Source organism: Schistocerca serialis, chromosome 9, assembly GCF_023864345.2.
Source record: "Schistocerca serialis cubense isolate TAMUIC-IGC-003099 chromosome 9, iqSchSeri2.2, whole genome shotgun sequence".
Classification (NCBI taxonomy): domain Eukaryota; kingdom Metazoa; phylum Arthropoda; class Insecta; order Orthoptera; family Acrididae; genus Schistocerca; species Schistocerca serialis.
Window position 1 is genome coordinate 319518500 of NC_064646.1, and position 113009 is coordinate 319631508.

At 40.2% G+C, this 113009-nt stretch overlaps 1 protein-coding gene across 3 annotated transcripts; it reads right to left on the reverse strand.

Annotated features, from left to right (window-relative positions):
* Positions 1 to 2413: 2413 nt before the first annotated feature.
* LOC126418656 (tubulin gamma-1 chain) lies at positions 2414 to 68564 on the reverse strand. Of its 3 annotated transcripts, none has more exons than XM_050085534.1 (11): positions 68112 to 68196; positions 67921 to 68033; positions 65064 to 65172; positions 44857 to 44946; positions 44030 to 44176; positions 42967 to 43103; positions 35589 to 35783; positions 31309 to 31420; positions 21219 to 21350; positions 18618 to 18800; positions 2414 to 3376 (listed from the first exon to the last, which is right to left on the reverse strand). In XM_050085534.1, exons 1-11 carry the CDS (start codon positions 68154 to 68156, stop codon positions 3179 to 3181), a joined length of 1461 nt encoding a protein of 486 aa, XP_049941491.1. In that variant the 5' UTR covers positions 68157 to 68196; the 3' UTR covers positions 2414 to 3178. The 3 variants fall into 3 exon arrangements, with proteins under 3 accessions (XP_049941491.1, XP_049941492.1, XP_049941493.1); XM_050085535.1 differs by lacking the exon at positions 68112 to 68196 and adding an exon at positions 68297 to 68564 and having other exon boundaries at positions 2415 to 3376; XM_050085536.1 differs by lacking the exons at positions 65064 to 65172; positions 68112 to 68196 and adding an exon at positions 68297 to 68500 and having other exon boundaries at positions 2417 to 3376.
* Positions 68565 to 113009: the final 44445 nt, after the last annotated feature.

Genomic DNA, 113009 nt, shown 5'->3' on the forward strand with positions numbered 1-113009 from the left:
ATGGGCAGAGCACTTCAGTTTTTGACACGCTACAATGAAGAAGGTGATGGTTTTCTTTCTCGGATAGTCACGGGGGATGAAACTTGGGTATCGTACGACACCCCTGAAACAAAATGGCAATCGGTGGAATGGAGACACACTTCACCCACCAACGAAGGTTAAGCCTAAGCAAATCTTGACACCTCGAGAAGTCATGTGCACCCTTTTTTGGAATACCAAAGGCATTTTGCCAATTGATTTCTTAGCATGAGGTCAAACAATCAATGCACATGGTTACTGCGAGACCATTAAGAAAATGAGTCATACAGAACTAGCACCAAGGATTACTGTCAAAAGGTGGTTTTTTCCATGATAATGCCTGACCTCACACGATGAATGTGACCAAACAACTCCTACGGTAATTTCACTGGGACGAGTTTTGATCATCCTTCGCACCTTGCTCCTAGCGACTTGCATCTCTTATTACACCTAAAATCTGTCCTTGGTGGTCAACACTTCAACGATGATGACGAGCTGAAAGGACAGGACGTGTTACCAGCCACACAGGCTATGAAGAAGCCATACAAAAACTTGTGCCACGCTATGACAAGTGTCTACAAAATTTCGGAAGCTATGTAGAAAAGTAGTTTAACAGTTGTAGATTTTTGTACAATAAATATTTTTTCTATATCTGTACAAGTTTGTTTTATATAACCAAGCGAAACTTACTTTGTGGACATACCTCGTATATGACTGGAGGGGGCAGAGGTCATAATTGCAGATATAGAGTTAAGGGAGGGGCGGTGAGGTGTCCTTCCATCATATGAACACATTATGTGAGGTAGGGACCTGTGACAAGGAAGGAAAGGGAATATCCATCCTTGCCTTGTAAGTGATAGAAGACTTTCTTTTTGGGAACAGCTTACCCTCATCTGGACAGGGTAAACACTGTCATATTTGTTCCTGGGTGGCTGGCTGAACAAAGATCTTTAACTCTTGGATCTCACATTCTCTTCCTGCAATGTGGCAAGTTGGCAATTGGGGTGCGGTTGGTAAGTGGGGGTGCAAGCCTCCCTGAAATTGGTGCAGTGAGGGAGTTGTACATGAAGGGTGGGCACCTTCATGTAGGAGCCCTTCCATATACTCTACAGAGATACTCATTTCTAGAAGTAGATTGTGTGTGAACAAATCTTATACATTCTATGGTGAGTGGTACAACGGGCTTTATATTACACCAGTAAACCATTATTTTAACTTTTTCCAACAATAAGTCACCATGGAAATTTAAGACAAATGCTCTGGTGCCTACTTCATCTTTAGGCCCCCATAGAATGTAATGGATTAAAAAGGACACTACATAGTTCCAAATTTGCACATAATTTCTAGTCCATTTGAAGTACAAGGTCTACTGGAAGACTATATAACCTCAATACTATTGAAGTTCTTTAGTGATATTTGGGGAATGGGGGCAATTGTGACAGGGATGTCACAAACTTTTTTACATTGAAACAATGCTTGTGACTGAGTGAGAGAAACTTTTAATACATTGACTCCAATGTGACTGCTGGCACCCACAGCAGACCCTTACACCTGATGCCATGTGCTCGCTGGTCACCACCTATCCGCATATGTGCGGAAGGCAACATCTTTTTCGGTACCGATAAGTTCCGTATGTTTACTGAACTGACCTAGTTATACTAGCCTTCAGTTTCCTCCACAAGAAATAAATACTTGGTATTTGAGGATTCACTGCCAGTCCTAGTGACGGATCCCAACCTGAGGCACATATTTGGGTCATATCCTTCAGCATGAAGGTAAGTCACTCATACTGATGAGACGGCTGTGGCCCTACAGCTACCAGCATGGTTTTGCTTGATTCCCTGTATGACTGGTCTGCCATGTCACCACTCAGACTTGTGGCTCCCCCACAGGTGCCAACATGACTCAGAGAGAGAGAGAGAGAGAGAGAGAGAGAGAGAGAGAGAGAGAGAGAGTGAGTGAGTGTGTGTGTGTGTGTGTGTGTGTGTGTGTGTGTGTGTGTGTGTGAGGGAGGGAGGGAGGGGGTTGTGATATTAAAGATGAATAGGCTATGCTTTGGGACTGAATTTCACCTCCCCACTTCTCTATCAGCGTGACGACAAACCTAAAACATCTCTCTCTCTCGCGCATGCACGCACGCACGCACGCACGCACGCACGCACACACACACACACACACACACACACACACACACACACACACACCTCCAAAAGTTTAACGAATGATCAATTCTGCTTTTGCTAATTGACCTTTTCCTAGTCCTGTTATCTTCTGTGTGTGTAGAACTAAAAAAAAAGAAAGAAGATTCAGGTATTTACCATCGAGATAGGTGATGTAAAAGTGGACTGGTTTACTTACAAGAGATCTACTTTATTATTCAAGTAGTAATACAAGACTAGAAAAGCTGTACACATTAAATGCAACTTATTTAATGGAGGGTTTCGCAATTCAGTTAATATATTTTATATCAAAAATTAACAAATGGAAGTTTCTCTTCAATATGGGTAAAAATAAATGACACACAGGAAATGACCCTTGCTTATGCTTCAAAAGAGAATGCAAGGGTCACTCCCTACAGATTTAAAAATAATAAATAAAGTATTGACGACTATTTGTGTATGTGAGTTCAATATTAAATTTACAGGCAGCAATGAAGTATGAATGGAACTATGAGCTGCACTATAATATCACTTTTGTTACGCACTCATAAACAATTTTTTTTTTTTGCAAAAAGGCTTCACATGACAGCTGTGTGTACTATTTTACTTCCACAAAACATAAAAAGGGTTCTTTCTCAAACAAATAATTGGTCAAAAAGTTTACAAACATGCACAAAATAAATGTTACACATGCGTGTGCACACGCACACACACAGTGAATTAATAGACGCTAATCACAGACGAACAACACAATAGTGCCCTATGATAGGTAAAAATAATACAAGTCTGTTTCTTCCAAAACCAGTAACAGAGCACAAGACACTAATGTGAACTATGTTACCATAACATTTGAACATTTTACTTTCTTTGATACAGTATGGACTTCCTTCAGTACAGTATGGCTTTTATGTACAAATAATATACACAAAGTTGAGTGCATCACATTTAAGCTTTTTATTTAATAATGCTTAAATGTAATGCACATATTCATTAATTTTCAATTATTCTGTTGAAGCTCCCCAAGTCAAGTAGTCAGGGCGTGTTGCCGCCTTATATTCTTCAACTAGATCCTGTACAGTTTGCCGAGACAGATCTAACTCTTCCAGCGAGTCCTGGAACATAGGTTCCTTGCGAAATTGCTCCAAGAACGCTTCACGCTTGCGAAGTTTGTCGTATTGCTGCAGGGCTCGTTCAAATAGCTATAAGAATGGAACATTATTAATTCACAAATAGGACAGACACAAGTAAAATCCAAATTATCTTTATGAATATATAATGTTAAATTCATGACGGAAAAAGATATTTGATTTTCTTTTTACAAATTGTAAGACAAAACCATCCATGTACCACATGCAGAAATAAGAAGATCCTAAGCATACCTATCAGATATACAAACAAGGAATAAATTAATGAAAGGGGAAATAGGCAACAATGCCAAAAACATTCACAAGTCACTGAAAATAGCAGATATGGAATTGATTCCCTCATCATCTGCTGTCCTGGATTCAAGCTCAAAAGATGATGGAATGTTCTATCCACCGAGAAAACTTCATAAATTACAGGAAAGAAATTACTTCAAACTCTGCATTCATCAGGAAATCTGCCATCTGTCAAACAAATGTTAATCTTTTCCTTTGCACTCTATAAGTACGTAAATTAACAGTGCATGGAAGTGCCATGTTACCTATGGGGGCAAATGTGTGAATTCTGACACAGGACATGAGAAATTTCATATTGCAGATTTCAGAGTACTTGACGGCTCAACACAAAAGTTTTGTCTGAAGTATAGATAGTGTTGAGGATCAGTGGACAAAGTTCAAAACCACCGTACAATATGAATTAGACGAGTATGTGCCAAGCAAGATTGTAAGAGATGCAAAAGAGCCCCCGTGGTACAACAACCGAGTTAGAAAACTGCTGCGGAAGCAAAGGGAACTTCACAGCAAACAAACATAGCCAAAGCCCTGCAGACAAACAAAAATTACGTAAAGCGAAATGTAATGTGAGGAGGGCTATGCGAGAGGCGTTCAATGAATTCAAAAGTAAAGTTCTACGTACTGACTTGGCAGAAAATCCTACGAAATTTTGGTCTTATGTCAAAGCGATAGGTGGATCAAAACAAAATATCCAGACACTCTGTGACCAAAACGGTACAGAAACAGAGGATGACAGGCTAAAGGCCGAAATACTAAATGTCTTTTTCCAAAGCTGTTTCATAGAGGAAGACTGCACTGTAGTTCCCTCTCTAGACTGTCGCATAGATGACAAAACGGTAGATATAGAAATAGATGACAGAGGGATAGAGAAACAATTAAAATCACTCAAAAGGGAAAGGCCGCTGGACCTAATGGAATACCAGTTCGATTTTACACATAGTACGCGAAGGAACTTGCCCCCCCCCTTCTTGTAGCGGTGTACCGTAGGTCTGTAGAAGAGCGTAGCGTTCCAAAGGATTGGGAAAGGGCACAGGTTATCCCTGATTTCAAGAAGGGACATCGAACAGATGTGCAGAACTATAGACCTATATCTCTGACGTCGATCAGGTGTAGAATTTTGGAACACGTATTACGTTCGAGTATAATGACTTTTTCTGGACACTAGAAATCAACTCTGTAGGTATCAACATGGGTTTCAAAAAAGACGATCGTGTGAAACCCAGCTCGCGCTATTCGTCCACGAGACTCAGAAGGCCAGAGACACGGGTTCCCAAGTAGATGCCGTGTTTCTTGACATCCGCAAGACATTCGATACAGTTCCCCCAGTCGTCTAATGAACAAAGTAAGAGCATATCGACTATCAGACCAATTTTGTGATTGGATTGAAGAGTTTCTAGATAACAGAACGCAGCATGTCATTCTCAATGGAGAGATGATTTCCGAAGTGAGAGTGATGTCGGGTGTGCCGCAGGGGAGTGTCGTAGGACCGTTGCTATTCACAATATACATAAATGACCTTGTGGATAACATCGGAAGTTCACAGAGGCTTTTTGCGGATGATGCTATGGTATATCGAGAGGTTGTAACAATGGAAAATTGTACTGAAATGCAGGAGGATCTGCAACGAATTGACACATGGTGCAGGGATTGGCCATTAATCTCAATGTAGACAAGTGTAATGTGCTGCGAATAGATAGAAAGAAAGATCCTTTATCATTTAGCTACAATATAGTAGGTCAGCAACTGGAAGCAGTTAATTCCATAAATTATCTGGGAGTAGGCATTAGGAGTGATTTAAAATGGAATGATCATATAATGTTGACAGTCAGTAAAGCAGATGTCAGACTGAGATTCATTGGAAGAGTCCTAAGGAAATGCAATCTGAAAACAAAGGAAGTAGGTTACAGTACACTTGTTCGCCAACTGCTTAAATATTGCTCGTCAGTGTGGGATCCGTACCAGATAGGATTGATAAGAGAAGATCCAACGGAGAGCAGCACACTTTGTTACAGGATTATTTGGTAATCGCGAAAGCGTTACAGAGATAACAGATAAACTCCAGTGGAAGACTTTGCAGGAGAGATGCTTAGTAGCTCGGTATGGGCTTTTGATGAAGTTTCGAGAACATACCTTCACCGAGGAGTCAAGCAGTATATTGCTCCCTCCTACGTATATCTTGCGAAGAGACCACGAGGATAAAATCAGAGAGATTAGAGCCCACACAAAGGCATACCGACAATCTTTCTTTCCACGAACAATACGAGACTGGAATAGAAGGGAGAACCGATAGAGGTACTCTAAGTAGCCTCCGCCACACACTGCCAGGTGGCTTGTGGAGTATGGATGTAGACATAGATATCAAAATAAGAAACTTTGTACCTACAACGAGGGCAACTACAAAAATATGATAGCCTGTTGGAGGGCTATTATTTTAAAAATGAACAAGAGTCACCTCCAGACACTAATGCCTGACTGCAGCTGTATCTGGGATGAGCAACAATCTTTGCTGGAGTGAGGGATGGGGCAGTGGAGAGATAGCAAGGGGTGGGGAGGGAATATTCATGTGCTGCCTGCGGGAAAATGCAGGGGGAGGGGTGGGGGTGGGGGGCTAGGGCAAAGGTAAGAGGAGAGAAGCAGAGAAGAGGATAAGACTGTGCTGGTGCACTGGCAGGATTGAAGACATTTATTTGTAGGGCTCGAGTGGCAGCATGGTAAAGCAGTAGTTGAAGTTGAGCTCGTCATGTTAGGTGGTATGCTCAGCAATTGGGTGGTTGAGTTGTTTCTTGGTCACATTTTGGCAGTGGCCATTCATGAAGACAGCCAGCTTTTTAATGGTCATGCCCATGTAGAATGCAGCACAGTAGTTGCAGATCAGCTGACAGATCACATGGCTGTGTTGACAGGTGGACCTACCTGTGACAGGAGTGTAGTAGGTGGTAGTGGTGATGATGAGAGGATGAATAGGACAGATGTTGCATCCAGTTCTGTCGCAGGGATATGAACCATGGGGCAAGGGATTGGGAGCATGGATGGAAGAGGGACAGCGAAGGACTTGCAGAGGTTGGGTGGGGAATGGAATTTTATTGTGAGAGGGGTGGAAAATGTATTTCTCATTTCAGGGCACAAAAAGTAGTCCAAAACCTGGCAGAAAATTCAATTGCTCCACTCCTGTTGTGGATTGTACCAAAGCACAGTGGGGTTCCTTGGATGGTAGATGACTGGGAAGACAAGGCACTGGAGAAATGTTTCTGGATGTAGTGAGAAAGGTACTTTCTGTCTGTGAAATCCTCAAAGAACCATGGAATATCTGGAGAGAAGCTGCTCACCACTATGGATGTCACAGCCACAGGTGTCTGGGCTGTGTGAAAGAGACTTCTTGGTGTGAAAAGGGTGGCAACTGTCCACATGGAGGTATTGATGTAGCTATCTTTGTGGTGGTCAACATTGAGAAAGGTTGCCTGTTGGGTTGAGTAGGACCCAAGTGAATGGAGGAGAAGCTGTTGAGGTTCTGGAGGAATGTGGATAGAATGACCTCACCTTCTGTCCAGATCATGAAAATGACATCACCGACTATGAATGAGGTAAGAGGTTTGGGAATCTGGGTAATTAGGTGAGGCTGGCAAAACTGGTGTGATTCAGGTACCCACTGTGTGCTATGGATTCGTTTGTAGGTGATGTCTTCAAAGGAGAAATCACTGTGGGCTAGGATACAGTCAGTCAGTCAGTTGTTGGGAAAGGTAGAGTTCAATGGCAGTAAGGCCATGGACATTGGGGAAGTTAGTGCAAAGAGATGAGGCATCAACAGTGATGATCAGCGTGGTAAGGGAACAACAACTGTGGAGAGTCCGTAGAGAAAATGGTTAGTGTCTTTTACGAGGGTTGTTTTTTAAGTAAGGGCTGTTTTTATTTTTAAAAAAGATACAAATACTTTTGTAAAAAAAACTTTTATTTTCTGATTCTACACACTTTTACCTATTTTTCTACATAGTTGCCTTGTTTATTTTAGCACTTGTCATACCGTACAACAAAGTTTTTAATTCCCTCTTCAAAGAATTCGGCCGCCTGCTCCGACAGCCAAGAGTTCACGGCCGCTTTCACTTCATCGTCATCATTGAAGCGCTGCCCGCAAAGATGGTGTTACAGGTACCAGAAAAGGTGAAAATCGCTAGGAGCAAGGTCGGGGCTGTATGGTGCATGGTCCAAAACTTCCCAGCCAAAAGAATCAATCAAATCCCGAGTCAAAAGAGAGGCGTGAGGCCTAGCGTTATCGTGCAGGAGCAAAACTCCTTTTGTCAGCATGCCACGCCTTTTGTTTTGAATTGCTCTGCGGAGCTTCTTTAGAGTTGCACAGTAGGCATCTGAGTCGATTGTCGTTCCTCGTGGCATAAAGTCCACTAGTAAAACACCGCGCCAGTCCCAGAACACAGTTGCCATAATCTTGTGCTTTGACAGCGTCTGTTTGGCTTTGACCTTGATGGGTGAGGTTGTGTTGCCATTCCATCGATTGTCGCTTGCTTTCGGGAGTGATATGGGATACCCATGTTTCATCTCCAGAGACAATTTGACTCAACATGTCATCCCCTTCTTCCTCGCAACGAATCAAAAAGTCCAATGAAGTGGCAAATCTCTTCCCTTTGTGGTCCTCTGTGAGGAGTCTGGGTACCCACCGAGAACACTGTTTCTTAAAGTTTAGGTTTTCAGACACAATTTTGTACAAAACCGATCTTGAAACTTGTGGAAATTCCAAAGAAAGAGTGGAAATTGTGAATCTTCTGTCCTCACGAATCTTTGTTTTGACTGCAGCCACCAAATCATCAGTGATCACAGAGGGCCAGCTTGAGCATTCTTCGTCATGGACGTTTTGACAGCCATTTTTAAACTCTCTAACCCATTGACGCACTTTACCTTCACTCATTGCATTCAAGCCATAAACTTCTGTTAACTGACGATGAATTTCTGCAGCCGATACGCTTCTCGCGGTCAAAAACCGTATCACTGACCGTATCTCACACGCAGCGGGCGATTCAATAATCGTAAACATTATAAAGTAGCACAGCGATGCGTACACGTCAGCTACAGAGTTGCAACTTGCATCAGTGTGAACGGGAAGGATGCCGGCAAGTGGCGCGGTGGCTTGTTGTGGCGTCCGCGCGAACTACGGGACTATACGCGCGAACGGCCCTTACTTAAAAAACAACCCTCGTATATCGGAGAGTACATTTTGGGTAATAGGCTTAAGTAGCTGATACATAAGGGCAGAGATTCATTCCGTGAGGCAGCAACCGGACTTGATAGGGTGTCCAGTGTGGTTGCGTTAATGTAGTTTAGAAAGCATCTATAATGTAGGAGTGTAGTAAGTGGTGGGGTGACGAGGGACATAAATTCGGGTGAGAGGTTCTAGTATGGGCCTAGAGATTTGAGAAGGGACTGGAGGTCCTGCTGCATTTGTGGTATGGGCTCATTGGCAGATCTTTTAGGTGGATGCATCTGACAGATGTAGAGTGCTCTGCCAGGCAATCCTATGGTTTACAACCAGTGGTGGAACCTTTGCTTCCACCTATGCTAATCTGTGTCCTTTAACTGCCTTTCAGCTTCCTTGCTTCAACTTCAGACCTACACACGCCTTCGATCCCACCAGTGCACCTGCACAATTCCCATACTACTACTACTACTACTACCACCACCCTCATACTTTTGCCCTCTCCTGTCCTCCAAATACAACCTCCTGACGTTGCAATTAGCAGCCCACTATTGAGACCCCACCCATCCCTGCACACTCCCACAGGCAGCACTGGAATCTTCCCCAGTCCTACCTTCTCCTCCTCATCCTATACCTCTCCTGTACACAGCCCAGCAAAGAGCATCATTCACCTCAGATGCAGGCATACCTGGGTATTACTGCCTGGAGATAACAATAGCCGTGTGTGTGTGTGTGTGTGTGTGTGTGTGTGTGTGTGTGTGTGTGTTTTGCTGACACAGGCCTTAATGGCTGAAAGCTATAATTGTGTGAATCTTCTTCTTGTGGCTATCGCGACTCAGCATCTCCGCTATATGGCGATTAGCAACTTTCTTTCTCTAATGTTGTTACATTCCATCCTGGATTTTCCAATGTTTGATTTTTACATAAAAATGCATTTGAAAATAAGGAAAAAGAGAAAACCACTTCCCATTCTTACTCTTGAAAGCATCAGATATATGAAATCATCCTGTTAAGCATTTTTGGGGGAAAGACAAGATGTAGACACACATATCCAATTATTTACATCTACACCTATTCTCTGTACACAACTGTGAAGTGCATGGCAGAGAGTATGTCCCACTGTACCAGTTATTAGGTTTTCGTCCTGTGCCATTCACAAATTGAACATGGGAAGAATGATTGATTGAATGCCTCTGTGCATGCAGTAATTAATCTTATCCTCAGATACCTATGTGAGCAATAGGCAGATGGTTGCAGTACATTCCTAGTCATCATTTAAAGCTAGTTTTTGAAACTTTGTTAATAGATAAGACTTTCTCAGGATAGATGTAAACTATCCCCAAAAGTCTTCCAGTTGAGTTCCTTCAGTATCTTTCTGACGTTCTCCCACCGATCAAACAAACTTGTGATAGTTTGTGCTGCCCTTTTCTGTACACTATCCCCTGTTAGTCCTATTTGGTAGAGATCCGACATACTTGAGGAATATTCTAGAATTTGTTGCACAAGTGATTTGTATGCAATCTCCTTTAGACTAATTGCACACACCCCAAAATCTAGCACCTGCTTTATCCATGACTGAGCCTATGTGATCAATCCATTTCTTATCTCTACAGAGTGTTACACCCAGGTATTTAAAACTACGTATTTTTATGAAGAGCACAGTTTCACAATTCTGAACATTTAAAGCAAGTTGCCAATGTTTGCACCATTTTGAAATCTTATCAAGGTCTGACAATATTTATGCTGCTTCTTTCACACAGTACTTCATTACAGATAACTGCATTGTCTGAAAGAAGTCTTGAGGTTACTATTAATATTGTCTGTGAGTTCATTAATATACAACATGAACACTGAGAGTCCCAAAAATCTTCCCTGGGGTGTGCACCTGAACTTACTTCTACACCTGACGACGACTCTCCATCCAAGATAACATGCTGCAACCTCCGTACCAAAGGTTCTCTATCTAGTTACAAATTTTACTTCATAGGCCCATATGATTGTACTTTTGACAAACATAGGTGTGGTACCGAGTCAGAAATCAAGAAATACTCTGCCGTGGCGTGCACAGCCACACAAATGCAACGGTTGGCTACCGCGGCAGAGTTAAGTGGCGCCTCCAACTTAGTACCAGCACATTCTGCCAGCCGGCACTAGAGGCGTTCCCGCCAAACATTCAATCAGCCGCGAACTATGCACACGCACGAGCCTCTTTTTTTCTGGCACGGATGGTCACACCATGATATCACCATCCGCCAATCAGGGATCACCAACGACCGCCACTTTTCACTCCGGAATCAGCGGAGGAAGACTGGAGCCGTCGTGTTAAATAGCCGAAAGAAAGGAAAGCAGGTGTCCTTCGACCCGCCGCGGACTGCCACCTGGAAGAGACTTCAACGCAGCCAGAACGTCCAGGTGCCACGTCTTCGCTACGCCGGCCAACAACCCCGCACTCTGCACCCGTCTACATCCTCGGCACCCGCCAGAAAGCATCGAGAGAAAACCCGACAAAGGAACGTAAATTCAGTTCAGTTGCCAACATTTCAATTCAATAAGGTGGCATAATTCTTTGGCTTGTTATAAAATTTTGGCAGAAGAAGCTTTTTGTTTTCGAAGGAAGTTCATCTTTTTGTGAAATTAAGCGGTGGCCTTGCTCCACCTAATAAAAACTTTTTTATTCGCAAATGTGTGTTAATCCGTGGATATAACACACTCCATCTACCTGACTGCCATGATCCAAAGCTGTGAAAAAAGTGCGAGTTCGGTTTGACACGATCAATATTTTCACAGTCCATGCTGGTTTGGATTTAGGTGGTCATTCTGTTAAAGATACCTCATTATGTTTGAGCTCAGTATTGTTCCAAGATTTTACAACAAATTGATGTCATGGATACTAGTTCACTTCTACTATCCTTTTTGTAGATAGATGTGAGTTACACTGTTTTCCAAGAACTGAACATGGGTTTTTGTTTGAGGGGTCTACGGTACATTATAGTCAGAGGAGGGGCTAATTCAGTTAGTATAGAAATTGACAGGAATTCCATCAGGCCCTGAAGCTTTGTTCAGTTTTAACTATTTCAGCTATTTCTCAACACCACTGACACTAATACTCATTTCATTCATCTTTTCACTGGTACATAGATTAAATTATGACAATTCTCCTGGGTGGCCCTATGTAAAGGAGTTCAGCATTTCCGCTTTTGCTTTGCTATCCTCAATTTCAGTTCCTGTCTCATTCACTAGGGACTGGACCCTAACTAGGTGCCAATAACAATCTTTATATATGACAAGTTCTATGGGTTTTGTGAAACATCACTTGACAATTTTCTGTTACAGAAGTCACTGAATGCATCACACATTGTTCTCTTGATAGCCAAATGTGTTGCATTCAGTATCTTTCTATCTATAGCCATAAACTTCATTTTACACCTATTATGCAGTAATCTTTTTCTTTACAGTGACTGTATACCATGGAGGTTTCTCTCCCATTATGAACTGTTCTACTGTGTACATGGTCAACTATTCTTTTAAACATGATATTGGTGAAAATTTGGTGTAAGAAAGTACATAAATAGAAAGTGACAAAATATTTTTTTCAGATTTTTTAGATCAAAACTGTAGTCAGGGGGCCATTTTGAAATGTCTATCATTTTCTCCATCTGACGTCAGTACGAAAGGTAGGTTGAAAGTTTTTAACTACCGTAACTCCCTTATTTATAAATCAATTTTATTCAATTTGGTGTCATTAAAAAGATAAAAGGGACCAACTACATCACTAAACTATAAATATGCTGCAACTGTACATATAGATATGTGCAAATCTGTAATTAAAGTCATTTTTCAAACAAAAAAAAATTTTTTTTTTTTAAATTCATGAATTTTTTTGACAAAATCACAAGCTTCACCATGGAGCAGGCAAAGTAATTAAAATGTTTTTATAAGGTATCCAGCAAACATCAGCGTGAAGTGGCCATGAATAACTTGAGGAAGGGCCACTTGGACTCATGAACTTGACTTTTGCATCTTCTTCACTTAACTCTAGAATTTTTTCAGATGATGAAACACGCTTTATCAGCAACTTGTTTTCATTCAGTGGTTTGAAAAAATGATTCTCTCGTCCCAGGAAGTGTAAAAAGTCTCATATCGTTTTTGTAACAAGTTTGTGATCTTTGTTATCTCCTCTGTTGCAACATAAAAGGTTTCTATTCCTGGAACATGAGTTTTGGCAAATGTAAGCAGAGCTTTTGGACTTAAAACGTGACTGTCATATGGAAGCTGTAAACTTGCTCTTGTTGGTAAACGTTTAATAGTACCACCAACTCCATCACATGCATTTTTGCCACGACAGAGCCAAAAAAACTCCATTCTGCAGTTACTCCATGATCTTGCTTGTGATAGCACAAATTTAAAAAGTTCTTAAAGTTTTATATTGTGCAAACTGTCATCACTGAAATACATAACATGCTGGATGTGTGGTAATTGTTCCAGTATATGAGAGCAGTTTTCTGGAAAACATAGAATGTGTTTGTATCATGCTGCAAACAGTCACTTACACAACACAATGACATTGACTTAATGCACTGATCTGTTTTAAAGTACACCACAAAAGGATGAAGGATGACTTGAATGTTCCGCCAGTGAAATTCTTGTGCAGCATCCTGAAGCAAACAGGTATAGTTCTCTGCAAAATCCACTATAATGACGCATGTAGTATCGGGGAGGGTTTCTTTGCTTGATCTGAAGTGGTGACAGATTTTGATATATAATGATGTGTTAAGTTTTGAAGTTTGTGCATGAGATACTCAACAAATTCATTGGTCGTCTTCATTAATGTCTCCAGTGTAGGTCGATCAGTTTGCGTCCATTGTCTGAATACAACATTTTCACAATCTTGTATGAACTCCAGCTCCATTAAAAAACTGCGCAGTTCATATTCGTCAGGACACCAAGAATAGCGAGGCAGCATGCACTCCTTGTTTTCCAGATTGCACACAAGTTTCTGTAGAAGTTCAGTGTACGATTCTTTCACATATGTAGCATGCATTAACAGTTTTACGATTTGGTGATACATGTATACACATATGTTATGCATTCCACTACTGTTTACAGTAACACACTCTTTTCGGCCTAAGTTCACAAAATTTAGTAAAACCAATTTTATCTTCGGGGAACTTTTCTCTGAAAGCTCAGTATACATCTTTCAGATTATGTAAAATTAGTCTTTGTCTTATACACTCTTTTGCCATTTTCTGAAGGGACAGACAGTCTTTTCTTATTAGCAGAAATGCGAATTATATCATCTTCACAGTAACAATTCTGGACACGTTTTTCCACATCCTTACCTATTCTGTTTCCCACTTTATAACTCCCTTTCGACAAAATACCATCTTCTTTTAGCAATACCCTCAATTTCTTTACCATGTATTCGGTAGTGTTAAAAAACATTTGGATTTTCCTTTACTCCATGAAGCTGGTGCTAAGGTAAGTATTTGTAGCTTTTCTTTAACAGAACTTCTGCCGAATTCCTCTTTAATTTTTTGCATAAAAATATTTCAGTCTGCACATTCAGCACTGCCAATTTCTTCAGACACATTTTTCACTGGAACATGCAGTACATCTGATGCTGTTTGCTGGAATTTTAAAGCTAAGCAACGAGACTTGGGTCGAATGTATTCTGGACACCTGTCTTGTGCTCTCTTGGTAATCTTAAATGGTGATATTTTCAAGTAATTCACAACTTCCATTAACTTTTTGAAGAGCTGTAGAGGGATCTGGTGAATATTCTTGATCTTCAACTTCACAATCATCCATCCCTGGAAGGTTACCCCCATAGGAGACAAAATGTCCTTACGGCATGTTGTGCACAGCTTGGTACCTAGGATAAGTCCAAGGGTATTATATTTCCTTGTCATGGTTAAAGAAATAGGTTTCAAAGATTTCTTAGCAGTCTTTTCACCATGCTTCTTAAAAGGGTCACAGCAAATTTTTTGTCTGTCTTCAAATGTTCCCAAATAGCGCCTTTTGTGAGAAGAACAAACACTCTCAATATTTTCACAGGTGCTTCTTAGCTACAATAATTCAATATCAGCTTGATTCAGGCTTGACATACTTATTAAATCAAGCTCTTCATTGCTACTACTTTTCGTCTGACACACAACTGCTGACACAAAACCTAAAGAACATTTGTTTTCCATTGTGATTTTTAATCAACTGTATATGTTGCAGAAAAGAACTGGATGGTTTGAAACTTTTTCTTGTTCCCCAATTAGTCAAGAATGCACTATGAAGAATCTATAAGTGGAAATGAGAAAGAGTTAATGACCACTTTATTAAGTGATCTCCAATATTCACATTATGGAACAACTTTGTATTACAGTCAAACCCCTCAATATGTAAAACCCTTCAATATGATATTCTAAAACCCATGTTTTATTTATTTTATTTGAATTATCGTATATAAGTAATAAATTTTACATAAATAAAGAAAATATTTTTTGTTTAAATTCTGTGAAAATATGTAAAACACTTATAACCTTAAAAATGTAGTATTGAATGTCTTAACGGCCTTTAAAATGAAATACCTAAAACTTAACTTTCAACTGTCAATAACAAAATCAATGACAAAAATAATTAATAATTATTTATTTATTACTTGGTTATATATTGTTAAAACTGAATGGATTAATGATTGGTTTGAAGGTAATATATATTTCAAGTATATAAATTACATTTAATAAATAAATTAATATACAAATCTCGATTTTTAAATTTATAATTAAATTGATGATATCATATAGTGAATAAATAATAATTTAAAGAGTAATAACTAATTATAAAAACCCTTCAAAATGGAGTTATAAATGTGACTAAATTTTAATTTAATGTATTTTTAAATGAATTATCATCGATCATAATACAATTTTGTATGAAACAAGTTTATTTATTATTAATAAATAATAATAATATATATATATGAATATATTGTTATTTCTAATGATAATTGATTTATAAAAAAAAACACATGAAGAAAACAACATTAAATAAAATACACGATCTTTTTTCACTCATTATAATATTTGAATTCACTAAAACATCTGATAACAAGCCACAGTTAAACAAAGCATATACTGCAACAACTGTTTGCAGATTATAACATCATTGGGTGGTCTAGCATCGCTTCATAAAAATTATACATCAGAGGGCACTGTAATACGTTGAAAAAATGCAACCCATTGCACTTATGGAAGTTAAATTAAGTCCCCCTGGTTATACATTACTGCGCAACTATGCATGGATTACATGACTTCTTTCCCTTTTTAATTTCAATGGTTCCTTTTCACTATCTCATATTGAGGGGCTACCCAAACGTTATCATATTGAGGGATTTAACTGTACTTTCAACTAACTTACCAGACAGAATGGCTGCTTATGTAAGAAGCACAAAATCAAGACAAAAAAGTCCTTCAGATATATAAAGTGCGCAAACACACAAAATCATAACACACACAGCCTGTGTTGCATGTGAGTTGCTGTTAGACTGAATTCTTCATTGTTGTTTCATGTATTGTTCATTAGCTATCTCAAGCAATTAATTATTCGGGCATTATTGAAAAAGTATAAGTTCTAACAATAGAGGACAAACACCCTTCTGATTTTTTTTTATGTTGAAAAGTATGGCAGTAGGAATTATTTGAAACAAAAATTCAGATGGTGAAACTTGTGATTCTTCTGGAAAAAATCCTGACGTTTGCAAAAAAATAAATAAATAAATAATAAAAAATGGTGAGAAATTGCATTAATTACAAATTTTCAAACATTTGTTGCTTAGACACAGCACTTTAATAATTTGTATATTATAGTTCTAGTCTTTTACTTTTCAATGACACCAAATTGAATAAAATTGATTCATAAATAAAAAAGTTATAGTGGTTACAAACTTACGAGGCACTTCGTTTCTCAACACCAGTTGGTAGAAGGGGCCCACATTTTAAAATGGTCTCCTAATTAAAATTCTGGTCAAAAAATTCCAGATAAAAGATTTTAATCCTAACTCATTACGTACATTCTTACACAAAATTTTCAGAAAAATCTGTGACATAAGGGCAACAGCCACTGGGTGACTTCGCATGAAATTACCCTTTCCCATCTGCCCATACCTTCGATTACACTTAAATTTTCCCCAAAAATCTCAGTTATACATTTCAGGTTTCAAAACACTTGTTCTGCAATCAATGGTAACTCCACTCTGACATTCAGCACAGAAAGGTCAGGGAACATTTTGATCAATTCACTTTTGTTTAAGATGCTTTGAGAGAACAGAACCCAAGAGAAGATTATACTGAAGTTTTGGAATTAGCTGATCACTTATCAGAGCACCATTTTATGGAGTACATCCCTGCCATGCAAGGTGGATAGTGAAAACTATTTATTGCTTGAAAATCTTGTGATGAACATAAGAAGACTGCAATTAGTATTCACCTCATCACTGAATTTCAGAACATGGGTTCGTGGCTGTACCAGAGCTAAAACCCCATATTTGGATTTCATTATTCTTTCAAAGCTTTATAAAAACTGGGAGAATTCTCTTAAGTTGGTTCATAAGAACTGGAAAATTGTTTACAGAAACTGTTTCTTATCCTCTCATCTTTCATCCTAATTAATCCTCCAAATTGAAGATGGTCAACACATTGAGCCATGAGGCAGAACAATCAGACCAAAATATAATAAGGATTCAACTAAGAATCTGTTAAATTACACAAATGGAAGTATTACCAGATTTGATTTGAAGTTGCTTATAACAGATTCTTCACAATGGCATGCAAATGAAGATTTTGTCTAAGTTTTGCACCTAGTTATTAAAACTGAAAGTTTAAAATAAGAAATATGTCTAACCCACTGACAGCACAACACATAATTTACAAATACGAGAAAAAGGCGCATTATGTACTCCATGTTGCATCAGCATATCATGTTAAGTTTCTAGGGCATTACAATTATACTATCACAGATTAATAATATGTAAAAGAACATTTGATTTTCTTGTCCTATTTGCCTGACTGACAATGTACAGAGCTGCTTTATAGGTTGCTCCATTAAGGTTAATACAGTAATATTAATAACCAAGTTGTCAATAATAAAGTTATGGTTAATCAACTATTGTTGAACAATATTTTTGAGAGAGAGAGAGAGAGAGAGAGAGAGAGAGAGATATTTTTATGCGATTTATTGTTCTACTTTTTGCAAATTTAGTTGTCAATAATAAAGTTATGGTTAATCAACTATTGTTGAACAATATTTTTGAGAGAGAGAGAGAGAGAGAGAGAGAGAGAGAGAGAGAGAGAGAGAGAGAGAGAGAGATATTTTTATGCGATTTATTGTTCTACTTTTTGCAAATTTAGGGGCCCAGTGGCATGACTGTCCCTACTGCAATCAAATTATAGCTCATTTTCTGTGTAACGGAAGCAAAGTAGTAATTTCAAACACTCTACAGTATTATTGTGCTGTGTGGCTTGCTCAGTCACTGTTCATATACTACTGATGTTCACTTTTGGCTTCCAGCATTTGACCACGTTAACCATTACTACAAAATGGGGTAGGTGCCATGAATAAGTTAAACAAAGGGATGCAACAACAAACGTTTTTAAATAACTTGCAACAGTTCCCACACTGAAGAAGAAGAAGCAGAAGAAGAAGAAGAACTTAAAAATGAAAGAAGTAATGCATCTGAGCTACGTAACAAAGCATGCAATAACTAAAACTTTTACCTTACTCACATTTCAACTAGTGAAGAAACAACAACATACTTACTGATGAAATATTTGTGTGGTTGGCTAACATGAGACCAGACACACGATGTGCACTTTGAATATAAGGAGACTTCCTGGAAAGAGCGACCTGTATACTCGCAGGGCCCCATGGAATGAAATTTGCCAACTTTCGCTCTCTGATACGTTGTAGTGACTTATGTACTTGGGTTGGATCTACTTCTCCCTGAAAATAATTATACTTTTCAATTGCTATGAAAATAACTACTGGAAAGAAGATTCGGTACATGTTTAACAATACATTCATAAATATGGAAAGAATGTTCTTGGTGGAATAGAAATAACTGAAGGAGTACAGCAGTTTTTGTGTCTATCAACAACTGAGAGGATAGATCTTTTGAATGAATCGTTCTACAGGTCAGGTCAGGACAATAACCAAGAACAAAGGACACAAGGCAATCACATGGCAAATATGATAAATGAAAGCTTCCATCCACAAGGTAAGCAACTTTCGAATGTAGTATTCAAAGAACTGTGACTGACGCCCGAACAACACGAATATCACATGCATCAACATTAGAAAATAGTGCATTGATAGCGGCTAGGCACTAGATGAAATCTGGATTTGTGCAATAATTTATAAATCACATAACAATCGCTGAGTGCACCCACTTTCCTAATGGAAGGTAAACCAATGAACTTTCTAAAGTCTTGCCTACAGATGACTCAATGCCGTAACTATACACCGAGTTGTTAACTTCGTGCCTTCTATTATTTATATTCACGTTCTATTTTAAAATATCTATTGAAATAAAAGAGAGACAGAAAAACTGGCCACTACTAATTTCACAAGCAACAAGTACCCATACGGGCAATAATAACATTAACACACACCAAGTAAGCTTTAATACACCATCTTTTTAAATCAGACTAAGAGGTAGAAAACAATTTCTCCTCACTCCATACAGGTAATCCTGAAAATTTGTGCTTATGACTTTTCAGTAGTTTTCAAAATATTTGTACGATTTGAAATGAAAACATGGGGTACATGCAATACATAAATGATCTCGTGATGACTGGGTGTTGTGTGTCTTTCATGATCATTTCATCCCCATCGACACACAAGTCGCCGAAGTGGCGACAACTCTAAAGACTTGCACCAGGTGAATGGTCTGCCTGACGGGAGGCCCTAGCCACACGGCATTTCCATTATTTATGAATGAATAATTCACCTCCTTACTATTATCCATTTCATGTGCCCCAATCTTTTGTCATATATCTTACAAGTATTTTCCACATCTATAAAAAAATCCACAGTCACACTTTTTCAGGACTATATGTATGAAGTTAGGAATTTGTATTGGACTATAAGAAATTATACAGTTTTTATTCCCCATTTAAAAATGAGGTCTATTACAAATTGACACTATAAAAAGAACAGATTGCTACTTACCGCATAGTGGCAATGCTGAGTCACAGGCAGGTATAGCAAAAAGACTGCTAAATAACAACCATTGTCTCTGGCCAGCAAGGCCGGAGTGCGAGAAACTGTGCATGATAGACAATCAATCTGGTTGATGGGGTAAGAAGGAGACCATGGTATTGTGCAGGTGGAAACTCTACCTGCAATACATCCTACATTCCCGTAACCCCCCTGACTTAAACCTTTGTAACTGTCCACCCACCTATCCCCTACACAGCCTTATATTCTACAAAAGCACCCACAGTCTCTTTATTTCTCTCCTTTGCCACATCCTTAACCCCCCCCCCCTCCCCCCTCCTCTCCCCTGCCCTACCCTGTCCCCACCACATCTCAGTATGCTCCCACAAGCAGTAATTTACTGTACCCCACCCCGACTGCTATGCATCTCCCTGCCCAAGCCTCCTCCTTACTCCCATCACTCAGATTGTTTCTCCCAACATGGGCAGTTGCTTGCAACCCAGCCTCAGCAGACAGAGACATTGGTCATGTGTTTGTGAGTTGTACTTGCATGAATGTGTGTGTGTACTTTAGAAGAAGGCCTTTTGGTCAAAAGCTCACTGTTAAGCAGTCTTTGCGTTGTGCCTGTCTGTGGCTCAACATCTCAATTATATGGTGAGTAGCAATGTCCCCTCCTCGTTATATCGTCATTATTGCACCTTGGATTTTCCATTGTATATTACAAACTGATTTTTATTTAAATAGTTAATCTCTTTTCACCTAAAGTCATTTGACTGTGTCAAAAAACTTCTTTTGGAATGCAATTACGTTACCTGCAACACATGTTAAAAGCGCCTGCATGCGAATGCAGTCCCCCTGTCCTCTCTGCCCAGTCAGACTTCAGCATGAGGGGAAATGATGCCTCTGTATGTGTACTTTGAAATAAATAAAAGTTTGAAGGTACAACTAAAGTTATCTGTACCTTTTTTGTGTGTGTATCTGTTTTTCTACATATAAGTTGTTGTTCTTCCTTACATATCAGTTTTTCCTCTGGATGTAACACATGTAAATATATCAAAATCAACCTTCATGGAACTCTTTGACAATGTGGAGTCCCACTGTTAATTTTGAAAAGAACAAAGTACTTCCCAAAGTTAAACAATTAGACACATTATGTAAAAAATTACATTAATAAACAAGGAGCCACAGCAGCCAAATACCAACCTGTATGATATTCAGTATAGAGATGTAGCAATGTGCTGAAGTACGGTCATGGACAGTTGATACCATCATGTTTTTTGGTTGAAGAAGACGCCTCATAACATCTAATACAGTAGTTTTCCTAACAGATGCTGCCTAAAACCAATTGATGACTCATTATTATTAAAATACTAGGATACTTTATTTCAATGATTTTACAATGGAAATTATTACACACACACACACACACACACACACACACACACACACACGTTTCAGAGCAGCTGCCGATTTCAAATAACGTGTGCCTTCCTGCCACCAAATCTTTGTCAGCAGCTACTCCTTACAAACATGGAGGGTCGGTGTTAAAATATTACCACAGGATGCATTGAAAAAGGGACTACAACTAGGTCATTGCTCTATATTTTAATCCTGTTTTCACAATCAGAATATTGATACAGTCACACCGACTGCATATATATTTAAGTTTCCATGCAATTACAACAAGCACCAACATACAGTAAAACTTCATTTATACTTTTTCAACGGATTACAGGTGGGAGAGGGCGGGGCGGGAGGGGGGGGGGGGGGGGGGGGGGGGGAGGCATAAGTGTGAAAAACGTATATATGAAAAATAGCACCATACTATCAAATTAATTGGTAAATACAATTGAAAAATCCAGTAAATAAAAAGTTACATTCTCCAAACGTTACATAGGCTTACTAGGTACCATACTTAACAAAGGTATAAAGAAAAATGTAAACCCCGGTTATTACCAGGGGCGACTTCTGAGGTAGTGCCACTGTGCCATGGCACCACTTGTATAAAAGAGAAATTTATGCGAACTGCACATAAAACATTGTTTTGGAGTATGTATTTTCTGATTTGAAGAGGAATGTTTTACCGCGCACGCTCTTGCAGTAGTTTTCTGAAGCTTGGAGCCAAATGCACATTGGCATCATCTGCCCTCATAAGGGCTGTGTGAAAGGCTCAGCTGTTTGTTTCTGCACACTTCTTATAATGGGAGGTAGTGCCACAGCTAGTATGGCTCGAAGCTTCACGCTCTTTCCGCCAGAGAGCAGTAAAGTGTAGGACCTGTAAAAGCACAATCTGCCATCTAGCGAGCATGTTAGAATACATCGGGACACAGACTTCTTGTAATCCAGTTTTACAATCTTTATGCTAGTTAATGCTAATGCATTCCTAAATGCTAATTAATGCTTAATAAATTCAAATACAGAAATGATGCACTTAAATATCATTATAAATAGATATATGTAATTTGAATATAATTATGCCCTTAGATTTTGAAACTAAGAGCCATTATTTCAATATTGGTATATTTCACAACAGCTGGGCTACTGCTACAGAGAGGGGGGAGGGGGGGGTGGGGGGTGGGGGGTGGGGGGGGAAATAAATAAATAAATAATTCACCACCGGTTGAGCATTTCTTTTCCAAACAAAGGTGTAGTATTTCTGTTTATACTCGTTACGTTTGTGTATTATAGTTCTGTACAAACACATTGTAGTTATTGCAAGGCCAGGTAATTGACCATATACAGGGTGTGGTAGATAAGTAATGAGACTGGCCGCCGCGCGGTGCCCCAGTCGCTCGCAGGGCGGTCTCCACCTGTACGTCACGTGGTGGGGGATCTGAGCTAACAATAGAACCGGTTCGCAGTCGTGTCGGAGCTCTAGTGCAGTGAGGAGATATTAATTGGTGTTAAGACCAGAATAACTGATATTGGGCTTATATGGTCTAAAATGAAAGTTCATGAAATGTCAAAGCAACACATGAATAATGTGCTTAGTCTTTCATTTCTAGAGAAAACCAACATTCAGCAGAAATCAGATTCACACTATAGACAAACAACTGACAGCCACAACAAATGTGTAGAAAAGAATATACATATATTCGGTTCTGTGGTCCTTTGGAACTGGCTATCAGGGGCCACGCTGAATCTGATGCCTCTCAAAATAAGGTGGTTTTTTGTGAGGTAATTCAGTTCAGTGCGGAACTGCATTAACACCTTCAAGTTTCTCTCATTCAAGCATCAGTGTTCAAAGACATTTCTAAGACTGTTCAGAACGAACTACTGCAATGCACGTTGCAAGCACACTGTGATGAAGTTCGTAAAGAAATAAAATGTGACGATTATGTTGCAATAATTGCGGATGAAAGCACAGCTGTGTCTTATGAATTTCAATTGGTTATTGTTTTGCATTATGTTGTTGAGGGAACAACTGTTGAAAGATTTTGGAACTTTGTTAATCCAGAAAGTCAGCATGCTCATTCTATAGCTGAGAGTATTCTGAAAGAAATTGAACCATTAATTGGCAACGATCGAGCATAACTAATAGCTCAGAGTTACAATGGTGAAAATATTATGAGTGGCTAGTCAAATGGGGTTCAGAAATTAAAGATAAATAACCAAATGCAGACTACATCCATTGTTATGTGCATCAGTTCAACTTTATGTCTACGGCAGACTCTGTTAATCACAAAGCTCGTGTCTTTTATGCATGCCTTTCAGATAATTATTTTCTTTTATAACTCACCACAGAGATCAAAAGTTTTGCATGGCATTATTCAAAAAAGCTTGTCCCATTTGTGTGACAGATAGAATTACCATTCGCGAGTAGTAAAAGATGTTTTAAGAAACAGAGAAAAATTGTATTACTGTTATGAAGGCACTGAATCAAGTGAGTATAAAACTATCTCCTACTATTGAAAAAGCTGGTTCATACAAAAAAAGACTGCAAGACAATGAAGTCTTTTCTGCCTACAATTTTTCTATAAGATAATGCATCATGCAGATGTATTTTTTAATCAGGTTCAGAAGAAGGTAACCGAACTGACCACAGCAACGTAAGACACCAGAATACTGAAGCGGTAATGTAAAACATCAGAGATGCCATTGGCTCCATCCTTAACAAGATTAGTTTCAAAAATGATGAAATGATGCTTGCCAAGAATCCACGGATTCTTGATGGGCATAAAAAAAAGAGATACTTTGCAAGTGTGCGATGCCATCCTTTCTGAAATAAAATTAAGTTTTCAGTTCACTGGACACCATTGCAGCCAACTTATTTGATGTAAATCAGTTTGACAAATACAGCCTAGATTTTCCTTTATAAATACACTCCTGGAAATTGAAATAAGAACACCATGAATTCATTGTCCCAGGAAGGGGAAACTTTATTGACACATTCCTGGGGTCAGATACATCACATGATCACACCGACAGAACCACAGGCACATAGACACAGCCAACAGAGCATGCACAATGTCGGCACTAGTACAGTGTATATCCACCTTTCGCAGCAATGCAGGCTGCTATTCTCCCATGGAGACGATCGTAGAGATGCTGGATGTAGTCCTGTGGAACGGCTTGCCATGCCATTTCCACCTGGCGCCTCAGTTGGACCAGCGTTCGTGCTGGACGTGCAGACCGCGTGAGACGATGCTTCATCCAGTCCCAAACATGCTCAATGGGGGACAGATCCGGAGATCTTGCAGGCCAGGGTGGTTGACTTACACCTTCTAGAGCACGTTGGGTGGCACGGGATACATGCGGACGTGCATTGTCCTGTTGGAACAGCAAGTTCCCTTGCCGGTCTAGGAATGGTAGAACGATGGGTTCGATGACGGTTTGGATGTACCGTGCACTATTCAGTGTCCCCTCGACGATCACCAGTGGTGTACGGCCAGTGTAGGAGATCGCTCCCCACACCATGATGCCGGGTGTTGGCCCTGTGTGCCTCGGTCGTATGCAGTCCTGATTGTGGCGCTCACCTGCACGGCGCCAAACACGCATACGACCATCATTGGCACCAAGGCAGAAGCGACTCTCATCGCTGAAGACGACACGTCTCCATTCGTCCCTCCATTCACGCCTGGCGCGACACCACTGGAGGCGGGCTGCACGATGTTGGGGCGTGAGCGGAAGACGGCCTAACGGTGTGCGGGACCGTAGCCCAGCTTCATGGAGACGGTTGCGAATGGTCCTCGCCGATACCCCAGGAGCAACAGTGTCCCTAATTTGCTGGGAAGTGGCGGTGCGGTCCCCTACGGCACTGCGTAGGATCCTACGGTCTTGGCGTGCATCCGTGCGTCGCTGCGGTCCGGTCCCAGGTCGACGGGCACGTGCACCTTCCGCCGACCACTGGCGACAACATCGACGTACTGTGGAGACCTCACGCCCCACGTGTTGAGCAATTCGGCGGTACGTCCACCCGGCCTCCCGCATGCCCACTATCCGCCCTCGCTCAAAGTCCGTCAACTGCACATACGGTTCACGTCCACGCTGTCGCGGCATGCTACCAGTGTTAAAGACTGCGATGGAGCTCCGTATGCCACGGCAAATTGGCTGACACTGACGGCGGCGGTGCACAAATGCTGCGCAGCTAGCGCCATTCGACGGCCAACACCGCGGTTCCTGGTGTGTCCGCTGTGCCGTGCGTGTGATCATTGCTTGTACAGCCCTCTCGCAGTGTCCGGAGCAAGTATGGTGGGTCTGACACCGGTGTCAATGTGTTCTTTTTTCCATTTCCAAGAGTGTACATTGAAATTAAAGACACATACATTTCTGGAAAAAAGAAAGCTAGGCCTGAGCTGAGATCAGTTGCATTTCTTTCGCTGATTCTAGAGGATGAACTTTGTGACACATTCGATGACGAGACAATGTTTTGAAACTGCTAATCAAGATGCCTATCTCGACATCAGAAGCTAAGTGGTGCTTATCAATACTCAAGAAAATTAAAAGGTTCCTACAGAACACCATGAAAGAAGAATGAGTGCCTTAGGGATACTATCCTGTGAAAAGTCATTCGTGTGTAAAATTGAACATTTCAATCTGAGATGACATTTATTGCCAACAAGGAGGAGCGATGAACCTATTTACTGTACCATTCCTACTAATTAGTTTGAAGCTGTCTTCCCAAAGTCATTGAAGTTTCTGCTGTTGGCGAGTACAATGCTTTTAGTTTTAAATTTTGGTAATTTGATTAAATTTGCTTCGCAAAATCTAGATTATAAGTTTGAATAATTTATACAGGCTCTATTATTTCTCGTACAGGCACCCATGCTGTAGTGGACACTTTTCTGGTACTCGGCATGAACATAAACTAACGAGGAGTTCTGGCTGTCGAGGGGAGAAGAGCGGAGTGGGGGGACAAGCTGCACCTCCCTCTCGCAAGGCTGGCAACCTACATCCGTGTTCTGTGCTCCTGGGTAGGCAGAACCAATGTAATAATGTACATATAGATCACAGATTCCATCTGATGTTGTGAGAATCATATTCTAACCCTGTGACAAAGCAAAATTGCTCCCTGCACTCATTTCGGTATAAGAAAAGGAAACAACCAGCAAGCACAACTCAAAGCAAAGCGGAACACACAAATCATTTGGTAACAGCTAGAGCGCAATTGTTAGCTGAGGTGGGTGGTGTCGTTATGTGGTAGTTCAGGCCCAATATCCACTGGTACCTTAACAAGTATACATCAAAACACCCCCTGCTTACGACTGCCATGTTAAAGTGACAGAATATACCCTGTTAAGAGTGAAGAATTGTGCTGTTGATATGTGTATTTGTGTATGCAAGAGAGAGTGTTTGGAGTTAGTGTTATTTTTTAAATCTCATGCAGCCATGCGAAAAAGATAGCTAAAGCAACTTCTCTCTCTCTCTCTCTCTCTCTCTCTCTCTCTCTCTCTCTCTCTCTCTCTCATACAAACACTTGCTATCATAAGAAGGGCACTATTTAAAAAGTGTTTATTTCCATTTCTCTATATTTTTGTTTGATATAAATTCTGCAATACGTTCGATGCTACCAACAAAGCTTTTTTGGCACCACCAATGGAATGCCCCAGCGGCCGCCACTGGGTATTACACTGTTATCAAATATTTCACCAAAGTTCCTTCGTAATGGTCGACAATGACTTAATACTATTCTCTGCAGTTCAATTTTACTTACGGCAACAGCGGTGTAGTGAGCTGATGTTGGCAACACCATCTTCATATAATGCAAATGTTTTGTTATGAAATGTTTATTTTACAAGTATAACTAATTTACTGGGCGGACAAGGGTACATACAAGAATCTGTCAACCACAGAGCAAGAACAGATTTAATTATTTACTTCATGGTGAAATGAATTCCCAGCAACGAATGGTTGTTGCCAACATCAACACACTACGCCACCGATGTTGTAAGTAAAATTATACCTGGTCTGCAGTCACGTGCACTGCAATTGCATTTGCAAGAGAAGCAGAAGAAAAGGAAACATGCTTGGGTGGAGCCGTGAACTTTACGGCGAGATGTGAAACATAAAACAAAATTTGCTAAGATAGCTGCAAGTCAAGGACACAAAGTCGCATTAAAATCCCTTTGGGAATGGACGAGAGTACATTTCAATATGTGCTCAAGAAAAGGGCTCCTCATGTTATGAATCTGAACACATTCCTCACAAATACTACATCCATAAAAGACAGACTTATCGTAATACTGTCATTTCTAGCTACTCTGGTTTGCAGTATTGGTATGGCTTTCTAATGCTGCAGTGCACATTGACGAAAATAATACCAGAAACATTTGAAGCACTGAAGGAGGAATATGTGAAGGCAAATAAATTTAATACATACTGCAGTCATGAAAAATTTTTATTTCTTCAGAAGCTATAAATTTTCTCCTTTATATTCTTGGGGGTATATCCTGGCCATACTTCATGGCTAATAGCATCTTCAACTTTTTTTTTTTATATATATATAGCTCTCACTTTCTATTCTGTTTTTGTATTAGGGATGTCTTAAGCTACACAGTGCTTCATCGGTCTCAAATATTTCTATCAATTTCGTTATATATGCGACGCACCATGTCAATTTGGAAGTCATACTGATAACACTGTGTAACAGACAGCTGCAGCAATGCTAGTGCTCCAAGCAGTTGCTTTCTCCATGCAGTAAACATAAGATGAATGCTTCCTTTGATCAAATCTAAGGCTAGGTGCTGGATTTGATCAAAGAAAATTTGACCAATGCCCAACTTTGACAAATTTCCTTATTACACTATCAAATTTTGTTATAGTCTAATGTTGTCCTATTTCCTTATTACACTATCAAATTTTGTTATAGTCTAATGTTGTCCTTACCAATCCACTTCCCGGCAACCCACTCTGAAGCACTGCATCATAACTTGTGCACACTGTGGATATTTCGCCGGGGCACAAAAAACGTTAAAGTCAGAAAAATGTATAAATAACGTTTAACGGTATTTATTTCTTGAATGCCATAAATTCTAGAAACTTCCTGAAATACTAAGTTCATATAATCAACTCGTGCACAATGAGTAAGTATATATTCAATGAAAAAACTCATTAGAACTCTGAAGAGAATTTGCACGACAGCATTTGTTAACTCCGAAACTCCAAGGTTATTTCAGAGTCATTACATTCAAATTATTGATGATTCAAATTATAACACACAGAATCAACACTTTGGCTACAATGCATGTTGTTGCTACATGCCATGCTGATCGCTGACTTGTTATTTTCTCGAATCCTTTGCTGAGCGTCTTGTGTTGTTAACCTTGGTGCCTGCACCATCCAAAACTGAATATTTCTAAAGAGCTGCAGTGACATTTTCTATAACCAAATAACAGTATTTATTTTATGTCAGTTGTGGAAAAACTTGGTTACTCATGTATTTAAATTTCCTGAATTTCAAACTTTTTTACAGATGGATTACTGCCGAATACACAGATCGTACAAGTGCAGAATTACACAGTTCCAGCAGTCTGACACCATGATAGGTGTGTGTCCACAACTAATATCATGTGAGTCTTCAGGTTTACATTAACAGTTTCAAATGTAGCAAAGTGGGGTATTTGTACCTGTTTCGATATCTTTCATGGAATAAATAAATTTGCAAATTATTTTTGGACACCACTTTACTGGCTATGTTTTCTAAATTCTTCTACTGATTTCTATGGTAGAGTTAGTTTCGTTGACCCCCCCCCCTTTTTCTAGAACAAATTAATGTTTAAGATTCTGAAGTACAATGTTCCCTAAAATTTTTAATCCTGCAAATAAACTAAACTTTTGCTGAAACATTGGCTTAGTATACTGGTTTAACCCTCCTAGTACCACCGAGGTTAATATGACCCATAAGCACACTGAAAATATGTACCTCCCTTGATTTCAAAACTATTATTTTCACAATTATGATTTATTTATTCAAATGTATCAATGATGCTTTGTTCATTTTTATGTTAAAAACACATTAAAATTTATTCATGGTTTTAGGGGAAGTGGAACAGGCTGACTTTTAGAAATCATCTATGTGATACGGTAGTTTAAGGTCCCAGGTATCACACCCTGGTGGGTTCTCGTTTGCAAGTAATTGACAAAATGAAATTTCGGAATTTAACATAATCCTCTACAACTTTAAAAAGGAAAAATTACACAGACCAGTCAGGTAGCATCATGGCTATAGTACCAACTGCTTATGCAAAAGGTTGTGGGTTTAAATCTCATCAATACTGAAATGACTGATCCATTTTTGTCACTGTATTAACGTTTTCAGTTGCTCTCTTTTTTCCTTTCTATATTTCTTTTTCCAGTTCGAATCTTTGTGCTTGTGAACTTAATTATTTTTATTTATCATAATATTTAAACATTTGAAAAATGTTAATCTGTTGGTTAAAAACAAAATATGAAATAGTCTCTTTATATTGACTGTGCAATGGTGCAATAAATGTAATTTTTGCTACAAGATTTTCATTTCTTTGGTTGGTAACTGTCATATAAACATTCAAAACACAGACTCATATTGCACTATGGACAAAATAAGAAAGATGAAATTTTAAACAAAAGAGATGATAAACTGAAGAAATTAAACTGATGCTAGTACATGGAAATCACATGCACAAAGAGTTTGTGGCAAAGGAATTATAGGAAGAAAAAATGATAGCACCTGAAAATGTTAGTATAGTGATTAAAACAAATTGACAAACAAATAGAAATTTAAAAATGTATTTAAATCAATTAATTGAATAAAAATAATGATCACAAGTCATTTCAATAAAGATTTAAAAATTTCAAAGAACTTTTCAGGAGATTCAAACCCATGACCTCTTGCACATGAGACTTGTACTATGACCATTACGCTTCGCAACCAGTCTACTTAAAGCTTCTCTCTCTCTCTCTCTCTCTCTCTCTCTCTCTCTCTCTCTTTTTTAAGTTGTAGAGCAGCACATCAAATTTTGAAACATTTTTCTTCATCGATTGCTCACAAATGGGAGTGGGGCCTACCACAGTACAATGGCTTCAGGGTGTCTAACTGGGACCTTCACCTGCACCACGATGTACATGGTTTCAATAGTTTGATCCCACTCCTGGGGACCTCTTCTTGTGAATACCATTTGTGTCTGTATGACCCCAATTTAAACTGTTTGTTTGTATCTTGACTGAAACGTTTATGAAAATTGAATGATGACTGTTATGGTGAACAGCTGATATGTGAAACACCTCCAACATAGAAAATATTACATTCTGCTTATTTTTGAACCTATTTTCAGGGTTTCTTGCCACAGAGGGTTTGATATGATCCCAATGTAAATTCCTTTTTATTTCTTGAATGTAACAAAATAGAATGACAACTGTTGCAGTGAACAACTGTTATGTATATTTTTGTGCTAGTTCACTAAAATACTGCCAATAACATGCAAGCTAGTCAGAAATTTGACTAGCCTGCATTTTATATTTCCTTTAGAAGAGTAAGTATTTATAACTAAGAATCAACATCAACTCCACATTGGAAAAAGGGAACTTGGCTGCCCATCAATCACATGGCAGGAAGTTGGGCAAAGAAGAGATCTCTGCAATCTCACATCTAATATGTTATGAGTTGAATTAAAGTATATGAATATATTCCTATCCATTTTACACAGTTTTCCTGAGAAAAATGTAATAAAAAGTTGGAAGAAAGAAATAATGGAGTGCCACTTGTACTTAGGTGTACATGCAAAAAGAGTGTGTGTGTGTGTGTGTGTGTGTGTGTGTGTGTGTGTGTGTGTGTGTTTCTTAATATTACAAATCCAAGATATTGTTTTATAGTTACCTCTTGGTCTGTTGTAAGTGGTGTATAGCCTGTCATCAGAAAATGAAGACGTGGTGTTGGAATTAACGGAGCTATGAGGCCAATAAGATCGTTGTTCATGTAGGATGGATACCTGAACAAAAAAGATGCAGCAGTTTTAAATTCTTCATTCACAAACCAATTATGTATACTGAACAATGCAAAGTTATATAATAAAATTATTAGTACTATCCTTTACACTCACCAAATCATATTCTAAAACCAATTTTGTCCTCAGCAGTGTGGTGAACCAAAGCTTGTGATTACTTAGCACTCATCTCTGATTCCATTTGGTGTTACCACTAATTAACATGACTTAAGTTGGGCTTTCATTTATTTTATTATGCAGGTTGCTTTTAGTTTTGTCTTTAGTGTTCAATTTAAGAGTTGCTGGAATTTATGAACTTACGTACAGCATAATTTTCAATATTTTCAGGCTCTAAACTATCTGACATCAATACATACTAAGTCACGGCAGCTGTTGGCCTCAGTTAGAAGAAATCTTGCTGTCAGAGAAAACAACTGCTGTGAAGGTACGTAAGCCTATATTAGGCTTAAGGACCAGCAGATACTATGGCAATCCACCAACATTTATTTCTAAGCTCTCCCCTACTTTCATAGCTGTTGACACGATTGTAGATTTCAATCACTCCCAAATATAAAACAGTGTTGTAATTATTGTCTTGAGTCAGAAGTTGTGTGTGATTATTAGATCAACTAGAGGAAATCAGTTTATTCTTTCACATCCTGCTGTGGCTTCTCATCAAGTTGACTATTTGCTTGTCACAAGTGAATGACTGTGTTCTGTGAATGTTAAACTGTTTCAATACTGTGTGTATGATGTACCAAAAGAAACCAACCTGTAGTATTCTTAAATGAGTAGGATGTTGAAAAGTAGCACCTGAAAATCACACACAAGTTAGATGTTGGTCCTTAGCGTTATATATTTGACTGGCAGTAGACTAAGGGAAAGTCTGACACTTCTTAAGTTCAGAAACAAATATGTACGGTAATATGCCACTTGAGCACATCTCTGAAGTACCTTACCACCACTCCTCCCTTATCCAAAGCTTTTACTTCCACCGTCCATGTTCTTCCAAACCATCCCTCTTTTTTCCAATATCAGCTTTTCAGCCTCATTTTGCTACTATCACTGAGAGCCAGCTGCATCCCATTCTTATGTCCCCAGTAGCTTCCCACACACATCACTAACCCCGGCCCCTCCTGTTGTCATACCACCTCTCTTCTCTCACTCATGTTGGTCTGAGTAATCCGAACCGGTGTCACCACAGCAGCAGGGGGATATATCCATTCATCAAACTGCTATAGGTAGTGGCAGCCTTTCCTCTTTATTCATTTGTACCGCTAGCAAAAAAGTACTTACCAAAACAATACGTGAACAAAAGAGTGCTATTTGTGAAATTGTTTAGCTACCTGGATCTGCATCGTTGTCTTCAGGTTAACAATTCACACAAACTACTCTATCCATTATCTTGGATTCCTTCATATTCCTTTCTTCAAGTGAATTAGGTTATTTCCAGGTCCTTCCGTGTCAAGTTGCCCGAAACAAGGTTCCCACTTGACTGTCTCCGATTTTGACAAAACTTTTTCCAAGATCTACATATAGCTCTTACGTAAAAGCACGCCAAATTACAGCTTGATAAGTACTCTGGCATACTCACTAGCCATGCTTATGTGAAAACCACTTTTTCCATATCACAATGGATATGAATAAATCACAAAGTTAGCTTTACTGTTGCTGCTGATCTACGGGGACTCCCATGCTGGAACTCTGTAACTTTGCTCAACGTTTTTGGTACAATGGTCTAGTTGTTGGACATGTACCCCGTGTACAGCAGATTTATCACAATTTGCTGTCAAAGTAGCTCAATAAATCTTACTTTGACAAATTTGGGTCATGTTTCGACTACTTGTTCAGTAAGATAGACTGGCTTTCTATGCTGTTTTTCTTTCCTCATTTGCAACCAGCCAGCACTTCATAAGACCGTGAAAGTGGCACCTCTATTACTCAAATAATTACTGAGCTATCGAAGATTAAAATCAATTCAAAAAATTCCTTCACCTATTTTTGTCTGATTTTTGAAAGGCTGTATCTCAAAACGGTCATCTCAAATTCGATTTTTCTTTGCACCACAGAAAAAGGCTAATTTTGTTTGAGCAGGAAAAGTTTGTTTCATTTTTGAGGCAAACCAGCTCAGAGATGAAGTGATCGAATGGCATTACTGGCCAGGAGACCCCAACATGGGCTGTTCGGCCACCTTCGTGCAAGTTTTTTTATTTGATGTCACTTTGGCAACTTTTATGTTGTTGTTGATGATGAACACGACAAAACTGGGAATTTAACCCAGAACCCCTGCATGGCAGTCAGCCACAGTGACCACTCAGCTACGGAGGAATAAAGATGTTGAAAAACATGTTTTGGCCGCTATTAGGTGTGAAGCATTTGTGGACATTTTGTGACTAGGCACATTGGGAAATGATGTAAAATTTGTTGAAGTTCTTATTATTTGTCTTTGTTTTTCTTAAAATAAAAGTAGTGTTGCTCAGCCTTTGACCCGCCATACGTCACACATAATAGACTAAAACATGTTTTTTAACATCTTTATTCCTCCGTAGCTGAGTGGTCACTGTGGCTGACTGCCATGCAGGGGGTCTGGGTTAAATTCCCTGTTTTGTCATAATCATCATTGCCTACGCAAAAAAAAAAAAAAAAAGTAATATGTTCCTCTTCATATTTTTATCTAAAGATATTGTTCCAACACTTTCTCCTCTCCATGACTTTCTCTTTCTTCCTAACAACGTAGTTACATCTACTTTTACAAAACATTCTAACAAGTCTGTGTGTTACCAATATCATCTTTACTTATAAACAAGTAAACTAGTCAGCCATTTTGCTTACTTTACTGCAGTGTGACCATAAATTAAATTACTAGCCCATAATTTTGAAGCATTATTCAAAAACCAATATATTTTTGAGGAGCAGAAAAAGAATTCTTGGTCTGGCACTGAAACAATGTATATTAAGTGAAATATACACGATACTCGTGTGTTGTGTCACTGCACTGTGTCCAGCAGTTTTTTCTTTGACTAAATCACACACTTAAGAGTAATTATTTAAGGCCTGCAAAATACCTATATAGGGCTATCACTCCCCCTTCATTGGGCTCAAATTGTTTTCCAGCCACAAATTTCTTTAAGACTGGGAATAGATGCCAGTTGGAGAGTGTTGAGTCTGGTGAAGAGGAGAAGCATTTCAATAATTCAGTTTTGCCAGTGATAAAGCTGCTCCTTTGGCAGGTGGCAAGTATATTGTCCACATGGTAAAATAAGATCATATTTTTTTGTAATCTGTGGCTTTTCTCATACTTTTTCCACCCAGTTGGTTGAGGAAACTTCCATATTATTTGCCTGTTACTGATAGTCTATTTGCAAAATAATCAATAAAAAGAATATCTTTTGCAACTCAGAAAACAGTAGCCATAACTTTTCTAGCTGGTGTGACTAGATTCGCAATTTTTGCTCCAGGACCATTGGTTTAAAGCCTCCAAGTGATTGGTTTGAAGTGCTGGATTCGCGTCTTAACTAAGGTAACATATCAGTGGACAAATACAGTTATATTATTTTTAAAACAACTGAATTATTGCCACCCCCACCTCCAAAACTTGAATTTGGCCAGCATTTGGCAAATATGGTATTCATACAATATTATCCTACAGTTGACTCTTCACATGGAATGTAGTGTACTTGTACTCTTCTGGTATGCTGTTGGCATCAGCTATTTAATGCAAATTTAATTACTGAATGTCCAGTACTATAGTGTGCACTTTCTCAGTGTTTTGATCATTGGTTGCAGGTTTGGGACACTCTTTGGATGGACCATCTTCAAAAGTATAAATACATTTTAATTGGTGCCCACAGTGCACATTTCTTAATTTTTGTAAATGAACGTGCATACTCCATAGATACATTCTTCAACATTGGTTTCACTATCAATGGTCGAGGAAAAGAACATAAAAATAACAAAATGCCCAACTTTACCTGTTTGAATTAAAAACACAACAAACTTATTTTGAAAAGTCTTAAGAGCAAAACTCTCTTGAAGTTTAATTGACTTATGTTAATGTGCAATATGTACCAATGTAATATTAACAAAACATCATTGATATCAACACAATTACTGTGCCATCCAGAGACATTCTGTTCTTTCACTCATAATCTGATCTGCAATATAAGATACTGACCTGAGTGTTGTAGTAGAAACAGACATGATGGTTGAAACGAGTGTGTTAATCTGTGCAAATGAGGGATTCTGTATATGCAATCTGTCAGTAGCAATGCGGTTAAGAGCTGTGTTGTCCAACACAACAACACAGTCTGCATTCTGAGTCAGTCTTTTCAGTGTCAACAGCGAGTTGTACGGCTGAACCACCACATCACTGCAACAGCAGAACATCACTATGCAAGAGCACTACAACAGAAAAAAGTCTGTCACCATGCACAATAAATGGTTTGTATTTCTTTGCTTTTTTGGCCTCTTTTTTTCACAGTTGCACATATAGATTAATTGCCATCTTTAGCAACTGTAATAAGAGTCTTATTCAGACCAGACCAGACGCATTTTGCTTTATTGTCTTCAGTGGTCAAACTTTTTGTTGTTTATTCCACTGCACTTAACACATTTACAATTCTGTGCACTATCCTCTCATCATTTTGCGTATTGCAGTGAAAGTGCTGTGTGCAAACACAAATATTGTACACATACTTTAGGAAATGAAGAATAATGGAATATACAACAAAAATCCTGATGACTGACGATGCTTTACAATAAAGTGAAACACGTCTGGTCTGGTCTGAATAAGACTATTATTACAGTTGCTATAGACGGTAATTAACCTATACAACTTTGGTTTGTATTTTCCCTAAAAATTTTAGCATAGATGTGAAAATTTGATTCTAAAAATCAAAATAGTAAATGTAATTTTATTTTTAGTTACAAAAAGAAACCTTGAGAATAAGCACACAAAACTGTATTAATATAGTTTAGAGGCTGCGAGAAAAAAGATATACAACACTAAATTAGACAAATGGCTGGAATGACTAACACTGTAACTGCTTTTAATCATGGCAACAGCTAATTCTGTACGAAATAAAAACTATGGAACGAGCAGTACAATCATTTATGTAAGATGCACACCAGTAAATGATAAGTTCTGTTTGGCCATGACAAGAAGACTCTTTGTGCAGTGGCTGTCCAGAATGGCAGGAGGCTTGCCTTGCCTCTGCACCAGGACTTCCGCGTGAGTGGAGCAGTGCCAACTCCTCAGTACATGCAACATTACCCATGTTTTTGCTTATACAGAAGCAGATGTGACATACAACAAAATATTGTCAACTTAAATGGTTTGTGTATCAAAACAGAAATCACCTTTTCTGTTGGCTTGTCAAAGAAAGCTACTTTTTCCTACAAGCTGCGAGTTATTTATTTGCGAGAAAGAATGAGAAAAAGTAGATGGAGGTAAAACATGCAACATTGTGAATTGAAGGTCGAAGACTGATTTTTGGACTTTATTGAAATGTCGGATTTATTCCACAAAGCACAGCAGTAATGATTGAAATGAATAATTAAGTATGACAAAGAATGCTTACAATTGATCACTCAAGATCACTGCTGTCATCGACCATCATCATCATCACCCAAGGTCATGGTACTGATGGCCATTTACATTACTCCATCTCACTTCCAGTACCAGTGCACTAGCTGATGTATTTTCCTACAGCAACCTTCCAGTCCTGTGCAGTAACAGAAGAAAGCAGAATGAGCAAGATTCTGCAGTATTTCCTTTGACATGCCACCTGTGACATTGTGCTCACTGAAATTTATTTTAGCCCATGCCAATTCTATAGGGGCTCAGATCACAATTACACAGAGGTTAATGGCCTATTTTGTGGTCACTGCAGTCATCAATTTTGTCCACAACATACATCATCTCTGCTAGTTTGCTAGAGTACAGTTCATCCTTCAATGAATAGTCAAGAGTCTATTCTCTCGCTTCACAATCATTTTTAACATTGTTATCTTTAGGTAACACATAGTAGACATTCTGTTGACCTGCCTGCTGTGGTATGGTGCATTTTCATTACAATACGGAATCTAGTGGAACAGTTGGAAGTACCATATCTGAAAATCACTTCACAAAATTTGTCGAGTTAATGTGTCTGTGGTAATCACTCTCGGCTGACATCACTTCCTTGACAAATCCATTCTTGCACCTTATGCTTACAACAATTAATCTCTCTGAAGTGCTACCCCAAGAAGTAACACCCATTACCATCACCTGCTTCTCAGCATTTACCGAACATTGTGTTGCCATTCCACCACTCTTCCAAATTAAGACACCTTCCCTGACGGTCTTCATCTACACAAGGAGCAAATACACCACAATACACAGACAGGATACTCCGGCAATACAGTTTATTGTGTGCTCGTCACAAAATAAAAACTACTATTTTAAAACTTTTGCCAGAGAGGTACATCCCCATCTCCATGCAGTCTTCTCCCTGTAAAGCTGGCTAAGGCTTCCAGAAACTGGGAGCAATTATTAACAATGTAGAGCTCATCTACAGTGTTGGGAATGGCCCATCCATTTTAGGCAAGGTATCACTGTGTCTCATCCTACGTAAAAGAAAAAAGATATTTACCAGATTGCTGGATAGTATTTCGAAAGTAAAGATTTAATGGAGCTAACCACACACTGCACTTTGACACTTTGTATGAAGAATTCGGAGTGTGTATGAATAGGGGGACTCCCGTACATTCATTCTGGACACCACACATTGCGCCAAAACACTGCACATATAGCAATCCTCAGCACATGCAACTGAGCTACACAAAATGGTTGAGCAGTAATTTAATAGACACATTAATGATAATACATGATTAATACATAGTTCTTACTAATTTCGGCCTAATAAGCACACATTTGAAGATACTGACGAAATGGCAATATGACGAAAAACTGTAATTACATCCTTTTCTTTCAAGAGATACTAGGTGAATCACCTAACTGAGGTCTGTAAACATCCTCAGCCTTTTGAAACTCTAGACACTCTTTCCTGTGTATGTGGTAGCTCTTAATTTAGGCTGTGTAAGAGGAATGAGTGGGTCCTTCCTATTGTTTTTCTTCGTTGCAGTGATCTAATGTATTTCCCAACATTTGCCAGTGAATTAAAAAGTATTTCTTCAGTTTTGGAGTTGAAGGAAAACCAGAAGGTCCCCTTGATGTACCAGAGACAGCATTTAGACTCATTTTACGATATAATACTGGTGAATAAAACACAGTCACACAAACACAACACAGTATAGCAAGAAAATGTTGCAATTCTGTCAAAAGAATGTGTTCATTAGTTATCTTTGGCAGTGCTCAGAGACGAATGAATATCTTCGAACTAGTGTCAATCTTCTTGGCTACTGGCAACACTTGTAATAAGGATCTTCCTATCATGGGCAAACAGTAATTATCATTAACTAAGTTAAATTAACCTGAAAGTGCGAGGAAAAAGTTTATCCACATAAAATTTACATGCTAGAAAGAAAGGACAACATGGGGAGATGTGTTACAGTGAACAAATATTTTCGCCATACACATACATGACACACACCAGCTACAGATTCCACCTCTACAAACACACTAAAACCAATTTAACTTTTACTGGGTTGTGTCCATTATAATTATCTGGGCTGTTATGCCGTGGTCGGTTGATGAATTTTGTCTCAATTCCCAATGTTTCGTCTCCGACTGCGGGACACATCTTCAAGGGGATCTGTAGGTCGATGGAAGGTCCAACACACCCACTGGCTCACTACTGACATAATGGACATGATATTTCCGGCCGTGAAAGTCTACATTTTACTGGGTTGCATATGATACACAGTGGAATCTCGTAAGCACATTCCTCATTATTATGTTTTCCTGTGTAGTATGTCCATTTTTTAGGAGTCCTAATTCCAACTGCATGAAATGCACATTAACACAAATCATTTGCATTTTCTCCTCCCGCCTTAGTGCGCTCAAACTTGGCAGCAGTTTTAAGTGCCGGCAACTGTGATCGTCATAAAAAAATGACCAATTTGACACACGAAAGTACAGTACAGTACAGTACTGTAGTTTGTATAGGTTGGCTGAAGCTCAGATGACTTGTGACCAATCAACAAGTGCCGATCTGGGGCAAGAGTGATGTTGTAAAGGTCAGACATAAATGATAAAGTATGTGTTACTCAACTGCTGGTCTTTCTTTGTTTGTGTACAGTATAGTGTTGACTTCTGCATTTAACTCACAGGATGTGATTTAATTTCTGGGTCAAAACATGTACCTAAACTCCATGGATAAGAATATAGTGCTGGAAGTGTGAATATTGAAACTGATGAGTCGTGGAAAACTCTCCATCTATCATTGAGAGGTATAGTCCCAATGATTTTTAATGCAGATGAAACTGGTCTATTTATTCACTTTCCGCTTGACAGAATCCTTGAGTTCAGAGGAGAGAAAAGCCACAGCAGAAAATTCAGCATAGAGAGGCAGATATGTTATGTTAAGTTGCAATGCAAGTGGAACAGAAAAGTTGGTGCCCCTAGTAATTGGCAAGGCAAAAAGTCCACGATGTTTCACTTTCCCCTTGCACATATACATTTAATATGAAAGCATGGGTTATGACAAGTATATTTAAAGAATATTTGTGTGCTTGGGATGTGAGGTTGGGTGTCAAACACGAAAATCATCATCTTTATTGTCCTAGGTGCAGGACATCCTCAAGATACAACGTACCTTCTTAACATATATGTAGTGTTTTATCCTGCCAATTGTACAAGCTGCCTTCAGCCACTCTACTAAGGCAATATAAAATATCTCAAACAAGAATACAGAAAAATTCTTGCACAGAAGAGGCTGTGCCTGTCTTCATAGTACAAGAAGAAAAGTGATGATCTTGGATGCTATGCATTTTATGAGAAACACGTGGGATTCTTTGCAAGAAAGCATAACATCAAACTGTTTTCAGAAGGCTGGATTTAATCGGATTCTGCCACTTACTGAAAAGACCACGTCAGAAAAGATGAAATTGCAGAAGATACCACGTCACAAAACTATGAAATTGCAGCTGAACAATGGCAACCAATAATGGGGCAAGATGAAAATACCACAAGCCTTAGCCTGATAATTATGTTGAGTATGATGAAGGTGTTGCTGTCTTGTCAGACCATGACAACTGATGAAGTGTTGTAGGAGCAGATGGCAGAGAAAAAATAAAATGAAGACTAGGGTGAAACAGAACCTTCGCCAGTTCCTACAATAATGAGAGCTACAGAAGCCATGGACACAAATGTTGTGTGTTAAGTTTTGAAGTTTATCAAAGAAGTAACAACTGACATGTTCTTTAAATGTCAGAGAAGACAGGACTATGCAGTGTAATGTAGTGTAGTTCAATTAATACCTATAGTATATCATTAGTTTTAGCAATGACAATATATATTAACAATAGTAGTGATTCACTTATGGAAAATAAGGAAAATGAACGATGTTCATTTCTATTAAGAGCATCTGTGTAATCTCTGCCTCACTTTGTGAATAAAAACAATCATCAAATGCCAGGTTTGTGCCGATTTTTTATTTATTCAAATTCTTTTGGGTGATGATATCTCTCTATTAAACAGTTACTTTACTTCTACATAATGTTATGTTTTACGAGTTACATACGAGTATTGATAGTGTTACCTACAGTAAAACTGAAATTTGATGTTAATGTGATTAACATATACTGTGTATGCAGGTACATACTGACATATAAAAAACTGACTCAGACTGAAATTAAATGTTGATATCTGAGTCTTTTAGACACGTTCCTATAATATGGGTTCATATTTAGGAGATAGGATGCCATCCTCTCGTGTCGCATGATGTACCTGCATTCTGACTGGCTATTGGCTTAAGTGTGCATGTCCGGCAACTTGGATGTCACCAATGTCACTATATTTAAAACATGTATAATTTTGAGTTTCTGGGTGTGATAATCTGAATGTAGTCTCGAAAAGGCACATTCAGAATAACAATTTATTTATATAGCATGTCACGAAGTGTTGCATTACTAGATCATATATTGCCTCAAATGTGCTATTTTTAACTACACAAAAAAGTGCTACACATTTTCACCACCGAAAAAAATCAAGTCATTACCAAATTAGGTATTTTTTTGGCAGTAGGATTTCCTGCTTATGACATTCAAAACCTGTGTCATTTCAAAAATGTACTAATGAGATTTCAGTGTACATATCAAATATCCCTGGCTTGGCCTCACATGCTGTACATCACACATAATCTCTTCTCGCCCTGTTTTACTACCTTTTAAGGCTTAGGTGGTTACTATAAACAGCTACACTTTGTCTACTCCAAAGCAAAGCATTATTAATGTTTAAACACAATCATTTTTCTTAAATTATGTATCATTTATTTCACCTTTCAAAAGCTCTCAGCTTCTGTCTTGCAAAAATGACATTCAACGACTTTACAAAGTAATGGTATTGTAAGAAGTGTTTAACTAGAAAAAGGGGAAGACGGGAGGGGGGGGGGGGGGGAGACAGAACAGAATCTTGAAACTAATGTGATGCTATGTTTTTATGTATTTTTATAGAAGAGGCAACATTCATCACATGCAGACTGAGAATAAGCCATGGTAGTATGACAGATTAGGAAAAAACCAAAGTTTCATCCACAAACTTCTTTTAATTGAACAATACAGAAAAATAATAAAACTGTAATTGTGCATGCCATTTCCTGACTTCTCCACATTAACTGCTAAATACAAATCACAAATAGGTCGCAACTCTTTGTGCGTGCGGTGTGGGCAGGGGTTTGTGCAGGTACGTAGGAACATTCTCTCAAGAAACCTATAAAAGAAGACAGAATTACTGCCCACTCTTTGTGCGTGCGGTGTGGGCAGGGGTCTGTGCAGGTACGTAGGAAAATTCTCTCAAGAAACCTATAAAAGAAGACAGAATTACTGCCCATCATTAACCTTCAGAATAAATGTCAATGCTGTTGACAAGCGTATAAAAGTACACGTACTATCTTAATGCCTGGAACTAATAGTACCTTACTCAGAGATAGGAGAGGGTTAGATTGGGAACCGTAAAAAGGGAAAGGAAGTGTTACCCACACATTGTGTGGACGAGAGGAGGCAAAAATGAAAAAGAGAGTGTGTGTGTGTGTGTGTGTGTGTGTGTGTGTGTGTGTGTGTGTGTGTGTAGGGGGGGGGGGGGGTTATGAAAGAGAGTAGTTGGTCCAAAATAGTTCACTGTAAGCACTGTGCCAGTTTCAGTATAGAGATGATGAGTAGTAGAAACTGGAGTAAGAGAAAGAGAACTGAATAATGCAATAAAAAATTAGAGAAAAAGGTGTATCAGCAGAACTGACATATGTACTGAAAGTAACTAGTGGGGACCAATTTTTTCATAGTTTTTTCCAACAAACTTTCCTTTTGATGTATATACAATCAAGAAATACTGTTTTTAAAAATCTGATTTTAGAGTACTGAAGTGATTCAAACAATAAAAGGTGTGTGTAAATTACCTGATTTCATCTTGGTTTGGAAACACACTATATGTTTGTATAAGTTTCTTTGGGTAACGATCTGTTAATTTTTCCAGCAGATTGGAGCCCATTCCAGAGCCAGTTCCTCCAGCTATGGAATGACACAAGACAAAACCCTGTAACAAAAATTAATGAACTATTTCTTAACAAAAATGATACATAAAAAAATTCACATTTTGAAGTTAAAATGTACAAAAATGTGCTTAGGCAACCAAACATCTGCAAATAACTGGTGGCAGCAAATAAACAACACTTGAAGACTGAATAAGCTCATCAATTTCTGAGCTTCCATCTTTCTAGTTTTAGCACTCAGGTCCTCATGTGCAGACTTAATTTAGTACAGAAGCTGTAATAGAGAAACTCAATACAGCAATGATGAATATGCTGTAAACAGCTACATTAAACCCCTGTCCTTTCCACCCGCTCTCTCTAGTCTGTATCCGGAAGGTCAAAGAAATGCCCAGAAAAACAACTGCCACAACTTCATGAGAGTTTTCTAGCTACTAATTATTTTACATACAGAATATGTCAGAACATCAAAGCTCTTAATCAAGATGGATGTCCCAACAACTCATATATCAAATTCTTCAGGTTTCCCATTTCCTGTAGCACTTTTGTGTACTATGCATCGTCCTGATGGAATGTAATTCTCCCCCCTCCCCCCCCCCCCTTTTGCACTCAATATCTCTTAGGTATTTTTATCCAGTTGGTCCCGAAGATCTAAGTAGTATTTGACAGTTACTGTAATATCTCATATTATTATTGTTCCAGTTTTTCCTACACTACATTATTTGTTTCATTTTAGAGGTCTTCCACATCATTATTTCCCCATGTATTTAGCTTTAAATTGAGAGGAAGGGCAACTGGGACACATTTAGTAATGCAGAAAATAGAAAGGGTGAAGTTAGTAACAACTAATTCTCTTCCCCCACGAACTAAAAATTAATTCTGTTAAAAAATCACAAATTTCTCTTGATAAACATAAATAAAACTGCTCGCATGCAGAGAAAACCTCGCATGCAGAGAAAACAATTACTCTTACCTCCAAACTGTCACTTCCATCAGCTTCTCTGTCAATTATATCAAATATTTCCTCTTGTAATTTGTCTCCTTGACTGTATCCTGATGCCCAGTTATTGCCTGCACCTCCTCCATGCTTTGATAAGTAAATGTTCTCTGGATTGTATAACTGAAAGACGAAAATTACATCTGCTACCAAATATGATGGAATTACAATATTAACACTGTGTACTAAGCAATAAAATTATTCCAACAAACATTATTAATTGTACAGCTCACAGTTTCACCCTCAGCATTGACTCTGATGTACCAGTCATTAGTGTTGCCACGCAAATCTATTACCTGTAAGTGACTACAACAATCTATAAAAGCAGATGAAAGGCCTTTATTCACATACAGCAATTAAAAAAATGAGTGCACTGCCAAAAAGAATGAGAACCTTGGATTACTGAAAATGAGAATCAGATATCAGGATAAAAAAAGGATTTGTATGAAAGATGTAACCAAAAGTGGGAAAAAGGTCACACCTTACATGGGGACAAAAACAAATGAACAGGATATGTGGGAAGGGAGCAAAACAACTTCTTATATTCTTCTAGATTGCAGATTTTCGTATTTTTCCAGAAATGAAGTTGCTTTCTTTGGCCTTCATAACTGAACTTTCATTTCTTGACTTTGTAACATAAACTTTAACAGAAAAATTAACAGCACACATTTATGAAACACTAAACAACACTAAAGACAGTTAATTTGCAAAAACAGACTGATTATTGTTCTGTACCATCTAGCTTGATCATTAGAATGCGGATGTTACAAACCATCACACTAATTTTTCCAAAAAGTACACACCTTTGCATATGGAGAATTCATTATTGTATGAATGACCCTTGGCTCCAAATCCAGTAACACTGCACGTGGAATGTAATGCTCATCATCGGCCTAAACAAAATTTGGAGAAAGAAGTTAATTTTGTTGAGTGTGCTTCATATAAAAAGGAAGAAAAAAACATCCTTGATAAAAGAAAAAGCATGGCAAAACAATGACACACCATTAACTATAACGTAGGTATAACAAAAACTTTTTATTGTTACAAGTTACTTCAAATGATAATGCTCAATACTACGTGGGATATAATGAAGAAGAGGAACGCCATCTGGGAAACATCTTATGTTTATTCAGATTACAAGTTTCAGCCATAGTTACATGTCATCATCAGATTCAGATCTAATAGAAGAGGAGAAAATCGTATGGTAGATGATCATAATGTGACATGAAAATAAAGGTCAGTTATAAAGGCCATGAAAATTTTTTTTTATAATCAGTACATGTAAATTGCTAAAAACAATTTAGCAAATGATATATCATGTGAAAGATTGAGAGACAAACCCACAAAACTTTGAATGTGACGTTGCCATGTTCATTTTGAAAACTGTTCACAGGGGAGCCATCAAGTGTAGTGGCTGGAAATGGCAGCAAAGCAAGCCAAGACAGCCATATGATATGTAGTTACTTGGTTGGTAGTGCTACATGTGGTCCAAAGGAAGTATCAGTATCACAGTGCAATCAACTAATGGTCAAAAAGCCTAGCTGTCACTCGTTGAACCTGAGTTTAGTTATGGCGCCGGCCGCGGTGGTCTAGCAGTTCTAGGCGCTCAGTCCGGAGCCGCGTGACTGCTACGGTCGCAGGTTCGAATCCTGCCTCGGGCATGGGTGTGTGTGATGTCCTTAGGTTAGTTAGGTTTAAGTAGTTCTAAGTTCTAGGGGACTGATGACCATTGATGTTAAGTCCAATAGTGCTCAGAGCCATTTTTTTGGTTATGGCATTTGGCAAAGTTTTTTATGTTCCTTCACAGTAGGTGCCAACGGCCTTTCAGTGGTAGCTTCTCTTGTCTTGAGTACAACAATGATGCATGTTATTTGTTGTCCTTACGAGAACTATTGAAGTACAAGTCAAAAACAAATGTATCAAAAAATTCACAAAAATTTTAAACAACACTGATCTAAATTATTTTAAAATCATTTGTTTTGTAAGGGAGACGGAACATGATTATGCTGAAAGTAAGTGATTTTAGATCAAAATTTTATCCTTCATGAAACTTAGATTTCAAATGTAGAAGAGAGTAACTAACTGAAAATTACTCAATTCTTTGGTGCAAACAAAACTGGTAATAAGACACTGGTAATCATAAACCCTTTTTTTCCAAATTAAGCACTGAAACAAAGTGCCAAGCTCAACAACAATTCCTATGTCCTTTTATTTGGGAACCCTAAAATTCACTATTACTTGCAATTTCAGAAACAATCAGGTCCAAATTAACTTGCCGAAGTGAAGTTTGGCTGTACGCATAAAACTAGTCATAGAAGTAGCAGTCAGAATGGGAAAGCAGATGTGGCAATCATTAAGATGCAATTTAGTAATAGAAATAAATGTTTAACGAGTTCATAAACATTAGCCTCTAAGTAAAATTACAAATATGTTGAGAAAAATAAGTTTAACTATTCCATTTAATGGGTCTGGATAAAATGTTGAAATTGTGTCAGACATTATTTATTAAAATTCAGCTGGATGAGTATAATGATCCAAGAGAGACAAGCAGACATGAAACTAACGACCTTCTAATTCACAGGATAAGCATAGAATACGGTTTTCTAACACAAAAGTATGGCTTTTTTTCCATAATTTAAGGAAAATAAAACTCAATAATGTCAGTCGGCTGTGGGTTCGTAACGACAGATGCCAGATGATGGTAATCATCTCTCACTGCCTTACTGCAATTAGAATTTAACTTGAGAAAAGGATTATTTTAGAAGTGTTGGATTTCACGTTTTTTGAGTGTATGCACTTTTACAGCTTTTATACCTTAAGTCTAGTACCTGTTGCAACAATATGCATATTATTATATTCTTTACAACATATTCTTCCATGTGCTAAAACAAATTTTCCTTCAAACAGAACAACGGAACTATTAGGCTAGGTTTCTAGCGTGTGATGGCGCGTTCCTGGATATCCACGGATGTCATAATACTTGACAGGATCAAATATTAGGATACAGCATCTCGTATAACTTATGATACCTTCAGTTTGCCACCGTTGTAGATGGATTCAGACTTATTTTTAATGAGTGGTTTGACAGTTTTGTCAATTTTTGTGACAGGCATCATATTACATTTTTGTGACTGATGAAGCAAGAGAAAACTGTGTCTACATCTTCTGTTTATCACCCCATCCCATGCATAAAATGCAGCATCTTATGGGGAATTCATGGCACTACTTAAAATGCACCATCCCCGAGAAGTTTAAAAAGCATTATCTCCAAGAAATAAAAACCTGGTGGGCAGTAACCATGTCAAGTAGCAACTTCATTTTAGATTACAAGGTTATTTGATAGCAGCAGCATTGAAAACAGCTAAAAACATTCTCTGGAAAACAGGTCTCTTCCAACGTAACAGGCATGTACTTAGAGACAATGACTTTGCAATACAGCAGTTCAGCATACAAGATGCAACCAATGGAGTAAATGTGCGTCCAAATGATATCTAGCCAGCAACCAAAATTAGCAAGCAACATCAACAGCCACCAGAGCTCTGGTATAAACAGCAGGTTCCAAATCTGTTAATTAGCAAACTTTGTCTCTATGCGGGGAACATTTGAAACAATTCAAACAGAAGAAAGCCGCATCAGAATCATAGGACATACAAGAGAATGTTTTGCTGTTGAAAATGAAAAAGAGAAAAGCTGAGGAAACACAATCTTCCAGTCATTCGGAGTCTGATACAGATTTGATTGAGGACAATGCTTCTAAAATGCAATCTGAAGAAGGTGAATGCATGTTCTGCAGTGGTTCTTTCTCTGAAGAGATATCATAGAGAAATTGGCACAGTGCAAGGAACAATATCCTTGGTGCATGCCCTGACTGCAATTCTTTTGAATAGATTTGTTTGTGCTCTAGTTTTCAAATTTACATGTACTAAGTGTTACATAGCACACATTCAATAAATAGAATTTAAAGGTCAATTATTTCAGATAGATGTCCAATTAACAAACATACAGTTATATCAAAAGCTGTAATATAAAGTGAAGGAATGTGAAGTAAGGAAAGTTTCGCATCAGCAATAAGGCTAGTATGAGGACCACCCATCACTGCCATCAATTATCTGCCTCATTTGTTGAAGCATGGAAGCAGTCACCATCTGGAAATATATCTCACCATCTGGAGACACACTCCCATGTATCCAACAGGTCAGATGATCAGGTCGATGTCAGCCTGTTACAAAAACTATTGCTCAGTGATTTGACTTGTGAGAATCAGTTAAGTGGTCCTGCTGGAACTGGATCACTCCACTGGGTTACTGCATCCTCACACTCAGCTCAACTGTGTGTTTTATGATGCACACATACTGATTTGAGGTGAAGTGACCATAATTTCAATGAAGTATCCGTATTCCATCCAATGACATCCGCCCCCAGAATGAGACTGATGTGACCAACAAGTGAATGTTGCACCACATACTGTAGGTCAAAATGTGCTTCCTGTGGCTTTCAGACCATCACCAGAGCCTCATTCGCTGAGCTAAATACCGAGTCATCAGAAAAGATGATGTGCCAGTCACAGTCTACATTAAATTTAGCGAAAGCAAGTCTATAAAGTTTGTGATCATTAGATATGACCTCTTTATTAGCAGCCACATGGGCTATAAGCCCAGCTGCCCGTAAGCTGTTGCGAACGGTTTTTGAGCATATAGGAAAGTTGGTCTCAGAATGAGTTGAAATGGCACTTAAAAATGGGTGTTCCATACATGTGTCAACTAACACATTGTCATGTTCAGGTGTCAACACTGTTCCTGAGCCCAACTCTCAAAGCTGGCAAATTGCCCATCTCGTGCCAACACTATCCCCTTCCGGGTGTAGCAAGGTTGAAGGCTGCACTTGGCTGCTACTTCACACATGCTGAAACCATCATACTGGATGAATGCTAACACACTATCTCTTGTTGTTGTGGTCTTCAGTCCTGAGACTAGTTTGATACAGCTCTCCATGCTACTCTATCCTGTGCAAGCTTCTTCATCTCCCAGTACCTACTGCAACCTACATCCTTTTGAATCCACACTGCCCTCCAATACTAAATTGGTGATCCCATGATGCCTCAGAACATGTCCTACCAACCGATCCCTTCTTCTAGTCAAGTTGTGCCACAAACTTCTCTTCTCCGCAATCCTATTCAATACCTCCTCATTAGTTATGTGATCTACCCATCTAATCTTCAGCATTCTTCTGTAGCACCACATTTCGAAAGCTTCTATTCTCTTCTTGTCTAAACTGTTTATTGTCCATGTTTCACTTCCATACAAATACTTTCAGAAATGACTTCCTGACACTTAAATCTATATTCGATGTTAACAAATTTCTCTTCTTCAGAAACGCTTTCCTTGCCATTGGCAGTCTACATTTTATATCCTCTCTACTTCGACCATCATCAGTTATTTTGCTCCCCACATAGCAAAACTCCTTCACTACTCTGAGTGTCCCATTTCCTAATCTAATTCCCTCAGCATCACCCGACTTAATTCGACTACATTCCATTATCCTCGTTTTGCTTTTGTTGATGTTCATCTTATATCCCCCTTTCAAGACACTATCCATTCTGTTCAACTACTCTTCGAAGTCCTTTGCTGTTTCTGACAGAATTACAATGTCATCAGCAAACCTCAAAGTTTTTATTACTTCTCCATGGATTTTAATACCTCCTCCGAATTTTTCTTTTGTTCCTTTCACTGCTTGCTCAATATAAAGATTGAATAACACCAGGGAAAGGCTACAACCCTGTCTCACTCCCTTCCCAACCACTGCTTCCCTTTCATGTCCCTCGACTCTTATAACTGCCATCTGGTTTCTGTACAAATCGTAAATAGCCTTTCGCTCCCTATTTTACCCCTGCCACAGTCAGAATTTGAAAGAGAGTATTCCAGTCAACATTGTCAAAAGCTTTCTCTTAAGTCTACAAATGTTAGAAACGTAGGTTTGTCTTTCCTTAATCTAGCTTCTCAGGTAAGTCGTAGGGTCAGTATTGCCTCATGTTTTCCAATATTTCTACGGAATCCAAACTGATCTTCCCCAAGGTCGGCTTCTACTAGTTTTTCCATTCGTCTGTAAAGAATTCGCATTAGTATTTTGCAGCTGTGGCTTACAAACTGATTGTTCGGTAATTTTCACATCTGACAACACCTTCTTTCTTTAGGATTGGAATTATTATATTCTTCTTGAAATCTGAGGGTATTTCACCTGTCTCATACATCTTACTCACCAGATGGTAGAGTTTTGTCAGGACTGGCTCTCCCAAAGCTGTCAGTAGTTCTAATGGAATGTTGTCTACTCCCGGGGCCTTGTTTCGACTCAGATCTTTCAGTGCTCTGTCAAACTCTTCACGCAGTATCATATCTCCCATTTCATCTTCATCTACATCCTCTTCCATTTCTATAATATTGTCCTCAAGAACATCGCCCTTGTATAGACCCTCTATATACTCCTTCCACCTTTCTGCTTTCCTTTCTTTGCTTAGAACTGAGTTTCCATCAAAGCTCTTGATATTCATGCAAGTGGTTCTCCTTTCACCAAAGGTCTCTTTAATTTTCCTGTAGGCAGTATCTATCTTACCCCTAGTGAGATAAGCCTCTACATCCTTACATTTGTCCTCTAGCCATTCCTGCTTAGCCATTTTGCACTTCCTGTCAATCTCATTTTTGAGACGTTTGTATTCCTCTTTGCCTGCTTCATTTACTGCATTTTTATATTTTCTCCTTCCATCAATTAAATTCAATGTTTCTTCTGTTACCCAAGCAGTTCTACTAGCCCTCGTCTTTTTACCTGCTGCCTTCATTACTTCAACCCTCAAAGCTACCCATTCTCTCTCATAGCCTGCATATGCTGAAGCACCCTGACTGCAAATGGCCGTTTGTCATATACTCATCTGTGTCGCAGTACGCTGCCATGTTCGGCATACCTCGACTACACACTTATTACTCTTCTAACATATAGAAGAGAATTTTGAACAGACAAAGTCAAGTGTTATAGACTTTATAGTGTGTATATATGCAGTATTCATATGCTATCACAGAAACTCTAAAAGATCTACAGGTAATCATTACCATAAGAAGGGAACAAATACACCGCTAAAAGTTACACGTGGTGCTGGCTGCCACCACTGCCCGTGTGTGTTGTGTTCCCAATGGTACAAGCTGTACACAGCCAAAGTTAATTGAGGGTATCAAGACATGTAGGCAGTTTTGTTTTGCCGAATGTACCTACTGATCTAGTGGAGAACTGAACATCCCTTAGTCAACAATTTGGAAAATCCATCGTTAGCGATTAAGATTGAAGCCACACAAATCACAGCTCCTGCAAGCCATAAGCCATGACAGCAAATCATACCACCTACACTGATATGTAGAACTATATTGAAAATGACAACTTTGCAAGCAAATTAATCCACAAAGGCATTTTTTTTTTCATGTTTTGGGAAATGTCAACTGTCAACTGAGAACACACACACACACACACACACACACACACACACACACACACAAGCACAGAAAATCCACATGCAACTGTGTAACACATCTGAGATTCCAAGGAAGTTAACATGCCCTGCACTGTGTCCAAGAAGATAGTCTATGGACCCCCCTCCTTCACTGAGAACTGTAAATACTATCCCATATCTCAACATGCTGCAATTGTGGCTCAGGCCACAACATGAAACTGAGAGGGGGGAATGCTCCTCCACATCTCCACAATTGTGTATGACATAACCTGAATGCTGTAGACAGGTAGTGTTGCGACCACTGACTTGGAGTTACTCGAGTTGCCACCACAATCACCAGACCTGATGCCTTTCTTGGGGGGTTACATCAAGGACAGTGTGTATGTTCCACCTCTACCCCAGAACCTCGTAGACGTGCAACACTGAATCACAGCAGTTTTGACAAAGTATCAATGCACAGAACATTCATAAACACTTTCAGAGTTTGTCTGTCACATACTGTTACATTTATTGTGCTTTTCTGGCCATCTGTCTACACTGCTTCTTTTAAATGTTTCATGGACTTTATAATAATACTATGAAAGGAAAGTTGCTTATCACCATAGAGTGGAGATGCCGAGTTGCAGATAGGCACAACAAAAAGACTGTCACAAATAGGCTTTCAGCCAGCAAGGCCTTCATCGAAAGTCTCAGGCAACTGAAGCCACACTGTTGTTACATTCCATCCTGGATTGTTTGAGCATGGATTTCATAATTACATTATACATACAATGGCAGTATTGAATAAAAAAGTTTACAGAACAAGTGCAGTAACACAACTGTCTTTACTTATTCTTCTTTAAATCTTACATCTGTTATACCTACCACTATTCAAAGCTGTGAAACTGTTGCATTCATTTGTTGCAGTTTATGTGACACACTCTTTATGTTTTCATCCCTTTTTTGGGAGTGATTATCACATCCACAAGAAAACCTAAATTGGGCAAGGTAAAACCCATTCGCCAAGTGTACAAGTTAGGTGGGTCGACAACATATTCCTGTCATGTGACGCACATGCCGTTACCAGTGTCGTATAGTTATATATCAGACGTGTTTTCCTGTGGCGGAATCGGTTGACCTATGACCTTGCGATCAAATGTTTTCGATTCCCATTGGAGAGGCATGTCCTTTCGTCTACTAATCGCACGGTTTTGCGGTGCGGTCGCAAAACACAGACACTAAACTTATTACAGTGAACAGAAACGTCAATGAACGAACGGACAGATCATAACTTTGCGAAAATAAATTTTCCAGTCGATGGAAGACTTGAACCAAGGACCTCATGTTCCGCAGCTGCTCACGCTAACCACGGGACCACAGCACTCCTGAGCTCAGAGTATCCTTAATGTTGCCTATCTTGCGCAACGACTACTCAGTTTGTATATTTTGCTTATTTTTTTCGTAGTTCCACACAACTTCTTCCTGTTTTCTCGATTGATCTGTGTTCAGTTCTTCAAGGCCTATCCACTGTGCCAACTTATAACTAAATCTGAGGGGGGTGCGATGGGGAGGTTCCCTTGTGAGAGGTTGTTACCAACTTCACATTATATCAGAGAATACAGAAATGACATTCATTTTCAGGTTCCAGAGTTAAACATTACCATAGAAATTTTATGCTGTTTGCATTATCAATTATTCACAGAAAAACAAGACAAAGTTAATCACTATGAAAGCAAAGTTACTGTTTGTTATGAGAATATCATCATAAAACCACACATCATAAACCAATAACGTAAGTTCTAATAAAAAAAGTTAGAGCCCTCGACCCACATTATGTTACCATTCACAACATAATGACGAATGGCTGAAGAAAATATCATTATCAGTGCTTCAAGCACTGATACCTAACAAGTGTTTTACAGAAGTTGGAAGGACGCTGCAACAACATTTTCGAACTGTAATACCTAGAAGGATACATGTCTAAAAGAACTCCACGCAATACTTTTAATACATAACAATAAAAAGATTAATATTATAGAACTGTAATGATCTCTTGATTCCAAAACCTAACAGCAGCATAATATGGCACAAATTACTATTAGAAAACCACAACATCAAGATATTACTTTTTCCTTAATAATAATGACACTGCAGTTAGATCAAATTACTTTCCAGCAGTTAAATCATACTGCTTCCTTTTATGTTACCAATAGCTTCAAATAAACTGTTATGCCATAGCTATTCTATTTGGTGTGGACAAGTATAATAAAAATGCTGCCACATTTAAAGCATGAGGACTATGGAAGTGCATCGCATTGGGGCCAGCTGCGGGTGGTTACATCAGGGGCTACTTACTGATCTAGGAAGTAACGTCTCTGCAATGTTGGGGCAGTTAGCACATATCCCGGCCCAGTAGGAAGGTCAGAGTCTTAATACCAGCAACTCAGTAGAAACGCACAGCCACTGTGGCTCTGGTGACGTGGTTGCCACACAAAGAAGCTGTGGCTCTGTTGTGGCTTACATGACGGCAATTGATGCATCGGCAAAACAGAGATGAGCCAAGCCCATATAAACACTACTTATCTGTAGACAGATGTATGTAGTCTGATAGCTGCCAGCTTTGAGTAGAGATCGACACCAGTCTTCAAGTCAGCATGAGTCAAGCTGCCACCACTGGACTTCCAGTAGGCTCACTTCTAGTCACTACCAGTCTCCTACCCTAGTGGGTTACAGTGTGTGTGTGTGTGTGTGTGTGTGTGTGTGTGTGTGTGTGTGTGTGTGTGTTTGAGGATTACGGGCGCTAAACAGCGTGGTCATTAGCGCCCAAATGCATAAAAACAGGAACAGAGGCAGTGAAGGGACTAAGACGGACAGCAAACAAGGAGAACGGCTAAAAGACACAGACCTGACGCAGTTCCACATTCTCACAGACAGAAGCAAAACAAGAGGAGAAGAAACGCACAAAAAAAGGAAAGGAAACACAAGGAAGAGAGAACAGAAACCGAAGGGGAGGAAGGAGGTAATAGTGACTGGCGGACCTCTTACCTAAAATCTGGGTGAGCCAGTCACCCAGCAGCACATTAAAACCCTCTCCCTAAAATCCGAGGCAACAAATTGGACAGGACACAAAACCGTAAGACCTTAACCACAGTCGTTGCGTCGTCTTGCAAAATAGAGGGTAAATCCAGTGGCAAGGAAACCACCGCCCTCTGGTCAGAGAATAAAAGACAGTCAAGTAAAATGTGACGGATAGTAATCTGGACGCCACAAGCACTGCAGATTGGGGGGTCCTCCCGCCGGAGTAAAAAACTATGTGTTAAGGGACTGTGCCCGATTCGGAGGCGAGTGAGGAGAACCTCATCCCGCCTGCATGACGGGTAGGACGTACGCCATGGCCGTGTGGTGGCCTTGACCAGACGCAGCTTATTGTCACCGACTGCCAGCCACTCCTCTTCCCATTGACGCATAACACGAAAACGCAAAAGGGAGGTAACAGCATGGAGGGGAACAGCACATTCAACAACGTGAGGGAGGGAACATGCATCTTTGACAGCCACATCCGCCAGTTCGTTTCCCCTAATACCCACGTGCCCCGGCACCCAGCAGAAAGAAACCTCCTTCCCCTGCTGTTGCAGGTGGAGTAGGGCATCATGGATGTTCTGGACGACCGTATCCGCTGGGTACAAGTGTTGCATGGTCTGAAGGGCACTCAGGGAGTCAGAACAGATGAGGAACTTAAGACTGGGAACACATCTCATCTGCTCCAAAGCCCGCAAGATCGCAAACAATTTGGCATCAAAGATGGTAAACGCCGCAGGAAGTCTTAACTTGACGACGCGATCAGGGAAAACAACAGCACAACCAACAGAGTCCCCCTGTTAAGAGCCATCCGTAAATACTGGTACATGGTCGGGATGCTGGTGTAAAATATCGGAAAATAAGGAGGTAAAAACAAACGCAGGAGTGCAGCTCCTCCGGTACTCCGACAAGTCTAAAAGGACACTGGGCCTCTGGAGCAACCAGGGAGGCAGGCGGGTAAAACCTTGTCGTTGGGGGGCTACATGCTCCACACCAAGGGACTCAAGCAAATGCTTGGCACGAATCCCAAATGGTCTCGTTGCCCTGGGACGACTGGAAAAGAGACGTTCCATAGGCGGTCGGGCAATGGTAGGATACGCAGGGGAGGTAGGACAGGCAAGAAATTGACACACCCGTCGCACCATGAGTAGTTTCCGCCGGATGGCGAGCGGCGGTTCCCCTGCCTCAGCACACAGGCTGGGGATGTGACTGGTACGGAAGGCACCAGTGGTCAGCCTGATACCCTCATGGTGTACTGCGTCAAGAATCTTCAGATACAAAGGCCTTGCTGACCCATATACGGTGCAACCATAGTCAAGACGCGATCGGACGAAAGCCCTATAACATTGCAGCAGACGCGCCCAATCTGCTCCCCAGGACCGATGGCTCAGACACTTCAAAATATTCAGTGCCTTCAGGGCCCGCACCTTGAGGTCTTTAAGGTGAGGCAACCACGACAACTTGGAATCAAAAGTGAGGCCCAGGAACCTCACAGTGTCTCTAAAAGGAAGAATGGTGTCCCTCAGACGCAATTCAGGGGAGGTAAAAAGACGTCGAGAACGATTAAAATGAACACACACACATTTGTCTGCAGAAAAGGTAAAACCCGTCTGCGCAGTCCATGCCTCTAATCGCTTTATCGTAAGCTGCAACTGCCGACTAGCAGTGAAAAGACTAGAGGAAGAACAGAAAACAGCAAAATCGTCCACAAACAAGGAGCATTGGGCAGGACTCCGGATAGTGGACGCAATACTGTTAATGGCGACGGCAAAGAGGGTGCCACTTAAAACGCTTCCCTGAGGAACACCATTCTACTGCACGTACAAATCAGAAAACACAGTACCAACCCGATATCGAAAGAGGCGGTGGGAAAGAAAGGACCGAATGAAGGTGGGGAGATGGCCACGAAAGCCCCACTGATGGAGTTGATTGAGGATAAGGCGGCGCCAAGTAGTGTCATACGCCTTATTAATATCAAAGAATACACCTAGACAATGCTGGGTACGTAGGAAGGCCTGCTGGATGGCCGCCTCAAGCAGGGTCAAGTTGTCTATAGTGGAACGACATCTCTGAAAGCCACACTGAGAGGGGCTAAGGAGCTGCCTGGTCTCGAGCAGCCAAACCAGGCGACGGTTGACCATGCGTTCCAACGTCTTCCCGAAGCAGCTCGTCAAAGCAATACTCCGATAACTACTGGGATGCGTTTGGTCCTTCCCCGGTTTGAGGAGGGGAATCAAAATCGCCTCCCTCCACGAGTCAGGGTACGTGCCGGATAACCATATCATATTAAAACAATTCAGGAGAACTTCCTTGGAAGGCAGTAACAAGTGCTGCAGCATGCTGTACCGGATTTGATCATGCCCAGGCGCAGTATCATGAGCCACAGACAGCGCCGAATCCAGTTCCCACATTGTGAAGGGGCAATTGTAGGGTTCAGAATTTGGAGACCGGAAGTCCAAGTGACCCCTCTTGATGGCAGTGCGGTAGCGGCAGAAATCTGGATCACAGTTAACAGTGGCGGTAGATGCCGCAAAATACATGGCCAGTGTCTGGGCAATGTCTCTCGGCGCCATGAGAAGACTTCCCTGATGCAGCAATGCTGTGACAGGTAGCTGGCCGAGTTTCCCGGAAATCCTCCTGATGGCTTCCCATACTTTCGTAGAACTAGTGGAGCGGGAGATGGAGTTCAAGAACGATTGCCATGACCGTCGTTTGCTCTCTTTAATCACTCGCCGCGCTTTGGCCCTTGCCACCCGAAAGGCCGCAAGATTGTCAGCTGAGGGACGGCACTTGAAGCGGCTCAGAGCTGCACGGCGGGCTCGGATGGCTGAGCGGCACTCAGTGGTCCACCAAGGGACAGGACGCCTCTTGGAAAGACCGGATGATCGTGGGATTGACAATTCAGCAGCATGGGAGATCACGGCTGTAACATGGTCTACCCATTCGTGGACGCTGGCACGGTGTTCCAAAACAGCCAGTTGGCTGAAAAGTGGCCAGTCAGCTCTGCAGAGGTGCCACCGGAGCGGCACTGGTAATGCCATAGCCTCATCCAGGAGGCGAATCCAAAGGGGGAAGTGGTCACTAGAATGGAGGTCAGCAGCAACCTCCCACAGGGCAGAATCCGCGAGTGCTGGAGAGCAAAAGGAAAGGTCAATAGCTGATGACGACCCAGAAGCAGTACAGAAATGAGTGGGATGCACAGTTCTTCAGACATCATGAGGTTTTCCAGAATGAGACCCCTGGGGCAAGTAGTCGAAGAGCCCCATAAGACATTATGAGCATTGAAGTCCCCCAGAAGAAGAAGAAAGGGGCGGGGGAGTTGGCTAATAAGGTCTGTGAGAGCCTCAGAGTCTAGCGCATCCTGAGGTGGTAAGTAAAGTGAACAGACTGTGAGCCTCTGACCCACAAGAAGGTCAACTGCAACTGCTTGCAAGTCTGTAACGAGAGGGAGCTCAGATGAGGGGTGCATGTCACGGACAAAAACCGCAACACCACCCTTTGCCCTTTCCCCTGTCAGATCATCTTTCCGATATACGGTATAGCTCCGTAAAGAAGGAGCATCAGTGGCCCGAAAATGTGTCTCCTGGAGACATAAGCACAAAGGGCACTCTCGTACAAGGAGTTGTAATTCGGCCATATGCGTCCTGAACCCATTCAGGTTCCACTGTAATATGGGAGCCAGTGATCAGGGTGGCTGAACTTTCACCCTGCCTCTGTGTTTTGGAGGAAAGCCCGTACTGGCCGGAGATTTATTCCTGGAGCGAGAAGATCGCCCCTGGTCGACATCAATGTCCATCAGCTCCGATGACAACCCACGGGAGATGTCAGACAGTACGATGGCCTCGTCATCGGACCGACCCTGACCAGTCTCCTCAGGTGGCAAAACCTTCGCCTTCGGCGTCTTTGTCTTGGGGGGCTTAGAATGTAGAGCCTTGTCAGCAGTTGGAGCTTTACTCGCCTGGGCAGAAGGTGCCATAGGAGAAGAGGTAGGAAGTACCCCAATGTCAGCAACCACGGCCTTGTCCGACGTTGCGGAGAGAGCCGCAGGTTTCAAAACAACCGCAGCAGCACAAGTGCACTGGCAAACGCAGGTATTAGTGCTAACACTAGCAACCTCCGTTTACGTAGCAACAGTGGCCATTTGTACCGGTTTTTTCAGAGTGGAAGCGAAAGATGTCGTAAACACAGGAGGTTGCATGGCCTTAAAGAGCTTCTTGGCCTCACCATAGGGGATGCGCTTAGATGTTTTGATCTCCTGTATCTTCCGTTCTTCGAGATAGATGGGGCAGACCCGGCTCCAGGCAGGGTGACTCCCAGAGCAATTCACGCACTTCACAGGTGATGAACAATCGGCTCCTTCATGGGCAGGCTGACCACATTTACCGCAAGTGGCTATCCCATTGCACCCCAACGTAGTATGCCCAAAGCGCTGACAGTTAAAACAGCGCATTGGGTTGGGAATTATGGTCGTACTGGCAAACGTAAGAACCCCGCTGCTTCCGTTTAAATGAGTGGACACTGCTGCTGTGAACCGTCCTATCCACACTGTGTCCTTGGTGCGATTCCGTGGGCTTCGGCATACCCTGCCCTGAGCTGTGTGGCCGCACCTAGTCTGTATGGATGCAGGCATGAGCCACTGTATGATCTTCGAGTCAGCAGTCTTAGTGACTCACTGACTTGATTGGTTCCCTGGCCACGCAACACTGGACACTTTTGGTGGCAACAGACCACTTGCCTACCTAAGCACCTCTTCGCTAGCTGAATACAGCTCATGCTTTGCAGAAAACAGAGATTGGCGCACAGGCGAAGGTGTCTGAGCAGTTGTATAACCTGGGCTCAAACTGTAACCCACTCCCCCCATTTGCTGAGTACGGGCTTGGCGACCCCGGGGTCCTGAGCTGGGGACTGGTCTGCACCGCCAGTCTCCTGTCACCGTAACCCCCGGACATGCTTCAGCGACGACCGTATGGCGCGGCGGTGGAATGTTGTGTGCTGCGGGGAATGGTAATCTTGGCTTGACCGCCTGGATTTTAAGGCCAACCTCTATAAAAACCCCTCAATCTTATGGTGTGCTCCGCACCTATGAGATGCATGGCTGTTGGGGTGGAACAGTCGCAAGTGGGCAACCTCTGGGGCACCTGCCGCACCCTAGTTGTATAAGGCTTACTCAGGCACGTGGGTCTCTGTCTGAGCGGACCTTTAGTTCCCTAGCTGCTCGTGGGACCGCAATGGACCCTTCGACCTCTACATTTCCCCCTACCAGTGGATTGGGTGGGCCACTGGTAGGAAACACACCCCATCGAAAAACTGTTGGAGTTTGCTAAGCAATAAAATGGATGTTTAACAATGCTGCTTTCATGACAAATCATCAGACAACAAAGACAAACCTACCTGCCACTCCACTGCACCCCTGTCCAGGTTAGTGAGTTACTGGCTTCCTGACCACTGGCAACCCAGTTCCACTACTAACTGGATAGTTCATCTATTCCCAGCCTCTACAAAATGAGTAACTGTCAAAAAAATCGAGTTTTTAATTTTTGTTATCTGTAGTTTTCTGAACAAAGAAAGTTAACTACTGCATACAGAACTGGATACCAAAACTTGTTCTGGCAGCACCAAATGCTTGAAAATAGGTGTGATGGATGCTCTGCTATGTTCCAATGATGGTGCAGTGTCAAGGTTTAAGGTTATGGAATTGATGGAAGTGCCTGCTGGACTAATACACACAGATCTTTGTCATCAACTGCAGAGAATTCTCAGAAGAGAAATCAGTGTTGGAACCCTGTAGTGCCTCGAGAGTTCAGGGTAAGTTCTAGAGACACTCTTAATTCCACCGTCTCGAACACACGTTATTTTAGGGATAAGTGTGGTAAAGCAGAACATGTCTACTGCCCCACAATTATGAGTGTACAGGACGGACATGTATCGGACGTACGATGGCGTGAACAGTTAGTCACCGAGCCTGCCTAAGAAGTTACACATCCTGCCCATGGAGTAAATTCATCGTATTCTGTGAGATATAAAACATTATTGGTGCAAACATTTGAAGGTTGCTGAAAGAAAAGAAGATACTTATTCATTCACTCTCTCATTTACTGCTGTAAAGTCGGGACATTTGTCTTATAGATGACTGTAATAGGTTCTGTCAGATCGGAAGGTGTCGAGCTTATGGGAAATGTTTAGTGTATGAAAACTGTTGCATGTTATGAAATATAGCGAGATTGAATTCAAAGTACTCTCGAGTGTACGAGTTATTTAAGAATATATTCCTCCAGTGTAGCATCTATTCTTCAGAGAAGAAGCTGGGTAGAATATCTCAGCCAACTATCCTGAAAGAAGATCGGCGAAGTAACTCCAAGTAAGTTCGACAGCCAAGGGGGAGTGTGAGTCTTGCACACCAATACCACACTGCCACAATTAATCACCGGAAACTGCCAGAATCTACCAAAGGGGCAAGAAAAAGAAGTAATACTAGAAAAAGGAAAAATGAAACATCAGAAACAAGGAATACGGACCTAGGATGCAGTAGTGTAACTCAGGGTAAGTAGAGAAACAAGCATTATTTCAACTGAAACAGGTATTGTGCTTTATTTCACTTGCAATACAAAATACAATTCAGAAAAAATTGAGAGACCAAAATCTGTGGTTCATACATCAAACTGTTCTGAAAGGCTCTGCTAAAAGATGGTGAGCAATACATGAGCTTACGACTCTTATTCTTTGAGCTACACTATGTAAAAAACTGACAATTTTTTCAAAATTTCCCCTTGTGTTAACACACTAGTCCCCAGCTTGCCATCACTATGTTGATCTACTAGTTGCGATAAAATGGACAAGTTGCACAACTACTAGCTCCAAATTATATGCTGCCTTTGACAATACTGAAATACTTTGATCACCAAAATTATTTACCTAAAATTAATCATTATTAAAAATGTTAATATCCAAATTCAGTGTTAAATTATGAAAGAGGCGCCACAGAAACCACTATGATATGTCTTTTTATAGTGAATGAATAACCCGTTTGTGCATTAACTTGCACTTTTGCTGTTTCATGCCACTACATCAACTGCAACAAGTGTCTGCCTATGCTCCAAGCCCATATTTGGCACAGCAGTTGTGCAGTTTACCTTGGGAAGCTGCAGTATATTTGTAGAACCGATAGTTCAAAATTTCTGGGTATGCATATTGATCAGAGCTTGAATTGGTAATCAATAATCACATGTTATGAATCCTCTGCAAAGTTTGATGGTTGGATGGTCATTTGGGGTACGAGATGAAACAGCGAGGTCATTAGTCCCTCTGGCAAGGATTCATTCATCTGGAGATAGGAATGTCCACCAGGAATGTGCTCAGATGAGGAAAGTATGTGTGATAAAAATGGGGCAGTGAAGGAAATATTGATGCAAGAGTTGAAAAACAATGTATGTATAAGAACATGGATTAGATAGGTACATAGGTTAGAGCAGACATGTGGTATCCCAGAGCTCATCTGTGTCAAGAAAGACCCCTCTCACACCTAACACCAGGCCAATGCGCCTGAGGGCAAAGACAGCTGCAAAACAAAGGATGCCTTCTAACCTAAAGACCCAGAAGACTCAAAGGGAAAAGGCTGAAAATGTAACTGACATCAGTTGGGCTGTCAATAATACAACAAGATGAGAGAAATAGTTAAGGGAGCACATGGGCATCCGCCAGGACTCCGCATGCGAAAGGGGCAGGACCCCTAAAGCTCTACTGACACGACCAATTAGGGGCACAGTATTAAAGACGAGCATAGCACCAATTAATTAACAGAGAGCAACTCCTAAAACAGGAAAAAGGGTGCAACAGAAAAAAAGAGGCAAACCTCGTAAAAGCAATTAAAACAGAGGAAAAGAGGGATGACACAGGCAACAGGCAAAAGAGGCAGTGTTGAGAGTCCCCCAACCCATCACGCAGCAGGAAAGGCTCCTATCCCAATTATCCTGCCCCGAAGGTAGGTTAAAACGTTATGTTTGAGAATAAAGGTCACTTTCACTGAGAGAACTGTAAAATTGTCCGCGAGTCATCTGGCAACATGAGAGGCAAAGAATTTGATGACCATACTTAGCATGGAAAGCCAGAAGGAGCAGGCATTCCGTCAGGATAAGAGCAACTGTCAGTAAGGCTCAACAAACACAATGTGGGAGTGGCTCAGTACCATAAATTTCAACCATAGGTCAGTCTGATATGGCCAACACAAATGCAGTATACAACAGTGGATTCTTTCTGGGAGTGACAGCAGTAGTCTCCTTCATACTGTGGACATTATTAGATGGGACTGTAGCCCACCATGTTGTTCCATCTACAAGTGAACAGACACCTTAGTTGCACCTGCAAAGGATGAAAGCTAATATGGGGTGAGTATTCGTTTCGCTAGCCAAATGGCCTGCCATCTATTCCCTGGGATACCCACATGAATTGGGAACCAGAGAAATACAACAGAGCATACAGTATGATTAGATCCAGAGAGAAGGCCATGAATGGTAGGTAGTACAGGGTGACAGGAGTAACATGGATGAATGGTCTGAAGACAGTTCACTGTCTCATTACACACTGAAATGCAGTCAAGGGTGGCACACTTAATAAAACAGAGGGTTCTATTAATGACAATCAGCTCCACCATAAAATACTACAGGTTCCCTGCAATGAATGGTGTTCCTCATCTGTGGAAGTTTTAAAAGCATAACCAGTGTAAAAGGCGGTAGCACACTGACAGTGCTGAAAAACAAAGGTACAGATGACAATGGATCATGGGGGGCAACTGTGAGATATACCAGACCTAATTCGTAGCCAGGTAGCAACTCCAGGGTGTACGCAAGAAAACAGGGAGAGTGTCCAATTATCAGGTAACTGTCAAATGGCGACTGCATAGGTGAGCAGTAGTTGGTACCCTCTGAACTGAAGATGATGATCACCACTTTGGCAAGAGGGCTGTCTTCCTGACTAGTCCAGAAGGTACCAGTGGCCAGTCAAACTCCACAATTATGAACTGAATCTGACAATTTCAAAGCTGAAAGCACTGCCGAGTCATAAACCTGACAATGGTAGTGGAAGTGGGATTGGACAAGAGCCCAGTAGATAAAGAGAGTACTCCGATTTGCACCCAAAGAAGTGTGAACAAGGAAGCAGGGAGCATTAAGCTTTCACATTAAGCTAGTCATAAATGTCAAATATGGAGCCACCAAGTCTGCTTTTTGTCAAAGAGGAGTCCCAAAATGCAGGACTGCGCAAAAACGTACAAACTCTGGGTACTCAAATACAGCTGCAGTTGGGATGGTCTGTATTGGAGAAGATGGGAAACAATGGGAACGTGTCCAAAGCAGAGGCCTGTCACATGGCACTTTAGAGCTGGCATTCAGTCAAGGTTACGGAGTGGAAATGCATCAAATGAGGAAGTCACCGACATATAGTGCAGGGATGGCCAGTGGCCCGAGGGAGTCCCCTAGCCCATTGATGGCAATGATGAAGAGTGCGACTTTCAGCACAGAGCTCTGCACGGCACCCTTTTCTGTGTGTTATGGAGAGCTGAGTGAAGTACCAACTCGAACCTGGCACAAGCAGTAGGATAAAAACTGGTGAACAAAAATTGGTAGAGAAAATCGACAGTACCAATCATGGTGAATAAGTAAAATGTGACAGTCCCGGGCGGTGTCATATTCATTATGCCAAAACAGATCAATAAGGTGTTGGCATTGAGAAAAAGCCTGTTGGATTGCTGTTTCCAATCTAAACACTTGGTTGGTTGGGGACAGTCCCTTCTGGAAAATACACTGATAGGAGGTCAAACTGTCCGAAGATTCAGGAACCCAGCATAATCGGTAGGCAACCATCCTTTCAAGCAATACACAGAGCATGTTGGCAAGGCTAATCAGCTGATAACTGTCAATGGACTTCGGTTTTTGCCTAGCTCAAGGTTCAGAATTATGATGCTGTCTTGCCACTGCTAAAGGAAGACAAGATTGAGCCAAATACAGTTAAAGCTTCTGAGTAGAAGCGGTCTTTGAGCAACATTAAAATGTAGCATCATCTCGCTGTGAATGGAATCAGGCCCGAGGACTGTATTGTGGGAGGATGCAAGAGCTTGAAGCAGTTTCAAGTCAGTGAAAGGTTTGTTATATAATTCAATATGCCAAGGGGTGAAGGTGAGAGGGATGCCATCAACGTCACTTCAGCATCCGGAAGCAGTCATGTAAGAAGAGGACGCTATAAAGTAGGTTGCAATGTGCTCAGCTAGAGCTGACACATCAGTACAGAAGCCATCATGAAGGAAGTACAGCTACGGACCTTTGGCAGTCCGGAAGACTATGAAGCTTGGCCCACACCTTGGATGAAGAGGCACACATTTCATGGGAGAAGATGTAGCACTCCTAACATTCCTTCTTACTGTGTTTAATTAGACAGTGAACCTTAGCATAAAGTCGCTCGCTCAAAAGTAATAACTTTGGTCTGCGAAGGATGTTGCCTGAAACGCTGCAAAGTTCTTCTGTTATCCTGAACAGCTACTGCACTGTCTTTGGTCCACAATGGCACTGGCTGGCGATGGGGGAACCTGTAAAAAGAGGAATACATGTTCCAGTGGGTGCTCACGTTGCAGACTTCTTGCATAGCCTTATGTATGCAATATGACTAACTGGGGGTGAAGGTAAAAGCAGAAGCATACAGCTGCCAGTTGCCTCTGGTAGTCTACCCTTGTGGCAGTGGCAAGGAAGCAACAGGAGCACTGGCAAGTAGTCACTGACACAAAGATTGGCACAAAGTGACCTACGTAGTGAAGCCACAGTATTGAGGGAAGAGCTCATTAAGTTGATAGCTGAAAACGTTCTGTGGGTGGCATTGAAGAGGGCAGGAGTACCATTAGTGAGGGGACACAGATCAGGGTCAGTAAGAAGCTGATCAAGTGCAAGGTCCCTACCAGATGAAGTGGTGTCCCCCCCCCCTCCCCCTCCTTTCCACTTCGGGCGCTGTGCAGTGAAATCCCCATGTATGACAAAAATGGGGAGGGGCTGTTTGAGTGAAGTGGTCGCCTCACTGTAAAGTGGCCTGTCTGTAGGTAAATAAATTTTGCCAATGGCAATTGCTGCTGTTTCAACCCAGACCAGCATGGTAGGAAAGGGAATCTACTCACTGATAAGATCTGTGTGAACCAATGTACAGACCCCTCTAGATGACCTCTCAGGGCTGGAAGTAGTCATTAGTGGAGTGCATTTCTTATAGAGCAAAGTTAGTTCCAGAAGAGGAAGAAATAAGGTATTTTAGTTTCCACTGAATGATCAGGTTATGGACATCTCCATCAAATGGTCATGTTGCAGGACTGCAGGTTATGCATGAAGGGGCCAGGAGGACCGGCCACACACCTGGATCACTTCGTACCTCCAATGGGGAAGGAAATACATCAATGAGCATCGAGTCAGAATCTGACAGTGTGGGGGGATCTGGCACCTTCGGGGTCAACAGATTAGCCTTGTCTGCATTCTCCTCCTTGTCCTTGACACCCTCTGGTGGCCGGGATTCTTGCAAGAGCCTACTTACAATGAGGCCACAGTCCTTTCAGCTATTGGCATCAGGCCTCTGATCTGTAAGTCACTACAGAAAGGGTTCCAGAGAGATGGAGGGGGAGAAAAAGAGAGAGAGAGAGAGAGAGAGAGAGAGAGAGAGAGAGAGAGAGAGAGAGAAGTGTCATGTTAGACGCTGGAAGATGAAGCTGCTGCTCCAACTAGGTGCACGAAGTGAGGACAATGGCACAGAAACCACCACGAGGGGGGCAGTGTCATAATTTTTTTTTTCCCTCAGAAAATGACGGCTGGGGAATAGATTTAATTTCAGTATTTTCTTTTCCTTCTTGAAGAATGGTAAAACTGGCAAAGGTGGAGGGTGGATTTCAGTGCAACTGACACACAAGGCGGTTGTTCACAAAGACTATATTCACAGAGTGATCGTTCACAGTTGCCACATTCTGGGTCCACTGCACAGCAGGATGACACATAACCAAAGCATAAACATTGGAAGCACTTCACGGGTGATAGGACGTAAGCATTCACATCATACCTCTATGCCATGACTAACATTTTCTGAGAGGACATTCCCTTCAAAGTATAAGATAAAGGCACCTTCACCTGTTCAATTAACTAGAGGTCTTATTGAACAGGTTGAAAAAATAAATATATAAAATAGTATATTAGGCCTATAGACTAATTTTGAAGATATAATCAGCTACACTTCATCTACTCCAACGCAAGACATTATCGATGTTCAAAAACAATTATTCTTCTTCAATTACATATCAGTCTTGTGAAGTGCCGATTACGGCAGGCTTTACTGCTAGTGTCATGTATAAATGCCAATAAATTCATGGGAGGGAATTTAAACTGTTGCAATTGCCCAACAGAAACAAGACCCAATATGACTAACACATCAAAAATAAAAAGCCTCAAAACATAAGATAAAAATGACACTATAAATGTATATAAACAATCATCTGAACTGCACGCCAGGTATTCATCAAGGCTGTAGACAGGTGTGTGAAATGCATGAAAATACTTTTATACAGTTGGACATGGATGACGACACAGGTGTCACGTCGGCAATGATTAAACTTGCAGCCGAAAAAGAAATTTGTATTTCATATCAGTTAGAATCAATATTACTTATCACAGTAAAATATGAAATTTGCACCTAATGTGCCAAACTATAGGCAAAAGATTTCATTTACCAATACAGATGATTATTTCAGAAGTACAGACAAAACTGTTCTCACAGAACACCACCAAAAAGTAACTGATTCACAAATTGATCTCTTGCCTTCATTCAGCACTACTACCTGACCTCAACTAGCAACAAATGGCATACCTCTTACACAGAGGAAAATTATACACCACAGTAAGTACATTCATTGCCTGATCTTAACTGTCTAAAAAAACAGTTACGGCTACTTACTAAGTCAACACATTGATGAAGCACATGGCACAGTAGTTTAATAAAAACACGTAAAAAAAAAAAATCAAATGTGTGTGAAATCTTATGGGACTTAATTGCTAAGGTCATCAGTCCCTAAGCTTACACATTACTTAACCTAAATTATCCTAAGGGCGCACACACACACACACACACACACACACACACACACAAAAACACACACACACACACACACGCCCGAGGGAGGACTCGAACCTCCGCCGGGACTAGCCGCACAGTCCCTGACTTCCGTGCCCAAGACCGCTCGGCTAATCCCGCGCGGCTACTACAAGTAGTTCTGTTACAAGATGTAGTGTGTGCGTGAGCTGAGCCTTCAAGTGCTTACCTGGTAGAAGAAAACATCTTTCCTATCGTTTCCTTCAGTAGCAAAGGGTTCCAGAATTCCTTCGGGGCTAATACCATGTTCAGCACAAAGGCGTTTCCAGAATTCAAAACCAACTAGAACACACGCATACACCACTAAATTTCAGACTCTACAATAGTTTGCATAAAACTGCAGAAATAATGTAAACGTACAATTACTTTACGTATCCTTAACACACACTCGTATACCTTTAACATAAATACATGCAACCTCCGTCAGAATCAATTTTCATGACTTACTGACAAGTAGTAGCGTCTGTTTTTTTTTTTCTTTTTAATAGTAACTTCACTGACACTTTAGCACAGCACACAATAGAAGAAACACCCTTATTACTTACTTTGATTTCCACATTGTCCCAATTGCAATGTGATCATTTCAGAAGGCATTTTGGCACAATTAATTCTTTTTCCACGCTTACAATATAAACAATTACTTCAATACTATCCGCCCATTTCCCTCCAGTTTGATGACAGCAGTGTTACCACACGCAGAAATGTATATTGGATGAATTCCCTTGGTATCACGGTTCTGCCAAAACGAAATCGCAAAACGAAAAGTTAGGCATTTGGCTTTTATTAAGTATTCCAGCCATTTTGCGCAATGCATGAGTTTCAGTATACTTCCCGACTTGAATAGTTGACGAGAAACATTAAAGGACACGTATTACGTTTCATTACAATAGTCGACACATAAACACATCGGGTGTATTGTAATTTTGAGACTGGTGCGATTTCGCGAACAAAACGCCGGCGAGCTCAGAAGACTCCACAATATTTCATCCTTGGCATTCTGCAATTCATAAATGTTGCACAAAGAAACACCACATAAAAACGGCTGCACAACCAATATTTCCATGGAAGGCGCATAACATAACAAATTTGGAAGGTATACCAATGCTTCATTAAAATGAAGAAACAGCTGCAGCATTACAAAATTATAAGGATACTGGTAATCTTTTAACCAAAACTGAAGAAAAGGAATAAGTCAGCAGAAATAAGTGCGAATCGTCATTCAGCCTTCGGCTTCTCTGATTCAGACTTAAGTATCAAAGTCAGTGACACTAAATTAGATGTTGTAACAACAAGACCGTAGCATTTATGGTGATAGATTCATCAGTTACTGAAGTGGTGTGTATATTTTGCAGTTTTAGAATGCACAAACCTCTAAAACTATACATTTATTTTCTGGGGTGGGCAATATGCGTTTGAAAAGGTTTGCCCCATGTAACGTAGCATGAAATCAAAACATAGATGGGTCAAACTGGACCAACCGCAGGTAAGTGAATGATGTGGTTTACTGGTTGTTTTTATTCCGGAGACGTGATAAATTTAATGGTGGATGAAATGACTATGCATTTAATTCTGAGAGAATTTAGAATCTAAACTTTGACTGAGTATATAGGTATCTTTGGTGTTGCTATGGACACTGTTATTATTTATTCTGTGGACTGCATAATACATAAATCTTACTGTATCAATAAAATACCGTCAGCAAACTACTGTGCCAACAGGTTATACGCCCAGTCTATACAATTCAGCGTAAAATATATATATATATATATATATATATATATATATATATATATATATATATACACACACCACGACACTGGATAGGGGAAATTAGCAGCAGGAACCATGTAATAGCTAATACAATGAGATTTGTAAATACAAAGACACTGTTTCCGATTAAGAAATGGATGGAAAGAGGAACTATAGCATGTGCTATTTCTGTATGCGAACGTATCTAGAATACAAACACTAGAGTTTGCACAGCAAGAGCCAAAATTATACTCTCCGTTCATTCGTCAATATATGCTCATTTGCAAGATACGTCCACAGCTAAGAAAGCGTGGGGCAAGGTAAAGCAAGTCTACAAAGATTCTGGTCTCTTCCTACGAATAGGTTTACTAAAGACACTGTTGACAATCAGACTAAAAAACTGTTCGTTAGTCGAAGAATAGGCGTCAAAGATAATTTCCACTTTATAAAAATTAAATGAGCTTTGAATTTTAAATTGGACTGAGTGTATTCTGCTTGCAGGGTTACCGGACGAATATAAAGCTATAAGTTTAGAAAATTCAAACTTGCAAATCATAGGAAACTACATAAAAAATTAACTACTGCAAGAAATATACGATACCTGTTATAAACCATCGTCAAGGGCGCTGTCAGCAAGAAAAAGAGTAATGCTACGTTGCAAAAAGGTCGAAGGTTCTACAACTAACACAAATATGGGCATCTGGCGAAAAACTGTCGCAGCAAGAGCTAAAACGAATGAAAAACTTTGGTCAAGACAGTGAGCTACCAGACGTTCTTTTCAAACGCAGCTCCACCTAAAGATGCACGGAGAGATTGGTATGTAGACTGCGGCGAGTCAACGCACATGTGTAAAAATCCATGTGACGAAATTAAATGTAAAACAGCGATAGGCTTGCAAGTTGTAATAGCAAATAATGATAATTTACCTGTAAAAGGAATAGGAAAAAAATGACATGTTCCACATCCACGAGAATCTCCTCAGCACGGATCTATGGAACGAAAAACTAATCTAATGTAATCTAATCTAGGATCATTTGTGTATATTTTCACAGACAAAAAGAATGGCAAGATTAAAGCAGAGGAAATACTGTATGTGCCTCAGTATGCACACATCAACAACCTGTTAGTAAAACACTAGAAAAAGGTCATTTTGTTTTATTTACCAAAGAATGTTATCATATCTACGACACATCCAAAAATGTGATTGATGGAGCGTCATTGGCAAACGGTATGTACCGACTAGACCAACCAAATAATCTAATTTATGGATCAAAATCACTACTACAGTCAAACAGTGTAGACTTGTGGGTTAAAAGACTAAGTCATTTGCATTTTGAAACTATGAATGCACTTCGCAAATGCCTGGCTACTGGAATTTCATTTGAGAGAGCAGTTAGTACTTCTTGTGCTATCTGCTTAAAGGGCAAACAAACGAGACTCCCTTTTTCACGATTTCGCTCAAGAACCAACCAAATTCTAGAGCTAGTTCACTCAGATCGTGTGGGCTGATGCAAAATTTGTCATTTGGAGTAGTCAAATACTTCCTTACTTAATAGATGACTATCCCAAGAGACTATTTGTATATACTGTAAGGGTCTAAGGGCTGCACGCAGACGTACAGTACATAACACGCACTAGCCAGCCGACCTGTCTGGAATGCCGACAATTTTCTTTACACATGTGTGCGCCCGTAGTGCGACGCAGGAGTAATCCACTGGCCGCCGTCCATAGCAAAGATGTCTCTTTTTCTTAGCTCACCATGGAGCCTTTCGATACGACCGCAATTAGGATGACAGACACAGTGATGATGGGTGCATGTAGTGTGCTAGTTTTATAATCAGCGTTTGTTAATAAAACTGTTTAAACTTACTTCTCGGTTTTCGCGTATTGCCATACCTCAAGGACCCACAGCTTACAGATTCTGTCAAATATTTCGTCTAATTATCATCTGGGGCAACAACACAAACAACCTCCTTATAATACTTTCAGAAATAAAAATCATGTACCACAGCTGATTGGCGACTTTAAAAAATCTAGTTGAAAGGCACACTGGAACAAGGATCTGCTCTCTATGGCACAAAATATGTGCATGATAAACTGATAAATTTTTTCAGTCAAGTAGGGATCTGACATCAGACCACAGCACCATGTACACAAGAACAAAACGCAGTAGCTGAGCATTATATTCATACAATAGTAGAAAAAGCAAGTCGCCTTTTCTTCGAAGCAAATTTGCCAAATAAATTCTGGGCAGAAGCAGTCTCCACTGCTATCTATTTAATTAACAGATCTCCGCCGAAGACACTAAGAAGGAAGACTGAAGAAGAAGCTTGGACAAACAAGCAGCCAGATCTTCGATATCTCGGAATATTTGGAAGCAAGGCCTATGTTCACATTTCGAAAGCCAACCGATGAAAATGGAACAGAAAAAGATTCAGTGTATCTTGGTAGGATAACGTGAAGAATCAAAAGCTTACAGGCTTTTTGAACCTAACTGCCAGAGACTTACACAAACGAGCGACTTCATTTTTGATGAAAGTACTTCTAAACACTATAAAGAAGAAACTGAGTTGCAGCAACCAGATCGATTGTTCTTCCCATTGATGGAAAAGAAGCAAAGTGAAATAATGACTGAAGTCGAAGCATCTGAACCCAAATGTGAGACTATCACATTAAATAATAGTAGGAACCAAACCCAGATAATGCAAATAATAATGAAGAGCAACTGCAGCAACCTGAGTCAATACGAAAGTCATCCAGATTTCTGAAGCCAAAGAGACTACATGACTTTGTATCTTATCGGTCTAAACAGTCGTCCAATTCCAATCCTTTGTCACTGGAAGAAGCAATAATGTCAGGCAATGCTGAAAACCGGCTGAATGCAATACAAGAAGAGGTACAATCGCACAGAGAGAACCACACATCGGAGTCTGCTGTTTCACCTTCTGATAAGAAATCAATAAATGTGAAATAGAGGTTTAAAAGAAAGAAAGATAATAAGGGCCACATTGTAGACTGTAAAGCATGGCCAAGAATAAAAGCTTGTGCTGAAAAGCAAGGCCTGCATTATAATGAAACATATGCACAAGTTATGAGTTATATGAGTAACTCATTAAGCTATTTATTTGGTATTGCTGCTAAACATGATCTTCACGTTGATCATCTACATGTTGTCACGGCTTTGTTACAACGTAACTGACATGAAGAGGTTTACATGAAAATTCCAGAAGTAGATCCTGGTTTTAAAAGTTTAAAAAAAGGCAATATATGAATTAAAGGAAGGTGTTTGATGCTGAAACTTGACATTAGACAGCATACTGTCAAATCTAAACTTCAAGAGATCAGCAATGACTCTTGTGTCTATTACAAAAAATCAGGGTTCAGACATTTTAATAGTTGCTGTTTATGTAGATTATATGCTACAACAGAAAGAAGGATTGAAAAACAGTTTAAGAGAAAAATTTAAGCTGAAAGGTCTTGGTGAATCGACAAATTGTGTCGGTATCCGAAATACTAGGAAGCGCAATGAAGGTTATCTATCGATAGACCAGACACACTATGTTGAACAGACTCTCAACAGATTTAATATGAAAGAGCGTAACCTAATATCCACGCCACTGGACAGTAACCAGATGCTCACTCATGACGTGAGTCTCAGAACAGAATGGGAACAAAGAGCTATATAGAACATATCCTATCGTGAAGCAGGAGGAAGTTTAATGTATGCTCAGTTTAGGAACAAGGCCAGACCTACGCTATTCGGTCGGAATTGTAAGTCGTTTTTGTAACAATACAGGCATGCAACACTGGCAAACAGTCAAAAGAATCTTTGATTTCTAAAAGAGGCCAAGGATATTGTTTAGTAAAGCAGAGGAATGTAGCATAATGGGTTATTGTGATGCAGACTGGGATGGAGATTCTGGAGATGGAAAGTCAACAACTGGATATCTCTTTAAATCTCAAGGGACAGTAACATCCTAGCAGAGTAAAAAGTGTCCAACTGTAGCCTTATCCACAACTGAGGCCGAATATATATCCCTGACCTCAGCATGTCAGAAGGCTCTGTGGCTTCAAAAGTCAGACAATGATATATCTCCAGATCCCAAGAAGGAGCCTATCAAATTATTATGTGAAAACAAAGTAGCAGCCGACTTATCTAAGCCTAGTGGCTACAAGAGTGGAACCAAATATACAGACGCAAGACACCACTTTATAAGAGAAAAATTGAGTCACCCAAGTGACTGTGGAGCACATGTCTTCAGACCAAATGCTGGCATACATGATGGGATAACTTGTGTCAAAGTCCCGCCATCATATGTTGCTAGAAGAATTTGTACTGAAAATGTGATTTTTTTCTAGGCATGATTCTAATAGAGTGTGAGAATTAGTAATCTATGCCTAGACAGCGTATATATATCTTTTGCTTTGCCATGGACACTATCATTCTTTGCCGGCCAGTGTGGCCGTGTGGTTCTAGGTGCTTCAGTTTGGACCCGCGTGACGGCTACAGTCGCAGGCTTTAATACTGCCTCGGGCATGGATGTGTGTGATTTCCTTAGGTTAGTTAGGTTTAAGTAGTTCTAAGTTATAGGGGACTGATGACCTCAGAAGTTAAGTGCCATTGTGCTCAGAGCCATTTGAACCATTTGAACTATCATTCTTTCTCCTGTCGAGTGTATAATACAATAGTTTGTGTAACTGTGTTTGATGTGTTAATGTGTGCAATAAATCTTACAGTTTCAGTAAGATACTGCCAGCAAATTACTCTGCTGACGAATTCACATCAGAGTGTTTGTTGATGGCACAAATATAAAAATATAAATTAACCACTTCAAAGCGTCTTTTTTAAAAAGTTCTTTCATAGAAGAAAACTTACTCGTTATCATGTAACTGAAACGATGCCATCAACATTAGCACTAGTAGGAAAACAGTGTAAGTTGTAGTTATCACACACAGCAAATATTAAAAAGCCCAGATTGGAACCAATTTTTATGCTAACAGTCTGAATAAAAGTGCAGTCGACAAAACCAATGACAGAAATTGAAGTGAGTGAGAACACTCAGCCATGAAACTTCCTGGCATATTAAAACTGTGTGCCCCACTGAGACTCGAACTCGGGACCTTTGCCTTTCGCGGGCAAGTGCTCTACCATCTGAGCTACCGAAGCACGACTCACACCCGGTACTCACAGCTTTACTTCTGCCCCTATCTTGTCTCCTACTTTCCAAACTTTACAGAAGCTCTCCTGCGAACCTTGCAGAACTAGCACTCCTGAAAGAGGGATATTGCGGAGACATGGCTTAGCCACAGCCTGGGGGATGTTTCCAGAATGATATTTTCACTCTGCAGCGGAGTGTGCGCTGATATGAAACTTCCTGGCAGATTAAAATTGTGTGCCTGACCGAGATTCGAACTCGGGACCTTTGCCTTTCGCGGGCAAGTGCTCTACCATCTGTGCTACCGAAGCACGACTCACGCCCAGTACTCACAGCTTTACTTCAGCTGATGACCTCAGAAGTTAAGTCCCATAGTGCTCAGAGCCATTTTTTTAGACTTCTCTTGGCCGGGAATGCCCTTTTTGCCATTGCTAGTCTGCTTTTGACGTCCTCCTTGCTCCATCCATCATTGCTTATTTTACTGCCTAGGTAGCAGAATTCCTTAACTTCATCTACTTTGTAACCATCAATCCTCATTTTAAGTTTCTCGCTGTTCTCATTTCTACTACTTCTCATTACCTTTGACTTTCTTTGATTTACTCTCACTACGTATTTTGTACTAATTAGACCATTATGTTTAGCAGACCATGTAATTCTTCTTCACTTTCCCTCAAGATATCAATGTCATCAGCGAATTGTATCATTGATATCCTTTCACCTTGAATTTTAATTCCACTCCTGAATCTTTCTTGTATTTCCCTCGTTGCTCCCTCGATGGACAGATTGAACAGTAGGGGCAAAAGGCTACATCCTTGTCTCACACCCATTTTAATATGAGAACTTCGTTTTTGGTCGTCCACTCTTATTATTCCCTCTTGGCTGTTGTACATATTGTATATGACCTGTCTCTCCTTATACCTTACCCCTACTTTTTTCAGAATTTCGTACATGTTGCGCCTTTTTACATTGTCAAACGATTTTTCCAGATCGATAAATCCTATGAACGTATCTTGATTTTTCTTTATATTTCCATAGTTATTTCCTTTGATGGTTTTTTCTCTAATAATAATTCTCTTCTTGTATCTAATATCACATATTGTATTACAATACAAAGTCTCAATTATTAACATGGGTATCTAAAACATCTAAGCCTTGCACAAAAAGTTGTACATTATTCTGCCAGAAAATTCAACTTTCTTCCATGAGATATAAGAGTTCACATTAATGCCTTGCTTGATTTAAATATATAAATATATGGAAAAGTGCTTGTGTAGGCTTGATGAGTACTTGCGGATAATCTAACGACTCTTTTTGTACATCCATATTGTCATCTTTATTTTAAGTTTTGAGATTTTCTATTTTTAATGTGTTAGTCAAAATATGTATTACTTGTTTCTGTTTATGTAGCTGGAACAGTTTAAATTCCTACCCACGAATTTATTGGCATTTATGTATGATGCTCACAATAAGAACTGTCATATTGTCTCTTCACAGAAGGGTTATCCATAAACACTTAGTTCATTAATTTACCTGAAGAGAAATTAAATGGTGAGAAACCACTCGTGCAACAGAGGTCAGATCAAACTGCCTGATACAACAATTGGAGGATTAACAGGGATGCATAACTGAGTGATAACTAGAGTCTAGATTTTGTGTAATTACATATTCTGTTCCTTTTTATGGAGTTATAATTACATTACAGAGATCCTTATTTCAAAATTTTAAATTACACATTTCGGCATATAAGTATAATATATATTTCACAGTATACACATAATTTGAGGTAATGTGATATTACTGCAGTATTAATATGCATTTTTGTAAGTCCCATATATTTTCGTTACATAGCAAGAAAAGAGAAAAATCAGATTTTACTGTTGTGTTTCTCATAAGGTCGCCAATCTTGATACAATTAAAGCTAAAATGGAAAAGTTTAATGCAGACAACAATGAGTCATTTTAAACACATTGTTTTCTTGTTCTCAGATGATTCACAGTGTGTAACAGTCAACTGCATTTAAGCTACCCAAGGTACCAGTTATGTCTTTGTTGTCATCAAGGTTAAAATATAGATTTCTATTGACAGTGCTTTAACCACTGACAATAAAATAGTTCTCTGCCAAATTTGTGATAAAGATATAGGATATAGGATAAAGTCTCAAACTGGACGAACTTTAAATGGTTCATATGGCTCTGAGCACTATAGGACTTAACATTTGAGGTCATCAGTCCCCTATAACTTAGAACTACTTATGCCTAATTAACCTAAGGACATCACACACATCCATGCCGAAGGCAGGATTCGAACCTGCGATCGTAGCGGTCATGCGCGGTTCCAGACTGAAGCACCTAGAACTGCTCGGCCACACTGGCTGGCGGACGAACTTTACAAAGAACAAAAAACTCTTCATATTAGAAATGAACGATGGATTTCTTCAAAGAAACAGGTTCTACTAACACAGTTGCAGGGACAGCCTACATAAACTAATAGTGCATTTTACAGAGAATTGTGCTATGCATTTGTTATGGAAATTCTGCAATATAACATTCCTGATGAATCCTTTCTCAAGAAAGCCTTATCTGGATTCTTGCTATGTTGACATATTAGAAAAATAGGAATGGTTGACATTGGCAAACCTTCTATATAAATTTCTGCTGATGAGACAATGGATGCTGTAAGCCATTTCATGCCTAATCTAATTGTTGGCAAGTTGGACTCTGAGGCTGCGTCTAAGCTGTATTTAATTTATTTTAAACTTTTCATGGTGACAAAAGGTTCAATAATTCCTAGATCAGTGATCATCAAATTCTTTTGTTCAAGAGCCAATACTGACATTGTGAGATGACATCTGGGACCTCATATGTAGCGATCTTATCATTAATTGGTAACCTACATAAATCGATATGTAATGAGTCCCCAGTAGACTAGCTATAGTAAGGGTGCAATACGTTGCCTGCCCCCATCCAAGTAGTGGCTTTTAGAAGCTGGAATTCTTTGAAACACTTCCTTTCACCTGTCTCAGGTTGTTGCCACCTTCAGCGACACCAAAATTATGACAATGTAATTGCCTGATGAAGTGTTATTGTGTTACCTCTGTGAGTGGATGATTAATTGTTTAGTAATACTAATTGTACTTACATTTAAATCCATTAAATCCATTATGTAATATGGGATAGGATCACAAATGTTTACTAAATGTTGGAATTTCATTTTCCTTCTACTCATTGCTTTGTATTAAAACATCTTAATTTAATTTGATATTCCTTGTTATAAATATGCATGGTATTTGAAGATGACCATCTCTATAATGTACATTTATGAACCTGTCTTACTTACGATTGAAATTTGTACCATGGTAGCTGATTGCTATGAGGCACACATGCCCCTGACTTGTCCTAGAGACACAGTATCATAAAACCACAGCTGAGAACTGCAGGCCACATGAATACTTGATTCAGGCCGCATGCAGGCTGCAGTTTGACGACCGTTGTGCTAGATTAATTAATGTTGGACTTCAAGTACTATGGCCAGATGGCATAAAAGAAGGTAGGATCCTACTGCCTTATACAGATGCAGCTCCACACATATTGAAATAGGGGAAATCATTTACTGTATTTCATCCAAACATAGGGCATGTTGTATGTACAGCTCATGCATTGCAACAAGTGATAGAGACAGTCAGATATCAGTTCTCATAAGTAAATACACCGATATCAGCAATGAGGATTGTTTTCATGGAATGTCCTTATGTGTGCAACGCTACAAGGAGCAGCTACCTGATGTTCTTCTGCCTGCAGAGCCAGTGAGAACAAGGTGGGCGTGTATTTCTATGGTAAGCACTTTAAACTGTGATGTCAGCGATGGAGAACTTTTCTTCTGATCCTGGAGTGCCCGTGGGTAAATCCTTGTCAGCTTTCGAGAGTTATAAAGTGCTCAGTTTAGTTTCATATATCGCAAGTCGCTTCCCAACAGTATCAAGACTGGAGACTTCAAGTATGCCTCTCCAAGAGGCTGTAGGAATAATGTCAGAGGCAGTTTGGAAGGTTAGTGTTGTATCAGGTGAAGTGGGCGGTATAGTTTCCAATAAACTGCAATCTATACTGAATAAGAACCCTGTATATTCGAAGCTTGTTATTTTGTCTATCTTATTTAATGGTGAAATTGTAGAAGCCCCTGAGAATATTATTCCTAGCACAATCCCTTTGCGTAAATCAGCACCATAGGTCTCTTGTGAAGTGAGCGATCTTTCTCAGTCCATAAAAACATATTGTGAGACAGAAGACTGTGCACAGCAACTGAACATTTGGAAAAATGTATTATAATTAATTGTGCATTCTGTTCAAGTCTGACTTAAGTGCTTCAATTGGAGACACTTGCACTTCCGTACTCAGAAGTGAACTGATTAAGAATTAATAAAGATCTTTGACTAGCCTACCTGTGAACTTATTTTTCTAAGAAAAAAAGAAAAATTTTGGATTTTATATGTAACTGCTTCATAACACATTTATTTAAATGTTTCACCTATTTTGGTTACATGTTTGTGTCGATATTTCTTAATTAGATACTGTATAAAGTTCGGACTCTAGCAGCACACTGTGCACTCGAAGTTCATCCATGTATATTCGACCTATTAACATTATCGGCTCTCACGTGCTATATAGTCATTCATACTCGGCAATCCCTTTTATCTGACCTGATAACACTTTGCAGTAACACAACACGACTCTGGTAGAGGTTGGTACACCAGCAAATAAACAGCAAGCTAATCTTATAAAAACATGGTATATTCTTGATGTCCTATATCCTCCAGTTCCTTTGGTGTACATTAGTTTCAACAAATATGCAAAGCTACACGTGGCACTCATCAGACTCCACAGAGCCTATTTGACCGATGATAATTGAGAGAGACAGGACACTTCCCTGTTACCTTCACTCTTTTACCTTTATCTTCAGTTTCGTACAATCTGTATTGCAGTTTTCATTTGTATCTTTTGAACAGTGAGTGATCATTCATCTCAATCTAGTCAAGTTCCAGATGCCTCCTGCATCACATCACCACAGAAGCAAGTTACATATTTTACTTTTACTGTGTTTTCTCATAGTTTAATTCTTAAATTCCTTATGTGTGTTTGTATTTAAGAGTATAATGTCGCATTTAAGTAACTGTAAAGTGTAGTTTCGCGCAGTCTGTAGTGCAGTCGTCATGTGTTTGTTTTGAATGCCCAGTGACCATTCGTCTCAGCCTAGTCAAGGTTCCAGCTGCCTCCTGTATCACCCCAACACAGCAGAAAGTTACATATTTAGCTTTTTCTGTGTTTTTTTCCCTAGATTAATTCTAAAATTCCTTGTATTTTGTCTGTTTAAGAGGTCTAATCTCCCGTTTTAGTAACTATAAAGTGTAGATTTGTGCAGTCTGTTGCACTGTTGTCAGTTCTTTCGGATGGCCAGTTGCACAACCTGGTAAGGTTTCGGCCTCCATAGGTGACATATCAGGACTGCAGCAAGTTACATAGTTAGCTTCCTCTATGTATTTTTATAGGTAATTTTTAAGTTAGTAGTGGTTAGAAATTATGTTGCTACGTGCTGATGCAGGAGGGGCTGGCAGCCGTTCGTAAACAGCTGAAGACATTTTTGACCATGGGCAGCCATCTTCAGGGTGATACCTCAAGGAATAGCAGTGGTGGAGATTCTCACACTTTGCATGGGACACCTCAGGCGTCACATGTTTCCCCCACAGGCTTTGCTGCCAAGCTACCTCACAAATGTGCTGCATCCAGCCTCACCACAAGGTGAATGGTGGATGTAAAGCATTTGCATTCGAATTGCTCATGGTGGAGAGCCAATGTGGAGACTTCCCCTCTGGCCTCACCCATTTACCCTGTGAGAGAACAGTAGGTTGCTCATTCAGCAGGGTTTGAACAACTACACAGGAGGAAGAGTGTGTGAGTCATCAGGATTTCCAACGTTAGGCATATTATGGAACACTTCAGAGAAATAGTCACCAGGGCAGAAAGAAATCCAATATGCATTTGGTATGACTGTTGGGGACCTCATCCAAGATATGAAGGAGTCCCTGTTGTGACTATCGAGCATACAGGATGCAATCATCTGTAATTTGTGGCTAAAGACAGCGCCAATGACATCTGTCAAATGGATGCTGGAGCCATCCTCAGTTCTTACAGTTGGCTGCGGAAGTGGTGAAGACTGCTGGACTCATGTGCATGGTAAAAGTTGAGTTCACTATTTGCAGTGTCGTTTCCAGAACTGATCAAGGCTCTTTGATTTGGTGCCAAGTGTAGGGTCTCAATCAAAGGCTCCACCACTTCTGTGACAGTCTGCAGTTTTCTGGACCGACGCTATTAGGTGGAGAATTATAGGCCTCACCTTGAAAAATCAGGGGTGCACTACACAAAGGAAGCAGCTAATCATGTACCACAGTACTTGTGGAGTGCACATGGAGATTTTTATGTTAGGTGGTAGCTTAAGGCTCTCTGATAAACACTCATCAGTTGATACAGAGAGAGCGAAATCAGAGAGCGAACTCAGACCATGTACAAAGTAAGGACATTTTGACAGTCAAGTGTTAACAATAAGTTGTGGAAATATTTGTAAAAAAAGTCCTGAATTTACTGCCCTCAAGGAAAGCTGTCATGCACAAAATATACTCGTAAATGAGAGCTGGGCAAAACACTATGTAAGAAGCTCTGAAATATTTAGCGAGGCATGGAATGTATAGTGAAAAGACAGAATAGACGCCATAAGAGGGGAGTCTTCAATGTAGTTCACAAATGTATTGTTTTTATCGAGGTCGAAGTTGAGTCTGAATGTGAAGTTAGCTGGATATGTGTAACAGGTCTAGGTGAAATCAAGTTAATTATCGAATGTTTTTACGGGCCAATTCCGCCATGACATTTTTAGACTCATTCAAGGAAAGTAGTAGTCTATAAATACCCAGAACATGCATTAGTAGTTTGAGGTGAACTTTACCTACCGAGTATAGATTGTATTCGTTGTATGTGGTATGGTCAGGCAGTCCTGCGAAGTACTTTCGAGCACATTTTCCGAAAACTGTCTTGAGCAGCTAGTTTGAATGCTCACAAACAATGGAAATGTTTTAGACCTTGTAGCTACAAACAGGCCCGACCTTATCGACAGTGTCAGTTCAGATATAGCGATTACTGAACAAGATGTCATGTGCTGTTGCGATGTGCTGGGCTGGAGAAGAGTTTGTACCTCTTTAATTCAGACGAATTTTGCTTGAAAACGAGACATGCACTCGACCCTCTCCTTATCTACCAACTAATTAATTATGCTCACAACGGTAACAGAAGGGAATGACGGTGGACCCTGCTAGTTGTTAAGATAAGGAGTGCACACTCACAATAGTTTAATAAAAATCTTAATCTACTCAAAAAAGATAACTTTATCATAATAAGCAACAGGAAATGGGACTCTGCCTATATCTGCGAAATGATATGCGGATTAAATATTACAATGAGATTTATTATACAGGGTGTCTTAAAAGACTTTCGCTGATTACATAAATTGATAACTCAGGCTAGAAGAAAGATACAAATATGAAACTTGTGTCGAGTTGTTTACAACTATCAAAGCTTTTTTCTGTTTTAGGTTCGCAGTACATAAGAAGTGGATGAGGTGTAGTGCCCAAGAAGCCATGTTAACAAATCAGGAGAAGGCACAGTTTGTATAATAGTACCATGAAACACGATCACCAACCACAATGCAGAGACACTTCCAGACAACATTTGGAAGTAATCCACCTGATGTCAAGAGCATTAAAGCCTGGTACGAGAAGTTCAAGAAAACAGGATCGGTTGCTGACCTTCTGAAGTCTGGTCGACCAAGAACCTCAGCAGACAGGGTGGAAGCTGTAAGGCAGTCTTTTCTGCGAAGACCGAAAAAATCGGTACGCAGGTCATCACGTGAATTACAAATGTCAAAAAGCTCTCTCCATGACATTTTACACAAACGTTTATTGTTTCGTGCATACAAAGTGCAAATCGTTCAGGTCTTGTTGCCCAATGACAGTACACGTCGATATGACTTTGCGATAGAAATGCTATCACGTATTGAGGACGATGATGGTTATCTCAGACGAATTGCCTTTTCCGCGACCTTTTTTGTCAGTGGAGTGGTGAATCGCCATAATGTGCGCATTTGATTTGGGGTTCACAACCCCCTGCCGAGGTCATGGAGTGCACCAGAGACAGTCCAAAGGTGAATGTTTGGTGCGCGCTATTGCACGATCGAATTATCTACATCTACATCTACATGATTACTCTGCAATTCACATTTAAGTGCTTGGCAGAGGTTTCATCGAACCACAATCATACTATCTCTCTACCATTCCACTCCCGATCAGCGCGCGGGAAAAACGAACACCTAAACCTTTCTGTTCGAGCTCTGATTTCTCTTATTTTATTTTGATGATCATTCCTACCTATGTAGGTTGGGCTCAACAAAATATTTTCGCATTCGGAAGAGAAAGTTGGTGACTGAAATTTCGTAAATAGATCTCGCCGCGACGAAAAACGTCTTTGTTTTAATGACTTTCATCCAACTCGCGTATCATATCTGCCACACTCTATCCCCTATTACGTGATAATACAAAACGAGCTACTCTTTTTTGTACCCTTTCGATGTCCTCTGTCAATCCATCCTGGTAAGGATCCCACACCACACAGGAATATTCTAACAGAGGACGAACGGGTGTAGTGTAAGCTGTCCCTTTAGTAGACTTGTTGCATCTTCTAAGTGTCCTACCAATGAAACGCAACCTTTGGCTCGCCTTCCCCACAATATTTTCTATGTGGTCTTTCCAACTGAAGTTGTTCGTAATTTTAACACCCAGGTACTTAGTTGAATTGACAGCCTTGAGAATTGTACTATTTATTGAGTAATCGAATTCCAACGGATTTCTTTTGGAACTCATGTGGATCACCTTACACTTTTCGTTATTTATCGTCAACTGCCACCTGCCACACCATACAGCAATCTTTTCTAAATCGCTTTGCAACTGATACTGGTCTTCGGATGACCTTACTAGATGGTAAATTACAGCATCATCTGCGAACAACCTAAGAGAACTGCTCAGATTGTCACCCAGGTCATTTATATAGATTAGGAACAGCAGAGGTCCCAGGACGCTTCCCTGGGGAACACCTGATATCACTTCAGTTTTACTCGATGATTTACCATCTATTACTACGAACTGCGACCTTCCTGACAGTAAATCTGACAGTAAATCATGATTCCAGTCGCTCAGCTGAGACGATACCCCATAGGCCCGCTGTCTGAAAGAACAAACACCAAACATACGATAGTAGCCCAATTTCATGTTTACCCAGGTTTTTGAGTGATCTTAGCTTAAACTGGTAATTGCCATTTTAATGATAGTAATTTTTTACCCAAAAATGTGGTCTCCCATCTCCAACCACTACTGTGCTTCTATTAGCCCCTCCCCCATCTCCATCCCCACAGTCCCTTAGTGTCCCCTGTATCCTGAAACTGCAATTCTTAACATGTACCTCAATTCAATAACACCATGAAACGTCAGAGATCATTCACCAACCCCGAGGAGGATAAAAAGAAGAAAACTGTTTCATTCCTCCACTGTTTCTCGTTATTATTATTATTGTCATTTACTAATAATTTCTTTGTCTTACAGTGCAGAGAACGCCTGATGGTAACGCAGTCAACTAGCATGATATATATAAATCAAATTGTTTTCCACTGCACTTACCTGGTTTTATGGACTTTAGATTCCCACCATCTGTTTCATCCATCTTTTAGCCTGTAACACAGCAACAGTGTTCCCCTGCTGGCATATCACTGTTCGATGTAAAAGAACTATTCTTCTATGATCATGAGTTACCGGTATCAGCTACATCAGTAACACCATCCATGTGGTCACAGTGGCATAACACATGCATTAACATGTTTGTATTCACATTTATGTACAGCTAAATGAGAGTGATAGCAAATGTATAGATGTGTGATGTCCTCTGGTCGTGAGTTCAATACTCTAACAGTGTTTGAAAATCCTCAGCTTAGTGGTAAGAATGTTATGTTTTCATCATACAAATGGTGGCAGTTATGTGAGAATTTTTCAAAGGCAGCTTCTCTCTTCAATGATGAAGCTCTACCCCCTGTGTTATTAGGTTGTCACTCTGTGTGTCGGTGGCTAACCAAAAACTGTTAATATTATCAGTGATGAGAATATGTTAAAGTACACCCATTTACAAGTGGCGACATTCAGACTTGGTGTACACCAGTTCAGCATTTCAGTGGGCAGTAAATGACAGAGTTCGTTGGTGGAATTATGTATATAGATGTTTTGGCAATGTTTAGTATGCTCTTCCAGAGCTGACTAATGAATGGTGCATCACCATTATTTGATGCAGATAAAGAAATGTGTGCATTCTCAAATACGTTTACATTCTCCACAATGGTATCCAAAATTTAAAGAGAAAGTAAATGCACTGTAAAAAATTATTTGTACCTTATGTCAAGCAAGGGTGCAGTGCTGTTGTAACACAGTCAGCAATGTGTAGTTGCACTATGGGGAAAAATGGGTGTGTCTACATTACCAAGTGACTCTAAGCTAGATAATAGCTATGCATTTTTACATGCACTTGAAGTACCGAAAATATGTGATAGGTCTTTTGTAAATAAAAATATCAAGTGAGAGTTACATGTTTGACAATTTTTTCTGGTTTCTTCACTAGATGTACAATAATTCTTGGGTGGAGAGAAATACATAGCATTGACTATCAATTACAGACATACATTTCTCTTTGGTAGATGCCTCGTTGACTGTATACATATTTCTTAATGAGTAGCTATTAAAGAGATACATTTTACATGACTAGAAATTACTACTATGTGTCCCACAGCAGTCACATCTTTTTGATACAATATTAGAGATTCTTATTGTACTGCAGTTACTGTCTTTCACAATATTAGAGAGAATGTTTTGATGCAATATTAGTGATTCCTTGGGATGTATCTATCGTCTTTGACCAGGGAGACAAGTAAAACAGAATATATATTAATAATATTGGAATGTTAGCTGCAGGTGAAGAAATAACTATATATGCAGTATATACACACATGCACACAGTCATCCATGTACATAGTATGCTCAGATTATATGTCATTTTTACATGCACACACAATGTGCGTCAAACCTCGTACACCCAAAAAAAATATGCACCTGTTTACGTAACTATGACAAATGATTCAGGCAACTATTCCACACCAACTATTTACACATACACTGAAGAGCTGAAGAAACTGGTAGACCTGCCTAATATCATGTAGGACCCCCACGAGCATGCAGAAGAGCCGCAATATGACATGGCATGGACTCGACTAATGTCTGAAATAGAGCTGGAGGGAATTGACACCATGAATCATGCAGGGCTGTACATAAATCCGTAAGAGTAAGAGGGGATGGAGATCTCTTCTGAGCACCACGTTGCAAAGCATCCCAGATATGCTAAATAATGTTCATGTTTATGGAGTTTGGTGGCCAGTAGAAGTGTTTAAACTCAGAAGAGTGTTCCTGGAGCCACTCTGTAGCAGTTATGGACGTGTGGGGGGTCACATTGTCCTGCTGGAATTGCCCAAGTCCGTCGGAATGCACAATGGACATGAATGGATACCGGTGATCAGAATGGATGCTTATGTATGTGTCACCTATCAGAGCTGTATCTAGACATATCAGGCATCCCATATCATTACAACTGCACACACCTCACACCATTACAGAGCCTCCATCAGCTTGAACAGTTCCCCACTGACATGCAGGATCCATGGATTCATGAGGGTGTCTCCTTACCCGTACATGTCCATCCACTCGATACAATTTGAAATGAGACTCGTCCGACCAAGCAACATGTTTTCAGTCATCACCAGTCCAATGTCGGTGTTGACAGACCCAGGTGATGCATAAAGCTTTGTGTCATGCAGTCATCAAGTGTACATTAGTGGGCCTTCGGCTCTGAAAGCTCGTATCTATGACGTTTCGTTGTATGGTTCACACGCTGACACTTGTTGATGGCCCAGTATTGAAATCTGCAGCAATTTGCATAAGGGTTACATTCAGTTGTTGTTGGTCCCATTCTTGTAGGATCATTTTCTGGCTGCAACACTGTCAGAGATTTGATGTTTTACCGAATTCCTGATATTCATGGTATACTCGTGAAATACTCGTATGGGAAAATCCCCACTTCATCGATACATCAGAGATGCAGTGTCCCATCTCTCGTGCGCCGACTATAACACCGTGTTGAAACTCCCTTTAATCTTGATAACTTGCCATTGTGGAAGCAGTAACCAATCTAAGAACTGCGCCAAACACTTGTTGTCTTATATAGGCGATGCTGACTGTTGCGCCGTATTCTGCCTGTTTACATATATTTGTATTTGAATACACATGCCTATACCAATTTCATTGGAACTTCAGTGTAAATACTCCATTCACGCACTCAGTCACTTAAGCAAATAGTGTGAGTACAGAAGAGACATGACATGAGAGGTCAATTTTAAGATGCGAGACAGTATGAACATCATGGTCTCATAATCGACTGCTTACTTGGTGTACCATATGTGGAGAAGAAGAAGAATTCTCAGCAGGTAGGAGGCATTCCAAGTAATCTTCGATCGTGAGAGGCATGGAAACAGGTGCTTTATACTAACTTCTCCAATATGACTTGTTTATGGCCTAAGAACTTTTAGCATTGCACTCGGTAATGGCATAAAAACCGAAATCTAGATAGTACAGAATGAAAATACAACAATATACAATCAAATGAATGTCTATTCTTTAAAAAATTTAGGGAAGGAGACTATAAGAAGTAAAATAAAATGTAGAATAATTTTTAGCACCAGAAACATTAAGAGGGAGAAAGAAATATGTTAAAATGTGTAGAGGTATTTGGCAACGCTGATATGGGGCTGGAGGATTCATTTTCTGGAAGCGAAGATCAGAGAATGTAGCAATGGATAATGAGATTGAGGGCTGTACTGAAATTGCAGTGTGTACCATAAATATCGACGAAAAAAGAAGGGACGATCTTTTGAGGCAGCAGTGTTAGGAGAGAGGTGAAATTAAAAATGTGCAGCCTATAAATGAGATGATCGATGATGATGAAGAAAGATAGTGTGCATTTCTCGAATTTAAAAATGCTGTTCCAACAGTATTCACAAATTTTCTATGTAAAAATAAGAGTTCATTGGTGAATGAGGAAAGAGAGCTCAAATTTGAGCAGGTCAAAACATAGAAAAAAGTAACATTCAAGAGATGTTCTCACTGGTGAGATAAATGTATGATGCAATTGGAACAGAGTCTCACCTTGTAAAAGAAGAATGGCAATGCTATTAATATTGTCAGCGAAGAAGCTGAGTAGCTCTGTGGTGCAGTGGTTATGATACTAAACTGTTGCATGGAGGCTCGTGAGGTCAAAACTCACCTGGACTGTACAATTTTAATTTCTATATTCGGTTCGAGTAAATTCTAGAAGTATCCACAAATCTCAACAATCATTGTACTGGAATGTTTTGTAGCTGTATATATACTGTATGTCTTCTGGTCGGAGGCAGTTCGCTCCGCACTCTTATTTGTCCAACTGCTGAATAACCCTTCGTTAAGTGAAGTTAGTGTTCGTCATTCATCTAATTACACCTTCTTCTACGTGACATTATTCTGGTGGAGACGCTGGGTATTGGAACTTGTGATAGAGCACATTATCGACAGCACAGTGGCTCCCATCAGGCTACGACAGAGCCGCCGTTTACGTGGTGAGAAACCCGAGTTCGAGCCATATTCAACAGATCGCAGTCTACCGGAGACAGAAGAAGAAGAGGACGCTACGATGACAGCAACTGTGTGCCACCACGAGACATCCTTCTCTGGTGACGATGGCCAAGATCCAAACAAGTGGCTGAAGGTATATGATCGTATAACCAAAACAAGTGGCTAAAGGTATATGATCGTATAGCCAAATTTAACAAACGGGACAACACTGTGTGTTTGGCTAACGTATTTTTCTACGCGGAGGGCACTGCCAAGCAATGGTATGAGAACAACGAGAAGTTCACAAGCTGGGAAGTATTCCAGGCGGAACTGCGCAAGTATTTCGGCGACACACAACGACAGAAGTGCAACGCTGAAGATAAATTAAAGTGCAGGGCACAGCGTCCAGGAGAAACTACAGCATCCAAGACGTCTTGGAGATCTGTAAAATAGTGTATCCTAGAATGAAGGAGGAAGATAAGATTGCACATCTCATGATGGGTGTTGCTGAGGACATGTATCAAGCCCTACTCCTGAAGGAGGTTTCGACAGCAGACGAGTTCAGAAAATGGTGCCAGTATATCAAGACAATGCATCAAAAAAGAGTTACACGCAAGATCTTTTAATGCCTTCCAAACATCGTATCGATGCCTGTGATGGAGGAAGCAACTGATTTCACAAGTGTTCTTCGTCAGATAGTGAGAAAGGAAGTTCAGAAAGCATTTGGATTGCACGGCGAGCAAAAAACCGAGACGCTTCAAGAGGTCATAAGGGAAGAAGTGGAACAGACATTGAACCTAATCTCTCGTCCTTCATTTTCCTTTAAAACGGTGAAAAAGTCGAGACTCAGGCGGAGTTATGTTCCTACAATGCCGCATGAGGAACCTGTTTGGGCACCAAGGAAGACTGGCGTCTGGAGGACCTGGGGTAACCTAGCAGTGTGTTTCCACTGCTGACGACCGGGACATGTGGTGCGCTATTGTCGAGAAAGGCGGCGGATATTTGATGACGCCCGCGCCAGAAGACAGCAGACCGATCTTAGCCGACGCGCACTCCGGGACGACGAAGATGAACAAGAAGATGTGGGTGCAGGACGACGTAGGCCACCATCGTCGCAAGCTAGCTGCTGAAGAGGACGCTCCCCAACACGCCGATCAAGGTCTCCATCGCGGTTTAGAAGCTCCAGCCGATCACCTAGCCGCCGCAACATGGAAAACTAAAGGGTGCGACCTTCCTTGGAGGTGAGGCTGCCGAAGAGAAAAATCCTCCGCCGTCAATCACTACAAAAATGATAGGAAACTACGTCGATATTCTCATGGATGGCCGACCAGCCCAAGCTCTTGTGGACTGTGGAGCATCATATTCACTTATTTCGGAGAAGTACCGTCGCCAGTTGCAGAAAACCGTATTCGTCGACAGCAAAACATCTCTGCTGAAGATAGCTAATAGGAAATATGTAACACCTACAGGAAGATGTACCATTCGTGTGGGTGTAAGTGGTCATACACAGCGCTTAGAATTCATCGTCTTACAAGACTGTAGTCATGACGTCATTCTCTGATGGGACTTTCTGTAAGCTTCTCAGGCAATTATAGATTGTGGTCGCTCGAAGATTATGCTAGACGAGATGAGATACTGTGGACAGGAAGATGTGCATCCGAATGTGTGGAGACTATGTGTGCTGGATGAAGTGATCATTCCTGCAGTCAGTGCTAGAAAGGTAACTGTCATGTGACATGCCACGCATCAGCCCATGGATGTTTTAGTGGAATGTAAGAGAAGCATACCACTGAAGAACAACTTGGTCATCCCAGCCTCTGTCGTGTTGTTTAACAACGGATTCGATGAATTGCGCATAGTTCAGTGTCACTGAGAACCGCAGATTTTTCAAAGACGCATGTGCATAGCAAACGCTGAGCCGTTAGTTGAAGAGCAGCTGAGCACCATAGAAACCTCCCATGCCGAGTCTGTTGGCGTAATTAGCGCTACCACTACGAGACAAGATCTTCTAGCTCGACTATCACCAGATCTCACTAAGGAACAACAGAAGAAGCTACTTGCCATTCTTCAAGAGTTTTCTGAATGCTTCAATCCACAGGTGAAGAGCAAATTAGACAAATCGATGGTGAAGCACCGGATTAGCACTGGAGACCATCAGCCAATAAGCCAGAGAGCATACCGTGTGTCAGCAACGGAACGTCGAATAATTCGCGACGAGCTAGAGAAAATGATGAAGAATGACATCATTCAGCCTTCGCAGAGCCCATGGTCGTCACCAGTGGTCCTCATCAGGAAAAAGGATGGCAGTTGGCGCTTTTGTGTTGATTACAGGAAGCTTAATAAGATAAATAAAAAGGGCGTTTACCCTCTTCCACGAATTGACGATAGACTAGATTGTCTGAAGGGGGCTAAGCTTTTCTCAACCATGGACATATACGTGGGATACAGGCAAATCGAAGTAGATGAGGCTGATCGTGAGAAAACTGCATTCATCACCCCTGACGACCTCTATGAGTTTAACGTAATGCCGTTTGGTTTGTGCAATGCACCAGCAACTTTTGAACGGATGATGGATAATCTTCTAAGGCACCTCAAGTGGACAGTGTGTCTTTGTTATTTAGCTGACATTATAGTGTTCTCAGAGACATTTGATGAACATGTAAAATGACTGAGGGCTGTTTTTAAGTGTCTCCAACAAGGCAGACTGAAACTTAATCCAAGAAAGTGTCTCTTTGGAGCAAAAGAAATCAGAATACTTGGACACCTCGAGTCAAACGAAGGTGTGCGGCCAGACCCAGAAAAGGTGAGATTTATAACGGAATTTCCTATTCCTAAAAGTATTAGAGATGTGAGAAGCTTCCCCATATTATGTTCGTATTACCATCGTTTTATCAAAGATTTTTGTATCAAAGCCAGGATACTCCAAGAGTTGTTAAAAGCTGATGCTAAATTTATCTCGGGTGGTGCTTAACAAGACTCTTTCGATGTGCTGCGAAAAGCTCTGACGACTGACCCTGTACTTTGTCTGTATGATGAGAGAGCACCTACAGAACTACACACAGATTCCATCAGGTATAGGATAGGTGCTGTTCTGGTGTAAATTTCGGAAGGAAAAGAGAATGTTACAGCCTATGCTTCTAGGACACTTACAAAACCGGAGAGAAACTACTCAACTACAGAAAGAGTATGACTTTTTGTGATCTGGGCTATGTGCAAATTTCGACAGTATAGAAGTTCCATGACACAACTGAGGCTGGAGATTTAGGATTTATTAACACATTCGATAGAATCCGTAAGAGATTTTTCTGGCCAGGTTTATTTAGGAGTGTCCGTCACTATGTGTCGCCCTGCCGAGAGTGCCAGAGAAGAAAGGCAGTTCCTCAGAAATCACCTGGCCGACTCAAACCAATTCCACCAGCCGAAATGGCTTTCCAGCGCGTTGAGATTGATCTCCTCGGACGATTTCCAACGTCTGCTAGTGCCAATAGATGGATTATTGTGTGCACTGATTATCTGACATGCTATGCCATTACAGAAGTCGCGAAAACAACCGAAGCATTCGAGGTAGCCAAATTCATCGTGGAAGAGATTGTATTAAAACACGGTGCCACAAGATCGTTAATTAAGATTGAGGGGAAGTTGTTCACTCGAATCTTGTCACAGAGATGACGAGTGCCTACCACATCCGCAAACTAATGGGCTTATTGAACGCCTTAATAAGACCTTGGCCGACATGCTATCAATGTTCATCAATGTTGAGCAGAGCAACTGGGGTGAGGTGCTACCATTCGTGACGTTTGCCTACAACACCGCCAAACAAGACAGCACAGTACGACTCACGCTCCGTCCTCACAGCTTTACTTCTGCCAGTACCTAGTCTCTTACCTTCCAAAGTTTACAGAAGCTCTCCTGCGAACCTTGCAGAACTAGCACTCCTGGAAGAAAGGATATTGTGGAGACATGGCATAGCCACAGCCTGGGGGTGTTTCCAGAATGAGATTTTCACTCTGCAGCGGAGTGTGCGCTGACATGAAACTTCCTGGCAGATTAAAACTGTATGCCGGACCGAGACTCGAACTGGGGACCTTTGCCTTTCGCGGGCAAGTGCTCTACCAACTGAGATACCCAAGCACGACTCAGGCCCCGTCCTCACAGCTTTACTTCTGCCAGTACCTCATCTCCTAGCTTGGGTAGCTCAGTTGGTAGAGCACTTGCCCGTGAAAGGCAAAAGTCCCGAGTTCAGGTCTCCATCCGGCACACAGTTTTAATCTGCCATGAAGTTTCATATCAGCACACACTCTCCTGCAGAGTGAAAAATCTCATTCTGAAAAGACACCGCAGGCTTTACGCCATTTTTCCTGGTGCATGGACGTGAGGCGACTACGACGATGGACACTGTGTTTCCGTTACATCCTGATGACGTGGACGATGGCTACATCAGCCAGGTGTTAACCAGAGCTGATGAAGCTCGGCAGTTAGCACGACTCCGCACGCTACAGTCTCAAGAAAACGATGGCCGAAGGTTGTCTACCAGCCTGGTGACCTCGTCTGGGTCTTTACTCCTGCTCAGAAGGTTGGTCTCTCTGAGAAGCTCCTCAGGCGCTACTTTGGACCTTATAAGTTTGTAAGACAGTTGTCTGATGTTACTTATGAAGTTGAAGATTTCGACCCCAACACAAGACGACGAAAGATCAGAGATACGGTCCACCGCCTTCTAATGAAGCCCTATAAGGATCCTGCAACCCAGCGACAGGCAACAAGCGGAAAGGTGACGAAGAGCTTAGCGGCAAAAGAAGTTCTAAGAAGATCACCGCCAGGGCGAGAATCAGTTATCAGGAGTCGGAGTAAGCAGGACCGGTGACTCGTTACCGGACTAGGAAGTCGTAACACCGAGACGCTGTTTTCTTAAGGAGGAAACAATGTCGCAGCAGAAGCTCAGTAGCACCGTGGTGTAGTTGTCATGATACGAAACTGTAGCATGGAGTGTCATGAGTTTAAAACTTACGTGGACTGTACTATTTTAATGTCTATATTCGGTTCGAGTACATTCTAGAAGTATCCATAAATGTCAAGAATCGTTGTACTGGAATGTTGTGTAGCTGTATATATACTGTATGTGTTCTGGCCGGAGGTAGCTTGCTCTGCATTCTTGTATGTGCAAGTGCTGAATAGACCTTCGGTAAGTGAAGTTAATGTTCGTCATTTCTCTAATTACACATTCTTCTACATGACAGTATAAGTGTACAAATAATTGTATTTTCTTTTGTAGATTTAAGAATCTTGGGGGCATTTCTGTTTAATGTAAGGAGTAAGTTGGTGAACATAAGATGTATGTGGTCAACTAAGGAAGCACAATTTAGTGCAAGAAGGGGGTATATATATTTGACCACACAACTCTTGGTCCGCAGAGGTCGGCAGAACATAATTAATTTCTTAATTTATGAGAGAGTGAAATATAAATCATACTGTGCATTAAGATTTGGGGACAAATTTCAAGGGGTTAAATGTGTTACTTGTAGCATTTTGGATGGGTTTCTTGTGTAATATGTGAAGTTTATTTGTAATCGTTGTTCGCACAAAATTTGGTGCATTGGGTCGTCAGATCTCATTAAAATTTTAATTGCTTCTGAGGATAAAACATGTAGTTACATGCTAAGTATGAACTTAGTTCTGTGGGTATATTACATTGTTTAATTCTATGATGTGTGTTATTTTGGAAGGGTTTTGAATAGATTTGGTGTAAAATTTTGGGGACAACTTCCTACTACGTTTGAGAGAATTATCCTAGAGATAAGTGTTTTGTTATGCAATCAGGATATTGGTGGATTTAGAATGCAGTTATCTGCTAAATTGAAAAGAAAGTTAAATGGGTGATTTCTGCGTAAGGTAGTATTAGTTTTAAAGTTTCCACTTAGTTGCGGTAAAATTTTAGAGAACTGACAAAATGTTAATTAATTTATGGTGTTAAACAAATTTCATAGCACCAGAGCCGCGTTTCCTAGTGCGAACATGAACATACCATTTAAAATGTCGAGCTGAATCAAGTGTTTTGCCTATGATATAAAATCAGTTTTCCTTTTCTATCGTTTTTGTGAATCTATAAATTTCACTGGGAAGGGCGTTGAGTGCCTGATCTATAGGGATTCAGGAAGTTATATGATTACTCCACCATAGTCATATTTCGACAGCTATCGTCCTTCAGCACCGGCGGTGACTGCGAGTTGACGCATGTTCGGTACAGTACATGGCCTAGGCGATCATGGAATTTTGCAGAGGTGGCTGGCATGTTAGCGATATGAACTTCGATGGCAGAACACTGATTGTGAGCAGTTGTAATATTGCTACATGAATTTGCTATGCTGAAATCGGGTGCTAATAGTAGAATAAAAGCGGGTTAAAAGCTGTGAGCTGTCTGGGGAGAAGTTAACTGTGCATTACTGCGCAACTGTTTCACCAGGTAACTAGCCTAGGTTTACCACATTACCAATCACACTAACATTGATTATAATCTTTTACAGTCATACAACAACCGGTAATATATCTATATATAAAAAGGAGAATTTAAATAAAAAGAAAGAAATCAGTTTATATTTGGAAATTTATTTTAAGATTGTTCATTGAAATTTCAGCATATTATACGTGAGTTATAACTGAGCTGGTGCCTTGTTTAAGGATTGTAAAAATGTGAGATTTTAATCTTACGGAACACATCAAATATGGAGCCAAGATTGGGAGACTGCATACAACCCTGCATTCACAAAACAACACCCAAAGAACGTTGAAACATAAGCAAGAAGAAATTAACCACAACCAACAGATTCAGTTTTCACCCAAAGAAATTACGTTCGTAACACAATCCTGTCCGTCATGTAATTACCACACACTGGTATACTAAATTCATATTAACTCTTTGTGAAATCTTCCCAAAAAGAATAGCTGAAGGCTACTTTGATGATTACACCACGTGGTCAACTTGGTTTACACAAAGCGTATAACTCCACAATAATTTTGATAGTTAAAATAAATTAGATCGAAAAGCAAATTACAAAAGAAAAACCTCGAACTGGTTATTAACGTCTTACTGTTAACCTGACGGGTCAAACAGTTATATAAGCACGTGGTACTGGTCTCGCAAAGTATACCCCACGTGGGTTGAACATAAAGAAAAGTTGCTATATTGAAAATATTGTCAAGACGACACGTTATAATCACACAAGCATTCGCATTTAAGATTGATCTTAGTTAGAGTTACTGATCAACACGTGGTTCCACTTTACTCACAAAGTAGTAACAAAGCAACAACCGGAAAATAATATGAACTTCACACGAGAATTACACTACGCTGCAATTTAAGATAACCTTAGATATTTTAGAGTTAAACCCGAAATAAAGATGATTAAATTTTCAGTTAGGCTGAACTTAACAAATCCATTGTCCTATGGACTTAGCAGACACGCGCTTAGCCGGAGATCTTACCACTTCAGACGCTCGCCACCGCCAGACTGCCACCGCGCTACTACCGAGCGTGCTTCCTGAGGGTGGCTCACAAAGACAAACGGAAGGGGCCAGAGGGGCAGCTTCCTATACCAACATGACAACGGACGGACAGAACCATACTAAGGATAGAAACCTCTCTGCTTTAAGAAAGCGTAGCTACCTGTTCCGACGTTGGTCCTACTGTTCTCTAGCAGACAGGCTTGTCTGCTACCCTCAAGCATGCAACTACAAATACATTTGCTCATTCATACTCTCACACAGAAGGGAAGGGGGATGACAGTATCTTATCATATACAGTATATAAAAGAAAGCGGATGTAGGTTCCGTATGAGACTGTGTGACATGAATTACATATAAACTGTGTTTTAAAGTGTAGTAGTGTGACAGATCGTTCTTGTTTATGTGTAAAAGTAACACGTTCTACTACTCAGTCTCCTCCCAGATAGTCATAAACGCCACAGTAAATTTAGAAGAGGAATTTATTCCATAAATGACAACAGATTTAAGAAATCAAACATGAAAGGAATCCAACAGAGACCTTTCATAACCCCAACGCTCCGGGAAAAGACTGTGCAGGGAATTTTCTGGCCATGCTAGGACATTCCCAAGCAGGCTTCTCACACCCTACTTAAACCAAAAGTGTAAAGAAAAGGCAAAAGGTCACCAGCTACTTGCTAAAACACAATAATTTCAACAAATCTTTAAAATCTACTAATTTCAAACAGAAAAAAAGAACACAATCTGTGACACCTATTTAAAAGATAGTGTAGACCTAATTCGGTCAGCTAGTAAAAACAATGGTTCCTGTGTCATTAATATGAAAACAATTTCTGTTTGTTACCCTTATGGAGTTCACCAGTATTTGCTCATTGCAAGAGCCAACTGATCACAGGCAAATTTATGACTGTTTATTAACAAGCAAAATTTATGAAAATAGCAAAGGTGCCACAGCAATTAAAAAAGAACATGAAATAACATCAGTATTATAAAGCAGAACATTACAATGCACAATCCGCAAAAGCAAAAATTGATAAGAAAAAAAAACATGTTTTACAAAGTGTTTATCGCAAAATAAATTCTATATCTTATAAAACTAATAATTTGTAGAATTAACATAACTATGTGGCATTAATTTAATCACTCTACTATATTTCAGTTAGTTAGCAAACAATGAGCACTGTGTCATTATACTGAAAATACAATTAATTATGTGATTGTTACCCTTAAGGGGTTCCTCACTATAAATATGCCCCATGCAAAGGCTAATCGATCACAGTCCAATGAGAATGAATAGCAATCTGACTGATAAACAAAGCAATGCCACATGAATGAATTTAAGAAACAAAATAACACAAATCTAATACATCACACAAGAACAAACATTAATCAAAAAAAACAGTACAATAGTCAATATCTAATAAAAAACACCAATAATTAAAACACCTGCAAAATACAAGAGTCAAAGTCTAAAATAAACAATAAATAGAACACCTGAAAAATACGAGAGTCAAAGTCTAAAAAAAATTAATAAATAGAACACCTGCAAAATACGAGAGTCAAAGTCTAAAAAAAAACAAAAATAGAACACCTGCAAAATACAAGAGTCAGTCTAATAAACACCAATAAATCGAATCCCTGCAAAACACGCGAGTCAAAGTTTCTGTGACAGAAACACACGTATATGCATTGAACTAAGAACCGTATAATCACTGTTCACTGATACACTCACTCACTAGTGCCACTGTTCTGAGGCACAATATAAGGGGAGGGGAAGGGGGTGCGTCGCCGCAGCTGTCAGTAGGGATTTTTGTCCATCTGTTGCGTGCAATCCCGCCGTCTCTGCCCTCTCATGAAGTTTCTCTTGGTGGTCTGTGTCACGTACATCTCGATTTGGTTCCATGTTTGTGTTGTTAAATTCGTGCGGTATCCTCGATTGACACGCCAGGTTGATATTCCTGGGCAAGGATGGCACTTAGTGGCTCTTCTTTTGTGCCACCCTTAGCGACCAGAGAACATCGAACCATGATTTACTGTCGCTTGACAGTAGGCATCCATCAGGAAATGTTGATAGGCGTCGTTGAAGTCTGCCAGTTTCTCTGGACAGTACCTGTCAAAAGGCTCCACGCCCCTTGTGTTGTTTCTCCGCGGCCGTCTCGTCACGGTCGCGTGCGTGTGGTGCGTTGCCAGCAGATGGATTTCCGCGCGGTGGACCGCTCGCCCATCTCAGGTCGTCGCCTTCAGGAAGGGTCGCACGGGGCGGCCGCCCATTACCTCCAGGTGCAAGGGAAAGTGTTTGCCGCATGCCTTTCTTTTGTGGTCGACCGCGCTCCCGAAGTGGCCCGGTTGACAGCGTCCCCCGCTGGGAAACCCGCCAGTTTACAACTAGTCCGGCTGCTCCCGCTGTCTCGTAAGAGTTTAGCCGGTTCGCTTTCACGTTCTCAACTGCATTCACAGAAATTTTTCATCATCCTTATGTGATTACACAATGTCATACATAATACCACTTAGTATTGTCTTTCACAATTTTTAAGAACAAAGTGAGACTTAATTTTTTTTATTTATTTTTTATTTTTTATAAAAATAATTAGATGAATCGACAATATAAAATAAAATTTAAATGACTTGACACTGTAAAAAAATAAAAGTGAAATGACTTTACAATGTAAAAAAAATAAAAAATTAAATGAACTGACAATATAATATTTAAATCCACATCACTAATGTGGTTCACTTACGTTTTAATAAATCCAATGCTACTTATTAATTCACTAAAATGAATAGGATTATGCCTTGTGCAAGTATAGGTCAGGACAGCATAGGGTTCACATGTTATTTACACACACATACATGCACACCTGTTGTCTATTCTACAAACTAACTACCCATAAACATGCATTACTCAATATTCTACCTCTATCCACTACTAGTTAAGCCAATAAGCTACTTCAATGCTATTTCAACACCGTGTATATACCACTACAACATTGTTCTAATTCGTCCTCTTCTTGACGCTCGCGGCATACGTCTTGTCACATGATAAATATGGCGAAACTTTCCTTAAACATACACAGTAAAAAGAACAATGGTTATTTACACGCCAAAACATTTATACCAGTTGACACACCTGATAAGAGACTCGCAATTATACATTTATCATACTCATATATTCACACATAAAACAGTAAGAAAATTTCATGTAAAATTACGTTATCACAAGAATTAATCACACAGATGGCTCTGAGAACGGTAAAAATGTCTGCACTATACAGGTTATACTACATTTTCTTACCCATTTTGCTGCGATTTCGTTCCTTCTTTAAGTTACCTCTCGCTTCCAAATCAGTTATTTCGCCTGTGGTGGTTTTTCTGGATTCATATCTCATGAATGGCAAAATTGTGGTCTCCTCTATTCTGTAAAACAGTTTCATCTTAACATATTGAACTTACAACAGACACAAAAGATCCGAATCCTCCTGTAGTTTAAATGACAAATGTTTTGCTTCATCCTTATTACCTTAAACCAAGCTTTCCTTCGGTCCCATAATCAAATTTATTTAATCTTCCTCTACCTTCAAGAGGGAAATTTCCTCAGTACAAATCATATACGCTGCAGTGCATCCCGCACCAGCGAAAACAGTAAGCTGTAATGCTCACAGCATCAGCAAAACACATAAACGTCGCTTTTCTGGGACAAATATTAACGCAGAATAAGTTTTCAGGCTCTGGCTCAACATCAATCAAGACTACCGAAAGGATCCATATTTCCGTTCCATTCTCCATTTGCTGAAAAACTGCTCGTATTTGACTACCACAATAATATTTCAGAGCCACGTAAATTACACAAACCACAATTCTTCTTTCACCTTGAAGGGAATCAATATACTTACGAAATCCACAGACAGCACTTTACGTACTCAGCTATAAAGAACAAAAAAAGACATATATCATCGATATTAACATATCATCGCATATTGGGAAGCCAATGGTTAAACAATCGTATTATCGCATCCTGTTTTCAAGATTCTAAACTTACTCATTCCTTTCTCAGAGTTCTCCTATCTTAAAATATTCATACAGCACGCATACTATAGTAAGAGATCCTCATTTATACTGACAGATATAGAATAGTAATAGATAGATAGTTGCACTGAAAGCAGAAAATCGGAAACAAGGCTACTAAAAGCTGGGGACCTGGGTTTGCCAGACCCATAATACCCACAGATCGGATATTCCCCTGAGTTTTGCATTAATTCAACACAGATCTTGCTTCTCTCAGGAGCGGCTCTTTTCAATTTACACACACAAAAAAAACAGCATTTCACTCGTTCACAAGGAAACCTTTTATCTTTACGTTTGAATCAAACTAAATCCTAATTGCACAAGGAAAGAAAACAAATTAACAACATCACTTCAATCAATCACATAAAAACATCTTTATCATTAATTTTTACCAACATATTATTCAAAATGCATGTCACAAATTTAAACTAATCAATTCATTCTCTTCACCGTCCTCTCTACTCCCCACTGCCCTTTCTACTCAATGTATGGTTTTACGTTTGACACATGGTGTAGTCCTTTTGATTTCTTCGATCGAAGAGTTTCCACTTCTATGGCGTGTTCATGGGGAATCTTCCTTATCCGATACGGGCCGTTAAAGAGATTAAAAAAATTTCTTGCAGACACCTGACCGTTTGTTAGACAGCTTGTGTGATCTGATAAGAACTTTTTGTCCTACATGAAACACTGTTTTTCTCACGTGTTTCTTATACGCCTTGACTCTGGCTTCTGCTGCACGCTTGATGTTGCGTAAAGCTAAGTCAACAATTGCGTTCCGGCGTAGTCTCGGCTCTAGTGGCCAAGGCACCACCTCTTTGATTTTGCTTGGGGGCTCCTTGTTTTTTAGCACAGTGATTGGCGGAAGCTTTGTTGACGTATTAGGCAACTCATTAATTATGTTCTGAAATCCTTTTAGGTGTATGTCCCACGATCGGTGATCACGACTGCAGTATAACCTACATAATTTTCCTAATTCACGCATAATACGCTCACTGGGGTTCGAGCTGGGGTGAAAGAGATATATATATATATAGGTTTAATTCTTTTTCTTCGAAGCATCCGCTGCCAGTATTGCGATCTAAATTGTGGTCCATTATCCGAGATAACCCTTTTCACGCTCCCAACTTCATGCAGAAACTGCTTTGCAAATGCAGTTGCCACTGCCCTTCCTGTGGCTCGCTTCAACGGAGTCAGACACACAAACTTGGAGGTTAGCTCTACCGCTACGAAAACATATGCAAAACCTGCTTTAGATCGTATTAGTGGCCCAAATAGATCCACGGCCGCGAGGTCACAAAGTTTGCTTGGTATTATCGGGTGCAATGATGCAGCATAAGTCACTGTGGCCGCCTTTGCTCGCTGACAAGGTCCGCACACTCTAAGTACACCACGAATACGCCGTAGCATGTTATTAAAATAGCATGTCTCTTTCAGTTTTTCACAACATTTCTGTGCTCCAAAGTGACCATAACTCAAATGTATGTACCATATAATTTTGTTTACGAGTTCCTCCGGAATCACCAACACCCATCTGGAGTCGTCCGGGGCTCGTTTCTTGAATAATATTCTATTGCGCACTAAGTAGTACTGGCGTATTCCTACATTCTCCTTGTCCTCCCACTTCTTCTTTATATCTTTCAATACTGCGTCCTTATCCTGTTCGTCCGCTATACTTCCTAAAGAGGTGGTAACAAAATTCTCGAACGCTACATTCTGTAAGTATAGGATGCTAAAATTATTTTCACCGAGTTCCCTTTCTTCTGTGTGAACCAAACCTATAGGAATGCGCGATAAAGCGTCAGCAATTACATTTTTCTGTCCAGGAATGTATTCTACAGTGAAGTTATATTCCTGTAGGTATAGTGCCCAGCGTCCTAGTCTCCCATGCGTGATTTTTGTGCTCATCAGAAATTGGAGTGCACGATGGTCAGTGTACACCTTGGTGGTCCTCCCAAATAAAAAATACCTAAATTTTGAGAATGCCCAAACTATCGCGAGTGCTTCGAGTTCCGTCACGGAATAATTTTTTTTACATCGAGAGAGCACCCTGCTCCCAAACGAGATTGTTTTCCAAGTTGTAATATCATCATTTCCTTCCGTTTGAAACAGTACCGCACCTAATCCTGACAAGGAATTGTCCGTCATTAAACAGAATTCTTGTGTCAGGTCGGGATGCACGAGGATGGGAGCCTCTACCAATGCCTTTTTCAATTTATAAAATTCATCCTGTGCCTCTTGATCCCAGACCCACAAAGCGTTCTTCCCTGTTAGACCACATAGACGGGGTGTACCAAGTACACTAAAATTTATAAATCGCTTATAAAAATTACACAGGCCTAAGAATGCTCGCAACTGTTTTTTATTTGTCGGCATTGCACACTCCGCTATCGCCGCAATTTTCTCCGGGTCAGGTTGTATTCCATTTGCTGAGACAATATGGCCTAAGAATTTTATGTTCTCTCGTCCGAACTGTGACTTATCTAAGTTGACTGTTACACCTGCCTTCTCAAAAACATCCAGTAGTCTGTTCAGAACGTCATTATGGTCCTCCCACGACTTTTCCGCAATTAATATGTCATCCATGTAAATTGTCACTCGCTGTTTCAAATCATCAGGTAAAATGCTATTTAATCCCCTTATAAAAGCAGCTGATGAGACGTTTAGTCCGAACGGGAGACGCCGGAATTGGAAACAATTTCCGTAACACAGGAACGCTGTATATAATCTGCAAGATGGGTGTAGCACGATTTGCCAAAAACTCGAACGGAGGTCGACAGATGATAGTACCTTTACCCCGTGGAAACGTTGTAAGAGTTCCTCAAGGCTCTCAGGCCTGTCCGTTTCCGACATAATAATTGTGTTTATCTGTCTCGAGTCTAGCACCAAACGAACTGAGTTGTCGCGTTTTGGCACGACAAGCAAGGGTGAGTTGTACGAGCTTACTGCCCGCTCAATTATTCCTTGTTCTAACATCTTGTTTATTTCCTTCTCCACCTTGGCTTTATACGCCACGGGAATAGGGTATGGTCTAACAGAAAACTTCTGATGGTCACGTACTCTGAATTGGTACGTAAAACCCTTAATAGCCCCCGGAGTCTCAGAAAATACCCGTTCATGATTCCTAAGTAGGCAATACAATTTCTCCTTTTCCCTGTCCGTGGTTCTGACACCCGCGATGCTCTTTCTCAGTGCATCAGCAAAAGCAACATCTTTCCCCTGCTCACCAGACGTAGAGCACGACTCACTTACATAGTTCACGAGTAGCTCCAGTCTGGGTTGCGACTCGGTTTGAGCTTGAAATTTTAGGCAACTAATTTCTGACTCTGCACGTAATATGCATTCATCAAATACTAAATTCATTGGCTGATCCCCAACTTGGACTGTCATTACTCCTCCACCCATGTCAATTACTGCATGGTGGGCATTCATGAAGTCATTTCCTAAAATCATTGCCACATTCAGCATTGGGAGCACAAAGAAGTTGTACTCAAACTCTCTTCCCTGGCAGGTAAAATTAAGCCGAGTTTGCCTTCGGATTTCTATGCTCTTACCGTAGATTGCGCCCTTCACCTTTATTCCTCGCACTTGAAAAACGGGCCAAGTCCCAGTCCCTTCGCATTTTTGAAATGCTGCCTCGCTTACTATCGAGAAAGGGCTTCCAGTGTCAATGACACACTTAAAACATATTTCGTTTACTGCAACTGTCACGACTGGATTTATTCCCGAAATTTTAGCACTCGTAGTTTCTTGCAACAAATCCTCTCTAATATCTTCCCTCTCTATATACCGTATGCACTCCTTTGCCATGTCGTTCATTGGTTCCGATTGGGCGCCTTCTGCGCTGATCGTTTGTCATTGCCGGTTTTGTTCATTTCCATTTGCTGGATTATGTCTAGGGTTAGCTGGCCGAATTTCAACATCATGAGGTGCTCCGCCTATAGTCCTATTCCCACCGTGTTCACCGTAGTATCGATTCTGGTTGCCGTAACTGTTCCGTTCACGATTCTGTCCACGTCCTCGATCATTTCCGCTGTTCCACCTGTGTTCGCGACTGTTGCCCCAGTTTCTATACGGCCTGTCCCGATTGTTGTTCCGTTCGCGTCGCGACGACCAGTCACGCCGTTGATTAGTAATACGGCCACGACTGCGGTCGCGCTGCTGTGCCCCGTAATAACTTTGTGCCTGATTAGGCGGGCATTCTGCTGTATTATATTCCAACTCTTGGAGAAGTGTTTTAAACGTTTCCACGTCCTCTTTGCATCGTCCCGCAAGAATGACGTGCCGCAAGTGCATCGGCAATTTGGTGATGCATATCCTAATTAGTTCCGCAGGCCCGTATGGATCGTATAAAAATTGATTTGCCTGCAGCATGTGGTCGAATAGGCGTGCAGGGCTGCCGAAACCAGACTGGTTCAAATTTGGCAGCATAATTATGCCATGTTTGACCCTATCTTGTGCCGCTTCCGACCAATAGGCGGAGAGAAAGGCTTGTCGAAACTCCCGAGTGGAGTTGCAGTGACGCGCTGCCGACCACATGCGAATCGCCGGTTCGCCTTCCAAATAGCCACACATATATTCTATCTTATGTGAACTTGCCCAGTCGGGAGGAAGACAGAACTCAAATTGCTCGAGCCATGCTCGTGGATGTATTCCTTTTTGCGAATTTCGGAATATCTCAAACTTTCTTACCGTAAGGAAATGTTTGAAATCAAATCCCCGCATTTCCTCCTGTCGAGGCCCTTGAATGTTTCTATTTTTCTCATGTCTGCCCCTCAAATTACATTCTTCCCTGTCGTCAAAATCTCCCTCGTGGCCGGAGTCCCTCTCTGCACTGTTCGTACGGCTATTTTTAGTGCTATTGGCGAGTTCGGAATCACACGCCATGCGGTTTTCCAGATGCGCCACGCGTTCTTGTAATTCGCCTGTTACAGCCTTGTGTTGCCTGTTCACTTCGAATTGTCCCTTCTGAAATCTCAGAAGCGAACGCACTTCTTCGGTCTCTGCGGCCGCTACCGGTGTAGTATTGTTCTCGCTTTCCGTCAGCTTCATCGTGCCTACAATGTCCGCTAATGCCGCAATCTTATCATCTATTTGTCTCTTGTCCTCCGCCCCAGTCTGCTTCAATTGTTCTACTTGCTGTTCCAACACGTGGATCGCTAAACTGTTGTCCCGCTATTGTGTTGCTAACGGACGTGAGACAATGCGTTTCCGTCTCTTGGACCCTCGAGAGTACCTGCTGATGTTCCCTTTGGCATTCTTCCCTCAGCTCTTGGAAATTCCTAAGTAGCCGTTTTTCGCTTTCTTTAGATTCGGCATCGCGACTCCGCTTGCTCTGTTCTAAGGCTTGCAGACGATCATCGATTTGTTCAAATGTACGGCCTAATTCTTTCATAATATCACTTTTTATTTCACTTGCCAGATTGTTTATTCTTTGTGAGATATCATCGGACACTCTCTGCATCGACTTGTCGACTTTATTTGTCTGCTGGATTAGTTTTTCGTCTATTTGTTCGCCTAGCTCTCGGATCGATTTTTCAGATTTCTGCGTCATTTGTTCCCCTAGCTCGCGGATCGATTTTTCAGATTTCTGTGCGTTTTCTTTATTTTGTTGCAATAAGGCTTTCATGAGTTCTGCCAAATCATTTTGGTTAGTAGGAGGCAAATTAATTTGTGGCTCTGATGTGAGCCCGTTCGTGCTGTTCTGCATTTCGTCTGAAGTATTTCCCATTGCATTTTCGGAACCGCCCGACGCGTTAACATTCGAAATCAAATTATCCCCTTGGTCCATGTTGCTTAAGTTGTCGGACCGCTTACTTTTAGTTTGGTTACGTGTCTGCATTAGTTCAATTTATACCCAGTACGCAAAACACTAATCACAGTAAATGTATCCCCCAAAAATTTCGACAGTTACACGAAAGGTACCCAACCTAGTACTCACTTTTTCACACGCAAAACAAATTTTTATCTTTGATCGAAACAGTGGAATTTACAAGCGAGAAAAAAAAACCACACACACATATAAAACACACAAATATAGAAAACAAAACAATAAGAGAAACAACACAACGCCGCTCAACAACGCAGTGAATCTTTAGAAAGTCTCCTCAGAAACAACGCAGAAGTTGTTTGAGCGCTGTAGGGAAAAAAAATTAAGATTATACAACGCTTGCAATCTAACGCCTCATAGATTCCAGAGTCTAGCGGAATCACAGAACAGGGTCGCCATGTGTAATATTGCTACATGAATTTGCTATGCTGAAATCGGGTGCTAATAGTAGAATAAAAGCGGGTTAAAAGCTGTGAGCTGTCTGGGGAGAAGTTAACTGTGCATTACTGCGCAACTGTTTCACCAGGTAACTAGCCTAGGTTTACCACATTACCAATCACACTAACATTGATTATAATCTTTTACAGTCATACAACAACCGGTAATATATCTATATATAAAAAGGAGAATTTAAATAAAAAGAAAGAAATCAGTTTATATTTGGAAATTTATTTTAAGATTGTTCATTGAAATTTCAGCATATTATACGTGAGTTATAACTGAGCTGGTGCCTTGTTTAAGGATTGTAAAAATGTGAGATTTTAATCTTACGGAACACATCAAATATGGAGCCAAGATTGGGAGACTGCATACAACCCTGCATTCACAAAACAACACCCAAAGAACGTTGAAACATAAGCAAGAAGAAATTAACCACAACCAACAGATTCAGTTTTCACCCAAAGAAATTACGTTCGTAACACAATCCTGTCCGTCATGTAATTACCACACACTGGTATACTAAATTCATATTAACTCTTTGTGAAATCTTCCCAAAAAGAATAGCTGAAGGCTACTTTGATGATTACACCACGTGGTCAACTTGGTTTACACAAAGCGTATAACTCCACAATAATTTTGATAGTTAAAATAAATTAGATCGAAAAGCAAATTACAAAAGAAAAACCTCGAACTGGTTATTAACGTCTTACTGTTAACCTGACGGGTCAAACAGTTATATAAGCACGTGGTACTGGTCTCGCAAAGTATACCCCACGTGGGTTGAACATAAAGAAAAGTTGCTATATTGAAAATATTGTCAAGACGACACGTTATAATCACACAAGCATTCGCATTTAAGATTGATCTTAGTTAGAGTTACTGATCAACACGTGGTTCCACTTTACTCACAAAGTAGTAACAAAGCAACAACCGGAAAATAATATGAACTTCACACGAGAATTACACTACGCTGCAATTTAAGATAACCTTAGATATTTTAGAGTTAAACCCGAAATAAAGATGATTAAATTTTCAGTTAGGCTGAACTTAACAAATCCATTGTCCTATGGACTTAGCAGACACGCGCTTAGCCGGAGATCTTACCACTTCAGACGCTCGCCACCGCCAGACTGCAACTGCGCTACTGCCGAGCGTGCTTCCTGAGGGTGGCTCACAAAGACAAACGGAAGGGGCCAGAGGGGCAGCTTCCTATACCAACATGACAACGGACGGACAGAACCATACTAAGGATAGAAACCTCTCTGCTTTAAGAAAGCGTAGCTACTAGAGATGGGGGATGCACTCTTGAACTAATTCATAGAGTTGAATCTTTCAAAGGAGTGAACAATCAGTGATTCAGAAAAAAAGAACGGTAGCTCCAAACGTTTCCCACGGCAGAGAGAGAGAGAGAGAGAGAGAGAGAGAGAGAGAGAGAGAGACGGAGCATATCAGCGGCGCCTCTGCTGTTCACAGCACAGTGCACGCCACACAACACAGCCAGCGCCGGCCTCTGCCCTGCTTCTACCTTGGCTGCCTCCATTGTGCAGTGCCCCATTGGATTTAGTGTTTCACATATGCCGTGCCATCTCTGTGCATCGTCTGCCGCGCGCAGTGTCTGGCGCAGCTTGACTTCGCATCGCACTCTGTCGGCGATTGTTTCAGTCGCACGTCCTGCCTTCTGGGCAGTTGATGTGAGCAACAGGACAGAGAGCCACCTAGCGGATAACATAGGAACTACTTGCAACAACCTGCTCGCAAGAGAACAGACGATTTGTCTCGGAGCGGGTGAGTTCACCGCTCCCGCCACCCTCGGAACTCGCCCGCTCAACGCTCACCCCACCGTCTCGACTCTAGCCAGAGCGTTGAGCAAAGCGACTCAGGTGTCACTCTGGTCTCTGCGGTCTCGGCTCACGCAGTAATACAGCTCGCGGCTCGACCTGCTCGACTCAGCGGCTCGGCATTGGAGTTCGTCTCTACTGGATATTGTTCTTCGTAGTAATACCGCTACATATATTACATTATTATGTTATGTATACATCATTTGTTTTTATTTTATTTTTATTTGTTTAAACTGATTAGATTAGGTTCCTGACGACTCCTCTTACTATAGGATTTTTATTATGGACACTCGAATTTACGCTTTAATTACGAGTGAACCGATAAACGTATCGCAAAATGTGATACACCAATATTTTCCTTGTTTTATTCTGCGTAAGGCTATATGCAGCACTTTCGTTTTACAGTCAAATTTATAGTTTTTTTCTTATTCTGGTACGGATTTTGCGATTTTAGGCGTCTTCGGAAGGAAACGTTCACTTTAAAAATACATGGCTTGCGATGTATTTGTATGAGGTTAATGAAATTTTAATACATTGTAGCCAAATATATTGTTAATGTAAATCTCAAGTTACAACATTTTCCGATCACCCAAAAAACCACGATAGTGCAAAATAAATCAATAATCAAAAACTTTGTCATATCGTGGAAATTTCAATAAACAATACAAAATTCTTACTCATTATCTGTGTTACTTCAAAATAGGATCAAATAAGATCAAAATACAGGTATAGTACTGGAATAAACCAAGTTTAAAGGGCAATGTGCCTTCCATTTATTTCTATTGTAAATGAGTGGTGAGTCATGAAAAAGAGCTGATTCATTTCAGGGAGTGAATAATTCTGATCCGATCTCTGAAAAGAACAGTTTTGCCCATCTCTAGTAGCTACCTGTTCCGACGTTGGTCCTACTGTTCTCTAGCAGACAGGCTTGTCTGCTACCCTCAAGCATGCAACTACAAATACATTTGCTCATTCATACTCTCACACAGAAGGGAAGGGGCATGACAGTATCTTATCATATACAGTATATAAAAGAAAGCGGATGTAGGTTCCGTATGAGACTGTGTGACATGAATTACATATAAACTGTGTTTTAAAGTGTAGTAGTGTGACAGATCGTTCTTGTTTATGTGTAAAAGTAACACGTTCTACTACTCAGTCTCCTCCCAGATAGTCATAAACGCCACAGTAAATTTAGAAGAGGAATTTATTCCATAAATGACAACAGATTTAAGAAATCAAACATGAAAGGAATCCAACAGAGACCTTTCACAGTGTTTGTCTTAGTGAAGTACTACAAAAAGAGCTCAAAGCATAATGTGATTTCAAATGAGTAAAACTCGAGTTGTCTCGAATTTTTCTATAAATTTATGTGATTTATGTTTATTTGGGCATTTAATTAACATGCCATAATTTTTATAATTTGTGTTAGATTTAGTAAATTAATGCTCTTAATAGATGTTATGACATTTCCTAGGACATAATTGCTGTTCCATACACCACCAAAAGGGACTTACAGTGTTCTTCTGACACTCAAGCAGGGTATTTTATTTATTATGTGTCTGTTTATTGTTACATAAGTATGTCAAATTTGGTGTGATGTAATGTGCCAAGTTAACGAGCTAATGTGCCACATTAAGTAGAGGTGTGTAACGTTATGTGTACGTAAGTGAGCGATTTGGCCTCCTGGAGGTGGTATGAGGGGAGCTGATATTGTTGTACAGCTAAATGCTAACAAGCCCAGGGCTCAGGGAGGGCCATGACAGGTCTGGCTAGGTGACCAGTGCAGTTGAGTCCAGGTACAAAGACGAGCACTATCATTGGAAATGGGCAAATCCCAAAGCTGAAAATTTGGACAGCTGTTGCCCTCATGGCCATTGTGCAGAAGATGCATCAAAAATGGCGGAGTGCCAGACGAACTGAAAGATGGCTTTGCAGAGTTCTTTGAGATCTATAGTAATCCACAGTCAAGTATTAAAGCAAATCTGAATACATTTGCGACCACAGAAAAATGGGGTGCATCCATTGACACAATAATTTTTTGTATCTTTAAAACTACAGAAGTTAATATTTCACTAGGAGTAAACATTTTCACAATGAACCTCTTAATTAAGAACTTTTAAACACTTCATGGGATTTCAACAAACGATATCTTAAATCACAGCATTGCACAATAGCTATCAACTCTGGAAGCCGCTTACTTGTATCTCTTCTATTTGTTGACTTATAACGTCTTTTCTATCTTTTTATTAGGCAGATGCTTGTCAGAACATTGCATTCTCCAGTTATACAGCAAAGGAATAAAGCATGAATACCATACATATTTTAATGCTTGTGCAGTTATTTAATGAACAGTAACTTTATTTAAATGTTGATTGCATGCACTATTAAACGACTGTAATAATTTAAAAGCGGTCACTCAGATGTGTTAGCAGACACCACAATTGAATAAAGAACCAAAAGACGCTTCTATCAAAAAAGCATACATAACTGTTTAAACAATATTTAACGACAGTTCATTGATATTTGATATGAGTGCACTTGTATAAATCACTATCTTATTTATTTATGAACAAAGGTTTATTTGTAATTATTGTGAATGATCTGAGTGTGACCAAACTTCTATAACATTTCTTTATTTAAATATTGTTGTAAGATATTAGTTTAGTTTGGGAAGTGATCAAGTTGAGTAAAATCTTGTCTGTACAACTTAAGAATGATGAAGTTTTTAGGGGACGTCCAACAGACAATGGAAAAGCAGTCAGTAGTGGAACACTACGGAAGTCAAGAGGAGACTGGGACGTGTCGAGTGAAGAGCTCATGTAAGAGATTCTGGACACATGGATGTTCATTCTGGAAGAAGGCAGACCTGCCAGTGATAATCTGTGATATTTGGATGTGTCGGTGATAGACTCTGGGTGTTGATTCTACAATACTAACATTTAAAGGGGTTTTTACATTTCAGGAGGTTTGAACGTGCTCCAGCATATGACCCTAACTTTGCCGCTTGATTTATGGAACTGAGGATAGGCAGAGTATGCATTGGGATTGAGAAAGTTTGAGACCTGGTACCTATAACGTAATTTTTCCTGCGAAATCTGGCCCACATCTATTCCATGGGTAAACTCCAGCAACACAACTTTGCTCTTACTTTGTTCCTTTTCTTAAATAGTTGGTTTCCTAATGAAAGTGTGATGGGTATTCACTACAACTATGTTTACTTGGGCCTCTTCCTTACTGAACTGAGGTAACATGACAAATCTATTTTTGTGTCAGATACTGCTCTCTCTTAGTGGCCCTGTTCCATGCTACCACTTCCTAATTGTATTCGCCTTTCTCTCCTTTTAAACTCATCAGCTCCTCTGTAGTATTATTCAGTTTAGCCTTAAGGGTTCTAATCTTCCTTTCCTGTTCATCTATTTTCATGTTCCTTGAACATACTTTGCAATACCTTGGAAGAGTCTCATAAATTTCCACAATTTCCACGCCACTACATTATCCCAATGAAACCATATGTCAGAACAGCTCCATAGAATCCCTGAACTGACATTCCTCCTGCAGCTGAAACACTTCATGCTCATAGTTCTTTACAAATTTATTTAAGAAACTTAGCTAAAATATAACGATATAAATATGAAGGAAAGAAAACCTGCAGTGCTCTGAACAATCGTGAAGCAAAAGTTTCAATGTATAGTTTCCTTAAAAGAAATAATACTATAGCATGTTTCTTTTCATATTTTAACATAAATTTTCATTTTATTTTAGTTTAGCATCAGCATATAAACCTATTTCAGTGATCCTTTTAGAATTGTTCTAATAATTTAGCACTTATTAAAAGACATCTTCATTACACCATGAGCTGCAGTAGAGTTGTTTTATTTGCCAAAACTGGTTTTCAGGTTTGTAACTCATAATCAGTGGCATAGTATGCACTTCTACCGCAATGACGTACTTGTCAGTTAGTGCAACAGGATCTGAAATATGCCTTGTAACAAAGTACACAGTTTGTTGTATCCATTATTGCTGTCAAATTTTAGACAATTACAATTCTTGATAATGACTGACATAACAAATATGAACGATGACCTTTTTTCGAGAATTGTCACTGCCTAAAATTGACAGTAATAATGTACATGACAAACTGTGTACTGTGTTACAGGACATATTTCAGAGCCTGTCGTATTAACCGACAAGCATGTCATTGTCACAGAAGTGCACAATATGCCACTGATGGTGGGTTATAAATCTAACAATAGGTTTTAGCCAATAAAATAATTCTGGTGCATCTCATGGTGTATCTCTTAATAAATATCTGAAAGCTGCACAGCACCAAGCATTCAAGATATTTATATAATTTAACATTATCTTGGTACTTCAGTCCATATACTTCTATTCATTCATTACAGTGGTCACATATAACTTTGTAATTACTTAATATCAGTCTATGCTCACATTACAGCATGTATCGTTTTATAAAGGATTTTTCCTTTCTCCATAAAAATATTTCTACATCGCTCACTGTGCATAATGATGTTTGCTCCATTTTAAGTAAAATACTCCATTATTACTTCAGTTGAATATATCTTTCTGTCCAAAAACGTTGTTCAGAGCGATTCTGTTGTATATAAACTTTCTCACTAACAAATTAATTCTTGAGATTCATTGACATAATGTGTGCATTTAAATGAGCTGAAGGAAGTCGACCTATTATAATAAAGACAACAATTTGTTTACTATCATAAAATAACAATATAGTTCTGGTGTTAATATGAAGTAGTCTTACAATACACAGATGATAAACAGGTATTCATTGGACAAATATATTAAACTAGAACTGACATGTGATTACATTTTCATGCAGTTTGGGTGCAT

Bases quoted from the DNA above. Each gene is read 5' to 3' on its own strand.
- LOC126418656 (XM_050085534.1), bottom strand. From the start codon at position 68,156: ATGTTAAAGGTATACGAGTGTGTGTTAAGGATACGTAAAGTAATT. The intron at 43,104-44,029 runs GTAAGAGTAATT...TTTTTGTTACAG, and splicing joins ATGGAAGTGACAGTTTGGAG to GGTTTTGTCTTGTGTCATTC. The intron at 31,421-35,588 runs GTCAGTATCTTA...TTTTTTGTTCAG, and splicing joins GTTTCTACTACAACACTCAG to GTATCCATCCTACATGAACA.